Source organism: Ursus arctos, unplaced genomic scaffold (assembly GCF_023065955.2).
Source record: "Ursus arctos isolate Adak ecotype North America unplaced genomic scaffold, UrsArc2.0 scaffold_3, whole genome shotgun sequence".
Lineage (NCBI taxonomy): Eukaryota > Metazoa > Chordata > Mammalia > Carnivora > Ursidae > Ursus > Ursus arctos.
In genome coordinates, this window is record NW_026622985.1 from 46,855,553 (window position 1) to 46,999,731 (window position 144,179).

The 144,179-nt window shown below is 36.9% G+C and overlaps 1 long non-coding RNA gene across 1 annotated transcript; it reads left to right on the top strand.

The window, feature by feature from the left end:
* Positions 1 to 1,516: 1,516 nt before the first annotated feature.
* On the top strand, positions 1,517 to 78,180 carry LOC123001451 (uncharacterized). Its single transcript, XR_006410358.2, has 7 exons — positions 1,517 to 9,540; positions 15,769 to 16,237; positions 61,667 to 61,722; positions 62,178 to 62,234; positions 72,322 to 72,475; positions 74,894 to 75,054; positions 77,663 to 78,180. It is a non-coding gene; the product is annotated as an uncharacterized LOC123001451 (long non-coding RNA).
* Positions 78,181 to 144,179: the final 65,999 nt, after the last annotated feature.

Consider the following 144,179-nt stretch of genomic DNA (forward strand, 5'->3'; position numbering starts at 1 on the left):
CACTTTTTACTTGTTTTATGAGATAATAATCTTGATTCCAAAATCCAATAAGGAAAGTTTCAAAAGAAAAATTGTAGTTTCAGTCTCTATAATAAACACAGATGCAAGAATCCCATAACATATTGACAAAACAAATCCAGCAATATATTAAAAACACACAAATACAACTTAATAAGTTAGCTTTATCCAAAAAATAAGTCTAGTTAACATTTTTAAAATTATTACTATAAACAACAAAACGATAAAAACTCATAAAATCATCTCACCTTTTTCCAAGTAACATAGACACAATGTTCACTCATATTAGAAATTCTCAGCAAACTTGGAGTTGAAGGAAACTTTCCTAACTGGCAAAGAGTATCTATAAACTTCCCATAGGAAACATCATACTCGTTAGTAAAATGGTAAAATCATGCTCTTTAAAGAGAGGAATAAAAGAAAGATGCCCACTACTGCCATACATTCTCACCATTGAATGGAGATCCAGAAAGCACATGAAAATATGAAAATGAAATAAAATATGTAAGAATAAAAAATAGAAAAAAATCTCATTTGCAGAAGACATGATTATCTTCAATAAAAACCCAAGAGAAAGCAACAAACTATTCAAATTAATAAAAGAACTTATTTCAGGGACTATACAAAACCAATACACACAAGTGAAACAGAGAACACAATTTGTAGAACCAAGCAGAGGTAATTAGAAATTACCTTAACAAAAGATGGTCAACTCTCTTATAAGAGAAATGAAATATATTTTAAAATACCTAAATTGAGAAAGACACACATTCATAAATAACAAGATTCAGTGTTTTAAATATGTCAGTTCTCCCAAAATTGACATACAGAGTCCATGAAATTTCTTCCAAATTCTAAACTGGATTTTCCTTGGAATTTAAAAGGCTGATTTGACAATTTAAGTAGAGGGGTTAGAGTCAAGAAGATACAAATGAAGTGTAGAGACTTGCCCTAACAGATATCGTGGCTTCTTTGGTGCAGAAATAGACAAACAGACCAGTAGAAGTGAAGAGCAGGCCCTGAATTAAACAAGCTTATAAGCAAACTTGATAGAGGGCAAATACAGCATTGAGATGTGTGAGCAAAAGATGAACTACTCAATAGGTAGTGCCCTGAAAATTGGTATCCATGGTTTTTGAAAATGGAAATGGATTCCTACTCACTATATTGCTCAAAAATCAGTTCTAAGTGGATTTAAAAATTGTTGAAGTCCAAACTTAAAAATGTTTACCTAGCAACACAGAAACATACTTTCCTGATTGTGGAGTAGGAAAGGATTTCTTTAATAACAACAAAAGCACTGAGTGTTATATGCAACTAATGAATCATGTAACCTACATCAAAAACTAATGATGTACTATATGTTGGTTAATTGAAGATAAGAAAAACAATAAAATAAAACAGTTACTCAGAAACAAAAACAAACAAAAAAAACCACACCAAAAAAAAAAAAAAAAACACCCCCCCAAAAACAAAATGAAACAAACAAAAAAAAAACCACAACAACAAAAGCTAAAGAAAAGGATTGGTCAATTGGATTCCATTAACATCGAGAATGCTATGGTGTTTATCAAAAGACACCCTAAAAATCGAGGAGGAAAAATATGCCACAATTGGAAAGATACATTTGCAATCTGTACCACTGAAAACAATTAGCATCCAAAGTTTATAGATAATCCTTATTAAACAATTCTTAAGTAGAAAAATGGGAACATAAATACACAAACAGCCAATTCAAGTATGAAAAGTATACAACCTCATTACTAATCAGGAAAACAAAAAAACAGAGTAAGTAAAGCCAGTTCTGCCCATAAGCAGCTTGGACAATGCCACTCAGTCCCAAAAACAATTAAAAAGCTGAAAAGAATGGAAAATCAACAATTTTTCTTGGATCCATAAAAGAGGGGAGGACAGGGGAAACCGTTGCGCCCAAGATTGGAGGGGCAGAAAAATAAAGGGTGTAGCTGCTTACCTGAGTAGTGATTCACTAGTGGAAACGACCGTGGGCACCAGGGACAGGGTAATAAAGCCTGAGTTGTAACTGACGAGTTGTTAGACTCAGTGTGGACACCTCTGAGGTAAAAATCCTACAGGAACCCAGTGAAGGGGTCGGGAGACAAAAATACTGTAAGACTGACTTCTCAGAGCTCGACCAGGTTCCCACAATAAATATCAGAGAAAAATCGTGCTCTGGCAGGGGGAGGAGAAAAGGAACCATTTTAAAATAAACCAGTTCATCTGTGTTCTGCTTAACAAGGCCTACCTCAGGAGAAACTAGTTAACCAGAGCCTGACCTGCTGGGATATTATCAGAAGCCAGAGGACCTCGGTGGGGGGAAGGGAAATTCCAACTCCAGTCTGCTGTAGTCATCTTGTCCCATCTAAGTGAGGGAGAAAAACACCAGACACGTTGCGAAGTTCACAGTCCAGAGACGTAAGACACTAAAACACTGGGACTTAATCACTCAACAGTAAGAAAATAAACAACCCTATTTAAAATGGGCCAAAGGTTTTAACAGACTTCTCACCAAAGAAGACATACAGATGTCAAATAAGCATATGAAAAGATGCCTCACGTCATATGCTATCAGGGACATGCAAAGTAAAACAGTGAGATACCAATACACATCTATGAGAACAGACAAAATCTGGAACAGTGTCTACACCAAGTGCTGGCAAGAATGGCTCATTCATGGCTCCCTGGAATGCAACATAGTGTAGCCACTGTAGCCACTTTGGAAGACATTGCAGCAGTTTCTTAAAAAATTAAACAACCTCCTACTGTACATTCCAAGCAACCACACTCCTTTGTATTTATCCAAATAAGGTGAAAACTTATTTCCACAAAAAAAACCTGCAGGCAGGTGTTCACAGCAGCTTTATTCATAATTGCCCAAACCTGAAAGCAACCAAAATGTCCTTCAGTGGGTGAATGGATAAAGTGAGGTACATCCAGACAATGGAATATTAGCACTAAAAAGAAATGATCTATCGAGCCACGAAAAAAAAAATGGAGACTTAAATGCATATTACTAAAGGAAAAAGGCCAATCTGAAAAGGCTACATACTGTTTGGTCCCAACTATATGACATTCTAGAAAAGGCAAAACTATGGAGACAGTGAAAAGATTGGCAGTTGCCAGGAGCTAGGAAAAAGAAGGGGCAAATAGGCAGAGAAGACTGGGTTTTCAGGACAATGAAAACACTCTGAATGACACCGTAATGACAGATACATGTCATTATGCATTTGCCCGGACCACAGAATGTACAACACCAAGAGTGAACCAAAATGTAAACTATAGACTTTGGGTGACTATGATGTGTCAATGTATGTTCATCAGTTATAACAAATGTATCACTCTGGTGGGGGTTATTAATAATGGGGGAGGGTATGCAAGTGTGGAGATAGGGAGTGTACGGGAAATCTCTGCACCTTCCTCTTGGTTTCACTGCAAACCTAAAACTGCTCTGAAAAAGTAAAGTCCTGGGAGGTTGGGTGGCTCAACCGGTTAAATGTCTGCCTTTAGGTCAGGTCATGATCCCAGGGTCCTGGGCTCCCTGCTCAGCAGGCAATCTGCTTCTTCCTCTCTCTCCGCCCCTCCCCCCTGCTCATGCTCTCACTCTCTCTCTCTCTCTCTCTCTCTCAAACAAAATCTTTTTTAAAAAGTAAAGTCTTAATAAAAATTTTTTTAAAACAATGAACTGTAATTTTATATCTAACAGATTTGCAATTTTTTTCCTGTTATACCATGTGACGTTAAGGACGTGAAACAGTGGGACCATTTAAACACTGATGGTGGTAATACTAACTGGAACAATAAATCTGAAAAATAATTTGACATTATGTAGTAAATACAGAGAAGCTTCTGCTGTTGGAACTATGAATTCCACTTTGATCTTGGCCTAGAAAAACTCAGACATGGCATAGGAAGACATGTTCAAGAATGTTTGCAGCAGAATTTTTTGTATAGAATAAACCACAGTAAATACTGAACATCAAATTTTTCTAAACTATAAAAACTATAATTTCATGTGGTTCAATCTAATAATAGCAACAACAGATATTTATAGTAAATTCCCATGATAGAACACATTATGAACCACGGCTGCTCTGTTTATCATAATAGATAAATTGCACAAAACTAATGTGGAATAAAAACAAAGCAAGTCATAGAAAAATATTAACAGTATTATAGATTTTATATAAAATCAAAACATATAAAATGAAACCATATATTATTGAGGTATCTATAAATTATAAACAAATGAAAAGCAGCAAAAAATCATGATTCCTTTACAGGGGGCTGGGGTTGGATTAAGAATGGTAATACAAGCTTATTTTAAAGGCATCGGTAATATTGTACTTCCTAAGCTGAATTGTAGATACATTTTAATTATCATTTACATCTTATTTACATCTTACCTTTACATATCATTTATATGTATAATATAAAATATCTTATAAAAAACTGATAAAGCATAGGTGAGGAAGTGGAAGCTAAGAGCACATGCCGCTTTTTTTGTGGATATTTAGGTGTGAAAGGAGAAGGGGGAACCACAATCAGAATGGGGTTTGGTTTTTCAGTTGAGAGAAACTTGACTATGTTAATATACTGAAAATGAGAGCCTGGTAGGGAGAGAAAAGGTGATTGATGAAGGTGACTGAGGATATAGGTGGAAATGAGAACTAGCTGAAGGCAGAGAGAATAACTTTCTCCAGCGGTGGGTGTCTCTCTTCCCACTCAAATGGAAGGGAATGGTTTACGGTACATAAAGATGGTGGCTGAAGGAGGTCAAGAAGTCAAAACAGTGCTGGTCTGAAGGTCACTGTTTCCTTATGAATTTGAAAGTCAGCCATCCTTTGAGACTAATAAATAAAATAGCAAGTTAAGGCATCGAGGAGCCTGGCCGGTAGAGGTTGAGAGTGATTTCTGTGAGGCTGAGAAAGAGAAAGTTAAGCTGTGTGTTTTCCTTGGCAGGTGCTGCAAGAGACACACTTGGGCTCAAGGGAATGAATTAATAAGCCTTTGCGGTTTAGGCAGACACAAGTCAAGAGAAGACAAGAAAGGCTCGGAAGGATAGAAAGAAAGAAAACGGAGAGGCAAAAAAAAAAATTGTTAGTACAAGTTGTCTGCATTGACCTTGAAATTGGCTGGGAAAATGGAAGCAAGAAATCAAATGATCAGAGTGCTAAGGTCCCTGATAAATGTGGAGGGGTGACAAGGGTCTTGATGAACAGCATCGAGGAGGATGCTGGAAGGTGGTAACCGGATGTCAGGCGTCCCAAAGTGAAGGTAGAATTTTTATCTGAGGAATGAGAATAAATGGTCTGAATCTGAGGAATGAGAATGAATGAGCTGTGTGGCACAGCTAGGAAGCTCTAATAGTCACTTGTGTATGGGGTGCACACACTGTGGGAGACTAAACTGACTTCCCTTGAGGATAAAGAGAATCCCTGGTCCCAGCTCTACAATGTGGTAGTGAAAGCCCCCTGCCTTCACTCTTATTTTCAATTTAAGAAGTGTTTTCCTAGCTACCTTTCCAATGTTGATTTAAATCTGCACTTTGCACTTACCTCACTTCTAGCACCTAATCATGACTCATTGTAATACTTGTCTGTCATAGCCACTAGACTGCACTCTGCTTAAAGGAAAAGCATGTAATATTTACCTTTACGTCCACAATATTTAAGAGGGCCCCATATATAAAAGGTGCTCAATAAATGTTTACCAAATAAATAAATGGAAGGAATAGAGTAATATTAACAAATGGAAAAGACTGTGAAAGTGAGGGAATGACACCTGTATGTTCGTATTGGTGGATGAGTTTGTGTGTGTGTGTGTTTCTTGCAAGAGTTGTTAAAATAAAGATGCCCCAGAGAGCAGTTACGAAGTCTAATCACCTGAGAGGGTTGGGAGTGAGAAACATGTTAGTCTGAAACTCAGGAACAGTCAGGAGAAAAATAATAAAGCATGATAGAAGTAATAAAACCATCACAATAACTTTGCCGAGTACCAACGAAGGAGGAAATGCTAAGAGTCCCCACTGGTATATTCTGAAATTAATAGCGATCCAAATACCTCCTATGAAGTTTTTCATTAAAAACACACTTCCATAATCTAAGTACTGTAGACTCTGAACTCAACAAAGGAAGCCTTGTTTTACAGTGTTGGAAATTAGAGTTCTATGAAATCAAGTTTATCTCTAGAAGGAGGTTTTAGGAAACCTGAAAGAACTGGTAATAGCAAAGTAAACAAGCAGCAGATGTTGCCTCAAGGAGGTCCTGGATAAATTTGTATTTTGATATGAAGCTAATGAAACAGGCGGTGTCATTGGTATGATTTGTGCAAAATTTATACATTCTCTTTCTAATCTTCAGGGTGGAACTTCCTTTTAATTTCATGAATAGCTGAACAATTTTAATAATATTAAGTGTGCTTTTAGATTTAATAGGCACAAAAAATACCAGAAGAGATTTTAGAAGTACAAATCTTCCTCTTTGTTCAAAGGAAGCATTTCTCATGAAACAATCTGCTCTACTCCTTATAATTACATCTGCCCAGAAGATATGCCTAGAGAGATAATAAATAATAATCTAATAGTATATGTGATATGTAAGTTTGTAAACTGTAAGGAAGTCCATGATGTCATGACAACATTGGTATGCTAGATGTCCTATAAAGATTTAAAGGTAAATGAACAATAAATAGAAAACACTCCATAATACTGAGGAGATTTATGGAATTTTAGAAATAAACAAAATCTTATAGAACTTTTATTTCAATATCCTAACTTTTTATATGAAAAAACAAAGGGAGATTAATGTTTGATGGCAGAATTCAGACAAAGGTCACATCTTCTGTACTTCAGGACTATGCTTTTCTCCCCTTCTCTTTTGCCTTATACGATAGTCCCCCTAATCTTTGGTTTCACTTTTGAGGTTTCAGTTACCCACAGTCAACTGTGGTCTGGAAGCAGATGAGTTCTGATGACACACCCTTGCTTAATGCTAAGGCACAATGCCTGCATCATTTACCTCAATGTACCTCATCATATAGGCATTTTATCATCCCACAGCATCACAAGGAGAAGGGTTAGTGCAGGATAATCAGGAACTTTGAGATACAGAGACCACATTCACATAACTTTTTTTACAGTATATTGTTATTTTATTTTATCATTAGTTATAGTTGTTACTCTCTCACCATGCCTAATTTATAAATTCAACTTTGCCATAGATATGTACGGATAAGAAAAAAACATAGTATCTATAGGGTTCAGTTCTATCTATAGTTCAGGCATCCCAGAAATCCTATCAGCCGAGACTTAAAACGAAGCAGAGAATTGATATTCATAAAGGTTCTCCGATAAAATATTTAATTGATCTGCCCCTTTTCCAAAAACAAACACATAATTTTCATAATAAAGAAATTCAAATATGCAGCGATATTCCACTACTATAAATTATTTAAAGCACCGAATGCTAAACCATTGGGCCCAAGGTTATAAAGAACCATAATCGACTACTTGGAGAGCCTCTTTGGGTTGGGAAGGCTGGATGTTTAAAAGAAGCATGGCTAAAGCACATCTATTGTTCTGACTTCCCCTAATCGTCACATAAACCCGGAAATTTCTTTCTCCCTTCCTCCCCAGATTAAAGATCTGCTAGGGTTAAAAGCAGAATTTAGAATGTCAGACCCACAAAAATGTAATGGTTTGGGAGTATTTAATCTTGGTAAACTGTTAAAAAGATCTGAGTAGGTATTTGGTTTCATTTGGGACTAACAGCGGACTCCAAGCCAGAAGAACTCATCAAGGAGTTTAATAGCCACTCCAAATAAATTTTGGCTTAAAGAAAAAAAAAATGTGAAAACCAGACTTATAAAAATTTATCAGATGATAAAGCACTATATATATATATACACACACACAATTTGACCCTCAAATATTATGTTTTATCTATATATTCCGATCTTTGAAAGAAGATAAAATTTTGTCACTTCTCAGATGGTAGCTACACTTGTGGTGAACATAGCATAATGTATATAGACTTGTCGAAGCACTATGTTGTACACATGAAACTAAGGTAAACATTGTGTGTCAACTGTACTTCAATAAAAAATAAAATGAATAAGAATACCAGATAATATACCACAGAAGAGCACACAAAGATTTCTTTTTTACAATATCATTGACAATAGGAGAAATTGGAAACAAGGATATAGAAATGATTAAATAAATTATGACTTGGCTAAATATAAACAAATAAATTTTAGTCAATTCTTTCAGCAAAAAGAAACTTCCAATCTAATGTTTGCTCCTCAATCTCCTTCCTGGTGCAGGAATAATAATTAACCTGTTCTAAGCAAAGTTATATTGCCTTCCTCTCTACCTCCTACTTAACACAATCTGTTAAGAATTTGGCTTTAAGAAAATTATCTCCAGGCTCTTATCCAATAAGAGTCACTAAGTCATTTATTATGTACTCAGTGCCTTAATTGTAGGGCAAAGTGTATTTTATAGCTTGAGAAGTATATAAAATATAGGCAGAAATCTTGATGTCCGAACTATTTTCTATAGAGTTTTACATAAATTGGTCCATCAACATCCTGTAGATAAAGTAATGGGCAAAACTTCAGAGCAAATTTCACTGAAATGTTGAGCTCCCCGAGATGATAGCTTACTCATTGCTTTATCCCAACTGTAAAGAGCCAGACACACAGATAGTTGTGCTTAATAAAGAGTGAATGTGGAAGGGATGGAGGCTTCCTGACTGTGAATCTGTGATAGCATCTTCAGACAACTGTTCCTAGTAAGGATGGGCTCACAAACATCATCTGGTGTTTCTCTCTTTTACCTTTCTTACAGTTGTGGGCCGCATAATGAAGAAGGTTGGCAGATGCTAAATTTGCTACTCTGTAACTGGATTATTGACCCTAAAATGATCTTTTTTTCCTGCAAGGAAAATTAGAGGGCTCTTTTTCTTCTTTCTTGTTTTTAAGAATACAAGTTCTGCGTTTACTGTCTACTTTTCAGCAGAGTATACTTTGCAGTTCCTATCACCTTTGGCCACTCTATCAGTGCTACTGCTATTTACTTCACCCAGGAGGAGGTATATGCCTACCTCGATTTTTCCTGAAGGATGTCAATTATTACTCCAAAAGCCAGACACTTGGACTGACTGACCCAACGTGTTTTTCAAATCCATTTCTCCCCTGCCTGTCACTGCCACAGGACAGTAAGAGTTAAAACTCAATTTCCCAGCCTCTCTTTCAGCTCTGAGTGGTCACGTGACACCGTTCTGGCCAATGAGATGCAAAACTCATTGCTGCTAGTGTTCTCTGTGCCCTTGCCTCCTTCTTCCTGCCTGGAGCATGGATGGTAGAGTAGCCATCCTGCAAGCTTGAAGATTAAAATCTTATGCTAAGGTTGGCAAAGCAGAAAGCTGTAACAAGCCCAGAACACTGACCACATTGTGGAACCATGGCACCAGCCTTGGAGGACCTCTCTGAACTTCTTTTTATGTAAGGAAAATTGATCTCTTTCACTGTAATTTTGGATTTATACTGCTAAACACAATCTTAACTGATACACGGAATAATGTACTTTTGGTGTGGAGGTTAGGATGATTTTCAAAAAAATAAATATTTACAAATGATTTTTTTCCCTCTGATAGGTAAGCAAACAGAGAAAATGCCTCATTAAGATAATTTTGTAAGAAAAGGCAGTTTCTTTTGTTCTGTTGAATATAGGTACCAGAAAATTGATAGCTGTTCTCATTCATCTCAAACAGTACCTGAGGGGCTTCTAAACTCACAGCTTTATAAACCAACTCTGGGATTTATTGTGAATAACTTTACTGAATTATCTGCTTCTGCACTTAATCTGTTGTGATATGTTATTTTTGTTGAAATTTTTAAAGAAAATCCCACTTTATATTCAAATATGGCTGAAAAGGGGAGTATTTTAATAATAGCTTCTTAAAAGTTAATTGCAGTATGGAATATGAAACTGTCAGTAAACTCTTTCTACTTTATTAGATCAAAGGCCATTGGTCTCTCTTGCACTTTGAATGGATCTTTTGCCCATGCATACCTTTGTAACATCATGTAATGGTCATTTAGAAAATACTGGCTAGGTGAGTTATGTTGCTTTTCTAAATGTTGACCCATTTCATCATGTAGCATAGAAAAATCACAGTCAATAATATGATATTGATTATATAAGAAAAGTCTTTAAGTATTGGGAAGCTGTTAAGCTTACAGTGATGGATACCAGTTTCCCAAAATTCTTCCATTGGAAAGCTCAGATTTTATCACTGACTAAAATACTACCAGTTGTTTTCCTTGAAGTAACAGGCTCACTTTGATCATTTTCAAGGGAATGTCTGTCCAATATACAGCTCTGAATAACCATAGCCCTTTGTCAGTCATTCTTCAAAGTAAAAATGGTGTTGCATGACAAAAGTAACAGTGCAGCTTAGAATTCAATCAATAGCACAAGTGCTTGTCCTTAAGGCACTCATCATACTTGGTATGCTTTAGGTTTATTTCCTATTGTGTCATAGAGAACATTAAAAACACATGCACTCAAGGACTGGTATTTAGTAAAGTCATTTTTACTGCTTCCTCAAGGACATTCTAAAGTAAATATTTTTGTCTTTTTTTTTTTTTTCTTTTTTACAGTGAGTATGTGGTAGCAAAGAAAAACAGAGACAACTGGTACAGTTTGGGGTCACCTCCTCGATTCCTACTAAGGCACCAAGAGTTTTGCCCACTACTGTTTTTATACCATCAGTGCAAATGTCAACACAACATAAAAAGCAAATAATGTCTTAGTATTACGAAAATACTTTTGAAGCCAGGAACGGCCACAGATGTGCATCACATTTTGAGTACCACTACTATACAGACTATTAAATGGACCAATAATTAAACCAAAAATACAAAATAGATCAACAAAAGCTATTGCCCCAGAAACCCAAGTTATTCACAAAACAACAAAAAGGGTCAGTGATTCATAAAGAATGAATTCTTTTGCTGAAATAATTGTCCCTGTATTCTAGAAACAAGCTATTATATTAAAATTTTTATTTTTCTTCTAATATAAGTAATATAGGATACTATTTAGAAAAGCATGAAGAAAAAATTAGCTGTCTGCTAGCACACCCACAGATTAACCGTTGTTGACATTTGGCATATTTTCTCAATACTATATTATAAGATTTTAACTTATTATTTAAAATTCTCTCAAAACATAACTGCTGTTGGCGGTAAAATGTCCTGTTTTGAAGTGATACAATAATTTTCTGATAATTTCCGTAGGGTTAGATAGCTTATTGCCAATTTTCTTCTATTATAGGCTTTGCTGACAACGTGGAAATATATATATATGCACATTTGGCCATTATTAGGTTTCGTCAGACATTTTAATTTAGTCATGTTCTGATATTTCATTGTGGCTTTAATTTGCATTTTCTTCATAAAGAATGACACAGCAAATTTTTCATGTGCCTACTTACCACTCATATATCCTCTTTTGTATAAATATTAACATTTTTTGTTATTCTTTTTCTCTTGTATTTTTATGATACATGTTTTCTGGAAAGTTTGATTCTGTTGCATATGCCATTTTGTATCACAGTTCTTTTTCTTTAGAAAATGTGTTGTGACTTATTATAGAATAAATATTGCTCATGGGAAATAGAGAAAAGAATGAAGAAAACATAAAGTGCCTCATGATCCAACCACTAAGAGATAACCACTGCCAGCTCCTTAGTTTATTTTTCCAGTCTTTGCCTTATGCAATTTTCCATTATTGAATCAATAATACATATTAATTTTAGCATCCTGTTCCTTTGTTCATTTCAATACCTTATCATGAACTTTTTTGTGCATTGTTAAGTATTCTTTCCACATCACTCTCTCTTCCTACACCATGCACAGGAAATTAAAGTTTACCTAGGGCAAATACATGCAAAGTAATAAATAATAGAGAACTCCATTTTATAAGGTAGGTATTGGGGAATAGGACGAAGTTGACATAAGTGCTAGGGAAAGTCGCTGAGAGCTAGAGCTGTCAGGAAAAAACAGGGAAGATGAGAGATGAGTTAGGCCTTGAGGGGATGGCAGGTGTGTGAACCAGGGAGCAAGGAGCAAAGATACAGAGGCAGGAGGGAACAGGGCTGTGTTGTGTTAGGGTCAAGTGGGTTTCGCCAAGGACTCAGTGAGGAGAGCAGCAGAATAGATCTACTTTAAAAGATATGAGAGTGGCCAAATTTCAGAGGTCCTTTCAAGATTTGTTCCCTGTAGAACTGAAATGTGTTTGGAACTATATCAAATTTAATGATTGGTGGGAGAAAGGACAACAAGACACTTGTTTTTGATAACATGAAAAACAAAACACCACATGCACACTCCATTTCCAGAAAAGACAATGAGAACATGGCTGTTGCTAGAAATTGTATAAGCCTCCTGTGGTGAATGGCACTTACATTTTGTAATTTTATGCTAATGACAAATCCATGGGATGGGTGTTATTATTATTACTTGCACAACTATGATCACAGCAGTTTGTAAAATGAATAAACTTAGTCCACATAGATTGAGCTTCAATCTATGGGTCTCTGGGAGCCTGGGTGGCTCAGTTGGTTAAGCACCCACCTTCAGGTCAGGTCATGATCCCAGGTCCTGGGATCAAGTCCCAGGTAGGGGTCCTGCTCAGCCAGCAGCCTGCTTCTCCTGCTCCCTCTACTCTTCCCCTCCACCACTCATGGTCTCTCTCTCTTGTGAATGCACAAACGCTCTCAAATAAATAAAATCTTTAAAAAAATAAATAAGGGATGGGTCTTAACCCTGGCTACATATGAAAATCAAATATGGAGCTTTTAAAACTTTCAGTGCCTTCTTCTATACCTTCTGCTCTGAATTTCTGATTTAATTAATCTATAATGGGACTTAATCGCCGGTGGTAAAGTATCTCCCCCATCCCCCAACTCCGTAATCCTCATGCATTTGAGAACCACACTGCTTCACCACCAGTGTTCTTGGGATGATGGATGATTATGGAAAGCATCAAGACACTTTCTCCAGGACATGCTTAGATATGAATTCTTAATTTGATTACTTTCTTGAACACATGTTGAATTTCTCCATGAAATTTATTTTCAAGAAATGTATACATGGATACATTTTCTGCATCTTTCATATGTGAGAATATCTTTTTTATTTTACACAAGAAGGATAATTAAGGTAAATGTGGTCTTCAGTGGACCAATATTTACTAAAATTTTATAGATACTTCTTCATTCTGTCTTCTGGCATTTAGAGTTGCAGAAGGCAAATCTGATGCAAGCATTTTTTTCTCTTTAATTAATTTAGATTGCTTGTTTGTTCTCGAAATTTGATCCTTTCTAGCTGTCATCTCATTTTTTTCATCTCTTCATTCTTCGATTTTTTCTGATAAGTTCTGAGAAAGCATCTCATATTTAAACTCTGATTCAACATTATACATTTTTTATTCCTTCACTGACTCCAATGAAAATTCAAATACTCCTATGATATTTAATTCTAAGATCCTAAAGTTTCCTTATCTGACATACATAGCTTCTCATTGCTGCCTTTTGATTTCTGGCCCTTGTTTCCTGTACTTCATATTTTTTTGCTACTACTGATTATGTCAAGCAGTATAAAAAATACTTTTCTTAAGTTCTTGGGATAGTAGCTACTTTCCCATGTACTGAAATCTATGTTCCCTTCTTTTATTTTCCTTTCTTTACTCTTAATGAAACAAACTGTGGTTAGACTCAATGTCAACTGATAGGCATATGGATTTCCCAGCATGACATTCAGTGTCTGTGGGAAGCTAGCTATAAACTAGCTAGAAGGCAGGTCAATATATGTTCCTTCTAGCCCAATCCTTCAGTTTCTAAGAAGCAGTCTTTGTCATAGTGGTTCTGTCTGTCTTGGGCTGATCTGGCATACTATCCTTCCTGGGTGCTAATATCCCAAACAGATTTAATGAATGTAAGTTTATAGCATCCAGTTAGAATTGTTACAAGGGTTTCTTGAGTCTTTACCTCAACCTACATCACTTTTATCTCTGGGATCAATACACAATGTGATAATGCTATTTACTCCTCCCTCCCTTTCTTCAGTTGCCAGATGAAGTACAAGATGCCCAGTTAAGTTCAATTTCAGATAAACAACAAATAATTTTTAAGCATAAGTCTGTCCCACAAGTATTTGGTATGTACTTAGACTAAAAAAATTATTTGTAGTCCCCACTTCCTATTTGGGACACTGTTATATTAGAATATTGTTTGTAGTTTATGCAAACTTCAAATTTAACTGGTCACCCTCTGAGGTATTTGCTAAATTTGGCAAACCTTGCTTCTCTCAACTTGTTTTCTGGGACCATCAGTCTCTAATTTGTATAAGAAGAGCTGTATTCATGGTAGTGAGTATTCGTGAGTCACGGAAGGCTCTCTGACTACTTCTATCAGGCAGTACACCCATGCAGGAGAGGGACAGCTGTTCAGTTTTTTCACTGGTATAGCCCTGGTGTTTTTGAGCCAAAGGACAAGTGGTGTGGAGATTTCTCTGCTTTTTTCAGGCTGGGCAGCTTGCTGTGTTGCAAAGTCCTGGCAGCAGTGGTTTTCAACTGCATTTTTCAATCCAATTCTATCCATCTTGCAATTGGATATAAGAGCTCCCAGATTCTAAAAATTCAAGTTTTTGGTGGCTTTCGTTAGTTTTTATCTTTTTGTGTGACAAATCAGGAGAGGCTGACTCCGGGGATATTAGCCAGACATTACTGGAAATCAGACTCCTGGCACTATTTACTCTGCGTGTGTGTGTGTGTGTGTGTGTGTGTGTGTGCTTGCATGCTTGGACTACAACTTCAGAAGCATTCTTAGAAGACCAAAACGAAGGAGACAATTATTTTTGGCTTAATGAACCCTGACAAAATGGAATCAACTGTGATATCTAAATCTGTCTTCACAACAGCAAGGCAGCCTTTTCTGGAATAGGCTATAGTGTTGCTGGATACAAGATTATGTTGCCTAAAGTGCGCATTCCAGGTGGTGCTGCGGTTCACTTTTTGAGCTTTTACCCTGTAACTGAGTGTCCACAGATATGTATTGTAGTCATTCAGGGCTGTTTGGCCCAGGACTGTTCTTGTCCTAATATGGAATAGCCTGTCAAAGGTCTGCTCATCTTTTGCCTGTCTTATAGCTACCCAACACAACACAGGCAGTTTTTACAAGAATTTCTTCTTCCAGCTACTCTTGGGAAATAGTCAGTCATGCCATCCCTGACATAACTTAAAATCATACCTAGATGAAAATCATACCATCTGCCACTGGCTGTTTGGCAATCCTCAGGGCCCATGAAAACAGGCAAAGTATAAGAAAACTTCTTCAGAACTGCTCTTGACACTCTTAGTTCAACCAGTTCTCAGCTACCAGGTCTTCTTAAATAAGTCATGCATTTAGCTCAGTTCAAAGTCTGACAGAGGTCACAGATCTTGCTTTGTGTAAATGTGTAATGCCTCCCGCTGAGTTTCCCAAGCACAGGCCAATGGACCTGCTTTGCCCATTTGATTTCCTCCAGCTGGCTTCCCATTTGTCTTGATTTACTCTCAAGGTTTTTGAGGAGGCCTACTCATTTATTTCATGAAGATTATCTTTTTATGGCTGCGTTATTAGGTCAGCAGAACACAAATTTGGTAATAATTATATTTATTTGTAGAACAAGATGATGGATTTCTTTTGTAAGGAATACCATACTGCTTAAGAGGCAAAGACTGATGAGAACTCACGCGGAAAGAATCCTTTCTTCTGCGGCCCTTTGTCAGAGGTGTTGAGATGAGCTGGGGTGACGCCACATAACCTGCAACCCTGCAAGCCCTTTTTGGAACTTCTCACAATGAGGACAGGCTGTTCGGAGAAAACAGACCTCTTGAGGAGAACTGTTAAACAGAAGGGTGCTCATTTGAGATCCAGAAATGGAGAGATTAAAGAGAGTTTCGACTTGGATCTGGTCCTGGGCCCAGTTGGTTCTTTTCTGTCCCCATTCTAGAGGGACTCATTGTTGTCAGTGGAAATACGCTCTGCTGAGTAAGAAGGGAGAGTGGAAAATCCTGACATGAGTGACTTACCTCCATGAATTTCACCTCCTTGATCGGTAAAATGAAGCCAGTAATTCTGCATTTGCTGAGGTAAGGGCGAAGCTGCTGAAAGAAAGAGATCACAAAATATAATGCTTTTAAAAAGACAATGGCTTAAATTAGAGGTTTGTTTCTCTGCTTCTCATGTAAATGTTTTAAGGTGGGCCTTGGAAGCTGGGTGGGCAGTGTTGTTCCGCTAAGCCATTGAGGAGCATATATACCTTCCATCGTGGTGCTGGATCATTCCTAAGACATGGTCCATGTTCACAAGGACAAAGCTGGGTCTCAGTAAATCCAGGCAGCCTAATGGAGGGGGAAAGAGGAAGTCCAGGATGAACAATTTTCTTTAAGAAAGTCTGATATGCAGAGGTTTGGCTCTTCCCCTCACAGTCCATTGGTCATGTGACTAAGTTCTCAGCAACTGGATGTGAGGGTAAAAGCATGGAATGCTCCAAAATGTAATCTCAAACAGGGAGGCTATGTGCCCAGAAAAAAGGGAGGGATGGGATTTTGAGGGCAAATAGCTACTAACCAGAAATACCAATCTCAAGAGCTAGATGTAAAGGTTAAATATTTAAGATAATATTTTTTGGAGTGCGAAGCACATGCTAATACAGAGTATTACCAAGAGCCTACTGCTCAACTAATAAACACTTTGGTAATTATTAGTAATAAAAAGAAAAAAAAAAGCAGGGGGGATTAGAAATGATGTACAGCTCTAAATACAGCCATGAGGGAAATGGAAAGAACTGAGCCAGATCTGAGAACACCTGAAATTTAAATAACTCTCATTCCTGGATGGTTTAATTAACTGAGTGTCAAAATGGAGGTGGGGTATGGAATAATTCTGCTTAGGGACCTCTAAAACTATGACAAGATGAGGAGTGATTCCTTTTTGGGTATAGGGACCACGGCTCATACTTTCTGTTTCTAAGACAGTTCTTTGGAAATTACAGGTCGTAGATAATTGCTAGTCTATTAGTTACATTCAACCATAGTCAGCATTGAAAGTCCTAAGGTAATAAGCTTAAAAGCAGATTAGATTCTGACTGGGGCCTGTCAGTTGAACTGTTCATGTATGAATTTCTGAGTAAGGCATTCTCCAGATTATTGTGATTTCTCTTTCTGTAACTTTGAAACAATCCAAGGGTTTGGATGGTATATGCTTGATAATACATGTGAAATGTTTGAATCGTACAAAATCCATTTAAAAACTTGTGAAGTATCACTGTGCCTTAAGATAGAAAAAATGAACATTTGGGGAGTTGTTTAACAAAAACAAAGTTTTGTGGGAAATAAAATCCACAACAGACTTCTATTTGTGTAACTGTGCTTAGTTAAAAACTCAATACCATTTGTTATAATTTACGAAATTTCAATTCGTACTTTAACAAAATATGTATACATATTTATATGACTGTTAGGATACATGATGAAAATTAAACACAGGTTATTTCTGGTGGGTATAGATATGGAGGGTTGTTATGCTCTTTATCTTTCTCCAGTATTTTCTATCCTTAAGAAGGAGATAATTAATGGGGGGAACTGGAGGGTGGAAAGAATAAGACTTGAGACAATCATACCTTTTAATAGATCTTCTGACTACAAATGTTCCAAAACGCTTTTCACATTGTCTCTAATCAAAACAATCCAGTATCCCCATTAGGTGACTAGGGGAAGTGGGTACAATGTTGGTTGTTTTTTCAAGTATAAAACTAAAGCATAGAGTTATTATGTATGGTCCCCAAGACAGTGGTGGGAACAGGACTGGAACCTGTAACAAGTCCATTCAAGGCCCCAAAACTCATGAAATGTATTGTTCACAGAAACATTATGAGTGCAAAAGACTGACATTTCCTCTGCCATTGTTTCTTTCCTTAATGCTCCCTGGTGCCCCATACTCTTCCAGGAAACAGCTCCCCACTCCTTCCGCTTGGTGAACATCAAAAGGCTTAGAAGCCATTTATGTATCCATATGTGTTCATTGCGGAGACTGAAACCAAATTGAGTTTCAAGTTTCAAGCAGGAATTCCAGCAAGTGTGGCAAGGCTACTCTGGGATATGAAGGGAAGGCTCATTTTCCATTTCCAGCAAAATCGAATGTAATCAATGTCCAATAAGAGATTTGTCTTTTAAATTTGACTCCATATTTCCAGAATAGGGTTCATTGTCTTTATGGTTTCTTCAAACACCCTCATACTACAGACTGAAATCTCTGCCAATGAATTTTGAATACAATAACTTAGTCGGGGTTGAGTGGGGGCGAGTATAAATTTGTAGTTGTAAATGGAAAGTACTTATTTAGGAAGTCTTACTACAGAATAGTGTTGCTTTTCTGGCTTAGAGTTCTGGTCTCACTCCTTACATTTGCTCTCACCCAAATATTATTTTCTATTTTTCATAAATTGGTAACAAAAGTAATTTTGTTAATACAAAATTGTAAAAGTGGTCATATTGATTCACAAGAAGAGGATGTGTTATAGTCTTGTCCTATATACATAACTATGATTTAATTTACCCATTATGGAGAGAAGGGGGAATGGAGTACAGGAGATACTACCAAACCTACAGCTTATCCTGGAAGTTTTTCTTTTATTTGTCTTTAAAACCTCAGGTGAAACATGTTTAATTTCCTATTTCTATTATTTGTCTACAGCTCAGCAATGTGAAAAGATAGGGGGACAATGTATGACTGAAATGTCCTCTAGTAAGGTAAATGTATATTCCTAATCATCTGTTGTGTGGGGCCCATTTGAACCAATATTTCTGGGGATTCTTTGGTCACAAAAACTTTTAATGATGAAATCAAATCTGGTTTAAGAAATCTCAATACTTTCAGTCAAAATAAATTTGGTAAACTTATACATTGTTTTTTGAAGTGTACTTCATAAAACATCTGTTCTGAGGCATTGTTAATTGGTATTATACAAAAACTAGCCAATCTCAATTTTTCAGAAGTACACACCCACACACACAAACACCTATGAACATACTCCAGCAAATGAAACATAAATCCAAGAAAAGAGCTATGGAAATAAGAAATAAGGTTGAGCAAGAAACCAGGAAAACTAACACCTGCCTAAATAACTGTTGAAAGTAAGGCTGTGCAGCTAAATGTCGGAGTTAAAGGATTCTTTAAAAAGAGGGATACAAGGGCAGCACTTGGCTGGCTCAGCTGGAAGAGCATGCAACTCTTGATGTTGGGGTCATGAGTTCAAGCCCCACATTGGGTGTAGAGATTACTTAAATAAATAAAACTTATTAAAAAATTAGGGGTACATGGGAACTTATTTCAGAAAAGGGTATAATTAGCCTCTGTCTACCTTCCTGGTATCTTTAGATTTAAATATGAAAATAATATCATGGTGCATCTTAGAAAGAAAAATGAGACCAGGAATCTGGGAACCAGGCCCAAAATAGGAAGTGAGAGGTTGTTGCTAGGTCAACAAGGAGTAATCTATGAATTATGAGTAGGCAAAAATCATGCAGATTAAATTTGGACAGTCTGAAGTCAATGTATGTATTATTTATAACATAAAAAATTCGTTGTTTGTTTTCTAGAAAGGGGTTCTTACTTTGTAGGGTGGAAAGAATATTTTCCATTCTGGGGAAATGCAGACAGATTGTAGAGCACTGCTGTGAGTTTTCTAGACCATGTTTCTCTTAAAGGCAATAGTCCCAGGAAATGACAAGAACAGTATATGTCATGATCTTGGCAGCCTAAGAAAAAGTCTGGTTGAAGCTTAACACCCTACTCCATTCCCCAAAACACACAAACAGCTCTGTAGGAAATATACAGAATTATTGTCTTTGGATGATGACTTGGTTTCCTCTTTTTTATACTGTTCCATAGTCAGCAAATTTAGGCTCATGGTTATTTATTTTTTACTTGTGGAAAGGTGAAAATGATGCCTTAGTTTGTTATTTAATAAGGAATCATGAAATACTTACACATATTTTGAAAAATACAATTTTCTACCAGTGTATCAGGGAAAGAGACAAGAAAGTTGCACACCAGAAATGTTTGCATTGAAACATTTGAAATGTAGACTGAAGAAATTTAGCTAATTTTCTAGTTGTAGCTTTGATAAGACAGGCTTAGGCATAGTTAAAACATGTTAAGCTACCTTAAGAAATGTGATATTAAAAAAACTTTATTTGGTTTTCTATTTCATATTACCTAGGCTTTTGTGCTTGATGGCCTCTTTCTATAGCTACACTATTTATATAGAAGTTGTTCACTCAAGAACTTGTGTGATCAAAATCTATTATCTCTAAATATTTAAAGTTTTCCCTAAATTCAAATGTCTATCTTTTTCTCTCAAAATATGTGTAAGGGCATTGAGAGTGCCCTGAAATCCTTTGGTGTGCCATGAAAGAAAAAAAAAAAGAAAAACTTATTGCAAGATGATGCTAAAAATTCATAATGTTGAAAAGGCTCCTATGATCTATATATGCTTGAGAGAAGATAAGAAACCAGACGATCACCTTCTTCCTGGCAAACACCTTAACACACAGGCAGGTTTACAAGAGGCAGCCCACGGAATGGGAGAAGGTATTTGCAAATGACAGTACAGATAAAAGACTAGGATCCAAGATCTACAAAGAACTTCTCAAACTCAATACACGTGAGACAATGAAGACATACAAATGGCTAACAGACACATGAAAAAATGTTCAAAATCATTAGCCATCAGGGAAATTCAAATCCAAACCACACTGAGATACCACCTTATGCCAGTTAGAATGGCAAAAATTGACAAGGCAGGAAACAACAAATGTTGGAGAGGATGTGGAGAAAGGGGATCCCTCTTTCACTGTTGGTGGGAATGCAAGCTGGTACACCACTTTGGAAAATAGTGTGGAGGTCCCTTAAAAAGTTCAAAATTGAGCTACCCTATGATCCAGCAATTGCATTACTGGGTATTTACCCCAAAGATACAGACGTAGTGAAGAGAAGGGCCATATGAACCCCAATGTTCCTAGCAGCATTGTCCACAATAGCAAAATTGTGGAAGGAGCCGGGATGCCCTTCAACAGATGACTGGATTAAGATGTGGTCCATATATACAATGGAATATTACTCAGCCATCAGAAAGAATGATTACACAACATTTGCAGCAATATGGATGGGACTGGAGGAGATAATGCTAAGCAAAATAAGTCAAGCAGAGAAAGACAATTATCATATGGTTTCACTCATTTATGGAACATAAGAAGTAGGAAGATCGGTAGGAGAATAAAGGGAAGAAGAAAGGCGGCGGGGGGGTAAACAGAAGGGGGAATGAACCATGAGACTATGGACTCTGGGAAACAAACTGAGGGCTTCAGAGGGGAGGGGAGTGGGAGATTGGTATAGGCCAGTGATAGGTAGTAAGGAGGGCACATATTGCATGGTGCACTGGGTGTTATATGCAAACAATGAATCATGGAACATTGCATCAAAAACTGGGGATGTACTGTATGGTGACTAATATAACAAAATAAAATTTAAAAATAAAAAAAAATAAATGTCAAAACAAGCAATTATAAAGAATATACCTACCCTAAACCTTTAAAATCTCAAATCTTTAAAATGCCTTGCCCTTGTTGCATCATTACTAAAGGGATAAGGATGCACTCTATTTGGGGAGTCTGGGAGATCGTGCCTCCCACCCTGAGATGTTGATGTTCCTTTTCCATACCTATAGGAACCCTATCTCTGGCATGACCTTAGTTATATATACTTGTCTTCATTCCTTTGAAATTATGACTCTACACACACCCCTATAAACTTCATTCAAAGGAAAAGAAAGAGGGGCACCTGGGTGGTTCAGTCAGTTAAGTATCTGCCTTTGGCTCAGGTCATGATCCCAGGGTCCTGGGATCAAGCCCTGCTTCAGGCTCCTTCTTCAGCGGGGAGTCTGCTTCTCCCTCTGCCTGCACGTCCCCCTGCTTGTGCTCTATCTCTGTCAAATAAATAAAATCTTTAAAAAAGGGGGGGGGGATAAGAGACATCTTTCTACATGGCCAATTGTTTATCCATTCACCCTAAACCTGCCTTCTCTCTCCTCCTTGTCTTCCAGCAATATCATCATCATACATTGAATATCTATGATCACCAAGCACCAGGCCTGGTGCTCATATTATATACTCTCTGTTTTCCATGTTGACATCTTAAATTCTCTTATTTAGCCCTCCTCCGCTAAGAGAACTGCCTTTGGTTTCTATGTCTTTAGAAAATGTTCTCTCATCCAACTACAAAAACCTTCTTGGGCAAGATGGAGGTGACAGAAAATATGGCATAGTAGAAACCACAAGCTCTGCATCAGAGAAACTTAGATTTAGGTTAAAACCTTGGCTCCTCTATTTACTAGCCCTGGGAACTTAGATGAGTTGCCCTCTCTCAACCTCAATTTTCTTACCTACTGTATCTGTTAGTATGCTGGCTTCACAGTGCAGTTAGAGGCATTCAATGAAATATAATATAAATGGTCTTACACAGTGCCTAGAACAGGGGAAACAATAAATAGTAGTAATCCCAATGCTCAGAGATAGTTTCCACTTCAGTTGATACTGGCAGGTTCAGAATGGTTAAGTGACACTTTGAGCTCTCTCATGGGCACATGCATTATGTGAAGAGCCTGCTCAACACGTTCCAACTGTAATAATGAATAAATAAATGAAGCACAGTCCACACTACTAGGGTTTCTCTTCATTATTATGAATGTTATTTAAGAAAGCCCTCTCTTTTCCTCTTCTTTTGGTATATAAATTAATTGCAGTTTTATATCCTCCCCATCCTTTTGTTTGATCTTCTCTGCAGTTTCTTAAATTGAAAAATACCAATAATTTAGATTAGCCATAACTAAATCATGGTTTTCCTTCCTTTTGTCATTTCCTTCCTTCTCATCTTCTTGCAATTTAAACTTTCCACATCCTAGAGTGAGAAATAGGAGTTCCCAGTTTTTCCATAGCCTCAATAAGTGGGCTGGAAAATGTTTTAATGGACTGCTTGAACCAATGAAGTTTAATGGTTTCCCCACATCCTCCTGAAGATTTTCATATTTAGCTCTTCTTTTTGTCTGGTGTCTTTAATATCCCAGTCCCAACCCTGAGTTGTAATGAATTGAGCCTGTGGTTTCAATACTAGAAGACCTATTTCTTAGTTTAAATGGTAGCAATGATACTTTGCAACTAAAACTAATTCTGCATTATTTTCACACAGTTCTTTCTCATTGTCTTTTTTTCTTATTTGCTTATTCTGAAATGAAAACTCCTAAAATATTTTTCTCTTTACCCTTAGTGGTACCCAGATGAGACAAAGGGATCTAGAATTAATCCTTAACTTTCCCAATAAACTGGGACCCAAAAGGTACCCAGTTTTAAAGATGTTTTTTCCATATTTAAATCTTACTCAAAATCCTACTCAAACCTTGTCTAGAGAAGTTGCACTCTGGGCATGTCATGTTTTTACCAAAGTGTTTAAGCTTTGTTTTTATTATGTCAGGGATATGACTTGTGAGTTTTCCTTTAGCTCTGAGAGAAAGTTGACCTTTTGTGCTAATTCCACTTCCTGGTGACTCAGCCTTCTTTCTCTTGGGCTTGTCTCTTCCCTCAGTGCCAATAACTTCTCACATTCCACTGATTCAGCACCTACCTCTCCTTATCCAAGTTCTTCTTTAAACCCATTATACCAGCCCCAACCTTGACACAGTGACTTCTTTGCATGGCCAGTGACTTAATTTTTCAAAGCCTTGGTTTCCACTTAGGAAAAAGTAAAATGAAAATAAAAATAATATACAATTGATCATCCTGCTGGAGTATATTAAGTGGGAAAAAAATACAAATGAGAGTTACTAGCAATGACAACCTTCTCCAGGAAGGAGGTAATGGTAAAATAATGAGAATTCATTTTATCAGAAAAATTCAACATCTGGGAAGCAACAAATGGGGAGTAATTTCTTTTGCCCTATCGTTTTCCTCCAGGAATTTGGCCTGTAGTTATCCAGGTTCCATTTTTCTTTATGTATTTCCAGTTCAAAATAGTAGAATGGAAAGAAGCAAAAAATAAATTTTCTCAAGACTTTTCAAAGCTTCCTTACGGATTTTGAGTGGAGAGGGGAAAGCAGTACCAGGTACCGATTACTTTATTCAGCAAATACTTCCTGAGTGCTGTCTTGGTGCTATGCCACTGCTTCTATATGGAAAGCAAGTATTCCTCTGAGACACTGCCTCACTTGGTAGAGGTCAGCTGTTCAAGGAGCAGAGCACATATGTTTCCACAACTAGAGAAAAAGGATACGCCAAGCATCCTACATCTCTATTTACTGATTCCGAGAGCTGAGCTAAGCCCTTTTATAAATAGCAAAAGGAAATAATTAGACTATGATTCCAGTAGGAGTATGCATTGATTTCACAGTCTCCTTTACCATGGTGTATTTTTAATAAGGTCTGCCTTTGAATTAGGTTTGAGCATCAATGCTGATCAGTTTTCATTCTTTTTACTTCCTTGTAGCCTAGAATTACCTAGCGTGTTTCTTTTTTTTTTTTTTTCTTTTCATGACTACAAAGTCTTTGAATAAAACAGCTAGTATGCCAGGCTTTTAGAGGAATAATTGTGTCTCTACCCTATCAACTTTTTTTTTTTTTTAAATAGGAAGATACTTAGAATTAAGGAGTTTTCATGAGGTCTAATTAGGTCTCTTTGCAATCCTAACAGAAGAATGGTAGCATATAAATCATTAGACGAGATCATTATTTTTGTCTAGAATCCTGCATCCCTCAAAAATGAGTGTTCCTCCAAGTAAGCACTATTTTGTATTTAAACTGAGTGTGTTTTCTAGCACATAATACTTTACCTAACATGGTTGCAATGCATTTGACCTATGAATCACGGTATTTATCCCTTACATTTATTTTTACCTCTTCTAAAGCTTAGCTTTAAGGTACAATTAAACTGATGGAATATATTTGTAAATTTTTACAGTTGCAAATTATAACACTATTTTGAAAATATAAATAATTAATACTTAAGGAAGATGGGAAAAGTACTGGATAAAGTTAGGAGATCTGAATTCTACTTCCAGTTTTGCCACTCACTAGTGGTATTAACTTGGAAAAAATCATTCAATTTTATTTAAATTCAGTTCTTATCATAAAGCAATAAGCCTGGATCCTTTCAGTGCTAAAATTCTAAAATAATAAAGATAGGCACCTTTTCTTTTCCAAGTCAAACTAACCAAGTATCTAAATACAATGAGTGATGAAGGGGCACCTGGGTGCTCAGTCGGTTAAGCATCTGACTCTTGGTTTCCACTCAGGTCATGATCTCAGGGTTCTGGGATCAAGCCCTGTGTCAGGCTCTGTGCTCAGGGTGGAGTGTGTTTGGGATTCTCTCTCTCTCCCTCTTCCTTTGCCCCTCCCGCTCGTGCTCTCAAATAAATAAATAAATCTTTAAAATAAATAAATAATAAATAAATAAATTGAGTGATGGAACTTTCATGAGGGAGCTTTGCATTTTTAAATAATATTTCTTTTTGAGATAGGAAAATATATAAAAACAATAAGCTCACTGCTCAGATAATCACTTGTAAAAAAAAAAATACATGCACAGAGTTTAAAAAGAAATCCAGACATTGGAAGAAGTGAATAAAATGAAAAGTCAAAGTCTTCATTTCCATCCTCAATAGCCCCCATTCCATTTCCTGGGAGATAAAAATTGCTAATATTTTGCTCTGACTCCTTTAAAAATCATGGTACACTAGGAAATACATCTATGTGTTGCTTAAGTATTTCCTAATATATGCAGATCTTACCACAAAATTGCATGAATATCATATTTTTAAAAGAGAAATCATTGGTTTAGGGAATATTTCATAACATTAGGGAGTGGCTAAAGAACTTTAAAATTTCTTTAAAAAGCCTAAGTATGATTGTAAATAGTGTTTTCCTGTCCAATGTACAAAGTAAGAACAAAGGCATGTTTGGGAACAGGCCCATGGGTATTCTCTGATAAACTTCCGTCTTAAATAGGTATAGCACTGTGGGATTGGTATTTTTTTTAAGCAGGTTTGAATATTATACTCAATTTATTAATCCGAATAAAATAAGTTGGGATGTGATTATTTTTCTTCAGCAAGTAATTATTTTCCTCAACGTTTAAATGTAACACATAAAGGACAACCCAAATAGTCAGAGCTGGAACAAGTTTACTGGTCTCAACACACCACCACCAATTTAATAGTTCAGACAGTTCTCCTGGAAAGATCTCAAATGTTCTCTGAAAAGGCAGCACAGTTTCCGAAAGCCCCACAGGAAGACCTTAATGGTAACAATAGAACCATCTGTTCTGGAAAACAGACTCTGAAATGAATTATACTTGGGATAAGAAGATCAAGCCCTCTTCTATATTTGTGGGTAACCCAAGATATACAACACAGCTGTTGGGGGCAAATTTATAGGGCTCCTGGAGGTTATATTTGTGATTCTTAATGGCAAGATGAGCTCAATATTTAACCTACAGGAAGTTAGATTTATCAATATTTAGCAACCACAGGATTTACATTCTCAAAGCAAAAAGTAAATGAAACTGTCCTTAATGTAGGGGAGCAATGAGAATGTACCAGTAAAGATACTACGAGGAGTCATTTCTTTAGTCAAACCGGCATCAGAACTCAAGTATAAGAGAAATCATCTTTAAACACAAATAAAATTTCTGCTTCTGTTAATTAAAGACCACTGATAAAAAGAAACTTTCTACAAAAGTGCCAGTCCATCCCTATATTCATAAATATATGGCAGTGTGTCTTAGGAGCATAAACTGTAGGGCTAGGCTTCCTGTGTTCAAACCCCAGCTCTGGACCTCAATTGCTGTACTATGTTGGCCAAGTCTTCAGTCTGTCTATCCTCAAATTCTTCACCTAAAAAATGGGGATGGAAGATGATAGTACCTGGCTCATTGGTTTGTTATGAAGATTAAATATGTTAATACATCCAAAACACCTGCTTGGCACACAGTTAATGCTACGTGATACTAGTTATTTTCATTCTTATTCAGTGGGTCTATACCAAGACCATGGTAAAGGTCCAAGTAAAAACAACAAAAATATCTTTAAGTTGAAAAATAATTTATCCAAAACAATGTCACTGTTAATACACAAAAATGAAAACTTTAGGGGAAGGGAAGGAAAAATAAAATAAGATAAAAACACAGAGAGAGGCAAACCATAAGAGACTCTGAACTATAGGAAACAAACTGAGGGATGCTGGAGGGGAGGTGGTGGGGGGATGGGGTAATTGTGTGATAGGCATTAAGGAGAGAACTTATGTAATGAGCGCTGGGTGTTGTATGCAACTGATGAATCATTAAATTCTATCTCCGAAACTAATAATATACTATATGATAAGTAAATTGAATTTAAATTAAAAAATTTTTAAAAATTTTTTTAAAGTTAAAAAGACTAGTATTCTGCATTTAGATTATGAATGTATATGCAGGATATTTAAATATATTGCATAAAGGCTTATGTTTGTGAGTTTAAAAATCCACCAGTTGTGAATCCATTCTTGCACAGTGTATACAAATAAAAGAAATTGTTAAATTAATTTTAAAAATAAACTTTACAGTCTTTCCTAAGAATCCCTTAATGAAAAGGCAGCAAGAAGATAATGAGGAAGGACCAAACAGATGTTGGTTTCCCCTAAAATTTGCCAGACTTTTACAGCATCATTAGGGTAGATTTCCATTTAGGTCTCCACAAGTTTAAAAATAAGTGGGACATTTGGATCTAGAAGAGAGCAGAGATGATTAAAGGGTTGGAAACCCAAACCTAAGGGGAAGGGATCATGGAAATAATGTTGATTGGCCAAAAAGAAGAGAGGGCTGTGGGTGACTTCATTGCAATCTTATTGTATATAGTATGCCTTATAAAGGGGTTGGGAAGCAGATGTTGTTCCCCAATGAAAATGGTACGAGATGCAATGGGAGACTTTGGGTCTGACTTGATAAAAATCTTTTTAAAGAGTTAACAAAAATGTTCTTGTGAAGAGTTGTCAGACAAGTAAATCTTTGTTCATTCGACCAATATTTATTCCATTCCTTAGATCCTGTATTAAGTGCTAAGGATTAATTGCTAGGTAATAATTCACACGCAGACATAGATATAGATGTATTGAGTGAGAATTTCCCTTTGTGCCAGAACTGTCCTTGCAGCAGACTTGGTGATCTATGTGTACTAGAGAATGAGAAAAAATGGACATCCAGGTGGGGAAGGCAAGAGTGGAATGTTCTGCATTCCCTCTTCTGATACATAAGAAGGTTTGTGAGTTTCCTGAGAACATCATAGGGAGAATGCACACAGCGGGGAGTGCTTTTGTTCATATCCCACCCAAAAGGGCTGACTCGAGGGTAAGAGAAACCAGTAGCAAGATCACGTGCGATGTATCACAGGAACTGAGAGAGCTTTGGGCCAAAAGTGAAGCAGAATGGATGACCCTGCCTACCCAGAGGGCAGGGTTCCTTTGGAGACCCACCTATTTACCCAAGAACTCATCCAGGAGGACTTTCTCTCAGGAACCCCATGAGAGAGCCACCATCTAAATGTCTGCCTCCCAGAGGCACCAATAACCAGTCTCGGATTAGTGAGAGAAACAACAGCAACCAAAAAACAAAAAATGACACAGAGGCCAGTGCAGTGATATTAGTAGAATGTTTAAGTGCTCCTGTAAGACAAAGCAGTCATCTATTATCTATCAGTCAGGAAATCATTAATGCACACCGCTATGCTTCTCCTTGCTAAGAAATGTTGTTCAAGCTGTATACATTTTGTATTATTTCTTCCTCCATCTGAGTCATCGGAAAAAAATTAAATTATAATTCACATAGCTTTGGCTTTACATATAATTGTTGTATTCTGATGATTTGAAACTTGATAATCAAACTACTTTGTCTACTACAACTCTGCATATCTGTGTAACAAAATACTGTGTTCTCTTTCACAGCAGCTCTCACACTCTGACCAGCACGCACACTCACTGGTGATGGTGGTGGATGCTGCCATGTCTCATCCAGTCCCCCAACTAGAGGCAGAGGCTCGCACTTCCCAAGCTACTTGTGGTCTGGCTCAGAGCCAGCCCCCTCTGGGAATTTCCCTGGGCTGGAGGGAGCCACTAAGGCTATACACCCCCCCCACAGGTGCATCAACATTCAGCAACTGGTGGATACAGGCTGGAAGAGCTGTCGCCTTGGCCTCAATTCAAGATATCACTGAAGGGCCATCAGCTCCAGAGCTCCCTACAATACTGAGGCCTTTCTTAAGCTTCTCCCCTGCAGTTCAGCCTCTGTGGCCCTGCACTCCCTGGTGGTCTTGTTCCCAGAATATACCCCATGCAGACCTCTGTCTCCGAGTCTGTGTTCTGGGGAATTTGATCTAAGACAAATGAAAAAATATATATGGAAAAAGTAAGCGACAAATTAATGATCAATGAAAAATAAATTACTTTTGATTATCAAAAATTAATATGATACAAATTTCTAAAATGAAAGCTCATCTCCATCCTTGACTCCATTCTGTTATTGTTAGATTGTTTGATCTAAATGAGGAGGGTAGCAAAGAAGACCATCTCTTTGCCAGCAAACAAACCTGCTACTGCTTTTCACCACTAGCTCCCAGCTAGGGGGAAATGTGGTCAAGTTACCAGTAGACTAAATGGCATCAGAAATGAACAAATACATTACCCACCACCACATCTCCTTCTCTCCCATGATTTCCCCAACTGTGTCTGGGAAGCAACTGATAATTCATCAGAATCAGGAGAATTGGAAAGGCATTGCACACTAACTCATGAAAGGTGCCCCCCAAAAGTTATTCCTTTTATTATGTAACAAGATGTAGAAATTCTTGTAATAAGCCTATTTCATTTAATTTGAAAACCTCTCTTTAGAATAAGTTGTCTGTTTTATTATACAGCCAACGGATATCTGCAAAAAAAAAAAAAAATGTGATTCTGATCAACTGTTCTGGCTTGGATAAGTCTTGAAGAAGTTTTCTGAAATGGCATCCAGGCACATTTTCCTATGTGAGTCTCACTGGTGAAGGAACACGCTAATGTGTAATTTAGAGATGGCTGGAAATATTTTTAGAAAACTTAACTGAGGGGCACCTGGGTAGCTCAGTCGGTTAAGTGTCTGCCTTTGGCTCAGGTCATGATCCCAGGGTCCCGTGGTCGAGTCCCGCTTCAGGCTCTTTGCTCGGTGGGGAGCCTGCTTTTCCCTCTCCTGCTATTTCCCCTGCTTGTGTTCTCTAATAAATTATTTAAAAATCTTTTTAAAACAACCTAAAAAACAACTTAATTGAGGGAGTTTTTAGGTTGGATTCCCCCCAAAATCAGACCCTGAGACAATGATTTGAGTCCACAGTTTCAGAAGTGAACTTAAGCAGCCATGGTAGGAGGGGGGGAAGGAAGGAAGGCAGTAGAGGATATATTAACGAATAGATTACTACTTATAGGCAACTAGAACTCCATCCCTCTGGGTAAAACACACCTCAGAGTTGTCCCACATGAGACAGGAGGAAGCTGGAGTACTTCTCTACCAACTCCCATCACTGGTTTGTTAAGGGCTGCTTCCAGGGATGTTCACTACCCAGATCTTCTACACTCCCCCCCACCCCGCCCCCACGTATGAGCTGAGCTTGGTCTTCCAGCCAGAGAAAGCTCACAGGCAGAGAGGCGCAAAGGTTTGTAGTAAGAAGCTAACTACATGGGCACTGAGGGAAGAAGAGTGAGGCACCAACAGGATCTGCTAAAGAAGTCACACAATCCCCTGTCTTGTACAGCCTTTGGAAAGAAACAGAATACTTAAAATCCATTCCTTTTGGGAAATGGAAAGGTGATTTTGTCAGATTTATCGTAATTTAAAATTCCAGGCCTCTAGAAAAATTCTAATGCCATTGATAAATAAAAGCAAGCTGTTATTTGGTTACAAAGAAAGAATTTTATCAAGAACTTATATTTAAGGTTGAATATTTACAAAAAGTATATTGTAAAGAATTAATATTATTAACACATCCATACTACCCAAAGCCAATTATAGAGACAGTGCAATCCCTATCAACATTCAAATGGCATTTTTTACAGAGGGAAAAAATCCCAAACTTCGCTTGGAACCACAAAAGCCCGTGAATAGGTAAAGCAATCCTAAGCAAGAACACCAAACTGGAGGCATCACACTTCGTGATTTCAAGCTATCCTACAAAGCTATAGTAATCAAAATAGTATGGTACTGGCATAAAAACACACACAGATCAAGGGGACAGAATCAAGAGCCCAGAAATAAACCCATGCACCTACCAGTATCTGACAACGGAACCAAGAATACTCATTGGAGGAAAGATAGTCTCAATAAATGGTGCTAGGAAAATTGATATTCACATGCAAAATAATGAAACTAGAACCCCATTTTATACCACTCATAAAAATTACCTCAAAATGGATTAAAGGCCTAAATGTAAATCCTAAGACCATAAAACTCCCAACAAGAAATATAGGAAAAAAGCTTCTTGACATTGGTCTCGACAATGATTTTTTAGATAGGACACCTAACACACAAGCAACAAAAGCAAAGATAAACAAGTGGGACTACATCAAAATATAAAGCTTCCACACAGTAGACAGAAATGATCATTAAAATGAAGAGGCAACCTAAAGAATTGGAGAAAGTATTTGCAGACCACATATCTGATAAAAAGTTAGTGTCCAAATTATATACAGAGTGCACAGAACTCAACAGCAAAGAATAATCTAATTTTTAAAAATGGGCAAAGGACCCAAATAGACATTTTCCCAAATAGACATTTTCCCAAATAATATATTCAAATGGACAACAGGTACATGAAAAGATATTCAACATCACCAGGTAAATGTAAATCAAAACCATAATGAGATACAACTTCACACATGTTAAAATGGCTATTAACAAAAAGACAAGAGATAACAAACACCAGTGAGGATGCGGGAAAAAAAGGATACCTTATACACTGTTTGTGGGAAAGTAAACGAGTACAGCCGCTATGAAAAACAGTAGGGAGGGCCCTTAAAAAATTAAAACTGCCATATGATCCGGCAATTCCATTTTTGAGTATATATCTGAAGGAAATAAAATCATTATCTCAAGTACCCTCATGTTCATTGCAGCATTATTTATAATAGTCAAGACATGGAAACAATTGAAGTGTTCATCAATGGATGAATGGATAAAGAAAATGTTACACGCACAGAATATTATTCAAACATAAAAAAGAAGGAAATTCTGCCATTTGTGACAACATGGATGAAACCTAAGAACGTTAAGTGAAATAATTCAGACTGAGAAAAACAAATACTGTATGATCCCACTTTTATGTGGAATCTTAAAAAAAAAAAAAAACCTCACAGAAACAGAACAAATTGGTGGTTGTCATATGGGGAGGTTACAGAGTGGGGAAATGGATGAAGGTGGTCAAAAGGTATGAACTTCCAGTTATGAGTAAGTTGTGGGGATGTAATGTACACCATGTGGACCACAGTTAACAATACTGTATGGTATATTTGAAAATTGTTAAGAGAGTAAATCTTAAACATCCTCATCACAAAAAAAAAAAAAAAAAAAAAAAACTATAACTGTGTGAGGTGACAGATGTTAACTAACCTTATTGTGGTAATAATTTTGAAATATATACATATATCATATTGTATACCTTAAACTTATACAATGTTATATGTCAATTATACCTCAATACAGCCGGGAAAAAAGTGTATTGTAAATTTTTATGATTTACAAAAAATGTACACTCAAAATTGAAGGTAGAAAATGTTCATTATTAAAATATTATGATTAAACAAGCTGGGGTCTATTCCATGGATAATTTAATGTATTTATTTAGAAGCTTAATATAAACATGAATTTATTTGCCCATCGTTTTTATAATTTAGTCTTAAAAATCAGTCTCAGTAATACATTTGGAATTCTCTTTGTGATATATACACACACACACACACACACACACACATTTTTCTTATGTTGCCTCAAGTGTAAAGCCCCCAATTTTCCTAGCTTTGTAAGTGATGGCACCAAGTTCACCCCAAGCAGAGCATATGCTGTTCTTAACTCTCAGGGTGGCTTCCTCTCAAGTCACATTTGCTATAGAGTACTAGAGACCGAGAAGCCTGGAAGGAGCTAGGGTAGACCAGGAAGTCTGTGATTGGCCTGCACTTGCCTGGCACCCAATTTGCCAGCGGGCCAAATGTCTCCTCAGGAGAGAATCTCAGCATTGCCAAATGGCCGTCCTTCTGCTGACGCAAGTACATTGGGCCTGTTAAGCCAGTACTGTCAGCACTACAGTTTGCACAAAACCTTTACTCGGATGGTGTCTTGCAGTTTACCAAGTTCTTTTACATACACTAATTCATTTAATCCTCAAGATATACAGAGTAGGAATTATTATATTTCTTTGACTGGTATGGAAATCACAATTTAAAGGAGATTAAATAAATTCCCCATTTGGTAACCAAATAGTAAGTGACAGAGCTGGTGACCAAACTCACTTCTTAGAGGGAGAATCTTAGCTCTCTTTTCACCAGCTGAGTCTTCTTTTCTTCAGGTTCCTAGGGGACTATATACATCATTGTACTTTTAAGGCAACAAGTCACTGAACAGCAAAGTCTGAACTGCGACACAAATATACCTTAAAATCAAGCTAAGGCAGAATTACAATGTATGTGTTGTAATGAGCACTGGATATTATATAAGACTGATGAATGGTAAGACCTGTTCCCTTGAAACAAATAATACACTACATGTTAATTTAAAAAAAAAAGAATTACAGTGTACACATCTATTATTAGAAATCTGATTGCAAGTTCCTTATTTTCTAAACCTGAGTACTCTACTCTCTTTTCTTCCAAGACTTCCACTCAGATAAAATTTGAATGCCATTTACTAAGTATATTAATTATATATTGCTATATAACAAATTATCCCTAAATTTAGAAGCTTAAAATAATAATCCACATCCCAGAGGAGATCATCAGGATCTTACTATGTGTTAAGGATCCAGCAAGTGATCAAAAGGATCCAAACTGGATGGTTTAGGTGGGTGGTTCTGACTCAAAGTTTCTCTTGAGGTTGCAGTGAAGCTGTCGGCCAGGTCTGCAGTCACCTGGGACCGGGAGATCCACTTCCGGGATCACTCGCATCCCAGGCTGTTGTCTAGCCATCTTTGTTCCTTGCCACAGGTACCCCCTCCATGCGCTGCACAAGTGTTCTCATGGTTCTCATGACATGGCAGCTGCCTTCTGCCCAGAGCAAGTGATCAAAAAAAAAAAAAAAAAAAGAGAGAGAGAGAGAGAGAAAGAGAGAGAGCGCGCGCTACAGGGCGTAATCACAGTCTTAACCTAAACTTAGAAGGCCATGGCACATTTTCTGTGTTCTGTTAGCCACACAGACTATAATCCTGGTACAATGTTGGGGGAGACCATACAAGGGTGTGAATACCAGGAGTGAGGGGACACTGGGGGCCACCTTGGAGGCTGGCTATCACACTGAGGAGCATACATAGGGGCACATTAGTCTCCCTGTTGCTACTCAGAGGCAGGTCAGAGTATATATACATAAAGCAGAATTTTGTCCTGTTATTTGTTATGTCATCTCCACGAGACTGAGCTCAAAACAGATCCTAATATAGAATTAAGACATTAAGGTTAAGATGGCGGAGGAGTAGGGGACCCCTTTTTCAGCCGGTCCCCTGAGTCGAGCTGGATAGGTACCAGACCAGCCTAAATAACCACGGAATCAGCCTGAGACGCAGGAAGATACATCTGGATCTCTACAAATGAACATCTCCAGCGCTGAGTATTGAGGTACGAAGCGGGGAGCCGTGAAACCACGCACAGATATCGGAAGATAAACGGAAGGGGGAGGGAGCCGCCGCGTTTGGGCACCGGGAAGCGGCAGCCACCTGCACGGGGGAGCGGGCGGACTCATGGACGGCACCCGCGAGAGAGCGGACTGAGACCGGTGAGCCGTGAACGCGCGCCACCAGGCTTGTCTTGGAACACCGGAATCCCGGTGTGCTCACGGGATCCAGACTGAGACCGGGAGCTCCTGGAGCACGTACGGGGCGGCTGGCGGCTGGCGGGCCACCTGCACGGAGGAGCCGGCAGGCTCCCGGTCAGCACCCGCAAAACAGCAGACTGAGACCCTGAACCGGGTGCGAGCGCCACCAGGCTTCTCACGGAATCCGGAATCTCGGTGTGCTCACCGGGCATAGACTGAGACCGGGAGACCCGGGAGCGCGCCGGGTGGCTGGCGGCTGGCGGCGTTAGAAACACAAAGGACAGAGACGCGCCGGCCCTGGAAGTGAGGGCAGGGACGCTGGGTTGGGGCGCACATCCCGGGACGCTGCAGGGTTGAGCAGCACCAACAGTAACAGAGTTAAAGTGGCCAGAACATCAGTGGAGAACCGGCCGCAATCCCTCTGTTCTGTGACAATGCAGCCTCTGCAGCTCTGACCCTCAGAAGAGGCATAGCCGGCCGCCAGGGAAACCCATCAGAGAACAAAAGCCTGGAAATACCGGCTCACAGCGTGCCCATCCCCATCCCCCCTCATGGGGGACACGGAGACTAAAAAAACAGGGTTGCCTGAGTATCGGCGCGGCAGGCCCCTCCCCCAGAACACAGAAGGCAGGTTGAAAAATCAAGAAGCCCACAACCCAGGGCGCCTGGGTGGCACAGTCATTGAGCGCCTGTCTCCGGCTTAGGGCGTGATCCCGGCGTTCCGGAAAGGAGTCCCTCATCGCGCTCCTCTGCTGGGAGCCTGCTTCTTCCTCTCCCACTCCCCTGCTTCTGTTCCCGTTCTTGCTGACTGTCTGTCTCTCTCTCTCAGATAAATAAATAAATAAAATCTTTAAACAAGAAGCCCACATCCCTAAGATCCCTATAAAACAAGGGGCACAGCCGGGGACCCAGTCAATAATTTGGGCTCTGGACAACCCTGCAACCTCTCCTCATCAGAATGACAAGAAGGAGAAGCCCCCCCCAGCAAAGAAAAGACAGTGAGTCTGTGGCCTCTGCCACAGAAATAATGGATATGGATGTAACCAAATTATCAGAAATGGAATTCAGAGTAATGATGGTCAAAATGATGACCAGAATTGAAAAAAGTATTAACGAAAAGGTTACTGAGAATATAGAATCCCTAAGGACAGATATGAGAGCGAATCTGACAGAAATTAAAAATTCTATGAGCCAAATGCAGGCAAAACTAGAGGCTCTGATGGCCAGGGTCACCGAAGCAGAGGAAAGGGTTAGTGAATTGGAGGATGGGTTAATAAAGGAAAAAATGAAAATAGAAGATGGTCTTAAAAAAATCCACACCCACGAATGTAGGTTACGGGAGATTACTGACCCAATGAAACGATCCAATGTTAGAATCATCGGCATCCCCGAGGGGGTGGAGAAAAACAGAGGTCTAGAAGAGATATTTGAACAAATTGTAGCTGCAAACTTCCCTAATCTAGCGAGGGAAACAAACATTCGTGTCCAAGAGTCAGAGAGGACCACTCCCAAGCTCAACCACGACAAACCTATGCCACGTCACGTCATAGAGCAATTCGCAAATATTAGATCCAAGGATACAGTATTGAAAGCGGCCAGGGCAAAGAAATTTCTCACGTACCAAGGCAAAGGCATCAGAATTACGTCAGACCTGTCTACACAGACCTGGAATGAGAGAAAGGGTTGGGGGAGCATTTTTAAAGCTCTTTCAGAGAAAAACATGCAGCCAAGGATCCTTTATCCAGCAAGGCTGTCATTCAGAATTGATGGAGAAATAAAGACATTTCAGAATCGCCAGTCACTAACCAATTTTGTAACCACGAAACCAGCCCTACAGGAGATATTAAGGGGGGTTCTATAAAAGTAAAAAGGCCCCAAGAGTGATACAGAACAAAAAGTCACAACCAATACAAACAAAGACTTTACTGGCAACATGGCATCATTAAAATCATATCTCTCAGTACTTAGTCTTAATGTTAATGGCTTAAATGCTCCCATAAAATGTCACAGGGTTGCAGATTGGATAAAAAGAAATGACCCATCCATTTGCTGTCTACAAGAGACTCATTTCGAACCCAAAGATGCATTCAGACTGAGAGTAAGGGGATGGAGTACCATCTTTCATGCAAATGGACCTCAAAAGAAAGCTGGGGTAGCAATTCTCATATCAGATAAATTGGATTTTAAACTACAGACTATAGTTAGAGACGCAGAAGGGCACTATATTATTCTTAAAGGAAGTATTCAACAAGTGGATATGACAATTATAAATATATATGCCTCCAACAGGGGAGCAGCAAGATACACAAGCCAACTCTTAACCAGAATAAAGAGACATATAAATAAAAATACATTAATAGTAGGGGACCTCAACACTCCACTATCAGAAATAGACAGAACACCCTGGCAAAAACTAAGCAAAGAATCAAAGGCTTTGAATGCCATACTCGACGAGTTGGACCTCATAGATATATATATATATATATAGAACACTACACCCCAGAACCAAAGAATACTCATTCTATTCTAATGCCCACGGAACATTCTCAAGAATAGACCATGTTCTGGGACACAAAACAGGTCTCAACCTATACCAAAAGATTGAAATTATCCCCTGCATATTCTCAGACCACAACGCTCTGAAATTGGAACTCAACCACAAGGAAAAATTTGGAAGAAACTCAAACACTTGGAGACTAAGAACCATCCTGCTCAGGAATGATTCGATAAACCAGGAAATCAAAAATCAAATTAAACAATTTATGGAGACCAATGAGAATGAAAATACAACAGTCCAAAACCTATGGGATACTGCAAAGGCAGTCCTAAGGGGGAAATACATAGCCATCCAAGCCTCACTCAAAAGAATAGAAAAATCTAAAATGCAGTTTTTATATTCTCACCTCAAGAAGCTGGAACAGCAACAGAGGGACAGGCCTAATCCACGCACAAGGAAGCAGTTGACCAAAATTAGAGCTGAAATCAATCAAGCAGAAACCAGAAGTACAGTGGAGCAGATCAACAGGACTAGAAGCTGGTTCTTTGAGACAATCAATAAAATTGACAGACCACTGGCAACACTTATCCAAAAGAAAAGAGAAAGGACCCAGGTTATTAAAATTATGAATGAAAAAGGAGAGGTCACGACGAACACCATTGAAATTGGAAGGATTATTAGAAATTTTTATCAACAGCTATATGCCAATAAACTAAGCAATCTGGAAGAGATGGAATCCTTCCTGGAAACCTATAAACTACCAAGATTGAAACCGGAAGAAATTGATTTCTTAAACAGGCCAATTAATTTTGAAGAAATTGAGTCAGTGATAAACAACCTTCCAAATAACAAAACTCCAGGCCCGGACGGTTTTCCTGGGGAATTCTACCAAACATTCAAAGAAGAAATAATACCTATTCTCCTAAAGCTATTTCAAAAAATAGAAACAGAAGGAAAGCTACCAAACTCATTCTATGAGGCCAATATTACCTTGATCCCCAAACCAGACAAAGACCCCCTCAAAAAGGAGAATTACAGACCGATTTCCCTAATGAATATGGACGCCAAAATCCTCAACAAGATACTTGCTAATAGAATCCAACAGTACATTAAAAGGATTATCCATCATGATCAAGTGGGATTCATACCTGGGATGCAAGCGTGGTTCAATATTCGCAAATCAATCAGCGTGATACATCATATCAACAAGAAAAGACTCAGGAACCATATGATCCTCTCAATTGATGCCGAAAAAGCATTTGACAAAATACAGCATCCTTTCCTGATTAAAACCCTTCAGAGTGTAGGAATAGAGGGTACATTTCTCAATCTCATAAAAGCCATCTATGAAAAGCCTACTGCAAATATTATTCTCAATGGGGAAAAGCTGGAAGCCTTTCCCTTAAGATCAGGAACTTGACAAGGATGCCCACTCTCGCCACTATTATTCAACATAGTACTAGAAGTCCTTGCAACAGCAATCAGACGACAAAAAGGGATCAAAGGTATTCAAATCGGCAAAGAAGAAGTCAAAATGTCTCTCTTCGCAGATGACATGATACTCTATATGGAAAACCCAAAAGAAGCCACTCCCAAACTATTAGAAGTTATAGAGCAATTCAGTAACGTGGCGGGATACAAAATCAATGCTCAGAAATCAGTTGCATTTCTATACACGAATAACGAGACCGAAGAAAGAGAAATTAGGGAATCCATCCCATTTACAATAGCACCAAAAACCATACGTTACCTTGGAATTAACTTAACCAGAGATGTAAAGGACCTATATTCTAGAAACTATAAATCACTCTTGAAAGACATTGAGGAAGACATAAAAAGATGGAAAGATATTCCATGCTCATGGATCGGAAGAATTAACATAGTTAAAATGTCCATGCTACCCAGAGCAATCTACACTTTCAGTGCTATCCCGATCAAAATACCGAGGACATTTTTCAAAGAACTGCAACAAATAGCCCTTAAATTTGTATGGAAACAGAAAAGGCCCCGAATCTCCAAGGAACTGTTGAAAAGGAAAAACAAAGCTGGGGGCAACACAATGCCGGATTTCGAGCTGTACTACAAAGCTGTGATCACAAAAACAGCATGGTACTGGCACAAAAACAGACACATAGACCAATGGAACAGAATAGAGAGCCCAGAAATGGACCCTCGGCTCTCTGGGCAACTAATATTTGATAAAGCAGGAAAAAACATCCGGTGGGAAAAAGATAGTCTCTTCAATAAATGGTGCTGGGAAAATTGGACAGCTACATGCAAAAGAATGAAACTTGACCACTATCTCACACCATACACAAAAATAAACTCCAAATGGATGAAAGACTTCGATGTGAGACAGGAATCCATCAAAATTCTAGAGGAGAACATAGGCAACAACCTCTACGACATCGGCCAAAGCAACCTTTTTCATGATACATCCCCAAAGGCAAGAGAAACAAAAGATAAAATGAATTTATGGGACTTCATCAAGATTAAAAGTTTCTGCACAGTCAAGGAAACAGTCAGAAAAACTAAGAGGCAGCCCACGGAATGGGAGAATATATTTGCAAATGACACTACAGATAAAGGACTGGTATCCAAGATCTACAAAGAACTTCTCAAACTCAATACACGAGAAACAAATAAACAAATCAAAAAATGGGCAGAAGATATGAACACTTTTCCAATGAAGACATACAAATGGCTAACAGACACATGAAAAAATGTTCAAAATCATTAGCCATCAAGGAAATTCAAATCAAAACCACACTGAGATACCACCTTACGCCAGTTAGAATGGCAAAAATAGACAAGGCAAGAGACAACGATTGTTGGAGAGGATGTGGAGAAAGGGGATCCCTCCTACATTGTTGGTGGGAATGCAAGTAGGTATAGCCACTCTGGAAAACAGTGTGAAGGTCCCTTAAAAAGTTAAAAATTGAGCTACCCTATAATCCAGCCATTGCACTACTGGGTGTTTACCCCAAAGATACAGACGTAGTAAAGAGAAGGGCCATATGCACCCCAATGTTCATAGCAGCATTGTCCACAATAGCTAAATCGTGGAAGGAGCCGAGATGCCCTTCAACAGATGACTGGATTAAGAAGTTGTGGTCCATATATACAACGGAATATTACTCAGCTATCAGAAAGAACGAGTTCTCAACATTTGCTACAACATGGACGGCACTGGAGAAGATAATGCTAAGTGAAATAAGTCAAGCAGAGAAAGACAACTATCATAATGATTTCTCTCATCTATGAAACATAAGAACTAGGATGATCAGTAGGGGAAGAAAGGGACAAAGAAAGGGGGGGTAATCAGAAGGGGGAATGAAATATGAGAGACTTTGGACTATGAGAAACAAACTGAGGGCCTCAGAGGGGAGGGAGGTGGGGGAATGGGATAGGCCGGTGATGGGTAGTAAGGATGGCACGTATTGCATGGTGCACTGGATGTTATACACAACTAATGAATCATCGAGCCTTACATCGGAAACCGGGGATGTACTGTATGGTGACTAACATAATAAAATAAAAAATTATTATTAAAAAAAAAATCAATAAAACTAGCTTTGAATCCAAAAAAAAAAAAAAAAAGAATTAAGACATTAAGATTCCACCACTACACTCAAAGAACTCAGTCTAATAGAGAAAATAGGTCATATAACATAAATCAAAAGAAGGTCAATAACAACAAAGCTTAAAACAGCAAATTGGGTTCCCAAAATGATGGTGATGTGCTGTAAACCTGGGGAAGAACAGAAGTTTGAAACAGCAATGATTTGTTATAAAAGTGGCTATCTATGAAGCCACTTGTCAGAAGGGCTGGAAGAAAGAAAAAAATGTCAAGATAGACTTGACTTCCTGCTTGAATTTCTTCAGTGGCTTCCTATCTGGCAATAGGCCCACTCCTTAGCACAGCTTACAAAACCCCTTAGCACGGTCTGTACCTCGGGAGCTGCACTGCCAACCACCACACTGCCTCAGTGCCCCCTTTCCCAGCCCCCAAGCAGGGCTCCAGCCACCCTGTCTACTTAACGCCCCAGGACATGCTTGACAGTCCCAGCTAGATAGCCATACTTTTTCATTCATTCTACCTCTCTCATGGAATATCCTGCACATCTTTTGTCTGCAACACTTCTACTCACCTTTACGCATTCCATTCATAGGTTACTTTGGAAAGGGTTTTCTGACTCCTTTTTCGCGAATTCTTATCCCCGCCCTAATATCATCACTGTAAATGCTTTTACACCTAGTATGGCACTTACTCTTTAATTGATTCTAATGTAGATGGTCCTTGATTTATAATAGTTCAGTTTATGATTTTTCAACATTACAACGGTACAAACGTGATATGCATTCACCAGAAACTATACTTCAAATTTTGAAGTCTGATTTTTTTTTTTTCCAGGCTAGCAGTAGGTGGCATGATCCCCTCTTGTGATGCTAGGCAGCCATGGTGAGCCGAAGCTTCCATTCAGCCACACTACCATAGGGCTAAACAATCAATACACTTAGAACCATTCTGTGCCCATACAGCCATCCTGTATGGTATAGTATTTTCCACTTTCAGTATAGTATTCAATAAAATATGAAGTTTCAACACTTTATTATAACATAGGCTTTGTGTTGTGATGTTTTTGCTCAACTGTAGGCTAATGTAAATGTTTTGAGCACATTTAAGGTAGACTAGGCTAAGCCGAGCTGTGTGGTAATGTATTAAATGCATTTTCAACTTATGGTATTTTCAACTTACAATGAGTTTATTGGAATATAACCCCATCATAAGTAAAGGAAGATCTCTACGCACATTCGAATCTTACAATGGAATGAGAGTTTATCTAACATCTTTTTTTCCTTGGTAATGGATAAAATAATAATGCACTTAAAAAAACAATTGTTTCTTAAATTTAATGAAATTTATTTGCACTTATTTGCATGTTTATTCCTTCCCTGAGACTAAAAAGACCCTGAGGTCTGAGAACATTTCTTATTTATTTTATATCCCCATTTCCTGTCACAGTAGGTTCCCCACAGGTGTTAAAGTAGATAAATGAAGGAGACAGATCCTTAAATAGCTAATAAGTAAAGTAAGGTTCACTGTTCTCTACCTTGTCCCAGGAAAGATGACCCTGATTAGCCATGCCATCACATTCAAAAGGGTCAGTTTAAGGTAAATGAATAAAGATTCCTCAATCTGTTGATCCTGTGACATCATTTGAAACATTACAACTCCCTTCTTTTCCTGAGACTTCCTGGAATTGATGTTGAAAACCCCAAATGTCTTGGCAGGACACCATGGTTTTCAATAATGGACTGAGAATGGTAAATATATATATTTGGTAATGGTAAAAAATACACACACACACATACACACACACATACAGTTGGTGAAATGTCTTATCAGTGGAGTCAGACACACTTGAATTGAAGTTCAGGTTTTAGCATTTATTAGTATGTGACCTTGTTGTTTACCACCAGGAACCTCAGTTTTATCCTTTGTAAAACAGGGGTAATATAACTAACTTCTCAAGGTAGTTGTGGAGATTAATTACATTAACAAATATAAAACATCTGATACAGGGGCTGGTACAGGGAGATATTCACTTAATTTTCAGACCATCTTTAGGTCCCCAGCACCTGGCATATAACAGAATGAACAACAAAAATAATGAATGAGAATAATCCACATGGTCAGGTGAGCAACATGGACCTAGAAACCCTTGCAAAATCATATTAATTAGGCACTGAGGCAATTGTCCAAATTAGTGATGTTAAAACACAATGAACACCAAGTCCTATAGAGGATTATTCTGCTTGAGCTTCCATCCATTCATCCTCATGTATGACTGAGTCATTTTAAATTTGGATCTGGTTTTACCTCTTGTCTTCCTATTAACCAAAACATGTTTCACCATGACAACATAGAACTTATGACAATTAGACTGTGTAATTTCCCACATATCATCATTTTAGGGACTAGTCTGCTGTTTTTGCTTGCATGACATTGTAATTCAGCAATGTACTGGATAATAATCTTTAGTTCCCATTGGCACTATCTCAGTAAAACTACCTTATTTCCTCTAAAGCTTTCCCATAGACTTTACAACTTTCTTTTGAACTTTCTCCAGTCCCTAAAGTGCTTGATTGTATTTCCCTTTCTTTTCTATCATGTACTTCTCTATATTGAGAAGCCTTTGGGGAAGCAGGGAGTCCTGTGCCAACTGACAAAGACAGAAATAGGCATGGAAAGTGATCAGGCCTTTTAAAGAGAATAGAACTACGGGAGCAGGGCAGGTAGATAGGAGAGATGACGAAGGAGGGAGAAAGGAATTGAGGAGGGGTTAAAGAAGCTAGAGAACAGAAGAGTGGAAAGAGCAATAATTGTGATGATTAGTTACCAGACAAATACAAAGAGATTAATATCAGGAGAGAGGAGTTTTGGCTAGTTTCCATTTCAAGAGGATGAAACAGGGGGGCAGAGGAGGGCTGGCTAGAGACCCAGTTTACACAGAGGTATTTAACTAAGAGCCTAATGAAAAATGCTGAATCTTCACCAGATAAATTCTGCCGTGTTAGCTGGGAAACAAGTTCTAGGTATCAGTGCAGAAAGAGATTAAAAACCCCTTTTATCCTACAGTAACCTAGAAACACCAACCCAGAACAATAAAATAAACAACAAATACTATTTTTGATCTTTTGGCTCGTTTCGCCCATTTCATAAACTCGGCTGCTCTGTTGGGGGCTAACCCTAGCCCAGCAGTCTACGTAGTTGGATGGCTGCCTGGTCTAAGTGCTCAGATCAAGTCAGTCTTTTCAACTCTTCTTGTAAGCACAACTTTCAAAGATACTCTCTCTAAAAGCCAAGTGCTTTGATTAACAGGTTTAAGTGCTATAATCACCAGGCATTTGAATGCAGATTAACTCATAGACCCAGATAATGAATCTTGTTCTGTCATGTTGTTTTTAGCCAAAAGTTGAAAGAGAAAGCTTTGAAGAATGCAGAGAAACTTGACTATGAAATTTTGATAGCCTTGGGGCAGAGAAACTTAACAAAGAAATAATCGTCATTCATTCAAAGAGTATTCATGGCCTTGGTAGAAATATTAATGCCAAAATTCTGTGATTAATTACCGTTATTGAAGAAGCTAAAAAAAAAAAAAAGGCACTATGAGTTCTTAGGTTAATCAAAGACAGAGCAATTCAAATAAACTGTCCTAGTGTCAACAGTGAGTTCTTGGTCAAACGCTCATGAGCCTCATTGTTATTTTGAATACAGGACTTCACTTTCATCTCCAAACAGATTTCACTTTCATCCTGAAAAAAATGCCTGACTGAACAATATTGTTTTAATAGAGAAGGTGTCAATGATTTTGCTACATAAAAGTTACTAATGAAATCTGAGTTGTGATATTCAGGTTTTCTTGCCCGAGAAACATCATTTCACAGTATCCTCCTAAAAATGTAAGGACTTGTGATTAGTAATTTTTCTAGAGGAGAAAATTTGAAGAACAGGGATAAAATAATTGAAAAGAAGGACCACCTAACTATACCAATAGACCATCTCTGCTTCATACTCCAGACAAAGCTGATCTGTGGTGGATTTGCCCACCAGAGACCTACCAGGAACCCTGCCAGAGGGAAGGGGTGCCTGGCTGACATTTAGCTAGCAGAGGCAGATAGCTAGGTTTAAAAAGAACTGCAACTTCTCTTCTTTACATGTCTAGGTAGTCTTTTGGTGTAGACAGGACTAATATTTCATGAATAGAAAAATCAGTTCCTAATTACAAGGCTTCAAGAGGGAACTTGCATTAAATAGTTGTGGCCATGGCTTCCTCTGTGGGGCATGGGAAAATGATAGGCCTTATGCCCAAGATTCCGTAGAGTTTGGATTAAACTGAAAGCCAACTCTACAGAACATTAACTACTAAATTTTAACTTGCCACCACTCTTGAAATCATCTGTTTCTAACAAATTACCTCTAACATGTAAAGGAATTAAAGCAGTGAACTTTACACACTTGGAACCAACAGAGTTTCCAGATTTCCTATTACTTATAAGAATGGAAATACCTCTGCTATATTTTAATTGCTTTTCTAGCAAAGTAGCTAAAATGATTTGTATGTTATCCTAATTCTTCTCACTTTTCTGAATAATCAAAATGAAGGAAATATATGTGTGCATAAAGAAATAAGTTGTGAAGCCCTAAAAGGCTGACACAGTGGAAGAGACATGCAGTGTCCATTCTAGTGAAACAAACCATATGACTAATTAAATATGTATGTTTTCTATTGCTCTCTTCACTAATTGCTGAAAATATATGCTATTTAACTAATCAGCAATTAGTGTGGGGTCACTCTCATCTGACATCTTATATACTACGTCTCTTTCTCACCGGTTAATGAGACTCACTCATAATTTCAAGCTTTTATTTGTAGACTGGAGCTTCTTAGACTTTTTAGACTTATAAGGCCATTAAACAAATTTTTTAAAAGTACCTCTATAAGAACATTAAGTGTTGTAAAAGTGGTCCTGTAAATATGCAATTTTTTTCTTCGCTATGTCAGAACAAGATAGAAAAATTCAAGGCTATATTCTATTCCTGGAAGAACTGTATGTAAAATTGAGAGGGATTCTCTCTTACTACGTTCTGAATTGCCACACTGCCAAGCCAAGCCCTGCTCTCCCTTCTAATCACTTCTTCATTCTCTCCTCCTTAAAATTCTCCTCCCCAAAAGTGCCCATCATTTTAGAAACTGTAACTCTCTCCTAAGGAAGGAAACATGAAGATGGACAAAAGGCTGACTGAGATCTGCTTAATCTAGCCCTCTTAGAATAGAAATTTCTGACAAAAGCAGGAAATTATTTCTACATTCTGTATAGTTAAAATTACAATTTGGCAAAGAGTGAACATTCAATGAATAAATCAGCAAGTTCACTCATTAGCAACCAAATGCTGAATCTGAACCTTGGCATATTGATTTAGGACAAATATAAAAATGAAAGAAGGATACTTGGGCCAAATTTCATTCAATCCCACTTTTAGTACAGCAATACTATGATTTGACGAGAGAAAAATGCTGCTTTCAAAAACTGATGGAAGTTCTACATGAAGACTTAGCACGAGCTTAAGGTATACAAATATAAACCCTACTTTTGCTCTTGTTGAGATTATAAAGGCTCAATAGCATGTTTTCTCCCCTCCCCCTCTTTTAAAAGTAATAATGACTTTATTATAAGGTCTGGTTTGACTGTAGGCAAAGTTGAACACTTGGAGCAAAGAAAAGTGATGTGTTGGCTCCCATCACTTTCCTGTAACTCATGAATATTAACTTTTTCCAGAAGATCATCACCCTTGGGAATTTCAGTCCTTCTTTTCCAAATCTATTGTTACATGTATTGTTCTGCCTCTCATTAAAGGAAGGCAATCGAGACTATTCAAATAAACTCAGGCTTTTTAAAAAAAACATGGTAAGGAAAAAAAAAAAATTTCCAAGTGTTTTCAACCCCACTGCATGTATGCAAGCTTCAACTAAAACAAAACTACTCTCAAATCCAGTATTAATGATATGACATTATTTTGATAGATTCCAGTAATTTCTTCGAGTGTGTCTTTAATTCTCTTCTTAAAATATCTTCTCACTTTAGCAGTTTATATTTGTCTCTGTTATCTTCACAGCTTGCACATGCTAAAAACCAGTTCCTTTGGCCCGGTGCAAAGACCAGTGGCTTCTCCACACCTGAGGTTGGACATTATCTAAAACATCAGGTCATCATCAAAGAGGACCTGAAGGCCCCTCTGTAACTTCTATATTAATGTTGCTCTCCTGGCAAGCAGACAACTTCATCAGAGAAGTCAGCCAAGGAGAGTCTTTAAATGGAAGTTCTGCATACGAGGAGCAAATGCATTAAAAAGTTGCTGACGGGCATGAAACGCTTTGATGTGAAGATGGAAAACTCCAAAGCAGGAAGGATTTGGGGCATTTTGAGTCTCTGTGGTTTCTCTGAGCAGTTATTCCATGGGCTAAAATAAATGCAGAAATGGTATTTTGAGACCACAGCTGGGAGGGGAGCATGGTGAATTTCAATAAAAATTCAGTTGAATCTTTAAGTTCAGATCTTAAAAAAGCAAGGGATATGAGAAAACTAATATTGTTTCCTGAAATTTCACTGTTCTTATTTAAGAGGTTAAAAAAAGGGAGAAAATCCCATTTATTTATATTTCTAGGAAAAATGTTGAGTCCTTATTGCCTAGAACCATATGGTAGATGCTCTAAAGTTCCCCCCAAAAGAAGATCTTCTTTCTTTTATAATTAAAATGTTGGAAAGAGGCAATTTAATAAGTAATATGATCGAGGTAAAGTTCAGAGACAGGCAAGCACAGATGAGTAATGATTTCTTACATTATTATCTTCTCAAATAGGTCTCTTCCCTTGGTCAGTTAGAGGCAAATCAATTTCATAGAAAGCTTGTTTCAGTGAGCAATGATTTTATGCCAATATGGTAGTTATTTACAGGTCCGCCTTCATTTATGATGGGGTTACATCCTGATAAACCCATCATAAATTGAAAATATCTTAAGTCAAAAATTCATTTAATACACATAACCTACCAAACATCATAGCTTAGCTGAGCATACCTTAAATGTGCTTAGAACACTCAGACTACGATTAGGCAAAATCATCCCACATAAAGCCTATGTTACAATAAAGTGTTGAATATGTCATGAAATTTATTGAATACTACAATGAAAGTGAAAAACAGAATGGCTGTAAGTGTACCTTTGTTCACCCTTGTGATCACTGACTGACTGGGAGCTGGGGCTGCCCGGCATCACGACATAGGATCATACAGCCGATCACTAGCCCGGAAAATTCCAAATCAAATGTATGATTTCTGCTGAATGCGTATCACTTCCACAACATCACAAAGTTGAAAATTTATAATTCGAGGACCAACTGTATTTTTACCATCATATGTGTCAAAAAGAATAAAAATTAAGAAAACTCAAGCAGAACTTCAAACATAAATAGCATTTTCTACAAAGAGTAATTGGTAGGATGTACTGAGGTTAAATGAAATTAGATATGTAATGAGACCTCAAAAATGTAACATGGTTAATTATGCAAATATTCATTTTAAATAGAGTCTTAAGTCTTGGAACTAAATGGAATAATAAATAGAACAGCATAGTTAAGAACAGGGCCTCCTGAATCCGAGTACCTCCATTTTGAACTTTGGCTCCAAAGAAGTTAGAGATGTATGACTTTGGACAAGATACTTGAGTATTCTGTGCCTTAGTTTTCTCAGCTGTAAAATGAGGATTTTAATAGAACTTTCTTCATAAACTTAGTATGAGGATTAAATTAATGAATATGTAAAGTTCTTGGAATAGTACCTGACACCTAGTAAGCCCTCAATAAATGCTGGTTTTTATTAGTGGCGGTATGGGATACTAGAACAAACAAACAAACAGCCCAGCAAACTCCTAGTCAGGCATCTGGTTCTGTGTCTGCAACTAGTTAAATTCCCCAGACCTCATTTAAGCCATCTATAAAATGAAAGGGTTCGGCTAGATCATCTCTAAAATTTCAACTTTAAAAACATATTGCTTTAAAACACGTTGTTTTGGAAGTATGCTACATATGCTGCCAAGTTTCTAAGTGGAAGGTGATACTATTTTAACAGACCATATTCTAAAGCACTTACTGACACAAAAAATGTATTTCTCAGATCCTACTTCCTCCTCTTGAATTTTCTCTTTGACCAAAGACTGTGGAAGTTCATTTGTTGCTTCTCCAGGGAAATGGCTCTTGCCAAGGTCATAGTGATTTTCACATTGCAAGACCAATAGTCACTTCTTTGACCTCGTTGTACTCACAGCTGATTTTTCCCCTTTCTCCTTTCACCAGCCAAATTGTCTTCTTAATAGATAAACATATTCTTTCACTCCCCTGAATAAAATCCTGAAATGGCTTTCCATGTCATTTATAACAAATTAAAAATCTTCTTGAGATCCATCATCCTTCATTCTCTAGACACATCCAATCTTATTTTCTATCCTACTCTCCTTGCTCCTTGCCTTCTCTCCAGCCACACTACCTTCGTTCTGAACTGAACACCCTACACTTAACTCAGACTAGCTGGTGCTAGCAGGGACACCAGCTTGAAATTCTTTCTCCACAGATTATGGCTGGCTCCTTTTGGATATTCAGTCAGAGCTTAAATGCTTCCTCCTCAGAGAGACCTCCCTGATTAATTAGTACCTAGATCCCTCAGTCTAGCTTTTCTTATCTTAATGAAACCTGTTATTATCTGAAATTATTTTTACTATGTCCATCTCCCTCAAAGAAAGTAAACTCCATTAAAGCAGGCATATTGTCTAGCTGAGTGCGATGATTAGAAAAAGTTCTTAAAAAATACTCACTGAATGAAAGATAATCCATTTTCTCTTACATCATGACCAAAGTATTCCCTGCCTTCCCTCATCACCCTCATGTCAGTTCCACTTATTTAATATGTCACAAATTATTCTGTATTATTCTGGATTTTTCTTCTGCATATGTCCTAGTTCTCCAATTATAAAGTGACTTGTGGGATGAGAGTGTGTCAGACATTGTGTCTCCTAGAAACTAATGGGCCTTTTTCACAGTATCTCACCAAATATTTCTTAACGTATTAATTTTAAAGGAAGACAAATTGACTGTTAATTTATAAAAACTAAATTACCCATAGCCAAAAGGAGAAAAACAATACAAAACAAAAAAGTGCTTAAATATTTAATAAAAACCTATCTATCCAATAGTTTAACTGTCCAAAACGGATCCATTTTCCTAGGCAGTGGGAAGCAGTGAGAGATGAACTTCAGTTTCGTTAATGGACAATCCAAATTATTGTGGTTCTTTGAAAAACTGATTTGTTACCTATGTTAAGAAAAACTGACCTATAGTCTAAATATTGAACAATGTAATCTAAGGGAAATCTAGTCTCGGTTGAATGGATTTTACTTCACATTTTACATACCTTATGGTAGCTGGTACTGGCACTTGGGGGGCAGAATCTTCACTGTCTTTATTACAATTAGAGTCATTTTTCTTTCCTTTTTTTTGAGATTATTTATTTATTTATTTATTTGACAGAGATAGAGACAGCCAGTGAGAGCGGGAACACAAGCAGGGGGAGTGGGAGAGGAAGAAGCAGGCTCATAGCGGAGGAGCCTGATGTGGGGCTCGATCCCATAACGCCGGGATCACGCCCTGAGCCAAAGGCAGACGCTTAACCGCTGTGCCAACCAGGCACCCCTAGAGTCATTTTTCTAAACAACTATTATTTTGTCTCTTCTGAGCTTGACACTCTGTGTTGATTCCACACCACTATACTCAGAAATTCAAATTTCTTAGCATATATTCATAAGACTTTTCAGGATTAAGCCTCTATTTACAATTCAGTCTCACCTCTTACCATTACCTCGCCCCTCTTCAGAACTCTCTTTGTCCAGACTCCCAACAAACACAGTTAGCTCTAGACAATAAAAAATGCAGATCTCCCAGTGAACTCCACCACTTCCTCCTCTACACTGTTTTCTCTGGCAGGAACACCCTGACCTTTTACCCATTCCTTAGTTATAGCCTTATTCACTCTCATTCATGTGTTGGAGAGCATCCCCTCCAGTGGGCCTTCCCTACCCTAGACCACCTCCCATCCAGATGGCATTAGGCTACTCTGTATGATTTCATAATATCTTGTGTTTACCCCCATAGGGCACACACCCCACACTATGAAATATCTCTTTTTTATCAGGCTGTCTCTGGCAGTCAAGGACAAATTCTCCCCCATTATATCCTCAGTACCTTACATATAGTGGGCACTTAAGAAGTAGTCTAGTAATGAATAAATGGATGGATGAGATTTTGTCATCAACATGGCTTATTATAGTGAGGATTAAGTAATTACTTTCAGATGTAATTTACTTGTATAGAAAAAAGAATCATAGCAATCTGTGACTACTGATTGGAAATTTTACATTCAATATCAGTAAATCACTATCTTTGGAGTAAGAATACATAATCACAGTTCTTTGCTCAAAACTACCTTCTTCAAATTGATTAAATAGTTCCAACACATCTTTTAAACAAATACCTTTAAAAACATATCAGAAACATGCCCATGATTACCAAATAAACATTGATATTTCTCTCATTTAACCAGCTTCCCTCTATAGACCTTTAATAAGCAATAAGAGAAAAAACTATGGTTAGGAGAAATAGAGTCAAAAGCTCTTTTTAGGTCTCCTTTGAGAGCATGACTATTTGACAAATATTACCTAAGAACATCTTTGAAATAACTACTACAGTTTTTTCTTAAATTTTAAATGTACGTTGTGTCCCTCTCCAAGGGCAAAATATTTGGGAGTCGTTCACAGAAACTATATCTAATATGTTCACCTTACTGTTAACTGTATTTTGAGTATTTTAAAGAATAAATGCCTTTGAAGGTATAAATAATTGTGTTATTTTTTCCAGTTTTATTGAGCTATAACTGACATGTAACATTGTATTAGTTTCAGGTGTACAATATAATGATTTATGTATAAGAAATGATTACCACAAGTTTAGTTAACATCTAGCACTAAAACATTAATGGAATCAATTATTACTTTTAATTAATAACCCATTAATAACTTAATCAATTGTTAAAATAATTGCCTTATTTTAAATGTAACTACTTCAGGGGAGATAATATACTGTTGCCCCAATTCTTAAGTCACACTAATTTCGCTCTCTTTGTGGTTGTGATGGTCATTGTTAACAAGTCTGAGATCTCTGGGCCTGTCTAGCTGACAGGGTACACAGAAGAGAAACAACAAAGAGCCCCAAGAAAAAGAAAAATGAAAATCATAATGAAACAAAAAACATCTGACTGTAAAGATGGAAAGATAAAGTCTTTCTGAGTAGACTTGTCAATCAGTTAAAGAAGTAGTTTTAGGTACGATGGAAATCACCTACCACCACCACCATGCCATAATAATTTTTCCTTCCTTCCTGACTAGAGTTCTTATTTACCTTGGCTAGGAGAAGTCTATGAAGTGGAGGGCCTTCAGCCCTACTGTGAGATTTCCTCTTGGAAAAAACTGGTCATGTGAAGGGAATGGAGTTTCTCTCCATTCTCCACAGATGGAGAGAAGCCCTGGAGAGTCAATGGATCTGAGGAATCAATAGCAGCAGACCGGGGAGGGTGCAGAGAAAGGTGAGGCTGACCCAGAGAGAGGAGGCCAGCTGTAGTGCTGAGAGCAATGAGGACCACAGGCAGAGGCATGCTGAGTGCAGCGTAGACCAGTGCTAAGGAACTAGACTAACCTCTTTGCCCACACCCCTCCCATGCACACACGCCAGACCCCTGGGGAGAGGGGTCCAGAAGAAAGCCGAGACTTCCTCCTAATCAAGGACATACAGCCCAGACACTGAGGTACTGGGTATTGCTCTACAGTTGTCTCACTATTTAGGAGCACATCATTCACCCTACAGGAGGCAGGGCCCCTCTCCTCCTGTGATTCTGTTTTAACCCACCTTTCTTTCTCACCTGTGCCCTGACTCCCTCACTCCCTCCTTCCAGTGGGTACTCTTTGGGCAACTAACTCCATTTTCTGATTGTCCTGAAGCAAATTCCTATTTGCTGTCCAAGGTGAAAACACATCTGACTTTCAGTCAAAACTATGACTCCTTATGGTTTTGAGTTTACAAGTTATGTGATAATGAATAAAAAGAAAAATATTTATCTGATCACTAAGGATAATTTTTATATGAGATAAACAATGACTATTTTTGTTAGAAATTATATTCATAGTTCTTACTAAATTTAAATATAAGAAGTATTATTAGCTTATCTAATATAGCATAAATAACACATAGGCAATGATATAGAGAACAGAAATATATTAATCACATTGAAATAATTATTAACCTCATTTCTTTGTTAAAAGTAACTAAACAAGTGTTAAAAACAAGACAACAGTCCCAAAATAGAGTCACTTATGCTAAGACACTTACTGTGAAACTGAGGCTTAATTAAAGTTTCAACCCTCCCAGAAAGGGAGTCTTAAATCAATCAGAAATCTCCTAATCAGCTTTAGTTAGGCAATCTCCCTGAGATACCTCTGCCATCCCCTATAAAGAAAGTAACCTTGCAACAGTAAATCTGCTTTCCTATATAGCTTTCAGAAACTCTACTTGAGGAAGTAATATTTTAGGAAGTGTTTGAGTAGAGAATGCTTTCAACTGGAAGACCTAAGAAGGACGAAGAAAAAAAATTGTTCTCAGAACAGATGAAACATGAGAAAAGTATCTGAAGCTGGAATTGGAATTACCAGGCAAAAAAAAAAAAAAAAAAACAAAACACCATAAATACATTTACCTAAGGCAAGTAGACTTTGAAGGAGAATAGGCATAAGGAGTTGTGTTGGTTAAAACACTCCAAAACCCTTTACATCTTCAGTAGGCTATTTCCATTCCTTTTAGGTTTAACATAGCATTGAAAAAATGGAATGCAAGGAGACATTTGAATTCATTTAACTATCATGAAATGATGTTTGTAGTGCTTCTAAAATAAAGACAAGTTTTATAGTATATAAAAGACAGAAAACAAACTCCACAAATAGAAGCATGAAATCCATTTGGAATGGTTAAACCAACTAGAATGTGTGGGTATGTGTATTTGTAACTTGAAATATACTCAATCATTTTGTCAAGTACATATTCTTTTTTTTTTTTTTTTTTTGAGTTGGCTATTTGGAGAGGATGTAATCCATATGTTTTTCATTCGTTTACACTTGTATTAAAATGGGGTTCAAATTATATATTCATGCACCATGAGCCAGTTATTTCTGTTGAAAATGGATCTTTTCTTGATTTTTAAAAAAATTTTACACTAAATTATAGTCCAAAGTTGTCAATTCACATCATAATCTCCTAGTCTAGAATACAGATATTCTTTTGACATATGAGAAGATGTTCTAAGTTTTACAACCATCTGGCACAATTAAAGGTCAAGTTCTTGTCTTTTCTGTCACTATTAATGACCACTATTTGCCATGACAAAATAATCATATAATAACAATAATTTCTATTTGGCTCCCTATTTCAAGGAAGGTTCAGTACCTTTCATTATATCTACTTTAGGGGACTCCAGATTTAGAAGTTCTTTTATACCTCACTTAGTTTTTATAAAGTAAATTTTGCTTTCATCAAATACAGGGAGCATTATCATAGGCCCTAAAAAATCCGAACAAATATAAAACAAAACAACATACAGCAAAAACACAAAATTTTACTTTTCATGAGGATAAGATTCCACTTTACATACAATAGTATCCCTTGGTTTCCAGATCAGCTTCTCTTGCCCATTAACTTATTTATTTCCATTTGTGATGATTTATGTCATTTTCCCCCCTCAATGGACATCTTCATTGCTGCTTTTTGTGGGGAAAAAGGCAAAGAGAAAAAAAGGAGAAGAAAGATCACATCGAAGCACTGGAAGCCAGATGTCACAGCCTTTGCTCTCACCAGGCAGAGCTCCCAGAGACACAGTGGCACATTGTCTGAGATGAGAGCAGAGATGCAAGAGGCTCCTATAACCCTAAGAAGGGGAGCTTCTGCTAGGGCTGGTTCTGTGGTAGCTTTTTAATTCATCCTCCACCATACCAAATGCCACTTGTGGCAGTAGCCCACTGGTGTTGACACTTATTTTTGTATGCCATAGTTCAAAAGACCACACTATGAAATAGCTCTAGAATGTGCCTCGTAACATGTATAACAATAAGGACAATTACATCCCCCCCCCTTTTTTTTTTTTTTGTGAGAACATTTAAGTTCTACTCTCTGAGCAAATTTCAATTATACAATACAGTGTTATCAACTATAGACAGCATGTTACACATTAAATCTTCAGACCTTACTCATCCTACAACTAAAAGTTTATAGCCTTTTACCAATCTCTTTCTCTTTCCCCCACCTCCTAGTCCTGGCACACTTTTCTATTCTCTGAGTTCAACTTTTTTTTCTTTTCTTTTCTTTTGTTTTGTTTTGTTTTGTTTTGTTTTGTTTTTTAGGATTCCATATGTAAGTGACACCATGAGTATTTGTTTTCTCTGTCTGGCTTATTTCACTTAACATAATGCCCTCCAGGTTCATTCACGTTATTGCAAATGACAGGATTTCCTTCTTTTTTAGGCTGAACGATATTCCATTGTATAGATATACCACATTCTCTCAATCCATTCATTTATCAGCACTTAGCCTGTTTCCGTATGTTGAGTATTGCCCGTAATGCTTTTATGAATATGGAAATACAGCTATATCTTCAAGATAATGATTTCATTTCCTCTGGATATACACCCAAAAGTGGGATTTTTGTATCATATGATAGTTCTATTTTTAATTTCCCACGGAACTTCCATACTGTTTTCCATGGTGGCTTACATTCCCTCCAACAGTGCACAGGGTTCTCTTTTCTTCACATCCTCCCAGTGTTTGTTCTCTCTTGTGTTTTTCAGACTAGCCATCCTAACAGGTATGAGAGGATAGCTCGCTATGGTTTTGATTTGCATTTCTCTGATGATAAGTGATGTTCAGCACATTTTCTTGTACCTATCAGCTATCTCAATATATTCTTTGGCAAAATGTCTATTTAGGTCCTTTGCCCATTTTTTAATTGTGGTGGGGGGGGCTGTTTCTTTTGCTATCGAAATATATGAGTTCCTTGTATGTTTTGGATATTCACTCCCTATTCAGTACGTATTTGCAAATATTTTTTCCCATTTCATATGTTGCCTTTTCATTGAGCTGATGTTTTCCTATGCTGTGCAGAAGGCTTTTAGTTTGTTGTAGGTCCACTTATTTTTGTTTATTCTGAGATGCAATATTGCAGAGGGCTCAAGACATATTCTTGGTCCTTAGAAGAGAAAACATATTCTGTTTGTACTCTACAGTTCAGTGAGTTTAATAAAGGTTATCATTTTCTGAGCTGTTTTATAAGCCAAGAATAAGCCCGCTGCTTTCTGCTTTCTTCTTGACTGTATATTCAATCAGGAGAATATGATGACACAAAACTGAACTTTCCTGAACCATGTGCCAAAAGTATAACATCCTATTAATAAGAATAATATAAAGAAATAATCAGGTGTTATAGACTGCTGTATCCCCTCAAAGATATACTTAAGTCCTAACCCCTGGTGCCTGTGAATGAGATCTTATTTGGAAATAGAGTCTTTGTAAATGTAATGAAGTTCAGATGAGAACATGCTAAATTTGGGTGGGCTCCAGTACAATATGACTGGTGTCTTTATAAGAGGAGGAAAATAGGTCACAAATATAGAAACGGAGACACAGAGGGGAGATGACCATGTGAAAACAGAAACAGATTATAATTACACTGCCACAACCCAAAGAATGCCTAGGGCTCCCAGAGCTGCAAGAGGCAAGAATGGATCCTTCTCTAGAGGCTTTGGAGGGACCATGACCCTCCCAACACCTTGATTTTGGACTTCCAGCCTCTAAAACTACAAGAGAACAAATTTCCATTGTTTAAGCCACCCAGTGAGTGACACTTCGTGGCACTCCAAGCAATTGGAGATAGAAGTCTTTCAACCCTCTAGGGGAGTTCTGGTGGTGTATCACAGCGTACCACAGTGTCCACTTCAGTGCATGGTATTTGTAGTCATACAAATAAATCTACGTTTTAGAAGAACATGGTTTCTGATGAGCTAAAATTTACATGTATTATACAGAAGATATCTCATTAGGAGTGAAGATATGTCTACCCAAACTCAATGTTGCAAAGAACCCTCCTCCTCCAGGAATATTCTTCCAGGAAAGGCCATCCCCCAAGGTAGCTATTTGTTATATCCTTCACCAGAAGGACTGGCCTAATCTGTAGCCCACTGAATCTGAAGATCCTGTGCTTGTGGATTTGGGGTTAGTGCTTTTTAGGCATGCTTTTATAATATGAGCACTGAGGTAATTACTTAGATTAAATAAAAAGTAGCTTTGGGTTTGGCTACTTGAGGGCAGGGGTCATTTTAGATGGATCTTCATACCCCAAAGGTCTGGGACAGTATCTGCCAGACAGTGGGTACCAAAATTGATTGATGAAGTAATAAGTAAACATTAGGTATGTATAAATGTTTGGTTATACATAAAAAGATATGCTTTAAGTAAAAACTGAGTACAAGTATTAATGCTTTACCTTTTTGAAAACATTATAGTTTACAAGGATATTCATACACATTATATAACTTAATTTTCAATACAACTCTATCGGGGCGCCTGGGTGGCACAGTCGTTAAGCATCAGCCTTCGGCTCAGGGCGTGATCCCGGCATTCTGGGATCGAGCCCCACATCAGGTTCCTCTGCTGGAAGTCTGCCTCTTCCTCTCCCACTCCCCCTGCCTATGTTCCCTCTCTCGCTGGCTGTCTCTCTGTCAAATAAATAAATAAAATCTTTAAAAAAAAATACAACTCTATCAAACAGATATTATTCTCTCTGTTTTTTGGACAGGAAATGAAGGCTCAGGGACATGCCCAAGATCACAGAGCTACTGAGTGGTGTAAAAATGGTATGAGTGATTCATAGTCCAAATCTTGGTGTCAAATTATATTCTTTGTCCCCTATACCATAATTGCCTTTGGGGAAACTCCTGTACAGGTCTTGAGACTACAGACTTCACTGTAAATTGTTGCATGCCTAGGAACTACTCACCTCAACTGTTTCTATCACAGTTTGTTCCCTTTTAGTGGGGTTAGAAAGTATCTGATAGGGGTGCCTGGCTGGCTCAGTTAGTTAGAGCATGTGACTCTTGATCTTGGGGTTATGAGTTTTAGCCCCATGTTGGGTGTAGAGATTACTTAAAAACTAAAATAGAATAAACTTGGGTGAGGCTGACTTTTAAAAAAAACCTGAAACCCTCTTCTCATTTGAACAGTATGAGAGTACATGTGTTAATGCTTAACTTATACCAGCAACTGTCAAAAAGAACAGTCCTTGTTTAAATCCAAGGAATTAGTTTTATAATTATACAACTAAAATTTTGGCCAGATGTAGTCTCAAATGAATTATGTTAATTAACCCCCTTCTTTCTGTCTTCTAGAGATTATAGAAATTTTATGCTAATTTTATCTACACTGTATTTTAATATTCTAGACATTCTTAGCTAAAATACTAACTATCTTGATTAAATATTTTATTGAAAGCCATCATTTATCATAACCTGATATATAAAGCACACAGTACTAGACTGGATTCTTTAACTGTCCAGAAACTCTCTGCATGAAGGAGCAGTTAATGAACTCTGCCTCCACCAGCACATCATTCAAAATGATTGCCATGGAGTCAGGAACCATGTGACTGTCTTTTGGACCCAAGCTTGGTGAATCCCAGCCCTATTCTAGAAATCTGAGATTTGGATTTGAGAGTCAGAGAGACTGCAGGGACCATTAAAGCTGAATCACATAACGGCAATGTTCCAGGATTGGATCCCCAGTGACCAAGAGTTAGCCTGATATGAAAATAGTGGTAAGGGATTCTGAAAGACCAGCCAGATATAAATCAATCAAGAACTAATCATGAAAGCATAAGCCTGATCAAAATAGAATTTAACCGCCTCCTTACAGATGAAATCATGAACCATTTAGACATTTTATAATCACATCCAAGCTCCACCACACCAGTATAGAAGACAAAAAAGCAAGTTACATGTAACGCTACTAAATTGTACATTTATAAATGGTTAAGATAGTAAATTTTATGTTTTTTACCCACCCCCAGAGTCACGCAGAAATTAACTTGCTAGTTAAGAATGTAGTATGTATCCAATTGAGATTCTCTGTTTTTAATTGATGAGAACTTAGTTAACTTTCTAGGCCATGGCAAACAGATGAGGCACTTAATGTGTCCCTGAATAATGGTAACATTTAGTGTTGAAGACATTCAGAGACATTAGCAGCGTGCGCTGGTAAATGTTTAACAGTCAGCTCTAAACAGCACAACGTAACTGATCTGTAGAACTGGTCAGTTTCCACAGTATAATTGCTTCCGTGACCATTTCAAACCACCAAGGTGACTTCAGTAAACACAGAGCTGGGGAGAAATGGACACAATCTGTTCTTGCGAGCACCAGCACGCCAAGGCAGGGGGCAAGGCAGAACAGAAACACCCCCAAATGTGTCTTGTGTCTTCATTTCATTTGTTTCAAGTTCAAAATGTAGTGATGTAGGAACAGGTAAAGGGAACAAATATTTATGAAGTGGCTATTGTGTACCAGACCCAATTTAAACTACTTCGTTTTAAAATGTTATATACACCACTACGTTGTACACTTAAGAGGGTGACTTTCTGGTATGCGAACTACATTACAATCTTTAAAAATGTTGGGTACAAAACTTTATAGATTTGGCTAAATCTCCGGATAGATTTGTTTTGTCTTATGAAAGAATCCTTTTAAATTCTTTCAGATGAAACATTGCACAGGCAATGAAAAGTCAATATCTTTATCAAATCAAGCTATTGTTATCTGAATACTTCTCTAAATAGAATACTGTACCAGCTTACAGGGTTTACCTTCAGAGAACGGTGGACAAATGGGTAAGTTGGAAGTTTCTATTGGCAGCCTAGTGTGAAAGTATGGTCTCTGTACTTGTCAGCTCTTCTGTCTCTCACCAAAAACTGATGTTGGTATTTATAAATTATTAGTCCCAGCAAGACTGATGGTAGGAAAAAAAAAAAAGAGTGATGGTAGACAACTGTGCCAATTATGGATCAATAATTCTGATGGTGTTATTCAACATGAGAGCTTCCATTTCTATCTGCAGGCCAATTTTAATGTATTCAATGCTTCTTTTAGAGAATTAATATCCTCGTCACTAATTACCTAAATTAGAACACCAAAATCATAGAATCCTAGAATGGGGAGTACTTACAGATTTCTTGTGATTTACTCCTTTTACAAAGGGAAGAATCTAGTCATACCACTGTTCTTTTCAAAAGAGAAGTCAGTTTACTGGTTCCTAGAGGAGTAACTTCCGTCTCACTGTGCTGCCTCGTGGTGCTAAAATTCCAAATGTCTATGTTTTACACAATTCCCACCCTAATGTCTAGTTGTAGAACCAGCAGCTACCCTCCATGGAATTACCTCTAGTTTACCAATTTTTAGTACATCCAGATATTTGTAACAGTAAGAAAAAATGCCTGAACTACACTAGATTCTTTCAACCTACCATGAATGAAACTTATAAGGAATCTAGTGTCTCCAGTTTCACCTGTTTGATTTTATATTATATATTATAATATTTATAATATATTCATTATATTATTTTATATTATATATTATGATTTAATTCTATTATTTATATTACATGTAATATATTATATTTATAATATAATATTTATGATATACATATAGATATGGATATAGATATATATCCATATCTATATCTATATAGTAAATGCATTTCCCCAATCAGTTCTTTGCAAAAGAAAACTGGTTCTGCCTTTAACAGAACTGTAATTGGCAATAAGTTATAACAAAGCCAACACTGATGCACACTGGTGTCAGGAAAAGGAAAACTTGCAGATTCCAAACACACCATCACCAGTAGGGCTACTAACAATCATAGCTAAAGTTAATGGAGCACTGTATGATGTGCCTTAAATGAGTTATAACTTAATTCACACAATTTCAAAAGTAGGAGCTATTATCAATCCAGTTTCTTGCTGAGGAAAGGGGCCAAGAAGCAACCGAGTTAACTTGCCTAAGGTTACTACTCAGTGTCTCAGGTGAGATCTCAAGAGCCTTCAGCAGGTAACCAGGCTACTGCCCTCTATCAGAGATGTCTAATGGGCCTCTCCCAAACTTTTACAGCCTCTTGAATTGCTCACTCCTTCCTGCAGGCAGAGGACATGCTCTGGACTAAGCAGGTAAGACAGACGCGGCAGGAGAGCACAGACTCCTACTTTCTCTTTCTTCCTCTCCAGTGATGGCATTAATGTCCATTTGCACCACTTGTGAACTGTGAGATCATTCACTGAAATGACAATTTTAAGGCTCACTGTTTAAAAACCTGCCTCTCTCTACCTTGTACTGGACAGTTAGTTGGTATTAAATATTTTTAAGAGCTTGCTTAATACATTTTGTAATAAATTTAAAAATGTTAAAAACTAAGTTAAAAAAACCTGAGTTTTCTACAAATTAGTGAAACTGAGTTATGAATCCTTTCTTGTAATATCTATTGAAATCAGCCTTTTGTGTTAGGCACAGCACTTTTTGTTAGCATAGCATTCACAAGTACAGAAGATATTTATAGTGCAGACTATAAAAAATATTATATTAATGTACTGGAGAGTATTTTTGTTCTGACCATTTTTCTTTCTAGGAAACTGATACGGCCCACCTGTATCCTGCTTTTCACATCGTTCAGGGATGGCAAAGGGTATGTGTCCTCTCTCCATTTCTTTCCTCTTCTCTACCAGAGCCTGATTCTCGATTGCCTAATCTTACTCAAGCCCTGGAAAGAGGCTTTTGAGTCAGTCTGGAAGACAGCCACTTGAATTCTGACCCATGAGCCACTTTGAAAGCTGGGTCATGTTGGTAATTATCCAGTCTTTCCAAGTCTCCACATCTTCAACTATTTAGGAAAATAACAGCACTCATCTCATCTAGAGGCTGTGTGGGTTAAATGAGGAAACAGAGCACAGAGCCTACCAAGTTGCAGGCCCTTCCCTCCATGAACCCTTCCCCTTCTAGGCTGAAAGCTTGGAGCAGAGGCTTCTCCATGACCCTTACTATTTTTAGGTCAAGACCCTTTGGGAATCTGAGGAGGTCTAAGGACCCACCGTGAAGACAAAAGCAGGTCTATCCTCACAAATGCGGCACGTGATTTCATGGGTTTCGAGGACCCCAGAGAAGACCTTCCATGGCTGGCCTGGGGCTTCACAAACCAATGGATAGGAACCCCTAGAACAGTATAGCATCCTGAGTGAGGAACAGTGAACTTCAATGGGGAAAGAAAAACAAACAAACAAGAATAAAGACAGCAGGAAGCAGATGATCAAAGGAGTTTAAAAATAACTAAAAGAAAAGAAATAAATGGAAAAAAGACAAAAAAGGGAAGCTTGGTTTGGGCAGAAAGAATATGTCCATCTGTAGCCACTGTCCACCCCAAACCGATACACTTGTTAGCTGAAGATTTAAGTAATTTGCAGAGTGTTTAAATAGTTAATCATGGCCTTAGAAACATTTGACAACAAAGTGTACACTAATTCAAAATATAATCAAATTGTAGAAGGCAAATGGACCTTCCAGATGTCGAGGATGAATAATTCACATCAGTCCTACCCCAGCCCCTCATCCGGCACATTACACTGATGAGGCTTTGCCTTTGTGCCTGGCTTTAGGATTATGGGACCACGGTTTCTGGAGGCTTCTTTGAACCACAGTGACAAATAAATTAGCTTAATTATTTACTGCTTTACCAACTCAGACGAAATGATTATGTTTAAAAAAAAAAAAAGTGACTCCCAGAAAAGAGCGGACAATCTCAAGCCAAGTGAGGTTCTCCTCTGGTGCTTCTACTACTCACTCTTGCTCTGTGCCAGCCCTGATTCGAGGGCAGATTCTGGCATAGCTGCTATTTTCCTGCTCTTCTCCCTTCCCTAATGTTAGCCCTCCAATGAAAAGAAGAAGCCTTGGGAAACTGGGGGAAGGGGGTCTATTGGCATCTACTGGTAGAGCCCAGGGGTGCTGCTAAATATCGTACAATGCACAGTACAGCCCCCACAACAAGAAATTATCAGGCCCCAGATGCCTAGTGCGAAGGCTGAGAAACCCTAATGTAACCCCAAAGTTAGAATATTGGTCTGAGAGGGCGGTTTCCATCTGTGATTCTCTTTATTCACACCACCGTAGTATTCGTGTGTCTTTTTCCTCAACTACACACTCACTTTCCTTATGGATCCCGAAAACCACTTACGTGGGTTATCTAGTAGGATGGGCAAACAACCTAGAATATTCCCGCTATCTTTACTGAGTCTGGCGCCCAGGAAAAACATGGCTGGAACGAAAGCCAGGAAGGAATCCCAGGTGTACTGCTTAAGGGCCAATTGAGTTTGAAAAGACACTTAACCTCCCCGAACCTAAATCCTTCAGTAGTAAAATGAGAATAAAAGGGTGGATTTTGTAAAAGTGTTCAGAATAAACAATATATATCTGTGTCTGATGCAGTGTTTACTGAAGTAGGTGCTCAATAAATGCCATTATTGATACTTAATAGCAATGGATCCCAAACTATATTGTGCATGATAATTAACCTGGGAAATTATTAAATTCACATTCCCAGGCCCCATCCCCAAAGACTCTGATCTCCTATGGCAGGAATTGTATCTAGAATCTGAAATTTTTAGAAGAGACAAGGTGATTCTGATCTACATGGTCTGTGGCCCATGTGCTGAGAAATGCTGCCACCCAGGAGTTGGCACTGAATGTCCCCAAATATTCTGAGCCAGATCCTCTGATTTTTTTTTTTTAACCTTCAGAGAAAAGGCAAATCTGTGTTATTCCTTCTTGCCTTTCCTCTAGAATTTAAATTCTGGGATAATTAACCTGAAGAGTTTTACTTTCCCCAATCTTTCGCCCACTTCTCTGAAAGCCATCAACTCACGGATGTTTCCAACTCTTATTCTATAAAAGAAAGAAAACATTTGGCCAGATGCAGCTGTAAATAAAAACGTGGAGGAGAGGAAAAGTGACATATGCTGACTTACCCTTGGAGAGCATCATGAAGCCATGGGAAAAAATCTGACTTTAGAGTCAAACAGACTGGAGCTTCATTCTTAGTCCTGCCCTTTGCTTGCCCTCTGAGCCTCAGTATCTTCAGCTGTAAAATAGGAAGGAAAACATGTACGTCTTCCATTAGCAGGTGCTCTCAATTATCTATTCTGCATGGGTTGGTCATTCTGGGATTAGCCCCTCTTCTATGTGGCAGACGATACCTATCCATTCCTCCCTTCTTGCCTTTTTTTAAAAAGATTTTATTTATTTGAGAGAGAAAGAGAGCACAAGCGGGGGGGGGGGGGGGCAGAGGGAGAAGGAGAAGCAGACTCCCTGTTGAGCGGGGAACCTGACCCTGGGCTTGATCCCAGGACCCTGAGATCATGACCTGAGCCAAAGTCAGAAGCTTAACCAACTGAACCACCCAGGGACCACGATGCCCCCAGTTCTTGCTTGCTAGCAGAATCTCATCACTTGGCAGGGGGGCAGCAAATGTACCCAGGTAAAGAGCAGCTTTCCTCACTCTTGCAGTTAGGCTGTGTGACAACACAGTTCTGGTCCGTAAGACTCAAGATGAATTCAGTTGAGGATTTCTAGGAAAGTACTGTTTCCCTTTCTTCCTTTTCCAGCCTCTGCATTTTCCTCCTCTTTTTTCCTCTCCTCGTCTGAATACGCTTTCTACTAACTGGAATGTGTTTGTGAGCCTGGAGGTGGAGGTTTGTGAGCAGAGGTGGACTGCTTGTTTTCATGAACATGAAGGTCTGGGCTAAGGATGAGGGAATAGGAAGCTTGGGTCTTTGATGGGGTCTTTAAAGCAGCTCCACCAGTCTTAGACTGTCCACCTCGAGACTTGATGCTACATGATGAAAACAAACCTCCTATGTGTTAAACTGTTACTAGAGTTTTGCACTATACACATAATTCTCACCCAAACCAGAAGTGCTTCTTCCCAGCCAGTAGATTACTGACAGTAGCAAGATCCAGACTCTCCAGGTTAAACTTCTTGATTCTGTAGCTTCGCTCTTTGTTTGGACCTAACTTGAATCTGCCCTCTGGGATATTCTCCAAATTGTAGCCTCTTGGGTGATCTGACCTACCATTTGTCCTAAAATCTTTGCCCCATTTTCCTTTCTTCATTTTTTTTCCCTGGTCTCATTTACTTTTCTAGTTCTGATAGTTTCTTTGATCAGAATGTTTGTATCTCCTTAACGAAGCTCTTTTGGCCCTCAGGGCTGGGACTAGGACATGCAGTGACGTGCGGAAGTGCAAAATTTTAGGCGGCACTTACAGTTCATGCAAACAAAAGGATCAATATGTTAGAGTAAATACCTCCTTAATACTTGCCTCAGTAGCCCCATTCCCGTGCCCCTTCCCCCAACACTTCTTTAGCCCTGCCCCCACTACCAGCTTCTGGGATTGATCTGACCTTCAATTTTAGTGTTTATCAAACTGCAATTTACAACCACTATCCTTTCCTGAAATCCCTGTAATGGATATGACATTTTCAAAGGTAATATACAACACAATAGAAAAAACTGAAAAGAATCCATTACATAGAAAGCATGTCTTACATAGCAAGTGTTAAGTATCATTACTTGTTTCAGCTATACATATAAATAGGCGTGTCTGTATGTGTAATACTGGGTCATGAGATAAAACGTAATACTTACTGTGGATTGTGGTCCAATAATTTTGGGAAAAAATTTTTTTGTGTTTTGCTCCAGCTTATTATCCTTCTCAATCCAGGTTTCTCACCTTCTACCTACCACACTAGCTATCTACTAAATTTCACCTGCAAATTTAGCTTACATAAGCTTATAGAATATCTAGCATAAATTAGCTACAAGTCTATGTATGTGCTATATAATGATTCCCAAAGTCGAAATGATAGAGTCTATCATTTTGAGGTTTGAGCCAACTTCTCAGGAGTATGTAACGACTTACCCTCATTCTTTATGTTATAAAACATTGTTTACTTTCTTAAGACAGTATTCCTACAGGTGTTCCTTTGAAGGATTTGACTTAATCATTTCTAGGGCTTTGTGATTATAGAGTACCGCCAGGCTATATTCTTGTATTAGGAGCTGGGGAATATCAATCTAGCTTTCCTATTTCTAAAAGAGCCATGCTTCAACTCTTCTAACACTTGAGGTTTTTCAGCACACTTAGAAAACATAAAAAGTATCTGTGATTCTTAGAATGACTCATAGCAACAGCGACCTCTAGTTCTGCTAATGTGTATATCGGTACTCAATCTTCTGCAAGTGTTCATTAGAGTTTATGTGATCTCTTCCACCTGAGAAGTTAAGCGTCACAGAAAGCCAACACAGATTTATGATCTACTGTAATTGCAAATAATGCATGAAACCAACAAAATATGATTATTTAACCTTACAGGCCTTAAGACTACAACCAAAACGAGGAAGAAAAACAAACCATATGTAATTGCAAATGCAGCAAATATACCAAAGAGTTACCCAAATAGCTGATGGAAGGCAAACTACATCATTGTCTTGCTTGCACCATGATGCCTATGTGAGCTAACTTATCACTCTAGCATCTTGGCATACAATAGCCAATCGTGTCCACATGGAGTATAGAGATGAGGAGATACAAAGAATTAAGAGAACGTTTTCTTAATTTGGATTTCAGCCCTTCAGTGCCCTTCAAAGGAACTTGTGTCAGTTCCTAGAAAACAATTGGTTGCTGCCTTGGCACACTGTAGGCTCCCAGTGAATGTGTGTAGAAGCAATGAATGAATGTTTGACCAAGGATATGCAAATGTAGACACATTTTTGATCCTTCACAGAGGCTACTTACAAAACTGTTTGAGTCCACAGAGAAATAAAAAAAAAAAAATTATGAAAGTATCTTTTTCTATTCATTTTGAATCAAATGGGAATTCAGAAGACTCAGGTTCATATATTTCATATTCACTTATATTAATTCATTAAACTGTTATTTGTCACTAATTGCTCTGTAGAGACTCACTACAGTTGAAGTCATTTGAAAAATAAGGCTTTTATCTTTCAAACAAGAACTTTCATTTTGCCAAGAGTGAAACCTGAACCCAAACACAATAAAAATGCACTTTTTAAAATTACATTTCAAATGTCATTCCTTTGCTTGTGTTATTTCTGTTTTCTATATTTGTATGTAAATTGTACTTTATAGAATAAGGCAGAGGTGAGATCAATTTTTCCTTATCCTGTTCATTGTTTCCATTCTTTGCTTCCATGTTAGAGAATTTATGATCAGAGATGTTGCAAAAATCACTACCATTGTGCTGAGTGGCCTGGCATGACTACAAGCTCCAAATTTAATTTCACAAACATTTACTCAGTTAATGCTAAGTGCTTCAAACAGTAATCGGGAACCTATCGTATTCTAGGTGTTTCACGATACAAATTTCTGAGTTGCTTCCTATTGGCCAGGGTTCAAAACATTTAGACACCGTTCCTACCTTCATAAAGTTCATACTAATTAATCTACCACCACACATGACCTTTGAAACAAAGTGGTTAAATCATGCACTACTTCTCCTATGCTTCCAGCTTCCAATCAAATATTAAGTAGGTTGGAAGACATTTCATCTTTAGAAACGTATTCCGTTTGTCTCCAGATTGGATGGTTTGCACTGTCTTCACAATGTTTTTGGGTTGTGATCAAGCAAGCCCTAACAAGAAATGAGTTATTCAGCACCGTCAACATAAAAGGCAAGTGATTCTGTATTTGGTTTCAATGTGTGAAACCTCAAATGTAAATTTTCTAGTTCTCTAAGTTTCAGTTTCCACCTGCATAAATGAGGTTGGACTAGATGATCACTTTGCAAATACAGCTTGTTTGCTCACTGGACATGGATGTATCTACAAAACAAGTTTGCTGGAACCAAATTTTTAAAAAGTCACTGTCCTACATACAACATGTTGTCATGCCTAGAGGCAATAGTTATTCTTTTCTGATCATGAAAGAATTAATGCACTCTGCTTCTTGTCCTCCTCAGGTCATAGCATCTCTGATGACAGGCTATAAGCTGTCAAAAGATTCCCAGGGCTGGCAGGGCTGAGTTAAATGTTCTATGTACATTTTTACATATAATCCTCATAACAAGCCTACAAGGTGGACACTGTTAGGTCCCTTTTCCAGATTCAAAAAATAGCATTCAGAAATAGAATATAATTTGCCCAAAGTCACCAGTAAGAAAGTGACAGAGCTAGAACTGAAACTCCAGTTTATACAACTCTGAAGGAAGGACACCAGTTTACATACATAGGGGCAGAGATGTAATGTGACTTACAAATCACTGGAAACTGAGTTGTCAAAAGAATTGCAGGAATGTTTGTTTCAGTAAGAAAATTGCCAACCCTGCAGGCATAAATTTGCCTCCAAAATATTGCACTGAAACTTTACCATCCTTATGCTGATAGAGAAGGCATCTCTGTTAAGGGCAAGACTAACCAGAATTCGTTAGAAAACAACATACAATATATTGCTCACCAGTTAATAATTTTTCTCCTCAGTAACAAGAATGTTTTAACTAACAAAACAACTGCAGTGTAATGGAAAACTAGCATCTAGACAAGTATTAACCACAGCCTTATGAGAGTTCACCCACCCTGTATTTTCTTTAGTAAAAACGAGAGCACTTCCCATTTCACATGTTCAAATGCCGATACATGAAATAATGGCAAAATCTAGGTCTTATGTGAAGTAGCATGCATACATTGCTTGTTTTTCTGAAATATAGATATTTATTAAATATATACATATATATTTAAAATTAGTGTATTTAGGTAATTGTGTCTCTTTCACTTCATTTAGCTGGTATCCACCAAGAATCTAGAGATATCCAAACACCACCATTAAATTAACACTGAGCAGATTTGAATTTTGTTATGTAATATTTTATAGACAACCTAGGACTTCCACACTATCCTGCTCAGGTAAGCATGGATATTTATTGTGGGGTCAGAGAAATCAATGCAATGTTAATGTTAGTCTAATCCACAATTAATATATTTCAGAGAGTATCAAATGTATTTAATTTTCTTGCAATTGTATTTGTATGGGCTACTGACAGAGACTTACCTAGCCATAAACATTGTATTAGAACATAAGATTTTTTTTAAGTTGAATGCTTTACTTTCCATATTATTGAACTAGTTTTCAAGGGATTTTGTCTTTCAGAAGGATAAAATATTATAAAGGTACATATCACTTTTTTAAATTAAATATATTTTTTTATCTTTTTAAAGTTTTAATTTAAAATCCAGTTAACATACAGTGTAATATCATTTTCAGGTGTACAATATAGTGATTCAACACCTCCATGCATCACCAGGTGCTCATCACTGCAAGCACACTCCTTAATCCCCACCACCTACTTCACCCAGCCCCCCACCCCCCTCTGATAACCATCAGTTTTTTCTCTATAGTTAAAGAGTCTGTTTCTTTTTCTCTCCCTTTTTTTCTCCTTTGTTCTTTTGTTTTGTTTCTTAAATTCCACATGAGTGAAATCATATGGTATTTCTCTTCCTCTGACTGATTTCACTTAGCGTAATACACTCTAGTTCCATCCATGTTGTTGCAAATAGCAAGTTTCATTCTTTTTATAATATTCCATATATATATGTGTATGTGTACACATATATGTATCACATCTTTTTTATCCATTCATTAATTGATGGGCACTTGAGCTGTTTCCATAATTTGGCTATTATAGATAGCTGCTATAAATATCAGGGTGCATGTATCCCTTCAAATTAGTATGTTTATATGCTTTGGGTAAATACCTAGTAGTGTGATTGCTGGATCCTAGGGTAGTTCTATTTTTAACTTTTTGAGGAACCTCCATACTATTTTCCACAGAGGCCGCACCAGTTAGCATTCCCAACAGTGCAAGAGCATTCCTTTTTCTCCACATCCTCGTCAACCCGCTGTTTCTTGTGTTGTTGATTTTAGCCCTTCGGGCAGATGTATCCCATTGTAGTTTTGTTTGTATTTCCCTGATGATAAGTGATGTTGCACATCTTTTCATGTGTCTGTTGGCCATTTGTATGTTTTCTTTGGAAAAATGTCTATTCGTGACTTCTGCCCATTTTTCAATTGGATTATTTGGTTTTCTGGGTTTTAAGTATTGTAAGTTCTTTATATATTTTAACACTAACTCTTTATCAGATATGTCATTTGCAAATATCTTCTCCCATTCCATAGGTTGCCTTTTAGTTTTGTTGATTTTTTCCTTCACTGTGCAGAAGTTCTTTACTTTGTGTAGTCCCAATAGCTCATTTTTGTTTCCCTTGCCTCAGGAGGCATATCTAGAAAGAAGTTGCTATGACTGATGTCAAAGAAGTTACTGCCTATGTTCTTTTCTAGGATTTTTATGGTTTCAGGTCTCACATTTAGATCTTTAATCCATTCTGAATTTATCCTTGTGTATGGTGTAAGAAAGTGGTCCAGTTTCATTCTTTTGCATGTTGCTGTCCAGTTTTCCCAACACCATTTCTTGAGGAGACATTCTTTTTCCCATTGGATATTCTTTCCTGTTTTTTCAAAGACTAGTTGACCATTTAATTGTGGGTTCATTTCTGGGTTTTCTATTCTGTTCTCTTGATCTATGCGTTTAATTTTGTGCCAGTACCATATTGTTTTTATTACTACAGCTTTGTAATGTAACTTGAAGTCCAGAATTGTGAGGCCTCCAGCTTTTTCTTTTTGCAAGGTTGCTTTGGCTATTCAGGATCTTTTGTGGCTCCATACAAATTTTAGGATTGTTTGTTCTAGGTCTGTGAAAAATGCTATTGGTATTTTGATAGGGATTGCACTGAATGTGTAGATTGCTTTGGGTAGTATAGACATTTTAACAATATTTGTTCTTCTAATCCATGAGCATAAAATATCTTTTCTTTGTGTCCTCTTCAATTTCCTTCAATTTCAAATCATTGAAGGTACACATCAATTGTTAATATGAAGTCTAGTTTACCAGAGGGTGGTATTCTATTTGTTGCTACAATTAGGAAAGGGCTGCCCCTACCAGCTATTATAGTAGATGACTGCTGGCAGTGTGCTCAGTCTTTAGGTCATTTTCTCAATGAGCAGTAGAGACATGAGTAGAGATCTGTCAAATTGCTCTCCATTCCTTCCCAAACATTTTGGATCTTACGGCTGGAGGGAGCAGGGCATATATATTTAAGAAGGCATATTGAGGGGTGCCTGGGTGGCTCAGTCAGTTAAGCATCTGCCTTCAGCTCATGTCATGGTCCTGGGATTGAGCCCCATATCAGGCTCTCTGCTCAGCAGGGAGTCTGCTTCTCCTTTTGCCCTTCACCCTGCTCATGCTCTCTCTCTCTCAAATAAATAAATGAAAAATCTTTTTAAAAGAAGGCATATTGGATATTACAGATTTTAAAAAACAAAAAATTCTTACAATGAAATTATAAATTGCAAAAATGGGCAAAAACTTGACTCAGGTCAATATTCACAGATTTTGTGGTTTCAACTGGGGGTGGGGAAGACATAACATTTCTAGAGGCCATTACATTTTTGTTCAGTTTTCATAGCTATGGACAAACATGGATTTAGCAAAAAGAAACAAATTTTTTGAGATACATGGCTTGAGATGATTTTTAAATCAGCCCTAAACATTCTTAGTACTGTGACTTACAGTTTAGGCTTTGCACCTTGACTCCTGAATATACTATTAGAAGCCAACTGCGCTGCTTTTTTTTTTTTCCCCTCTATTTTACCCTCAGAGTTTTGCAGGAATTCTGGGAACACTGGCCAGATGGGAAAATACACTTACTGGAGATTCCTGAGATGATTCTAAAACCCTCCTGAAATAAACAGCAGTACAGCAGTAAATTTTGAAGATAACATCTGCCAGGGAAAATATCTTTGAGATGCCCTGTGAGTAGTAAGTCTCTGTAATATTTGAAAGTGAAAGGAAAATGAGATCTGGAAGCCCAAAAAAAATCACACGTTTTGGTAGCTGCTATACGGTGGTGTGCTGGGCCTGCGTCAACTCAGACCAACTTGCAAGAGTCTGTTTTGAACATCCCTACCCAACAGCTTCAAATCAGTCATGATAGGAGTCGTTATTAGAAATGACAAATGCTACAAATCAACCCCCTCACCCCCACCTCCAAACATGATTGTTACACATTTACTAACATTTATGGAGAAGGCAAGGAGTATTGCCTAAGACCTTTATTTTTGAGTCTTCCATGTAGTAAGAGAGCCATGGTTTACTGTTTTATTCAATAAGTTTCTCCATAATGTTTATGGTGGAGATTTTGTTTTCAATCTGATTAAAATGGTGTCCCTGTAATGTTTTATGATGTTTTAAGTTGGATCTTGGATCTATGTTTTAATACCTGGCAGAGAGAGGTCTTAGGTAATATGAGGTAAGAGTATTTAACCAGGTACTTACCAGCTGGCTCCATGCTCTCAGCTTTTAATACTGGCAGGGTTTCCCCAGCAGGGGTTCCAGAGTCACTGAAATGTGATGGCAATACTCATGCACCCAGTCTCCCTCAACCTCTTGACCCTTTCCCTTTGAGATTCATTGTATCTCTTCCCTCATCCTTAGCCACAAAGCCATGCATCAGAGTCAGTTTTATATATATGCATCTTTTTAAATAGCTTTATTGAGATATAACTGACATACGAAGAACTGCACATACTTGATATGTATAACTTAGACATATACAAACACCCATGATACCATCACCACCAAGGTAATAAATCTCTCCAATACCTCCCGAAGTTTCCTTGTGTCCCTTTTTTTGTTTGTTTTTTGTGTTTTTTTTTTTTTTTTGTGGTTTGTTTGTTTGTGGTAAGAAGCCTTAACGTGAGAACTACCTTGAAGTAACTACGGAAAATAGTATGGAGCTCCCTCCAAAGATGAAAAGTAGAACTACTATATAATCCAGGAATCCCACTTCAGGATCTTGAATATGTATCTTCACTCCCATGTTCATGCAGCATGATTCACAATAATCAAGATACGAAAACAAACCAAGTGTCCACCAATTGATGAATGGGTATTAAAAACATGGTATATATACAAAATGGAATATTATTCAGCCTTTAAAAAGAAGGAAATTCTACCATTTGCGATGTGGATGTACCTGGAGGACATCACACTAAATGAAATAAACCAGTTGCAGAAGAATAAATACTGCATGATTCTACTTATATGAAGAACATAAAATAGTCACTCACAGAAGCAGAAAGTACAATAGTGGTTTCCAGGGGTTGGAGGTTGGGGAAAATAGGGAATTTTTGTTCAATGGGTATAAAGCTTCAGTTATGCTAGATGAATATGTTCTAGAGATCTGCTGTACAACAGAATACCTATAGGTGTTGATGAAATGGTATTGTGTATGTGTACGTCCTTCTCTTACACAACCACTCACCTCCATTCCCCTCCTTGCAAACTATGACTGTGTCCCATCAGCCGCAGGGAAAGTACCATTTGGTAATTATTTGGTTAATTTGATCTAGGCAATAGAGTTAGGGAAGAATAATCCCTCTTGTCCTCACAGGGTGATGACACTGGACTCTCAGCTACAGCAGGGAAGGGGACCCCGGAGGAATCAATTTGTTCCTGACATATCCAAAATGTACAACAGAATAAACCCCAAGAGGGGCGCCTGGGTAGCGCAGTCGTTAAGGCGTCTGCGTTTGGCTCAGGGCGTGATCCCGGCGTACCGGAATCGAGTCCCACATCAGGCTCCTCTGCTGTGAGCCTGCTTCTTCCTCTCCCACTCCCCCTGCTGTGTTCCCTCTCTCGCTGGCTGTCTCTCTGTCGTATAAATAAATAAAATCTTTAAAAAAAAAAAAAAAAAGAATAAACCCCAAGAAAACAAAACTCTATACAAAAGCCAACAGAATCCTGGGCACTGGCCTCAATCAAAATGTAGTCTGTGTGTAGTTATGCTGCTGCCCTCAGGAAAGCTAGCACAGGACAGAGAGCATCCTGACAGGGACAATCACACAATGAAGGAGTTATGGGAGGTGTTGGGAGAGGCCTCCCCTGTGGACTGCAATCAGGAAGACAGGGAGGAGAGAAGATCAACAACTCGTGCCTCACTAGGGCAAGGAAATGTAGGAAAAGTGAAAGGACTAGATAGCCAATAATAGGCAGTAAATTTGTGGGAATTTTTAGCCTGTGAGGTGACAGAAGTTGAATCAAAAAGATTTAAATAAATTTAAAAGTTGACAAAGATAGAAAGGAGGAAAACTCTCAAAAATATTCCTCATTTCTGAGGAGGAATTTAGAATAAATTTCATTCTCTTCATAAACTATTCTTCTCTTTTCAGAACAAACTACATCATGGCCCTTATGCATACAGAAATTCCCATGGTATGTACATAGAAATGGAGTTCACCCTTTCCTGGAACATAAAATTAAGAAACATTATCCAGAATTAAAAGCATATTTTATTACCCTTGGAAATAACAAATCTAACACGTCTCCATAGGTGAGTAATGCATGAATTTCTTCCAAAATCAATAATCAACCACAAACCTTTGGCTGGCCTAGAAAAGGTTTAAAGGCCGAGAATATTAAGAGAGACTTAAAATAGCAAGTGTTGCAGATCACATGTCCACACAAGACCACTCTATGATTTTAGGGAAAATGACCTACATATGGTCGAGGATAGTGTTTTATTCTATCTACTTAATCTATCACATAAATCACCTCTTGTGTCTCCTAAATTATGTGATCTTTATCTCTCTAAGGTAGCTTAATCTGCATGTTGGTATATTTTATCCATGCAGGAGCTCTTTCTGTTCCCATTAAAATCTAACTAGAGAACAGAATATAACACTTTTGAATGAAAGTAGGAAGACAGCAACCTAAATGCCAGGGGGCTGCATTTCTAAGGTCTCAGCCCAGAGAGGGCAGAACACAAGATCAGTTAGCTTCTGTTTGCATATGAGAAAGCTAGAGCCAAGCGAGGGGGGGCAACAGAGCCAAAATGTGTATGTAGATCCCATAAATCCAGTATAGCAAAGCAACTTAATGCCCTGACCCAAACAGTTTCCCGTTCGCCGATGGCTGATGCCGCACTAACAGGGTAACAACAGGGAAAAGGAACGCCTGCAAGTCTTCATTTATTTGATGTCTACCTTTCCATTCTCCAGTGTCATCTACGATGTGGTTCTCAAATTTGACCACACATTGCAATCCCCTGGGGAGTTTTAGAAACTAATGATGTGGGGCTCCTGGGTGGCTCAGTCATTAAGCGTCTGCCTTCTACTCAGGGCATGATCCCAGCGTTATGGGATTGAGCCCCGCATCAGGCTCCTCCGCTGGGAGTCTGCTTCTTCCTCTCCCACTCCCCCTGCTTGTGTTCCCTCTCTCGCTGGCTGTCTCTGTCAAATATACAAATAAAATCTAAAAGAAAGAAAGAAAGAAAGAAAGAAAGAAAGAAAGAAAGAAAGAAAGAAAGAAAGAAAGAAAGAAAGAAAGAAAGAAAGAAACTAATGATGTCTTGGTCCCAGTGACAGAGATTCTGGTGGAATTGTTCTGAGGTACAGCCTAGGCATCAGGATTTTTAAAAAGTTCCACAGTTGGTTATAACAGGTAGCTGAAGTTGAGAGTGGCTGATTTACCTAGACTGTCTAGGTAGTGCTTCTCGAATTTTAATGTGTGAATCACCTGTGGATCTTGTTAAAATACGGGTTTTCATTTAGTAGGTCTGGAGTAGGGCCTGAGATTCTGCATTTCTAACAAGCTCCCGGGTGATGCTGATGCTTCTGTGGTCTAGAAACCAGATTGGGAATAACAGGGCCCCAGAGTTGCCTTCACTAAAGTCCTGAGGCAGCATCCACTTCACCTGCTTAGAAATGCAAATCTTCGGGCCCAACCCCAGACCTGTTGAATCAGAAACAGCAGGGTGGGGTTGGGACCAGGGACAATCAGCACTTTTAACGAGCCCTCCAGGTGGTTTGCCTGTGAGCTGACCTCTGGTCAGAACTTGCCATTCAAAGTGTGGTTATCAGACCAGCAGCATCAGCAGGAGCATCACCAACGACTTTCTAAGGTCAATGCACGATTTCAGACTTCCTGAACCAGAATCTACATTTTTTTAAAAAAAGATTTATTTATTTATTAGAGACACTGAGAGAGAGCAAGAGAGCTCAAGCGGGAGGGGCAGAGGGAGAGGGAAACTCAAGCAGACTCCACACTGAGCCTGTTGCCCAACTCAGGGCTGGATCTCACGTCCTTGAGATCACCACCTGAGCTGAAACCAAGAGTCAGACGCTCAACCAACTATGCCACCCAGGGGCCCCCAGAATCTACATTTTAATAACAACATATCAGGTGATTTCTATGTATATTAAAGTGTAAGAAGCACAAGAATCTTGGCAAATTTCCTTCAAGACCCTTGCCCAGAACAATGATAAAACATTCATTTGAAAAAAAAAAAAACAATATTGATTATAATTGTGATAGTATGTGGCAGGTTTCTTTTTAATTATAAAAAGAATCTTGTTTATAGTGACAAGTTTTAAAATCTGGCAAAGCCTAATCAAACAAATGGAAACCACACATGATCCCACCATGTGGAGAAAACTATTAAAAACTGTTTACTCCTCCATCAAATAACAGTGTTTCTAAAGAGAGAATAAAAATAAATTATCGTAAGAGATCATTTTATCCTGCTCAAACAGAAACTTGGCAATGTTTTAACTGCAACTCAGACCCCTCAGATCTTGCCCAATGTGGCAAAAACATGAAGCTGTTGTTGAGAAGAATGTTGGTGACTAAAGGGGATGACATCACATCCGGTTCCTATGGTCATCTTGGGAATATGAAACCTCCTTGCCACAATTCAGAATGTTGAAACCAAGCTATTCTGTTCTGCTGCTACGTTAGAAGTTCAGAACTCACAGACTTAAAAATACCAGCCAGTAATGAAAAGCAGGGCGGCCTCATTTAAGTTACCAGCAGTGAATAAATTCCCAGAAAGTTAAAACACTGATGTGTACTGGTGACCTTTAAATATATAATGAGTAAATAGTTTGGAAAAACAGTAATTCACATGGGTCTCAAATGTATTCTCTTTCAATCTATAACAGATCAGTGTGTTCTCTGTCAGAGAAGGCAGACTGTTAAAATTTTAACAAACCGCGCCGCCTAGAACTTCTACAGCCAGAGCCGTCAAATCAGAAGCCTAGCAAAAGAAATGGGAACTTTCACATAGAAACTGAGATTCCCAGCTTCATATTCAGCCAGACCGGGGAAAGCTAAGAACATAAATTTCTTTAGTGGCTCTTTCTCTAGAAGACTGAAACTCCGTGCCAAGCAATCCAGCCTATCTATCAGCGTTGGAAGAAGCAGCAGGACAACAAATCCATTGCTTCTGTGCAAACAGAAAAACCGAACACAGTGGTGGAAAGTAAGACAGTTTGAGAACCAGAAGATGGAGAATTTTGGGGAGTCAGGATTGGGCATTATAGTAAGAAGGACATGTCACAGGCTAGTTATCTGGAGCCTTTGGAAAATGCACAAGGCTGTGTTTATATTTTAGTGAAATAGTGGCTGTGCATTTACATATTGGCATATATATGTTTTGCTGTAAGGCACTTTTCTTATACTTCTTCATGTTTCTTTATATCATGGTAATCTGTATTAGTTTATATGTATAAACAGATTTGTATGTTCCACGAATTTCATTTCAGACAAGCAAAAGATTACAAAATAGTTTTAGAAAAAGGTCACTGGGTTTGTTAGAACCTGTGAGACTGATTAATTACCTTATCATCAATATAAATATAATAATATAAAAATAACAATTTCATTGCCATGACCTCAATACAACAACAAACAATGTTAGTTTTATCCCAAATTTGGAAAATATGTTTGAGATATGCAAACTGAAAACCAGTTCATGTGATATATACTGTTGGAAACCAAAAATGAGACAGCCCCAGAGGTTTGGGGACAGCCAAACTGTAGAGAAGTGACATTAACATAAAATGTTATGAGTCAAAAAACCCCCACAAACAACCACAACATGATTTCAGTACAACTCCAACTTGAAAGTCACAGGGGTAGCTTTTGACATACAACTGAGCCCCATCTCACATGGGTAACTTTATCCAGAGAGCTTTAAAGTTAGGGTTATTATTTATTCACAACAGTTAATATGGAGATCAGCTAGTATAAAATTAGAGTAGTCTGGAGAGGTATACTTTGCAAGTGGAACAGAAATATTAGTCTAGAGTTAGCTTCAGAATAGGGAAAAATTTAATAAGCCCCTTAAGTAATTTTGGGAAGAGGGAGGTACTTTCACATTGTCATATTATCTGTTTTTCTTTTTGTCACTCATGAAATTAATTACCTTAATCATGCAAAATAACAATATGTAAGACAATATCGAACTGTGCTCAACTGAAACATCTTTTTTTTAATTTGAGAGAGAGAGAGAGTGCACAAGCGGGGAGAGGGGCAGAGGGATAGCTCTTCAAGCCGACTCCCCGCTGAGTGTAGAGCTCAATCCCATGACCCATGAAATCGTGACCTGAGCAGAAACCAAGAGCCAGAGGCTCAGCCACCTATGCACACCTAAAAGCAATTTTAAAAGGATGTGTCACAGCCCTGCTTTGCTGCCTTTGAGTACTTGCAAAATATCGATGTATGTCCCTGTTAATGGCCAGGCAGCAGAACATAAGGAACTCTGACCCAACATAGCAGTGCCCTTGGTTTGCACTTAACTTCCCCCACATCTTGGCTATGTTAGGACAGGAGAATACTAGAATCTGAGTAGAAACTCCTCAGGAACAGAATCCTTAAGGGTCAAAAGAAGAAATGGAATCATTCCCTACTTACGAGATCTCTAACACAGTAGCTGACCACATTAGCCTTGAGACACAAAAGCAGAAGCAGAGATTCTTTTTTTTTCCTTTTTTAAAAATTTATGTATGTATGTATGTAATTTCTATACCCAACTTGGGGTTCAAATTCATGACCCTGAGATCAAGCGTCTCACATTCCTCCAACTGAGCCAGACAGATGCCCCTGGACATCCATTCTTTTTTGTTCATTTGTTTGTTTTTTTAGTTTCAGAAGTAGAGATCAGTGATTCATCAGTCTCGTATAAAGAAGCAGAGATTCTAAAGAGGACTGGAGCAAAAGCTGAGATGTCCAAGGGCCTCCAACCAGCTGCAATGTCATTCACCACATTCTCTTACCCAGTGGTCCTTAGCTCTACATTAGAATCACCCAGAGAGTTTTCAAAATAAAATCTGATGCCTGTCTTGTATCCCCAACCAATGAGATAAAAATTTCTGTGATTGGGACGCAGACATTTGCATTTTCAAAGCCCCTAGGTGATTACAATGTTCACCCAAGATGAAGAGAACTATTGCCTTAGCCATATCCCAAGAATGAAACTCAACACAAAGAACTGTAATAAGCTTCACAAATCATATGTAGTAATTGTTATCACTACCATCTAGAGCTATTCAATACTGCCCTTAAATTAAGTTCAGAATTTGCTGGCTTGGCCATTGGATCAGATGGGAAAAATCAACTAAACAAAACACAATTCTTTGATGGAAATTTAGCTTTTTGCCAACCGCATGTTTGAGTATTTGTGGCCCAACTTCAAATGAAAACAGGTTTTTTTTTTTTTCCTAACTGAATCATGATATTCACAATATATAGCTTGACTGACAGTGCTCGTGGGCAAGTGAACAACTTTAGAGATTCCTTTTTGCTTGAAAGTACACTGAGGACATTTATTTTATTCATTTCCAGAACAGGACTCTGAAAGCTGGGCTTGATTCTTGCTTTAAACAATCTGTGGGATTTGGAGCACAACCCAAAACTATCTAGATTTTAATTTTGTTGACTCTAACTAAAATAAGTTTGGACTGAATGACCTCAAAGATCTTTTCCATCTCTTAATGTTCCAATTCAATAATATATAGTTTTCTCCCCCTTCCTAAGGCATGTGCCCTCAAATCACTTAGATTCATATGGTGATACCAATTATTTTCACTACTTAGGCCATACATTAATGGTAATGCGTTACACAATAACTTGATCGTTTTTTGCATGGTATACAAGAAGTACCAAAATTACTAAGCTTTTCACAAAAGACAGCACAAAATTTAAGTGTCATCCATCCATTAAGTGTGAAGAGACATCTTCAACAGAGACCAAGAGACTATCCACTTTCTAATATAAACATCACTTTTCTGTAAAAAATTATTGCCTTAGGAGGCACTCACTGAAGGGAAATTACTGGCCCTGGAGGCAAAGATGTGATAAGATAATGATTTCTAGTCTTTCATTTTGGCCAAATGGTAAATAAGCCACAAATGAAATAACTTTGGCACTATTAATTCTCAAAAGCAGATTTAGGCAGAGACTTCAATAAGCCTGAAATCAGCACTTAATTTTTCATTTTCTCTTTTCTGGGAGCCTTCAATGGAACAGTTTCAATTCTCAATTTAAGATAGGTTGCCAAAAACTGATTGAAAAAACATGGTGCATGAGAAGATGTTTAGGTAGGTTTTAAAAAAAAACAAAACCTGGATACAACCATTGCTTGAAAGGAAAATGACTTTTGCACCATACTTTATCCTTTTAATAGAAAAAGACTCTTTTCTTTTTAGACTTTGGAACAACTTGATACCTAAAAATATGTATTTTTGTTGTTGATTAGATATTTTGAGAAGTGTAGGTCAAAGCTTGGAAGTTTAAGAACTACATTTCACATGAAAATAGTTTGCATAGTTTCCACATTCTCTTTTCTTTTCCCATTTCCCTTAATAATATTGGATTTTAAAGCTATGCTGCTTTTTGTCTTCATATTCTCAGACATGGCTGATCTTACCTTTAAATTGAGAAATTCAAAGAAATAATGTTAGAAGAGGTATGTATTTTCTAATCTACATTTGTCTAAGATTTCAGATCTCCTCTTCCTATTTGATCAAGTTACTTCATCTGGTGTTTCTTGAAATAAGATTACTATCTTATGCTCAAAATTGATGATACAAATATGATAAATTTTTGAGTAAATAATTCTTTCACAACTACAAAGTCTTTAAGGTGCCAAAAGAAGAAAACATTGCTCTTCTGATTTATTCCTATTACATATTCAACAGGCTACCGACCAGAACTGAAACCAGATGAAGAGGAATTGGATCTCCAATTTGAAGTGTGATATTTGGTTAAAAGGTAAGTTTTCACTACTCTAATCTAATTTGAATCATTTTGAATCCGGTTTGTTAAATTTAGAACTGCACTGAATTAATTTATGTTGGACTGAACCGTTTTCAACAATTTTCTCACGATCTTAGCCTTGTCCATGCCTGCTTGTTAAATAAGAAATGCACTGTTTTCAAGAATGGTACACAGGCATGGAAGTATAGGGATGATTTTAAAAAGGCGGAGGAGGTCAATATTAACCATCATTTTGTAGAGAGATATGAAATGCAAGAGATGATCAGAATCTGGGGACCAAGAGTCAAGTCAGGAAACCAGAGATTGTATGAAACTTTTCTAAGCCCTGGACACAATCCAGGTTCATTGAGAAAAGCAGGGAAGTTATAGATGACACCCGTAACATCTAGAATTCCAGGGAAAGGGCCTGTTCTGTTCCAGGGTATAGAAAACTTCGCAAATAATTATGCAAACTCTTCCAAGTACTTTCACTGAAATGAAGACATGATGAGGAGCCCAGGGTTTAAACAACAATTTTGGGTATGCTGTACAGCTAAATGCTTCCTGTAGGAAGTGTGCTGTTTTGTCTGAGATCGACGATGTCCTATAAAAGAGTAACCTGGACCATCATGGTCAGTCTACCACCATGACTATGATGGTGTCAAGAACTTGTGATGAAAGGGAATTAAAAATAAATTTTAACAATACCATTCCCCAAAGCACTTAGGAATCAACAATGCCTGTGGTGATTCAGAAACATCTGAGATTCATGTTAACCTGGCTCAGCAAAGTGAGTAGTGACATAGAAGAGTGCCAACATCCCTGGCAGCATGGGTGACCCTTCACTATATGTTGAGTTCTGCAGCTTTCAGGGCAGCTCCAGACTCTGCCAGGTAGTGTTGTCACAGGTCTGTGCAGTGTAGAGAGATATGAAATGCAAGAGATGATCAGAATCTGGGGACCAAGAGTCAAGTCAGGAAACCAAAGATTGTATGAAACCATGCCTGTTGTTTCCTCCGCTTCCCAAAGGTTCACTAATACACAGGCTTGCCTTAAACAGACCTCAAGGGGTGCCGAGGTGGCGCAGTCTGTTAAGTGTCAGACTCTTGGTTTCAGCTCGAGTCTGATCTCAGGATCTTGAGATCAAGCCCTTTGTGGGGCTCCACATTCAGCGGGGAGTCTGCTCGGGTTTCTCTTTCCCTCTCCTCTTTCCCCCTCCTCTCTGTGCTTGCACATGTGTGTGCACTCTCTCTCTTAGTGAAATAAATAAATAAATCTTTTAAAAAATTTAAAAAAGAGCAAAGACCTCAAAACCTGTTTAAATCAGTTAGGACTATTTTGAGACAAGTTCATTCAAGGTTTGAAATGGTGAACTAAAATATTAACTGTAGCTAGTTCTTAAAAGGTCTGTTGTTCTTGAATAAATGACTACTTCTGGAGAGGTATTATAGGTTATATTGCTGAAACCTTACCTTAAAAAAGGTCATTAATTCATAAATAAATGAATCAGAGACTGCAGTCAATGCATAATTCTCCAAATAGCCACATTGCTGACCTTCCTTTACTGAACAACAGCCTTTATCAAATTTGCCCAAATTTCAAGATCTTTCTAAACCACATTTGTTCTTGTATGTCATTTTCAGTATGATGTTTAGCATCTGTTGCCTGTTTATAGGAAATGCATGCATGTGGCACTGCTTATATGCAGCATGTAAGCTTACTAAAACAGATTTCATCAAATGGGAATCAAGTCAAGGTGAAATTTTATTCAAGGACATTTGTTCATTTCCAATCATTTTGCTTGTGAAATAATCATTGCAGGTTAATCAAATAAAATGATCTCAAGCTATTCCAAGCAAGAAAAAGCTTGACCATTGCTCTATCTCATATCTCATATCTCAGAAACATCAATTCCATGTAAGAAAAGTTTGGGATGTTTTTTGCTAAAAGAGCTAAATCAAAACTGCTGACTTCGGGGCACCTGGGTGGCACAGCGGTTAAGCATCTGCCTTCGGCTCAGGGCGTGATCCCGGCGTTGTGGGATCGAGCCCCACATCAGGCTCCTCCGCTGGGAGCCTGCTTCTTCCTCTCCCACTCCCCCTGCTTGTGTTCCCTCTCTCGCTGGCTGTCTCTATCTCTGTCAAATAAATAAATAAAATCTTTAAAAAAAAAAAAAAAACTGCTGACTTCAAGCCTTAAAATTAGTCATAGATTTTTGAGACCCAAACCAGTCTATGCCACGTGGATTACACACAGTAGATACTGTGAGAGAAATCAGATTTTTAAGAACTTCATGTATGTGAAATAAACAGCATAACTTAGTAATATGAACTAGTAATGGCACAGAAGTAATTTAAACCTACTGTACAAACTGGGAGGAACTAATATGTAGAGTGATTTCTCTTTTGAAAATGGGAGTAAGGTCTAATTGTAAACTTTAGGGGCTTTTTGCTAAATTGAAGTTTCATTGTATTCTTTCCCTTTGCCCAAAGAAACTAGTACTGAGTACAAAGAAACTAGCAAATATTTGAGTATCTGTTAAAATAAAGATTGCATCAGTCATATGTTTGAGGAGCTATCAGGCTTACCTTTACCTGACTGGAAGTGCAGACTGGGGTCATGATAGGGAGAATACAAGAGGGGAGCTTCATGACCAAAAACTCAGGGCTCTCTGCTCTCCCGAAATTATCCATGTGGGGGTCTCAAAGCACAGAAATCCCACCAACACACTTCCAGCCTAAAAAGAAGAATGGAGCAGGTCGGGACTGTATGAAGCAGCCTTAGCCCAAAGGGTCCCCATTAATCCGTGGGTTCTGTCCTCATGTATCATTCTAACCCTTCTTACTGTATTTTCTAAGCTTATTTATATATTCTATAGTAAGAGTTTAGTTTGCTCCTGTGGTAAATTATTTTCTTTTTAACTCTTTTATTTTCTTTCATCTTTTTGTTTCGAGTCTTTATTGTCTCATCTCTAACTTTCGCCATATTTTATTAATTCCCTTTGTTTTTGCCACTTTATATAAAGTGCTTATTTTATGCCACTTTATCTTACTGTTTCATTTGATTATGTTATCTTGGTTATTTTTATCATCTACTTTAAGATATAATTCTTGTTTTCTTTTAAATATTACCCAACTTTTATAAATGGCAAGCAGAAATACTGGCTAAAAGGATGGATCTGGGAGGTCGATCTGGGCCCTGAGCAAGAAATGTTGAGATATTTTTCCCTCTTAAGAGTTTTACAACATCTCTTCCAGATCTCCACAATTAATTCCTGAATTCCCACCCAACATAAATCTTTTGACTGTGAAATCAGTCTGAAAAGAGAGTTTGACTACCATCGTGAACCCTTTATGCTAAGGAACCCAACCAGCCTACAAGCCAAAAATATCCCCTCAGCATCAGGATAATATGCCCCTGTGGACAGCACACATGAAAAACCAAATTACCAAATTTGGTCTTCCTCCCTCACAAATTAGCCAATCCATTTAAGGAAACCGAGAAAACTTCATGATTTCTGGTCTATTAAACTGTTGGATTCTGGGTAAATTCTGGGGGAAAACCACAGTTTGCCAGGAGAAAGATGGTCACAGGAGTTGGGACCAGAAGGAGGTCAGGCAGTTCCAGTCAAAGGAAGAAACTGGCTCACATTCTCCAGCCTTTATCCTGGTTTCCCTCTATAAGCAGACTGTCTTTCTTGTTTTTCTCTTGCTACTTCATAACAGGATCATTCAGAATACTCAAATGACATAAAGTTCTAAGCAAGAAAGTGAAAACTCATTTGATTTCCCACCACCCTGAAATAATCACCATTAACACTTAGTGGCCATCTTTTCATGTGTCTCCTTATACACAAATACCCATGGACATACAGCATTTTAGATAAATGATAAATGATATTATATCTTGAATGTTTTTAAAACATGTTGTCTGTTTTCTTACTATTTCTTTCTTTTATGTTTTGGCTTGTCTTACCCTTTCCCATTTCCTTCTATTCTCTATACACTTCTATACACATTCCTGACTAGCAACCCATGTTAACAAACTTGTTTAAAACTTATATGTTTACATATATGCTCATAAACATATATACACACATGTGCACACACACATAGACATACCTACACCCCAGGAAAGGCTAGGTTATGCTGCTGTAACAAATGACCCCAAAATATAAACAGCAGCCATTTATTTCTTGATCATGATATACTTCCATTTTAGGCTGGCTGCAGTCCTGCTCCCAGTTAAATTTCCTCCTACATCCTGGCTGATGGGAGGGTATTGCAGTTGTGGTGGCAGAAGGAAAAATAATATGGTGATGCCACTGAGCTAAGATGTAAGACAAGGGGTACCCTGCCCTAGTCCATGCTCTTTAGGAAACACTGATCTGGGCCTTCCTGGCATGTGCTTTCTGATGGAGCAGTCTGAAGGGCCAAAGGGCCATGCCCCCTCTATGTCCCTGTGCCCCCACCACCACCAATCTGGACTGTGCTGCCGATACCGGGATCCCAGAATTCCTGCCCAAATGGGCTCTGTGAGGGCCACTTCCCTGAGGTCATCTGAGGGCAGACAAGATTGTAGGAGCATGTACCCCTTAACCCAAGAGGTAGCCAAGGGTTAGATGTTTGTGGGGAATGATAGAGCTTGAAAATATGGGCTGGACTATTCACAGAAGTGAGCTCAAGTCCCTCATAGTATGACACAGATGGAAATTTAGAGCCCTACTTTATTTTATTTCAGGAGGATAGTCAGTGTGTAGTCCAACTTATAAATAAACTATATATTTCTCTCAGAGTTAAAATATACTTTTTTACATATAATGGGGATCACTTCTTAATTTTCTATATTATTCTGATCTATTTTTCTGTGTGTATGCCAAAAGCACAATGATTTCATAGGTGGTTCTATTCTGTATTCTAATCTGTAGTAAGGCAACTCCCCTCTCATTAATAATGTTTTTTCTTTTTCCAAAATATTATTAGCAATTCTTGGGTATTAATTTTTCCACATAATTTTTAAAAATCACTTTATGCAATCCATTACAGAAAACTCTGCTGGGATTCTAATAAGAATTATATTATATTTATATACTTACATAACACTGATATTTTTATGTTATCAGTAAGCCCATCCAAGAATAAGTATGTCTTCCACTAAGATGAATTTTTTTCTGAACTTTAATAAAATTCTATACAATTGGCTCTGAATCTTTCTAGTTCCATTTACTGCTAAGTATTTTTATAGTTTTCATTGCTATTGTGAATGAAATGTTTTCCATTTCATTTCCACATTTTTATGGCTCCCATAAAGAAAACTTTTTTTTTTTTTTACATTTTCTTGTTTTATTACCTTCATTAGGGCCATCAGTACAATGGTAATCGCTGTCAAACTAGTCTCTGACTTTAATTAAAATATATTTTAAAATTTCACCGTATAGAAAGATGTTAGCTTTTGGTTTCTGGCATATGATCTTTATGTCACTCAAATTATTTTTATTCTTTCTCTATTTTGAGTATTCTTTTTAACAGTTGCTGAACTATAGTCCCTTTCTGTTTACTATAGTTCTCTTTCTGCATTGTATTATAAAGGGTCAAATTCATCTCTGAGGAGCAGATAACCAAAAGGAGCAGTGACTTAAAACAGAAAGTTGATTTTCCTGTGTTTGATAAACCTGGGAAGCCAAGGACTGGTAATGACAAACCCACAGTCACTGGAACTTCTCTCCTTCTATCCTATTATTTTGCCACCTCGACATGTGGTGCCGGGTTGCCTCGGGCTCAACCACCATGTTTTAATTCCAGACAGCAGGAAGATGAAGATTCAAAAGTAAAGGGCAAGTTCCCTTCTTTTGATAGGTCTTGTCCAAAGATGCACACACTACTTTTGCTTGCATTACACTGACCAGAACTTAGTCTATGGTCATGCCCTAAATGCTAGGAGGCTGGAAAATACAGTCTTCCACTCTATTTTTTCTGCCTGTTGTGGTTTTAAATGAGTATTTTAGAGGATTCCATTTTCTCTCCTTTCTTAGTAAAACAATTATTTTTCTTTTTTTACTTGTTTTGGTAGTGGCCCTGAAGTTTCTGATACACATTTACAACTAAGCCAAGTCTACTTTCAAAAAGCACCATGCCAATTTGAAGGTACTGTGAGTCCTTATGATAAGAAAATACTCCTAATTCTTCCTGTCTATTCCTTGAATCATCGCTATCATTCATTTCACGTACATATAGGACTACTGAAGCATATAAATATATATACACACAAAAGATATCTACATAAGCATACACAAATACATTGATATTATTTTGAACAAACGTATCTGTTAGATTAAAAATAAAAGGTTTTCTTTTACCTCCATGTATTTCTTCTTCAATGCTCATCCCTTATGTAGATAGGAGTTTCTGACTTCTATTATTCTTTCTCTAAAAAGCTTTTAGCACTTCTTGCAAGGTAGGTCTACAGGCAACAAATTCCCTCAATTTTTGTGTCTGAGAAAGTCTCCATTTCTCCTTCACTTATGAATGATAATTTCACAATTATTAATCATTATTCTAGGCTGGTAGTGTTTTGTTTTGTTTTCCTCTCTCAACACTTTAAATATTTCACTTTGCTCTCTTGTTTGCACTCTCTTATTTCTGAGAAGAAATTGGATATTATTATCTTTGTTCTTCCATAAATAAGGTATTTTTTTTTCTCCCTAGCTTCTTTCGGGATTTTTCTTTCTCTTTGATTTTCTCTAGGTTGCAATGATACACCTAGGTGTAGTTTTTGGCATTTATCCTGCTTGATGTTCTCTGAGCTTCCTGGATCTGCGGTTTGGTCCCTGGCATTCATTTAGGGAAAATCTTAGTCATTATTTCACATATTTCTTCTGCTCTTTTTTCTCTTTCTTCTCTTCTGGTATTCCCATTGTGTTACACCTTTTGTAATTGTCCCACCGTTCTCACCTATTCTGTTCTGTTTTTTGTCTTTCTTCTTTTTGCTTTCCTATTAACATAACTTCAAGCATGGGGATTCTTTCCTCAGCTGTGTCTAGTCTACTAATAAGCCCATTAAAGGCATTCTTCATTTTGATTAGTGTTTTTTTATCTCTAGAATTTCTTTTTTCCTTACAGTTTCCATCTCTCTGCTTACATAGTCCATCTGTTCTTACATGCTGTCTACCTGTCCAATAGAATGCTTAGCATATTAATCATAATTATTTTAAATTGCTAGCCTGATGATTTCAACATACCTACCTGCCATATCTGGTTTTGATGCTTGCTCTTTTCTAATTGCAGGTGGTTTTTGTTTTTGTTTGTTTGCCTTTGGGAATGCCTTGTAATTTTCTCATGATAGCCAGAAATGATGTACTGAGTAAAAGGAACTCCTGTAAATAGGCTTTCAGAAATCAGGGGTGGGGGGGGGGGGTGGGGGGAAGTGTTCTATCATCCTGTGAGTAGGTCTCTTCTACGGAGACTGTGCCTCTGACTGTGAACTTCACTTGTTTTTTTTTCTCCTGCTTAGGTGGGGCAGGATGGCCACAGTGGGCTGGAGTTAGATATTTCCCTCCCCCCAGGCTAGTTAGGCTCTGGAGAACTAGTTTCCTTGAGGGCAGCTCTTTAAGGAACGGAGTGCTCTTGTGCCACTTGGGTGGCTCAATCGATTGGGCATCTGACCCTTGCTTTCAGGTCTTGAGCTCATAATCCCTGCTCAGTGGGGATTCTGCTTGAAGGATTCTCCCACTCTGCCCCTGCCCCTCCATCCCCCACCACCCGGCCTTGCGCACATGCACATGGGCACACGCCCACTCTCATGCTTACTCTCAAATATTTTTTAAAAATAAAAAAGAACAGAATGCTCTGGCCAGTTTCAAAGTGGTTCCTATTCTCTTCCCCCTGCCAAAAGCATAAGGGAATTTTTCTGCAATATTTACTCTGGGTACCTGGTGAGGCTCCTGGAAGTAAATCGCACAATATTGGGGGAAGGGGGTAGCTATAACTCAGTTCACCAGAGGTTTTTAACTCTCACATTTGTCCTCACTGGACCTCTAGCAGTTCTTCTACTACAGCTCAGCACTGGTTGCTGCAGCTGGTTCTGCTTGTGAGTCTGCTCAGGTAAGTGGCAGCACCCTTACTCACCTGTCTCTCCAATCTCTGGGGCCGCAGGGTGCCCTGCGGCCTCCTGTCTCTTATGGATTCAAGTACAGTCATTTTTCAGCCTGTTGTTGTCAGGATGCGGTAGCAACTGTCAGTTCCTTCCATGTGGAACCAGAAATCGGAAGTCAGAAATACATTCTTTATTCTGGGAGACCACATATTCAACTAAAATTGGGATTTTTATTACCATCGAACATATGGAGAACATGAGGTAAAACTGACAGCTACTTTCAGAATCATTTACTCCATGACATTTGGATTTTTATTCTTTAAATTGCTTAATGCAGTGAATGACATTGAGAGGTTTCCTGATATGAAAATTATGGGAATGAAAGTTATTTAGTCATACTGTATTATTTTCAATATAGCTCCCTAAAAATATAAATTACAAAATTGAACCGAAGAGTATAAAGTATGAATATACCATTACCGAAGAAGATGTCATAATACTTGTTAAAGTTCCTTTATTAAAACCATACCCGGATCAGTTGGTTTTATGATTTAGTTTCACCCATACTTCAAAAAATAAAAACAAACATGGGGCACCTGGGTGGCTCAGTCTGTTGAGCGTCCAGCTCTTGGATCCAGCTCAGATCATGATCTCAGGGTCATGAGATCGAGCCCTGAGTCAGGCTCAGAAAAGAGTCTGCTTGAGATTCTCTACCCTCCTTCTCCCTCCCCCTTTGCCGCTGCCTCTGACTTCCTCACAGTTGCTCTCCTCTCTCTCAAATAATTTTTTTAAATTTAAAAATTAAAATAATAAAAACAGACAATTCAATGTCTATATAGGTTTATATCACTACAGACCATAAAAAATGAAATATTCCCAAATCATTTGATAAAGACATCATTTTAATACTAAACCTATTAGAAATTAACAAAAACTGCAGCTCTGTCTCACTTATAAATTTATATGCAAAACTTTTAAGTAAAATAATTATAATGTTCATAATAAAGCTGTTGGTTTAGGAACCAAGAGATGCTCCCACTAGGAATTTGTCAGGTATACCTTACCATGATTTTCAGAGAACCAGATCTGAATGCTGGAATGAATGTGGAGTAATTTAAGCCATAGCTACCAATCTAGAGCTACAACCTCTCCAAAAACTTTGGAAAGTGGACCCTACTCCTCAACTTTTTATGATATTACTTAACTGCTGCAAGCCTCAATTTCTCCACTTGCAAACTTGGAAAAATAGTCGTGTTCTTGGACCAATTCATTAAGATCATATATGTAAGGCATCTATTACATGTTGGGTATAATGAGGAGTGCTGAATATTTTCACATGGCATTTTCCATTGTCTATACCATAGAGAAATTTGTGATGCAAAGGCCTATCTTATTAACCTATCTAAAACCATTTGCCAATACAAAATTAATTCTTTTATATCTTAGTTTTGAGTTTCTTTACTTTTTTGGCTTTGTGAGTAAAAAACCTGGCCAATTGGGATAGCTATTTTTAAAATGATTTTCACTTCATTTAAGAATTTATTTCTCGCCCTTCATCCAAAATTACAGGCAGCTTACGAGAGTGTATGAAATACAAAAGCAAAAAGTATACACAGAATTTTTTTTTAATAAAAAACATTGAAAGGATAAAATAAAATCATGAGTCATACAAATAAAAAACCTGCATCACATAGAGTCCTATGAGCTTGCTGTAGTTGGGCCATGTATTTTGCTACAAAATGTCTTGCAGAAAGTGTTGCAAGTTATTAACTAAGCTCCCACTCATTTTGAAACTGAATTTTCTACTTTGGTTCCTATTTTTTGGTCTCTGTGGGTCCTCACCATGATACTCCTCTTATAAAGTGTATGAAGATTATTTTGATGTCTGATAACAATTCAAAAATCTTATAAATTCTGTGTCTACTAGGCACTAACTTAAACATGACTTCTTTCAAAAAATCAGAGTGGAATTATTAACGACATTTCCTAAAACTACACAAATGACTGGGGTTTTAGAGGGTTGTTCTATTATGGGCCATTTTCCTAGGTGTTATTGTGAATTAACTAGAAAAACATCTAACCAGTGAGACTTAGAGTTATAACAATTTGAATGATAACTAATAGAAACCTCATTTACATTTTTAATCAGGAAAAATGGTCACAGAAGGCTTAATAGTGAACTTGTCTTTGCTTACTGTCACCATTGATAGGTTTCTCAGGCCATAGTTAAAGTGACTATTTCTCACTCAGTCTGAACTTCACTAAAGCCACCTCCAAGCTTGTGAACCTAACTAGAATACGTAGGTTTTAAGGGTTGGGATGGCTGTGATAGATCAAGGGACTCTCCACAAACTTTGGATGTTTGGTGGATTCCCTTGAGACTTCTTGAGAGAGATTTCTGCCCTCTCATCAATGTTTTACGTTAGGATCCAGCAGGTTTTAGGTTCAATGCCCCTGTTACTATACTCTTAACCATAAGAACTCTGCCAAGAGCCTCATAAGACTGCTTTCAGCTTTCACTTAACCACCTTTAGCCTTGATTACGAGAACAGAATTTGAATGTGGAGTAAGTTATGAGAGCTTAATGTAAGATCCAACTCTTCATGCAGCTGCAAAATTTGCATTTTAAAACCAACAGAAGAAGGGATCAGGCAGAATGGAATCCAGACAGCAAATTTTAAAGATGGCTTTAAGTTCACTTTCCTCTTTAGCTTATAACTTAAAGAACTAATACTCTAATGTTGTTTTGGAGCAGCAGTTGGCAAAATTTTTCTCCGTAAAAGGGCACATAATATTTTAGGCTTTGCAGACAACACTGTCTCTGTTGCAACTACTCAACTTCACCATTGTAGCATGAAAGCAGCCGTAGACAGTACCTAGATGAATGGGCATGGCTGTGTGCCAGGAGAATTTTATTACCAACCTGGCAGACCAGATTGGACTTGCCGGCAGTAGTTTGTGTGTCCCTATTTTGGAAAAACTGTGTCTTTACCCTCCAGGTACAAAATTGCTTTGTATGTTTTTAATGATAAGACAGATTTGTGATTCCGAAATATGAGGTGACTCGAAATTATTTGTCACCAAAATATTAAATTGTTTAAAATATTAACTCTAAATTCTCTAGGCTCCATGTACTAGCACAATTACCATTTCATGGTATCTGAAACACACTACAAACCAGATGATTTCATAAGAAAGAAATTATAGAGGATGATGTTTAAAAAAAGACCTACCCCTTCATAGTTAATAATTTTAAGGACATAGACATTCTTCTAAATTAATGTACAGAATGTTTTTTTGCATATCAAGTGTGTTTTAACTTCAAGTTCAGGAAAGTGGTTAAAAAGTAGTAGTTCAAGAAAGTAGTTGAATACAGCTACAAAATCCAGATATGGCTGAAGTGACAATGAATGACAGGGGCTTCCTCTTTAATCTGACTAGAATAGCTAGTGGAGCCTGGAACTACCATTGGTTGTTACGATGATTTCCAACATGACATAGTTGTGGGAAGACAAAACATCCTCTAGGGAGACACATGTAAGATCTTGCAGTATTTTTATTTTGGCGGCTCATTTGCTTGCTCCATGCTTTTTTGAGATAAGCCATCTCAGAGGAGAAATAACAGGGAGCTTTATCTAGTTATGGAGCTTTTTAAGATGCCACTCTCCCCTTCCATAAACACCCCAGTGTCGTATTGATAACCGTGCTAGAACTATATTTCCAACCTTTTCTATTCATAGGGAATATTTTGTGACTAGGTGCCCAATTAATCTGTTACAGTGTAGCTTTGTGAGGCTCAGATGTCTTTCATTTTGCTGTTACACCTCTAAATGGGCCAGAGCTTTTTAAAATTGAAAGAGTAAGAAGAGACGTGGGGTGTGCACAAGGGAAAACACCATACACCTTCATACATTGTTGCTGCATTTCAAGTCAACATGATTAAGACATGATTATTCATGAAACAACTTTTTTTCTAAATACTTGAGCTACATTTTCATTTACCTTAAATGATGGCTCTGCTCCAAGATCTGCAATTTTTTTTTCATGTTTTCCATTAAAGACTGCCTTTTCATGACATGTATATCCTTTGAATATTTATAAACTGCCACCATACTCTCCATTCTTCACCTTGAAGCGGGATTCAAATTTTATGGGTACATATTCTACAACAGAATAGGAACAATTAAATGACATAGCACCAACCTGACTCATTTTTTGTTGCTAGGTTCTAAAATCCTTCATCTCATTCCAACAAGAAAGCTTTTAACTTTCTACAAATTTCTAACCATTAACTCTCTCCTTTAGTTCTTTATCCCTTCAAATACTGACGATTCATGTACTCTGAGGCAGCTTGGCAGAATTACAATATATAAATACTGGAAGAATCAGATTCTATGCCAATAGTTGTAAACTAAAGATGCACAGTGATTATTTTCAGAAATAGATGTAGGGAATGTCCACAGATGTTTGGAGTTTAGTCTCTTTGAAAATGTCAGATTTGAGTTATGATGGAAATAAACAAATATCAATGCAACCAAGCAATTAAGACATTTTTCTGTTGGTTATGTTAATACCATGCTATGCTCCCCAAATTGTATGTTTGAAATGTATTATTAACTTCAAGATGGGATATTGGCCAAAAGAGGAAGTACAAATCCACTCAGTGAAAAATAATACCAATATGTTGATTCTTAGGTATAAGATAATGCTTGGGCTACATTTCAAAAAGCAAGAAAACGATAGTTTTCACTATCAGAAAATAATTCTACCTAAATGAATAATATCTCCTTTGCATTCTCCCTCAAAATATAAATATAAATTAACAACCAGGTCTGGGATTAGAAGTATTACATGGACTAAATTTCATAAATCCAAAATGTATTTATCATCTCATGTACCAAATATTTTTGTCAGAAAACAATCTACATACGGACATAAGTCAGGTTGTTTAGCTTTTATACAGGGATGAAATTAATTCAGTTGTGGTGTGCACATGGGATATGGTATAGTCAAAAATAGGTACTCAAAATTGAAGGACAAGTAGCATTCGGATAACCAACATCCAAATAAACTCAATTCTGGTGTTTCTATTTTGAAATCACAGTTCTGCTAAGTTGCCACTGTGGTTTATAGATAGCTAAACTCGTTTACTGGTATTAGCATTTTCGTATATTGTATTAGATTTTCTACATAGTTGGTGATATTTACAAATAAAAAGTTTTACCTTTTTTTTCAATATGAGGTTTTGTTTTTTTAGTTTTGCCTTATTACACTGCATAAGACCTTCAGAAAAAATTTTAAGTGGCATGTTTGCTTTTTTTGTTATCATGAAGGTTAAGCAAGTGATGTTAACTACAGGTTTTCCGCAGATGCTTCTATCAGGTAGATGAGTTTTCCTTTAATTGCGAATTTGTTGTGCGTTTTTTATAACAAATAGGTGTTATATTTTATCAAGCACCTTCTCTGCATCTATTGAGATGGGTGTTATGGGTTTTTTTCATCTTTATTCATTATGTGAACTGCTTTGATTGATTTTCAAATGTGAAACCAATCTTGAATTTCTGAGATAAATTCTACATGGTCAAAAAGTATTATACCACCTATATATTGCTGGTTTCTTTAAGAGTTTTTGCATTTATGTTCATAAGGAATATCGGCCTATTGTTTTGGGTTTTTTTTTTTTTCTTATATGTCTTTGGTTATTGCATAAAGACAGTGCTGACTTGCTCTCATTGTTCTTTTGTATATCTGTAAGCTCCGCAGTGATTCTCTTTTTTAAAATTTCTAATATTAGTAGTTTATGTACTTTTTTTTCTTTATCCAACTTACTAGAGGTAAGAATATGCTTTGTTTCATTATTTTCTCTCTTGTTTTCCTGATTTCAAATTAACTGATTTTGCTCTTTATTATTTCCCTCTTTTACTTACTTGGAGTTTAAGTAGCTCTTCCTTTTATAGACCATGGTGGGGGGGGGGGTAGAGAATGTAATTTACAATTCCTTCTAATTCTAATAAGCATTTAAAACTATAAATTTTCTTCTAATCACTGCTTTAGCTATATTCCACACTTCAATATGTTGTTTTTTGTTTCATTTCATTTCAAGAACTTTCTAAATCTACTAGTGATTTTTTTCCATTGGTCTTGTGTTTTTTATGAAAAATATTGTTTAATTTCCAAATATTTGAATATATTTGTTTATCTTTGGCCTTTTGTTTCAACTGAATTGCTGTAATGAGAGAACAAACTGCATGATTTCAACTCTTGCATATATTTTCCAATTATTTTATATATATGTCAGGACATATTTTATAATCCAATGTATAGTACATCTTGGTAAATGATGCATGGGCACATGAAAAGTACATATACTCTGCTGCTGTCTGATGGAATGCTCTCTAAATGGTAATTAAATCTAGTTGGCTGTTCATGCCAATCAATTTTTCTACATCCTTACTGATTTTCATTTCACTTATTAAATCAATTACTGAAAAGGGAGTATTAAAATATTTTTTAAAACTAACAGACTCTAAAAATAACATAGGGAATTTACCTGATCTTTTTATTTAAAAATTCCAGAGTCAAAAACTAAAGATTAAAATTTAACTCTTGTTCAAAAGAAAAATGTTGATTCCACTTTTAATACTGTAAAAATGCAACAAAACAGAATAAGGAATAAATTAATGTACAGCACGAGTTAATTTTTGACCTACTTAAAACTTCCTTATATAACACCTGTGGTTTCCTTGATTTAAGTCTGATTTCCTGAAAAACAAATTAAAATAGTTCAAAGGTAATTGCACCCCAAATTTAAGGTAAACCAATTTACTGCTCTACTTCTCTTTTGCAGACTCTTATCTTTTTCCATGTAGAGAGATTTTAACATTTTTTATAATTTTGTAAGTTGAGATTTCTTTACTAAATAAGGACTCAAATTATTATTCTTTCATAAGTATAGTCACTAAGCACCTGAGAAATTAAATTATCCATACCTTATTTTCAGTTAACTTATTTCTTCTGACCTCTACTGAATGACATTGACTATGTCAAAGTGAAAATAAAGATACATGTAAAAGAAAAAAGAAAGTTTTGAGGAAGGTAGAAAAGAAGCAAACTTAATCTAGGAAGTTCATTTTTTAGCCTTAAAATACTGAGGCTTAAAATAAAAGTACTTAAACTACAAGAAAAAAAAATATTCTTTTTTCCTTCATTGGTGCATAATTTAATATTTTAGAGCAACTTAACTTTGTTGGACTTGCATAGGAGCACTAGAGTTTTCCAGCTCATTGAGTCCTAATTTTCGTATGTGTGAAGATACTGATGCACACTACAGATCCAGATGTAGGCACGGTGTCATGTTGCTAACATGGACAGCTGATTTATAGTTATTTATTTTTTTTAAAGATTTTATTTATTTATTCGACAGAGATAGAGACAGCCAGCGAGAGAGGGAACACAAGCAGGGGGAGTGGGAGAGGAAGAAGCAGGCTTATAGCGGAGGAGCCTGATGTGGGGCTCGATCCCAGAACGCCAGAGCACGCCCTGAGCCGAAGGCAGACGCCTAACCGCTGTGCCACCCAGGCGCCCCTGATTTATAGTTATTTATTGCCATTAATTTGCAACTCAAAGATTTTCTCATTCTAATTAATGACTTAAGATATGTGGGCTAAGCTTTTCCCAAGAAAACTGTTTCCTAATTCCTAATGCTTTGACCTCAAGAACGGTTAAGAAAAAGGTTGCTGTGATGTATGCAGAGGATTTACAAGTCTGCTAGATGTCTTCTTCAAAGGGAAGAATTGTCAAAACAAAAACCAAAAAATAAACATAGGAAATAATAGGAGATTTTTCTGTAACCCAAATGTCTGCTGCACACCGCCCCATTAATTTGACCTACCACTTCACTCCAAATAAGTACTTGTATTTTGGAAATAAAAAATCCTCCCCAGATTCTCAAAGAATTTAATAAGCCATGGGGAGAGAAGATGAAGATTTCATTTTATAGATTTAGAATTCTGCTTTTACACTTAATATTTCTCTTTGGTCCCAACCCGAACTTGAAGTACATCTTTGATTTCTACAAAAGTAAATAATCCAACACAGTAAGTATTCAAAGGCATAATAGCTGCTAAATGATTTCTGAAACAGAGAGCAGACGTTCCACCCACAAAATTTATGTTCCAGCCACAAAAATCAACTTGAAATTAAACAATAAGTGTCATCTGCATTAAAATTCCCTTTGATTATATCTCCACCAGGGATTGCAATGACTTTTCACTTTATGTAATCTCGATTCTCTTCAATTTCTTGGTTCACTCTGCTCTTCACTGTATACGGTCTCTCGTCCCCTTTTTCCTTCTCTGAAGAAGTATCAAATTCTTTCCTCCTCTCCCTTCAATACAGTCATTGTCTGCCTTTTTCCCTGAACCATGGTACAAATTTCCTTGAACAAAGTTCTTGGGATCTAACCTCCTATTCACAGATGATTGAAGTAACCTTTCTAGTTCTGTAAGAATTCTGGGGACAGGCATTACGTTGATATTGGGAGATATAGATATATAGAGAAATACAGATATTATATCTATTATAAATTATATATAATATATAGAATTTATTTTGTCATATTTACAGGAAAGGTAAGAGAGCACCTACTATGTAGAGCACCCACTATGGAAGGCTAGGCACAGAGCACTACTCTCAGTACTGTGGTGAAGGCAAATTAACTTGTCATACCTTTAAGAAACTCTAACATTTTCTATCATAATATTTACAAAAAATAAAATTTAGTAAAAGAATATTAAATCTCTAGGGGCGCCTGGGTGGCTCAGTCGTTAAGCATCTGCCTTCAGCTCAGGGCGTGATCCTGGCGTTATGGGATCGAGCCCCGCATCGGGCTCCTCTGCTGGGAGCCTGCTTCTTCCTCTCCCACTCTCCCTGCTTGTGTTCCCTCTCTCTCTAGCTGGCTGTCTCTCTCTCTGTCAAATAAATAAATAAAATCTTTAAAAAAAAAGAATATTAAATCTCTAATACTAAATATTGTTAAATAAATATGGGACATAGCATAAAATGTCTTTTTACTATACACCTTATTTTCCACCATTATGGACCTAAAACTTCCTTGTTTATTTGGAGGACAGGATGAAGCTAGATATTCAAATGAAATGTTAAAATTTATAAACCTAAAAAGTATTAATTCCTAAATTATATTTTCAGTAGCCATGTCCATTGCAAACATGACATTTTAGAAGAACACAAACAGAGACTTTTAAAATAGTCTTATTTTTTCCCTGTAATGTGCCCTATGTTAAGGGCCAAATACTGCTTTTTTTGTAACCAATTTATATTTTTCCTTTTTATGTGACTTTTTAATCATTTTTGCTTTAATAACCAAAAAAAAAGTCATGGAAAATAAAATTTAATTCCATTCTTTTAACAAACAGTTAGCCAACCACACCCTTTGCCAGGAAAAGAGTGTTAGAAGGTTTTACTAGAGGTGGGAAAGTTACTAAGAAGAAATGATTATTTAATCTTAGGAGGATAACATTCATTCAGAAATTTTGAAAAATCAAGAATTCACAAGAACATAATAAAGATTTACTATACAATATGCTACAAAACACATCCTGATAGTTAAGGCAATGTCAGGGAGTATTCAGTATGACATGAAGTTTGACATATGGGTTAAATCTTGATTTAGAAGGTAGAACTTGTAGGTATGTGTATAGCTGGTATATTGAACTAGCATAATTCATGATTTAATTGAAATAGAAATTTGTTTTTATTCCCACAATTATCCTCTAAACTTTATTTGGTACTGGTGGTCTCTTCTAACACCAGATGAGAACTCATGGGCTCACTCTTAGATAATAAACAGTCCTATGGTCACTTTAACACAAACAAAAATTCAATTTAGTAATTAGAATGTCTAGTGGAGTACAACCCCATGCATGGTCTATGCTAGACTGGGCAGTGTTTTTATACTTAATATATAAAGGAGCTTTCTGGGAGGCCTTGTTAAAATGCAGATTCTGGTTAAGTAAGTCTAGATGGGACTGAGATTTTGTATTTCTAACCCAGTTCCACATAATGCCTATACAACTGGTCTGAACTTCTCTGAACACCAAAGGACTAGAAAAACACACACACATACTCCTGAAATAAATAAAATTTATGAGATGGTTATTATCTCTAATTTATCTATGAGAAAACTGAAGTTGAGTAAAGTTAACTTGTCCAACTATGTAAATAAGTGGCAGATAATTGTCTTCTTCTCTTACTCTTTCCATTGGATGACACAGCATCTCTGAAGTTGTTATTATTCTTATTTTCAACCTATAAACTTTAATCTAGTAAAAAATAAATAACAATGTTGAATTTCTTTTCCTCATGATATGCTTAACTTCCCATTTTTAAGTAACTGTTCAGTTTCCTAAATACTTCATAGCCCCAGAGTTATAATGAATTTAATCAATATCATGTTCAATGCCAGCTACTAATATATACAGTTTACCTATGGAATGAATGTCTTCTAGATAATTTGGTCCATGTATAATGGTACAAATGTCTATATTAAAGAGTTGTATTTTGTATTCTATAGAAATATATGGAGTCTTTGCATTATCCCAGGTATACTGTCTGGTGAAGAGACTTTCTAAAACATATATTGCCTCTCATTTACTTATACTGAATGTGTACAGAATGCCCACCAAGGGACACAAAAGCTGATCCCCAAGAAAAATGTGACTAATTTGGGCTGCCCCTGGAAAGGTGGTATTAACAACCTCAACCCACAAATTTCAATTTTAAAAGATTACAATCTTTAAGTCCCTAACTGCTTACAAAATACCTTGGTTACATGTAATACATTTGTACAAAAAACAAAACCACTAGTTAAATAATTCTTTTATTAACAAAGTTTATACATTTATTTTTTTAATTGTTATCATTGCTGCATAAACTTAATCCCTTGATCTTTCCTTTTAAGCTTGTTTAAAACTAAATGAAGGAAGGAAGATAGAAGGACGTGAGTCACATGTTAACAAAAATAACAAAACAGCCCTGGCCACAGATAATTTCCTGAAACCAGTATGAGAAGGAATAGCGATGTGAAAGAAAAACATTAGCAAGTCATTTTGTAAAACAGTAAAATTTCCAAATATAATTGAAAAGAGAAAAATCTTTCCAAACTAAATATCAATTTCTGAGCCTGAGGCAATAAATAAATAAATGAAAGGGGAAAGCTCAGTCTTAATATTAAAAAAGAATAAAAACTGTTTTCCAGGTTTATAATATGATTGAGGAGCTGTTTAATAAAAGTGAAAAGATCCATTTAGGTAAAATTCACTTTTAAAAATATATGATATTATGATTTCTATGCAAGAGGTTTAATAAATTATGTATTCTGGGATTCATTGAGTTTTAACTTTGCAAACATCCCTCTGAATAACTGGAGTTTGATAACTAGGAATGGTTTCTTGTGACATATCCTATCAAAAGACCCAAAACAAACACACAGAATGTTTGATTATCTCAACACAGCTGTTAAAAATCATTTTGGTAGAAGTCAGCCCCATTCTTGTTTTTCAATCTTTTTTTAAAAACTGGGATGAAAAACATTTTATTTATGTGACAAAATACCAACCTACTTAAAATCGACAGCCATTTTCTTCATAGAGAATCTCTATTAGGGGTCCTAATACATTAAAATCAAGAATAGACAAAGGATGCTCACAATTTCCAATAACATTTAGAATTTCCCTGGGTATTTCAGATATTAACAGAATATGTGGAAGAAGTTTAAGTTTCCAGTATGGAAAAGAGAGGTAATATTCTACCCAGGAAATCCAAGATAATCAATTGAAAAGTTACTAGATTTCATAAGAAAGTTCAGTAAATCAGATAGATACAAGATAAAATAGGAAAAGCAATCACTCCTTGGCAAATTAGCAGGAGACCATTAGAAAATAAGATGGAAAAACCACAGTAACAGAAAATAATGATAGAATATGTGCAAATAGCCTTTAAACACATGGACATCTCTCTGGCTTATTCATATAAACAAAAACTTGAATGTATAGTGAAATAGCCCATGTTCATGGATGAGAAAATAATTACTAAAATGTTAGTCCTTTTAAAATTAATTTATACATATGAAGCAATTATTTCAAAATTTCAAGAGGAGCTTCTTTTGGAACTAGAAAAAATATTTTTAGATTCAATATAAAAGAGAATGAATGATGAAAGGGTCACGAAATTTTTGAAAAAAAGAAGAGCAACAAGTGAAGGGACTTTAACCCTACCAAATATTAAAACATTATAAAATAAAGTTTTAATAATGTGAAGAGCATGGTATTATCAAATATGCAAGAATTAAATGTGTAATAAATAAGGCATTTAAAATGAAAAAAAGGAAAGATTTATTTGATAAATGGTTCTAAAACAATTTTAGCACAATGAAAGTCAAATGCAAAAAAAAAAAAGAAAGAAAAAAACTGGTAATAAATTACATCATAAAAAAATAATAAAACTTATGTAAGCAAATTCTCCAATTGTGAGATGAAAAAAAGCCAAAGCTCAAAAACAAAGGACCAGTTTACTAGATTTAAAGATCTAAAATGCTCCAAATTCTGCCAATCAAAAAAAAAAAAGCCCATAAACCTTAATAGTAATAAACAACTAGATAAAATATTTGCAAGATAAATCAACAAAGAACATGAACTTGGCATTGGCAAAACCAGGAATACACATGGCTAACACTTAAAAATAATGTTCTCCCCTACTAAAAATCATAGTAAAAAAATTTAAGAAAATAACATTTTTTACTTTTCAAAATAGTAGACATTTTAAATGATAAGAATAGCCTATACTAAATATTTTCTTACATTTACTGAAGTCAGTTTGGAAGTTAACCATTTAGCAAAGTTATCTACCAGGTTACAATGAAAGCAAGTCTCATACAACACTTTTTTCATACTTAGAATTATTAAACATCCTCCCAGAAGCAGGACCCAGTACCCTAGTAGTCAAGTGCACACAATCTGAAATTATCTTTAAAAAATGTTTGGCCACAGGACCATTTGGGGATCAAGCATTAGGGCATCCTTTTACGGGTAAAGAGTAGAGGCCTTGCTGATTTCTTATTCTACATTCATGTAAGTGTGCAGAGTGTCCCTAGAATGTTTTAACTAAATCATTTTCCCTGAAGACTTTTAATTTCACTAAGCAGTTTAATTATCCTAACTAATAAGCTGCTGATTTCACCAATAAAAGCTAATTTCTGACAATTATTATGTCAATTCCCATATTGCTTGTTAACTGAGGCATAAAAAAAACAGAAACACTTGTATGCCCCTGATGGAGTGTGGACTTCCTGATCAGCAGGCTTTCTTCGGACTTTTGCACTGTTGATAAGCACCTGGCTTATCACTTAACCTAAGAAAACCTGCCCCCCCCATATAAAGTAAATTATAGATGTTTAATACCACGTTAAATGTCTCTTTCCATATGATCCCTCCTCTTATTATTGTGTCTTCCATGCATCCTGTATTATCTATGAAGGTGATGGGAACGACTACACAGTTAGCTCAGGTTATATCCAGCTTGTGTCCATCAACACACATTCTGGTAAATCACTACAAATGTCAAATTCTTCAAGCCAAAAGGAAATCTGCAGTTTATACAGAATGACAACCACTTCTCCCTTCGAAAATTTCTTTTTTTTTTTTTAAAGATCTTATTTATTCATTCGACAAAGAGAGAGACAGCCAGAGAGAGAGGGATCACAAGCAGGGGGAGCGGGAGAGGAAGAAGCAGGCTTCCAGCCGAGGACCCTGATGTGGGGCTTGATCCCAGAATGCCGTGATCACGCCCTAAGCCGAAGGCAGATGCTTAACGACTGAGCCACCCAGGTGCCCCTTGAGCCACCCAGGAGCCCCCCTTTGAAAATTTCTTGCCATCCTCTGCTAAGATTATCTTTATTTGATAATAGTTGAATCTTTCACCATCTCAAACTCAACTTGACTAGGCTTACCACCCCACTCTGGGAGCCAAACAAGGTCAATGTGTAGTCTTTGGCAAGGTAATCTGCACTGTTTATGATGCCACAGCTCTTTGGCAGCCTGGATCTCTGCCAGCAGCCATCAGTGGGGAGAGGAACTAGTACTTCAAAGGTCTCAGTGCAGCTCATAAAGTTCAGGAGGATTGACCCAGGCCAAGATGAAGATTGTATATTTGGCAGTTAAGTTTGGTTATGATGATGAGATAATCCATAGTAACACAGGATTAATTGAGAGGAAGTCTGGATTTAATAGCCCCCAGAGCAGGCTAAAAATAAATGCAAAAGAGAACTGACCATCCCTGCCGGGCAGGGGAAAAAACTTAGTATCTCACACCTATCATAGGAAAAGAAAAGGGAGACAAAGCAAAGAGTACCATTTAAAAAGTACCAAGCAGGATTCACAATGTTTCTGGATGTTAAATATCCAGAAAACAAAAGGGAAGACATGAGGAAGGGAAATGAAATACTCAAAAGACATCGTCAGTAGGGAGTGAAGGACCTAAGGCGCTGCAAAATTCTGGGGACAGTGAGCACCAAGAGAGACTCTGAAGGAAACCTTAATTCCGGGACACCAGAAACCAGAAAACAGCTGGAAACTCTGACAAGTTTCAAGCCATTTCAAAGAAGAGAGCAAAATTGAATACGGATTCAAATTACAATTAAACGTCCAAAGTCCACTGCCAATCCAACTTGGAACTCACCTCATTTACACCCTTGGAGAAGCCTTTTGCAATTTTACACCTGATGAGAAGTCTTTTGCAATTCCTAGATATGAAAGTCTCTGACTTCAGTAGCCAGAACCTGGCTATGGAGAGAGGGGAAGCTATTATCATATTTTGTGTTTATACCCACCTTGTTCCAAAAACAATATAAAAAATCACAAAAAAATGTAAAATAGTAACATTGCAACATGTCAATAAAAGTTAGAAGTGAAAGAATTATTGCAAAAATAAGGTAGAGCTTATGAAACAAAACCAAAAATGAATAACACACGAATACATTTTTACAATAAAATCTAGTAAGAATCGCTCCCAGCCTTTTTTAGGATAAGACTGATTTTTCTAAAATCAGAAATTTTCATGCCCTTAAACTACAATCCACCCCCCTACAACCATGATAACAGTAATTGCACAAGTATCCTCTGATGAATTAGATGACAGTAAACAACAATGAATTCAGTTAAGTGAAATCCTATTTTAAGAGTTAGAAATGTGTTCACCTGAAAAGTAGTAATACCTAAATGTGTAAGATATTATTTAATCTAATGAAAATATTTAATACTCAAATCAATTCATGGACCTTTCTAAAAAGTCCAATGCCCTGACTTAGCAAATCTATTCATTTTCTAAAGATCTTTGCATTCCACATCTCCCCAAATACAATGAACTTTTATTTTTTAATTTTTTTCTTGTCCTTTTTAAAAATTTTATTTAAATTCCAATTCACATACAGTGTAGTATTTGTTTCAGGTATAGAATTTAGTGATTCAACACTTACACGCAATACTCGGTGCACAGCAAGTGCCCTCCTTAAGGCCCATCTCCCATTAACTCATCCCTACCCACCTCCCCTCCAGTAATCATCAGTTTGTTCTCTATACTTAAGAGTCTGTTTCTTGGTTTGCCTCTTTCTTTTTTTCCCCTATGATCATTTGTTTTGTTTCTTAAATTCCGCATTTGAGGGAAATCATATGGTATTTGTCTTTCTCTGACTTATTTATTTCATTTAGCATTATACTCTCTAGGTCCATCCATGTCATTGCAAATGGCAAGATTTCATTCTTGTTTATGGCTGAGTAATATTTCATTGTACATATACACCATATACATGTGTGTGTATATATATGTGCATATACGTATGTGCGTACACACACACACACACACTTTATCCATTCATCCGTTGATGGACATTGGGCTTTTTCCATAATTTGGCTATTATAGATAATGCTGCTATAAACATCGGGGTATGTGTCTACCTTCAAATTAGAATTTTTGTCCAAATACAATAGAAGTTTTTAAGGAAATGAAGTGGGTAATAAACTATGGCCATTAAGACCTATAAGGATTTTTCCTTGGGGTCTGTGGAAAAGGCTCTCTATGGTCCCCAATTATCTGTTCTCCATTCTTCCTTCAAAAATAGCCTCCCCCAACTTCCCCAAATATTAGCAGGTATACCCCCCACCAATTGCCCTTAGGTATAGTCATGTGACCAAGTTTTAGTCAATGAGATACATGGAAAAGGTGTGAGCAATCTCCACCAAGGAAGCACGATACACTTCATCACTATCTCTATCCTTCCTGCCTGGTGGAATGGACAAGGTACTGGCAAGGGTCATATCCTCAATACAGCAGAGAGAAAGGCTGTATGGAGCCTGGGGCTCTGATGAATTCGTGGAAATTCGGACTCTGACTACTGGACTTGGTTTGTAGGAGAAAACAAAACCTCTTTTTAAGCCACTGTTAATTTTGGATTTTTGCTGTCACATGCTTTCAAATCTAATCCTTATTAACACATTGTTTTTACCTGTCAATTTTTCTTATATTTAGCCTGCATTTACTCTTAAAAAACTTACACAATCTGAATGAATTTAACTTATCTCCTACAACTCTGCAGCCTTGTTCCTTGCTGTTGTCCTTAGTTCTTTCTGTATCTTTCCCCTCACCCTAGGCATTTACTATGATAACAGAACTGCCAGTCTTTGTCATGACTGCCTGACTGCAACTGGGACCAATAGCTTTTTAGATTGTCCATATAATTGATGTACTAGGATTTGTTTTCAAGTTATTCCTCGTTAATTCTTCAGTCCACCCCCACCTGGTGTCTTTCCTTTGCTTAGTTTTCACCTTTGCTTTGCTGGAGCAAATCTTCAAGTAACCTCCACAGAGAATTTCATAAAAGTTTATAAATTTAGCGAAGTTCAAAAGTAACCTCGTTAGAAGTTTCTGAAAGTCTGAAAATAGCTCTATTTTACTATCACACTCAATTGCCATTGTGACTAAGCCTTGAATTTTGCCTCAGAACTCCAGAGGCATTGTTTCACTGCATCTAGGACCAAGTGTTGCTGAGATGTCTGACGTCAATGTGATTCATTTTCATGAATCATAAACATGACATGTCCCTGCATCCCAACTTCTAAGTTTTTTTTAATTCCTTGTGTTCTGAAAATTCGAGTATGGATTTTTTTTTTTTTTTGTATCATCCTGGAAATTCATTGGATATTTATAAAGAATTCTTGTGTTTAAGTACTGGAAAGTTCTCTTTCATTTTTTTTTCATTGCTAACCCTCTCCTCTGTTTTTCTCCATTCCCTTCTCTCCCCTCAGAAATCCTACTGGGTCAACGTCAGGCTTCCTGCATTGATCCTTCATTTTCTTTTTTCTCATTCTTACCATTTTTAAAATATTTCTTCTCTTTTTCTGATTTTCTTAATTTCATCGTAACTATTTAATTTTTGCACTCATATCTTCAAAAAACAGAACTCATTTTTGTTTTCCATTGTTCCTTGTTTTATGGTTTCCTTACTTCTAGATGCAATATCCTCTGAAATTTTCATGCCAGAATGAGGAGAATTTTATACTGGAAGATGTAATTTTAGACTTGCAATTCTTTTGATTTCTTTAGAGAAATGGCTTTAGGGTTGCTTTGTTGTTACTGTTTTGTCTCTGTTTTTGCCTTCAAGTTATATATTAGACTGATTAGAAATGTCTGAGCTCCACCCATCTTGGGATGAGAAAGGTCAGGGAGGAAGGAATGTTGCAATTCTACTCTTCATTCAGTGGTCAGTCTTTCAATTAATCTCGCAATTTGGCTTTCCTTCTCATTTATGTTTTTACCACTCCTGAGCCAGGATCATCTCTGTAGCTGTGCTATATAGTTCAGCCTTCTCTTTGGTATGGCATTCCCTCCTGTGGATTCTGGGCTGCAATGATTTCCTTTAAAAAATTTGTCGACAGTTTTATCTTCCCTGAGTCTTCTAGAAATTTACTGGAATCCTTTTCAATAATTTTTCTTCTCCCACTCTTTCCATTTTATGAGTTGATTTATTTGCTATCATATATTGGGATTTCAAGAGGGAAGGGAATAGACATGCTTGTGCTAAATCTACCACCTTACACCAGAAGTATTGTTCAGTGTTAAACAAAAATGGAAAAAAAATCTTGCATGTCTGGTAAACACCTATCAAAATCATTCATTATTGGATTAAAAATTTAATAAAGAAATACTAAATTTCTATTTCATCTTTGCATATATATGCATTTATGTATTTATTTTTGTACCTTTATTTATTGTATGACTTCTGTTTTATCTTTTTATATTAGCACAGTGAAATAACTTGCAGCTTCTTTAAGTCCTTGGGAAACAGGAGGGATGATAACTCAGTTTATATTTTTAAATGAGTTTTGGCACAACCAACTATGTAAAAATTATGTTATTGAATTTATTATTTTGTTCCTGAAGGGAAAAAATGCTTAAGCACCTTTTATGTGTGCTTTTAAAAAATACTAAGTGAAAGAAACATGAAAATAAGTATCATCACAGGTATAGTTACTAATTCAGTGACTCCTGATGCCTAAAAGCCAAATCCTGTGACTCCATCCAGAGCCTGAGGAACAATAGCAAAGGAAGTCTTGGGTCTATAAAAAAATACTTCAGAATATCAGTCTAGATTGAACATCACGTGTTATAGTTAGGAACATATTTTGGGCTTTGCTACTTACAAAAATCCATTGGATTTTCAGAAACACATTTTTACCTAAAGCTACAGGAGTATAAGATGTAATGAAGAGGACTATCTTGACCTGAATTAATTTCTTCATATTGTTTGGAAGGGAGAGTTTACTGCACCAACCATTTTAACTTGATTTTCACTAAAGTATTATTGTCCTTAAAATACCTGTAGTTTTTAAGAGTGATTTATCAAGACATTTGGGGGTATTTTGTATTCTGCCCAGAAGGAACAAAAACAGAAACAATTATTCCATTGGTTTCCCATATAATTTTTATGCATTTACATACAAAACCTTGGAGATGTGTCATTGTTTAGTATGAGTCCACTGTCTATTTTGGGATTCCTTCCATCCCCCAAATTTAATATAACTCTTTTCTACTTTGGGCAGTGACTCATTTGTATTCACGGATTAGCCTGTACTGGGAAAAATGGTCCTCTTCAGAGTGACTAATTAAAGACTACATCTCTCTTTCTCCCCAAACATATTACATGTCTTCCAGAAATTTTTTTCCTACCCCTGCTTAGAAAAAAGGAGAAAGGTAGAATCTTATCAATTACCATTTTACTCATGAATTGAGCAAATGAGAAACTTTCCCTTCCTGGGAGCATTAATTAAGGAACCTCAAACTGACTTCATGATGCCCAGCAAACAATCCATCACTCTCTCTTTCTCTATCTTAAATGGAGATATAATTCACGTACCATAAAATTTACCCTGCCGAAGAGTACAATTCAGGGATTTTTTAAGTATATTTGCATGGTTGTGCAGTCATCACTAACTCCAAAACATTTTCATTACCCTCAAAAGTAGCCCCCATTCCTACAAGCAGTCACTTCCTCGATACCCACATACTCCTCCCCACCCCCACCCCTGGCAACTACTATCTACTTTCTATCTCTATAGACCTGCCTACTATGAACATTTCATCTAAATGCAATCATTCAGTATTTGTCTTTTTTGAATGGTTTATTTCACTTACTATAATGTTTTCAAGGTTCATCCATATTATAGCAGGTATGAGTACTATATTCCTTTATATTGCCAAATATTATTTCATTGTATGGGTATGCCACATTTTATCTGTTCATCAACTGATGGACATTTGGGTTGTTTCTACTTCTTGATTATTATGAATAATGCTGCTATAAACATCCATGTGTAACTTTTTATGTGGATATATATTTTCTTGGATATATACCTAGCAGTAGACTGTTGGGCCATGTGATAATTCTTTGTTTAACTTTTGGAGAAACCTCTAACACATATTTTTAAAATTTCACTATATTGAATAAATGGAATGATTTTTTGTAGTAATATTACGAAAGAGAAAATAATTATGAGCATTAATCTCATTAAGACAGAATTTTGCAAATAATAATGTTTATACTTGGTTTTTCTCCCATCTGGACACGAGAATCATGATGAGGCTCTGCCAGTAGGGTCCATTCTCTTCAAATATCTGTAAGTAACAATACCAGAAAAAGTTCTTCAGCATAGGACTTCCTGAGGACAAAAATGCTTAAATCCTTATTTAGAATTAGAATCTGAATATATTACTTGGAAATATATATCACGTTTTACCATTTGTGTATGCTTATCACAACATATAAGAAATATACAATTTTCAATGTTCAATTCTTCCCCACATGGAATGGGTAATAATACTTATTCTAGAATAACAAGAGTAGTCTCTGTTCTGTCTGGACTTTTTGTCTTCTAGATCCTACTGATAACTTTCAGTGTTTTATGCCTCTCCCGCCCTGAGCTATTTTCATTAACACATGACTTATTTTCAGAGGACTTATTCTCCATGTCTACTTTTAGACTTGCTTGGATTTCATTTTAAAGTGCCATGATTTTCTAAAGAGGATTCTTTTTCCAGAGAGGCCTACAAAATTCTTGCTAACATAAGAAAGGCTGTTCACACCCTATTAACATGGCCTTGAAGCTCTGTCAGTTCCTCTTCTTTGAGCATTCTTCTTTCAGTAGGTCTCATCCTTGGCCATCCTGTGATGAAATTTGTAGCCTCTTGATGAGAAGAATGACATACAGAATATGGTCCCAGCTGAAAGCATACTCTCCACTGTATGAAAATAGAGGTGCCACATGCTTCCTGGGTAATGTTATTAAATCATGTTATTGAATACACTCCCTGGCTATTCAAAGATGGAGTTCCTAATTCATCATTTTGCACTGAGTTTCCTTGGCTAAAAGGACAGGGATCAAAATTTCTACATGACTTAAATTTATAGTTGTCTCTAAAACCAGTGCAGGAAAAATAAATAAATAATGCTTTTAGAATTGAATGCTGCCCCGAGCACATTTTAAAATGTTTTGTCCACCTTTGTTCTTTCAGAGTCAATGCCTGTGTGATTTTTTTTTTCCTTCACAAGGCATCAATATGCTTAGCTTGAGGACACTGTCTCTAATGGTAAAGGAGAAAAGATGTGCCTCTAGCCCTGAAAGAGGTATCTGTGGGGGAAACAGAGAATGAAGGAGGGAATTTTCCTTCCCTGCTATAAACTAAAGAGTATTGCTAAGTATACTTTCATTGTTGAAGATCAATCACAGCTGTAAAATGGAAGGAAAATCTGCAAACTTACTGTGCACTGTAGTGGTATTGTTTTGCTATGTTTACGATGCCATTAATGTAGCAGCATAGATGGTCTTTACAAAATAGCGTTTTTTACTCTTTTTGTGCTTTTTTCCACCCCACTATCAAATCAAGGATAAAAGAATCATTTGCTTTAGTGACATCTACAGGCACTTTCAGAGAAAAACATTCTCAACTCTCATAACTGCAACACTTGCATTGACCTAACCAGGAACGCCTGCCTGTATAGATTCAAACTGACCATCAGTAGTCTTCACTGTAGTCGTGTATAGAAGGCAGACCTTACTGTAGTTTCAGTTGAGTCTTAAGTGCATCCATTTGTCTCCAAAGCTAATCTTCATCAAATGTTTAGTCATCTTGATTTCCCACACTCCCATCCCATCCATATTTGTTCAACGAAAACTGAACGTTACACTTTGGGCTTAATACTGTACTAAAACAATGTAAATGTCTCCAATTTGTTTGTGTATGCTTTGTTCCACTCACATAAATTGTACCTTTTATGGGATTTGACTGGATAGGGGAGACTGCTGAGTTCTCATACACACACCCCTGCTACCCTCCTACTTCCTAGGCTATGGAAACTTGTGCTCCTGTTTCAAGATACTACTAATGGAAAGGGTGATAAAGTTTTTGGAGGAGGGGGGCTGGATTACCAGAGTTCGAATCTTATAGGAGGTGACTGGATTGAATAACCTTGAGGAGCTTTACCCAAGACAACCTGTCACTTGCCACATCTGAGTGACTGCATTACAAGTAAAGCTGTGGAATGTTGGGCACCAGATCAGGCAAGAGAACAAGATGAAGTGGGTTAGCCAGAGAGAACATCTCTCAGAGCAAGAGACGGCGCAGTGTCAGAGATGGGGGAGGGGCAGGGTGCTAATGATAAAAACACCACAATGGTGCCCTATTAAAGAAAGAGCCAGCATTAGGAGCCTGCCATTCCAGAGAGCACATGACACCTGAGTAAGGTCTCCCAGCAGCACCAGCTAAATAAAGAAGACTCTTTTTGTTTTTCTTTTTTTTTTTTTTTTGCCCCACAGGTCTTACTCCTCTGTCCCATCCAACCCTGAAGGATCCAGAGGCAAAGAATGGCAAGTCAGGAAGATATGAAGCAAAAAAGAGAGAAGAGTCAACACACCCCTTCCCAACTTTGTGGTCAGGCCAAAGGGAAAAGGAAAAGTCCGAAAGTGGATATGAAAAGTTCGGTTTAGATCAGAGTGCTCTTTTAATACCTGAAAAATGAAACCGAAAGTGACCAGAAAATATCATCTAGGCATGAGGAAGGAATATCTGACAGAGAAGTTTTCAAAAATGGTAGGAGAAAAATAAAGCTATTTTCTAATCTTATGTTACTGAGTCCTGACCATTTAGTTGATACAGATGGAATTTTACTTTCTACTATATTTCCTTTGTAGGTAATAAGCTAGTTTTAGGGAGAGCTTGAATAAAAAAGGGGGATATTTTTGTCCATGTTTAAAATTCAGGAAAATATCCCAAAAGTTAGAGCTATTTTAAGATATATTTTGCATATTTATAGTTTTAAATTTATATAACCTTCATTTAAATTTTTCTTCCTCATAATAATACTTTGTATAGAGTTCTGCCTCTGTTCTATGAGAACAGGAGAGCAAACCTCAGGGACTTCTCTTTAGGACTCTTGTTTGGCTGGACTTAAGACTTTTGATCCCCCAACTCTCCCACTCCCAAAAGTGAGGCTTGTACTGTCTCATCTCCATCAAGTCTACTATCTGTGTCTGAAACTGTCTGCCTTCTTGGAAGGCTAATTTATCTTTGCTGAAGATTCTTTTGAGTTCCCTACCCCTCACCCCCATGGGGAAGTTCCCATGGCCAGAAAGTGCTACTGTGTCTCCAGATGGCTTTTCTAGGAGACAGTCTTGCAGACTGACTTACACTGATCAGATCTGAGGATTTTGAAACTTCACAAATATTTATCAGAAGGATTTACAGATGCTTGGTTTTTATAACTGCCTGTTGATACAAATGCCACATCAGCTGCCTCAAAAATAAAATGGATTACTCATCAGACAGGAACACAGATGATGAAACACAAAAGATCTACTGGTAATTACATAACACCCTGTGGACCATGGGACAATGAAGGTAAGGGTCTAAGGAATTGTTTTTTTCTGGAATTGTTTTTTTCATTCCAGGCAGGATGGATTATACAGGAGGGTAAGGGTAGTGAAAAAGAGAAATAGGGGAGGGAGTCCTTTCAAGAACCAATTTACTGATAACAAAAACCAGGAAGTAGTGGTGTGTGTTGCACGAATACGCACTTCCTTGTTCCTTGCTGCACCAGAGCTCTCCCCACACCACTGAGTCATCTAGCAGCAGCCACTCTCCTATTTCTTGTAATCTTCCATCTTCCCAGCTTCTTCCATTAGAATTTAGACAACCCTTGAGACCCAAGGACACAGTACAGAGGGCAGAGGATTTCTGCGTGCGTTTTTCTCTCTCCTCCATTTCTCCAGGCAGATTATTGCCCTACCCAACACCACCATGAGTCAAGAAAGCAGGAGCCAGTCCATTACCTCCTGGGGAGGTCATGGAGTGTGATTAGGGCACAGCTTTAGCTGGCTTGCAAAGTTAAGTTTAACAACATGAATAAGCAAATCTCTCCACCCCTAAGCATTTCCTCCTCCCATCCTCCCACTTTGTCCTCCTCCACATCCCAAGGGCTTTCCTAAAAGCTCTCCTAGAGAAAAATAACAACCACTACCACCCCACCAGGTAAATTCATCAAGGGGGTCCCCTCACACATTAGGTAGCTAATGTGCTCTGGGAAATATGAACTCAAAAAGAAGAGCAATGTGGCATCTTAGAAGCACAATCATTACAAGAAAAATTATAACATTTATGAAAGCAGAATAAAACAAACACAAAATTTGAAAGTAAGCATATAAAATATCCTCAAAGAGACAGAGAGGATCCTGGAAACCAGACACAGGGGATATGGGGTGAGGGGGTGGGACAGGGAGTGAAGATGCTTCTATGAAAAAGAAAAGATTTTTAAAAATAATTTAATAGATTGACCATTATGAAAGATACAACTGCAAAACTAGAAGATTAAATGGAGGAACATGGCCTATCACAGGTGGCTCAGTATATTCTTCAAAGTATTGCTTCATCCATTTTAAATAATCCTCTGTCCATGACAATCTAACATAATCTTCTCTTTTCAGAAAACCCATTTATTCTCCCTTTAAGTCATAGTTAAACTACCTCCACTCATATTGCTAAACTGAAAACCATAACATACCAGGACCCAGTATCTGCATTCGGACAGAAGACTGCTTCAGTTTTATTTAAAATCTGGGGTTGGTGGTGGATGCCTGACTACATTTGTGTAAATCAAGTGTCAATCTTGGTGACTGTCTCCAACCCAAGATGGTTTGGCCTCTGGGCTTTCATTTCTAGGAGTTGAAATTGCCAGTGACAAACACCCTGTATCCTGCCTTGCCCCACCCCACCAAAAAGATGGCAAATATATTGCTAACTGGATAAAAAGAGAAATAAATCCCTTTTTACGAGGTATCCTGGTATGTAGAGTAAGATTTGCCATGCTTAAAGGAACATTTATGCTGCTGTAAGGATCATCCGTTCAAAAATGATACAAAATGGACAACTTTAAGAATCTGAAATATTTATTCCTTTTTATATCACGTACATGAATAAATTTAAACACATATTTAAATGGACATATTCTCTTGGTCTGGGGGAAAATAATTTGGACTAGAACTACACCCAATTTCTACATAGGGCCTCATTACTAGTTTGGGATGTCATAACAGGGTCCCCCAAACTTCAACCCCACCACTTAATACTACAAGTATTGCAAAGAATAACTATTTGCATTACAAAATATTTTTCCTGAGACCACAGAATTTGGAATTATGCCTCCAAAATTTATGGCATTGGGTAAAATATGTAACATGAATTTCCTGATCAAAAATGGGACACTTATTTAAGTCACACTACAAAAGTTTATTCAACACCTACAATGGGCCAGACTTTTCCTTTTTCTTTTTTTTTTTTTTTCCTCCCCAGAAAGAAAAATCCCATGGTCATAAAAAAGTTTTAGATTATTTGGAAGAAAGATTCTAGTGGGAGAAAATCACTTGTGTTAGTTGTTTTAAAATCACAACTATAATACGTGACAGATTGGCTTTCAAAGTACTAATTTTAGTAGTCCCTAATCCACAGATATTGATAGCACCTTAAACACAGAAATGTTTTCCTCTAGAAGAAAGCATGAAATGTACTGGAAAAGTACTAAAAACATGTCTTGTGTAAGCAATTAATAGGAAATGTGAATCTGACTTAGATTTAATGCTGTCCTTCTGCTTCTTTTTACTATAAAATACAATTTACAATTCATGAATAAAATACTGCTTTTGTTATATATGGACCAGTGGGCAGAAGAAGCCACTTGATCATACGATGTCCCTAATAATAAAGCCTATAAAATGTTTATATACTATATTTAAATGGTTTATATAATTTTGGAAAGAGAAGAAAAGACACAGAAGATAAGGATTTAATTAGCTTGTGGGTTGAGCAACATCCAAGGGCTAATACCTCTCCTTGCAGAAAGAGATGATTTTCTGATGACATCATTCATTACAACATGCATGATATAAAGAGGACACGGCAGTCATTAGCCATACCCTATAAAGTAGAGAGACAAGTGTCTGCTTCATTAGCTCATCATCAAGTTTTGGCCTTTAGTTAAAGATGTACAACATTGGCTATTTAAGGCATTCACCAGTACATACTTGGCCTCAAACCCCCTCAATTAGCTTAAAATGTTAAATTTCTTCTTTCTGGCAACTAAAAACATTAAATAAGAAATGAAAAAGTTAACAAAGTTCATTTAAGGCAAACTTTTGGATACAATGTTAGCTTTCCTAGACTATATTTACATAACGTGAAAACAACAGAATAAAGAAGGAAGTCACAACAAATCCATGTCTGATAGGGGTAATATCATTTCCCTGTACCATTACCTGCCTCTACAACTTCAGTAAATTATAGCTAAACTTGCCAAGAACAAACAAAAGTAAACGTGCTCTGAATCAACACATTTACAGTCAGACCTCAAAGAATTCGTTAAATCAAGGATCATGACTTCAAAATAAAAAATCACCATGCATATGAGGAAATGGGGCAGCATGAGAGAGAGTTATTAGAAACAACAGATAGCAGATTTAGTCATGCAAAAATTTCAGACATTGGAATTATCTGACACCAAATATAAAGTAAGTGTATAGAAATAATGTACAAATAATAAAATGAAAATTATGTATAAATAAGAAAATAGCAAGGCAGTTCTGACAAAGAAATATAACATTTCTACCAGTGGGAAAAAACACATATATCTGGATATAAAAACTCAATGTATAGGTTTAACAAAAAGTAAAAATGGATGATGAGAACACAATTGAATTCATAGAAAAATCTAAAGAAATTGTCCAGAAAATAGAATGGGATAGAAAATACGGTGAGAAGTTAAAGGATGTGAGGAATAAAATAAGAAGGCCTAATATCAATATATCAGAGTTCCAGTAATACAAAAAAAGAGAGAATAGGGTGGAAGTTAGTATTCAAAAAAATGATGACTAAGAATTCTGCAGAAGTTAGAGAATTTTAGATTTACAAATCCCAGTGAACCCCAAGCAGGATAAATAATACTGTCATAGTACATTGAAGCAAAGAAAAGATCTTAAATACAGCCAGAAACAGAATAATATTCAGCAATGAAAAGAAGCAAACTAGTTACAAAATGGATAAATGTCAAAAAAACTTTGCTGAGTTAAAGAAACCAGATGTAAAAAACTGCACAGTATATGACTGCATTTATATAAAATGTCTATAAGGTAAATTTGTAGAGGGAAAACACAGATCAGTTGTGCCTGGAGATAGAGCAGATATTAATTGCAAATGGTATATATATCAGCCAAACATAAGACAAAAGAAAGGTGGATTAGCTAAAGTAATGAAAGATAGGACAGATTTTAAGTATAAAACATTACCAGAAACAGATCAAGTGATGATATAATAAGAAAAAATTTAAATCACTAGGTAGATGCAAGACTTCTAGATTTTTATGCAATAATATAGATAAAATACAATCAAGGATCTATAGAACTACAAAATTGTATTTAATAAATCTATCAACACAGTGGGAGATTTTTTAAATGTCCTCAGTAATTATTAGATTAGACAGACAAAAATATCAAGCTATAGAAGATTTGAACAGCATGTTTACTTATTTTAATCCAATGACACACAAAATCCATTATACCTAATAAATGTTTCATGTATAAAGATAAATTTATAAAAGTTGCTAGAACGCCAGCCTCAAAAAAATTCAAAGATTTATATCATGCAGACCACATAACCTGACTTATACACAATAATTGAAAAATAATTAGAAAACCAACATATATTTGGAAATTAAATGCATACTACCAATAAATTAAAAAATCATAATGAAATTAAAAATACTTAGAGCTAAAAGATAAAATATAGTAGTAGCACATATCAAATCTTGTAGAACATAGCTAAAGCAGTACTTAGACAGCGACTGCCTTAAGAAATTTTATAACATAAATTTTGAAAATTAATAAACTAAGCAACAGTATAGCATAACAAACCCCCAAAAAAGTAATAAAAAGAAACTAATGAGGACAGATATTAATAAAAATTAAATAGAAAAATACACAAAAATCAAATATCTAGAAATTTTTTAAATAAATGACTGATAAATGGAAAAACACTGATAAAATTTATCAAGAAAACAAAGGGAAATTCACAAATATTGGAAATCAAAAGGGGGGCATAATGACAGAGATTAAAAGGTTTAAGAGGATATCTTCAACAACATTATATCACAAAATTCCAAAACTTAGATAAAATGAACACACTTTTTTAAAAAATTCAACACACTCAATTCAAGGAGAAATAATAAAAATACTAAAACACTAAAATTAAAACTAAGTGATCAGTAGTTTACAGTTACCTCACAAGGAAAACACCAAGACTAAATGATGTGACAGGCAAGGTCTACCAATCATTTTAAGATCCCTATATATGAATCCAGAAAACAGGAAAACAAAGAATACTACCCAACTAATCTGTGAAACTTATAAAAATTTGAGATCAAAATAAGAGAAGGTCTCTAAGTGAAAGGAAAATTGGAAGCCAAATTCACTCTTGAACATAGATACTATGCCCACAGACACCTAAATAAAATACTAGCAAACCAAATCTAGCAATGAATATAAAAGTCTGAATATCATGACCAATTAGATTGAAATAGAAGGTTAGCATAATATAAGAAAGGTGATGATACAACACATTAACAGATTATAGGAAAGAAATCATTTCATCATTCCAATAGGTGAAGAAAAACCATTAGATGAAATTTAGTGGCATCCATGATTTTGAAAACTGTAAGCACACTGGAATAGAAAAGAACCTGACAAAGTGTGTCTACAGAAGCTATGGCCAATACGGTGCTTGACGGCAAAACATGAATGCATTTCTTTCATACAAGCAACAACAGGCCAAGTATACCTGCCATCATCCCACAGAGGTTAACAATTGCACGGTGCTTATCTCGCACCAAGCAGAGTTTCTACACACTCTGCATTTAGGCAATGGATAGAGAATTCAGTGGAGTTCAAAATTCCAATGTTAATATACTTTATCAGAGATGCAAATAACAACTGATACCTATGATACTTTAGGCACAATTCTGGGCACTGGGTATAGAGATGAAAAGGCAAGAACCATTCTCTGAAGAGGTTTTGAATTTAGTGGAAATTGGAACCATATTGCCCTCTAGGCAACTAAAAGGCATTTTACATTCATCTGAGTACAGATCAAGAGACACTTTTAAAAATACTATGAATACTTTATGTAAAAATGTTTAATACCAAAATAGATTTTCACTCAAAATTGGTATGATATACCTATGCCTGGTTCCTAATGAAGATAAACATAAAGGAAAACAATAAGACTACAATGCAAATTAATATTTTAAAGAAATAATATTTAGAAGACTAATTTATAGTAGAGAAACGTACCTATATTCACTTGGTCTTTTTGTAAATATATGTTGTGCTGTCATAGGAGAATGTTCTTTTAAAAGCTAGAAATTTTGTTTTATGATCAACATTTTTCTCAAGCTCAGATGCACCTATCAGTGATTTGAATCTGAGCTTAGCAATGGAGTCTCCAATTAAGAGAGATGTCATGCTTCAAAAGATAATCGATGACCAAGGAAATAATCAATAATGACTAAGGAAATAATGAAGTCTAGTATGGACTTGCTGTAGGCCCTAACAGAAAATTCTGTAAGTTAGACGACTTTATTGTTCTAAGCCTTAAATAGTAATAAGAGCCAAAATGTATTGAGCTCTTATGTTTCAAGCTCTATGCCAAGCACTTCATAAATGTCATTCCATTTTAATCTGATGATTTAGATTTTGGTCTGATAAATGCTTGTATGTAAATTCTGGTCAAACCATTTTTGCTTCCTGCCCACTGACCATACATAGCAAGGTCTAGACACTCAATCCTCTGAGTCAAAAGGTGGATCAGAAATTAATGCGATTGTTACAAACCTCTATGTATACCTTCTTTGTTCCCCAGATCTCCCTGTGAGTGGACGGAGTGAAGCCAGGGCCTTAGAGATGCTACTTGACTTTTCCTGTCCTGCTCTGATGGATTTTGTAAGAATGGAGCAAAAGCTAGAAAGTCCCTTCAAATACACTAAAATACATTCTAAGACAGTGGACTTTACTAACGAAAGAGGCATAAAAATAGGGATACCATACTGTTGGGAATAATAATTGAAATCACCTTTCCACAAAAAAATTGAAAACAGTGGTTAAAGGTGCAAAAAGGTACATTTCCTTTGATCCAATTTTCATGTCTAAGAGTTTTTCCTAGTCAATCTAAACAGAAGTATACACAAATGTGTGACCAAAAATATTCAAGATTGTTTATAACAGCAAAAAAAAAAAAATATATGGAAACAGTCTAAATTTCCAAAAATGGAGCAAGAGATAATTCTTAGGATAGAATAGGTAGCTACTTTAAATAATATTATAAAGAAGGGTTTCTAAATCTCAGAATTATTGACATTTTGGACTGCATAATTCTTTGTCATGGGGGCTGTACTGTGCACTGTAGTACATTCAGCAGCATCCCCAGCTTCTACCCAGTAGATGCCAGAAGCAAAAATTGTTTTCAGATGTTACCAAATGTCCTCAGGGGGTAAAAACTGCCTGGTTGGGAATCACTGTTATAGAACAATATTTATGGTCATGGGAAAATGTCCATAATGAGCTAAAGATGAAAGAAGGAGGCTACAAAGGAGTATGACAAATATTTCTCTTTACACACACATACATACACACACACGCATATACACACACACACTCAGAAAGGAAAAAAGAGAGAATTTTTTTTTTAAAGGACTGGAAGGATAGTCACCAAAGTATTAATAAAAATTATTTCTGGATGGTGAGATTATAGTCTGTCTCTTTTTCCATTCTTTAGTGTTATCTAAATTTTTGGAGTTGAACTTTTATTCCTTTTTATAATAAGGAATAAAATGAGTAGCCTTTATAAGCATCACTATAAAAGCCTTTATTATCAACATGACAGTGTGTCTGTTTCCAAAACAAAGGACTGTCAATGATTAAGGAATGCAATGTAATTACTGAAACATTTTCCAAAGGAGCATTCAGCTGTGGGGATTAAGGAAGGTCTAGAGACAAGGAGAATCGGTCTTCCTTGTTGGGTATGTCCTCCTCACCAAACCAAGCCATCAACCTACCTGCTCAATGTTGTTTGAAAATTTAGGATTCCAGGTAGAATTAGCCCCTAAGTCAATTTGCAATAAGTAAACAGAAACCCAACATTCCTATGATGATGCTGTACTGAACAAATTTACTCTCCATGAGTGCTTGTGTGTGAAGAATGTGTAAAGAAAAGAAGCCATAGTCACTTATGAAACATTTGGGTGTGAAGATCACAGGCACCAGTCCATTTCCTCACATTTCCCAGGCTTCAGTTTTCTCATTTATATGCACACATGTGTGCACAGACACCCCCACACAAACAGTTCCAGAGAAATCTTTATTTGGTAATAAGGCCACTTACTACCAGAGGTGAAAGAGGCGGGTCTGAATAAGAAAGTTTGCCAGAGCCTGGAGGGAAAGACAAATAGGAAGTATTAGTTAAAGGTATAAAGTTTCAGTTATACAAGATGAATAAGTTCTAGGGACCTACTGTACAGCACAGTGCCTATAGTTAGCAATACTGCATTGTATGCTTTAAATGTTGCTAAGTGTAGATCTAATGTTAGGTGTTATTATCACAAAATAACATAAACAAATAAAGTGGGAGAAAAAAAAACCCCAGGATTTAGACAACATGGCTGAACGTTTTCCAAATGTTGTCGTTTTTCCTTTTTAAAGGCAAACTTTCTCAGGATCTCTGATTGCAGGAAACAATTTTTACTTATGCAAAAAAAAAATAAAAATATTTTTTACCCATGAGGATAATATGTGTATTTTAAATCCTGTGTAATTTTTAGAAAACATGCTAGAAGACTATCATAACTACTAGATTTCTCTTAGAAGACAAATTTGATAAACCTTGAAGATTGCTCTGTAATATTCTTAGGGTGAATTTGAGAATTACAGACTCCTTGAGGCTAGTTCCAAACAAACCATCTAGGAAGCTTGACAGGGTTACTTCTAGATAACTCTGAGTGATATAGGAAGGGGAGAACTGTGTCCCTAGGTCCACTGACCCAGTGTGAAATGCTTTACCTATGAGGGATATGTCTTTGGGTATATTTTCAGAGGAGAGAAAGTACAAAGCAGGATGAAGAAAGAGCAAAGCTGAGGAGACTTAGTAGAAAGAATAGATTTTTTTCATAATACTGTTAGAAGTGAGGCCAAGTGTTTCTCAGGGGAGCCAATTCATTAGACTGTTCATTCTTGATGAATTCAGTATGAAGATGAACAGAGAATGTTCTCCCCATTTGCCAAGAGAGACAAAATATTTCTCCTGCCAAGTTTGAAGAGCAGAATTAAACTCATTAAGCATTTCTAAGATCCCACTCCTATCTCCTTCTGACTTTGCTTCCTTGCCTGGATAAAATGACCTTCTTGACAGCTCCATGTACATTGGATAAAGAGTTTGAAAGGAAGCCTAGTTTTACTCTATGGAAAATACGGTAACCTGTTAGAAGAGAAGTTGGGGGTGGTAGAGAAGAACCAAGTATACCAGGAAGGCTGTAACTTTGTAGAGCTATTGCTACTTTTTAACTTGTTCAGAGCCTTATAATTCCTTGAGACTAGCAAGGTAAAAATGTATAGGGTGCTGGGGGCTTAGATCATGGAACATGGAAAAAAAAAAAAAACAACTACACGCGCACACACACACATGCACCCACTAACCAAAAGTGTAACTAACCGAGAAAGCCATGTAAATATCAAACCACAAGATGGTAGACCACATGTTTAAAGCCAATCATAGTCAAAGATTCAGAAAGTCCTAAACAGGTTATTACTTTCTTCTCTTGCATATTCTACTAGCATTCTCAGGAATGTTACCATATGGACAATACCATACAGCTTGTCACATCATTCTTGAAGCAAAATAACAAAGGATTCATTAACAATAAGTGACAAATACTGAGTATGAAGATTATCCAGCACTGCACAATTCTCACAAAATTCCCATTTTTCACTTGTGCCTACTTTCCCCATGGCTCACATAAAATGGAAGAGAAATCAATGTCCTATAGGCCGGATGTCCCAGAAAGCAGGTCATCTATGCCACCAAGTATTGACCACTGCTGAGTTTCTATCTACTACTCACACTGCCTTCATGTTAGTCCATATATGTTCCCTATCCCCTGCCCCAGTAGAATGTTGCATCTTATCCCTTCATTTATTTTTAGCTGCTATCTTCCTTCCTCTGCTACAACTTGACGTTGATCTCTCTCTCTGCTTTTTTCAGTACAAATAAATAAATAAAAATAAATAAGTAACCCTAATTCTGTTATTTACAAGATTTAAAGTTTATTGTTGGCAAGATTCTCCAATCCCGGCACTAAATATCACTTCTTTGTTCTCACTCTAAAAACCACCCTCCCTACTAAGTGAGAATAGCCAGCTTTGCGCATCAGTGCTACCTCTGTGGGAGTCTGCCTAAATATGGCGCACTGCCAATGTGTCTGTTTCAATAGAAAGAACTCAATTAGAAAGTTTGAAAAGTTGAACATTCTAGTTAACTCTCTCTTTCTACTTTAATCCGTTATATGTATTACCAAAAAAACACTACTTTCTGGCTAGTTTCCTTTATAAGTGATGACAACGTAGCAAGAATCTAAACAGATAGATGTCAGTCTTTAGAGTTGATTAGTCTTTAACTAAATTGGTTTGCTTCCTTGTAAATGAAGACAATCGGTTTTGTGAGAATTAAATGAGATGTATCTAATGCTCCTAGCGCAGGATATGAAATCTAGGAAGCACTCAAGATATGTTAACTTACATTAACATAGCTCTTCGGTATCTAATTCTAATTTCTTTTCTATCTTCTCTTTTTAAGGTTAAATCAGCTCCACTTACAGACTGTGACACTTATCTAGAGGAGGCGTGGGCTGTCTTCTATCTTATCCTCCATGTGGTTTAGTTTTTATTATGGAATCTTTTTAATGTCAGATGTTGCTAGGCAATTTTTTTCTGGTTTGATTAATTTAGTTCTAGTGCAAACAAAAATATGTCCAAATGGTTTGGTCTTCACTGATGTTGCTTTTCTTCCAAAATAAATAGGTTCTACTTTTGTGTCAAAAGACTTCTGATGTGGTTCCAGAACTTTACAGAGTTGTGGGTGATCACAAACTTAGTGGTTTAAGAACTTCACCACTCATCGTTAGTGTAAATATATTGAGAATGAATAACAATATGTGATCAAGTACTGTAAAAGAGAGAGAGAGAGAGAAAGAAAAGAACTCCAAGTTAATTGGAAGGGAAAATGTATGCATTGCAAATGATAATCAGACTGACTTCTTTTTGGAATTCTTTCTCTATCTAAACAGTCCATGGAAAATATTACCCTCCATCTTCAGGGGGAAACTGATAGGCCATAACTTGAGCAAAACATGGAAACAGGTTATTGAAATTAACCATTCTGATGAATAATTTCTTGAGGTTTGACAAATCCATATGAGTTTGGACTAAAAGTCAGCAAAGCAAAGCATGAACTGCTTTACATTACAGTTTACCCAGAAGACAATAAAATGAAAAAATGCTGAGTTAAGAGTACTGGCTCTAGAAGATCTTTTAATTTTTAATTGTGAAATGTTTTCTGATTTCCTGATTCCTGTTATCTGAGTTTATTTATATAGGCTATGGGAAATTGCCTGGATAATTGTTCCAAGGTTAATCTTTTGGGTAGCTTTCTATAAGGTTCCATCCTATTTTGTAATCACATTAAAATGTCAATGGACTTTATGGATTGCCCAATGATGTCAAAGATACAGAAATACCTACCATGGTGGGAAGAAGGAACACAGCAGTGTTATTAACAATGCTTTTGTTATTAACAGGAATATATAAGAGGGGAATTCAGTGAAAATGGCTGGCATCCAACTATACAGCTAATCTTTTCTTCAGTTGAAGTTGTGGATTCTAATCAGTGGCTCAGAAGGAATGAGGTTGGTGAATCTCACAGAAGAGTTTTTGAGAAACTTTTATTACACAAAAAGCTTTTGAATGAGGAAGTAGGCCTTTAAATGGGATGGCCTCTCTCAGATATTTTGCTCATTTCCAGTAAGTCCGCCTCAAAAATGAACACTGCTTCTAACTGAACAATCACAGTATTTCAACACACCCAAGGCAAACTGGGTAGGGAAAGCTGAATTATGATGAAAGCCTGTACTATTATGACCTTTCTCATGACCATAATTGATGGATGTGCCCCTAAAACACTTTGCAGGGCTGTTGATATATTTAGAAATGCGCCTGTGACTCATTATGCCCATAATTTGGCAGTAAATAGGGGCAGATTACCCCAGTGGCTATGGAGACAAGTCATTGTCCAAGGATGTGGTTCTTTCATGTGTAATCACCTTTTGTAGAATGTACAGTTTTTGAAACTGTACAGGCTGGGCTCAGAATTTCATAAGCTAAACTGTATTTTTTTATCAGTATAAATATCAAAATAATCAAGATCAAAATATTTCAATATCCCTTCTAGTATGAATGCAAGTGAAAAATGCTAAAAAAATCTTTTACTTAAAAGCTTACACTGACCTTTGGCTTCTGCCTCAGATGTAGAAATGTGGAGAGTGTCACTTCTATTCCATCAACTAGAAGAAGCTGGATAAACTATAAATCTTGATTTTTTCTTGAGCCTAGACAAGTAGGTTTATATGGTATCCAGCTAGTCTAAAGCCTAAGAAGAGATGGATATATTTAAGGAGAGAGGAAATAAAAGCATGGGCTTACTAGTAAGAATAGAAGAACGCCAGGACTGCCATACAAGTGGGTAAGAAATATCCAGTTAAAATTTTTAATAAATTCCTAAAATCCAAGAGTGGGCCATATGAAGATACGGAACCCCTGGAAATTGCAGATGTAAGGAGAATTTATACCATCTCAGTTATTCTTCTCCATGACTTTGTGATTCTCCACTATTAAAACAAAGAACACCTTTCTTGCCAAGGGTAGCAAGAACCAAATAAACATCAATAGCAGTCTACCACTGTGGGAGTGTCAAGAATGAAGAGAAACTTTCTCTGAAATCTAGGTACACAGAGAAGGTCTACTGCTAAGGATGGAACAGTAACATTAAGAACAACTCACGGGCAAATGGGACCCCACCCTAAACACAAGGTAATGCAAGAGGAATTTGTAGCCAGGGATACAGTCAATGAACCCATAGCAACAACCAAACTCAAACCAAGCTCACTTCTGAGTAGGTTGACCTACCACCCTACCATAACAGCCTAGCAGAACACTGATAAGCCCATTTCCAAGCATAGTACTAGTTATCTCACTAGAATTTTCCAAAAATAACGAAGGATATCCAATGTGCAGATCCCAGAATCTCAGAGGTTTCCAAGCAGAATAAATACAATTAAAAAAAAACAAAAACAAAAAAAAACCCGGCCATATACACCAGGTGTTAAAAACCCAAAAGAAAAAGAAAATCATATAACAAGAATGAAAGGCCACATTACATATAGAGGAACAAAGGTAAAACTGCCAACAGATTTCTCATCTGAAAGATGAGAACAAGAAGATTGGTTGAAAGAAAAAAATTGCAAATAAGAATTTTATACACAATGAAAATATCCTTCAAAAATGAAGCCAAATTAAAGAATTTTTCAGATGAAGATGAGCAAATTAATTACCAGTACACAAAACATTATCAAATGTAAAAAGAAGTTCTCCAGGCAGAAAGACTGTAAGACAGAAATTTAGATTTATATCAAGAACTAAAGATCTCTGCGAAATGGTTAAAATGAAAGTAAATACAAAAGATTTTTCTTATCTTTAATGCCATAAAAGAAAGTTGACTGTGTAAAGCAAAAAATAGTACAGATTTATTGTATGTTTATAAAATATATAAAAGTAAAAATCTTTGGCAACAATAACTCAAAGACTGGGAGGATGGAAGTCAAAGTATACTGTTGTTGGTAAGGTTCTCAAACCTATACATTAAGAGGTATAACATTATATGACTATAGACTGCAGTTAATTAGAGGTGTATATTGCCAATGCTATGGCATGAGATAAAAACATTTTTAAATAGTAGTAAAAATAGTAATTCAATAATGGAGATAAGTAAAATGTTAATTTTTAAAATACTCAGGGTCATGATACTGAGCCCTGCTTCAGGCTCCACACTGGGCATTGAGATTCTCTCTCTCCTTCTTCCTCTGCCCCTCTGTGCAACACCCCCCTCCCCGCCCTGCTTGTGTGCAGGTGCACACACTCTCTCTCTTTCTAAAAAAAATAAAAAATAAAAAAAATAATAATAATCAAAAAACATACAGAAAAAGAAGAAAAAGGGAACAAAGAAAAAATGAAAAAGGAAACAACAAGCAAGGTGGTAGATTTTAATCCAGCCACACCAATAATTATACTAAAGGAAAACAGTCAAAACAAGCTAAATAAAAATCAGATTCTTAGATTAAAGGAGAAAAAAAGCAAGATGTAAATACATGCTGATTACAATAAAACCAGTTTAAATTTAAAGACTCAAATAGGTTAAAAACAAAAGTATGGAAAAGACACACCATACAGACACAAACCAAAAGAAAGACATAGTGACTGTCAGACAAAATGGATTTCTAGGGTTAAAGAGTGACATTACAATCCTAAAAGTATACGTGCCTAACAACAAAGATTCCAAATGCAAGTGCAAAAACTGATAGACCTAAGAGCAGAAATGGACAAATCCACAATTAGAGCTGGAAATTTAAATGTTCCTCTGTCTCTGTCATTGATAAAATGCATAGCAAGAAAAATCAGTGAGAATATGGGACCTGAACAGAACTAGCAACCAGCCTGAAGTAATTAGTATTTATAAAACAAAGCATCCAACAACAGCACAATATCCATTCTTTCCAAGTTCACAAATAACATTCAACAAAATAGACCACATTTGGGCTCATGAAACAAATCTCAACCAATTAATAATAATTAAAATCATATAGAGTCTGTTCTATGATACTAAAATAATCTAGAAATCAGTAATGAAAAGATAATGAAAATTCTCCCACACATTTGGAAATTAAATAGACATAAATATTATAAATAACTCATGGGCCAAAGAGAACATCATAAGAGAATTTACAGCATTAAATATTTATATTAGAAAAGCAAAAAGGGCTCAAATAAGTTATCTAGCTTTTACTTTAAGAAACCAGAAAGAGAGGAACCTGGCTGGCTCAGATGGTTAAATGTCTGCCTTTGGCTCAGGTCATGATCCCAGGGTCCTGGGATGGATCCCCAAGTCAGGCTCCTGGCTCAGCAGGGAGTCTGCTTCTCCTCTCCCTTTGCCTCTCCCCCTGCTCATGCTCTCTGTATCTCTCTGTCTCAAATAAATAAATAAAATCCTTAAAAAAAAAACTAGAAAGAGGACAAATTAAACCCAAAGCAAGTAGAAGAAAATTATCAAAATGAGAAGAGAAAAAATCAATTAAATATCAAAAGGAAAATAACAGAAAGAATCAATGAGACTGGGTTTTTAAAAAGATGAATAAAATTAATAAACCTCTAAGCAGATTGACCAAAAAAAGGGGGGGGGGGAGAAAGTGATAGCAAGGTAGGGAGGAGATATAAATATCAGTAATCCAACAACTCAAAAGGAAGGGACAAATTCCTTGAAAGACCAACTGCCAACATTTACTCAAGAACAGACAATCTAAATAATTACACGTCTCTTACAGAAATTAAATTTGTAGTTAAAAGTTTCCAGCAAGAAAAACTCTAGGACCAGATGAACTGACTGGCAATCAGTTCTGCCAAATACTTAAGGAAGAAATAATATGAATTATACCCCAAATCTCCCAAACACTAGGGAAGAAGGGCACACTTTCTAACTCATGTTATGAGCCCAGCATTATCTTGATACCAAAAGCAGATGAAGAAATTGAAATGAGTCAAAAACTACGAACCAATATCTATCATCAACGTAGATGTAAAAATCCTCAACAAAATCTTAGCAAATAAAGTCCAGCACTATATACAAACTATGATAATATATCATGACCAAGTGTGGTGGTTCTAGGAACACAAAGCTGGTTCAACATTAGAAAATCAATCAGTGTGATTCATTATGTGAACAGACTTAAGAAGAAAACCATACGACTATCTCAATTGTTGCAGAAAAATAATTTTATAAAATTAATCCATTAATCATGAAAATTCTGAGACATCTAGGAATAAAAGAGAATTTCCTCAGTCTGACAAAGTACACTCATGAGAAGAGTACAGCTAAATGATACTTAATATAGAAAGACTGAATGTTTTCCCCCTAAGTTCATGAAAAAGTCAAAGGTAACTACTCTCACCACTTCTATTTAACACCATACTGGAAGTTGTAGTTAGTGAAATAAGGAAAAATAAATGAATGAAAGGTGTAAGAATTGGAAAAGAAAAAAAATAAATAAAGCTACTATTTGCAGACAACAAAGAAAATCCTGTAAGAGTCTACGAAAACTCTAGTAGAGTGTCATAGATCCAGGCCAATAAGTAAATTCAATTTCATCTTCATATATTTACAATAAACAACTGGAAATTAAATTATTATAGAAAATATTTTCTGAAGTATATTTAGAATAGCTCCAAAAAGCATAAAATTATGGTGTCTAAATATAACAAAAGATGATCAACACCTATATGCTAAAAATTACAAGATCTGATGAAGGAAATGAAGTAAGACCTAAATAAATGGAGATATATACCATATTCATGTAATGGAAGACCAAATACTGTTGGAGTGCTCACACTGCCTGATTTCAGGACTTTCTATAATGCAGTACTATCAAAAAAGTGTGGTATTAATTATATCAAAGGAATAAAATAGAGTCCAGAATTTTGCCTACACAAATATGGCCAATTAATTTTTCGCTAAAGGTGCAAAAAGAATTCACATGAGAAAGATTTGTCTTTTCAACAGATGGTGCTAGAAAAATCGGATGTCAGTATATTAAAAAATAGTAATTCCTGACCCTTATCTTCCACTACACACAAAAATTAACTTAAAATGGATTATAGAATTCAATGTAAAACTGTAAACAGTAAAATACCTAGAAGAAAACAGCAAAAAGTATTTGTGAGGTGGGTTAGGCAGTGATCTGCCACATACAAAACCAAAAGTCAAACCATTAAAAAAGAAATTGGTAAACAGAAATTTATCTAAAATATAAACTTGTGTTCTTCAAAATACACTGTTAAGAAAATGAAAATACAACTTGATAAAATATTTTTGACAGAAAACTTAGGTAAAGAACCTGTATCTAGAATATGTAAAGAATTCTCAAAACTCAGTAACAATACAAAAGCAATTTTAAAAAGTAGGCAAATATTTGAACAAAGAAGATATACAAATAAATGGCAAATAAGCACATGAAAATATGCTCCACATCACTACTCGTTAGGAAAGTACAAATTAAAACAATGTGATAACACTATACCCCCATTTGATTGAATAAAACACAAAAATTAAAAAACCCACAAAACTGACAATATCCACACTGACAAGAATGAGAAACAATAGAAGCTCTCATGCATTGCTGGAAGGAATGCAAAACGATACAGCCACTTTGCAAACTGGTTTTGCAGTTTCTTTTGAGTTAAACATACATTTACCACATGATCCAACAATCTTTTTCATTTTTTACCCAAGAAAAATAAAAATTCATGTTCCCACAAAAATGTATACACAAATATTTATAGTGGCTTTATTCATAATCACCAAAAACAAAGAAAATACCCCAAATGTTGTTCCCCTGGTAAATTCACAAATAAACTGTGTTAAATCCGTATAGTGGAATAACACTCAAAAAGAAAAAGGTACAAACTACTAACATACACAACAAGAATGACTATAAGCAGAAGTAAATTTGGGAGCTCTTAGAACTGTTCTAAATCTTAATTTGGTACTACATACATTTGTCATAGCTCATAAAATAATGTACTAAAAAGAAGGAATGTCAGTTGTTAGTGTATGTATGACTCCATCTAACTGACCAAACATGCATACACACACACACACACACACACACACACACACACACAGAGGAATGAACTAAAAGGCCTCTGAGATTATTTCAAGCCTAGCAAATCCATATTAATGAACATGTTCCAGAAGATAGACCCTACACTAACAGAACAAATCTAATACAGGATGTATCTAAAGTGCTAAGAACTGAACCAGTCTGATGATGATGATGATTAAGCTAAATTTTATAGCCTTTAGATTCCCCCCAAAAGTATGTTCATAAGAATATTCTTATTCTTCTATTTTTATTCTTCTAAAATGCCCAAGTCATATAAATACAGAGAACAAACTGATGGTTGCAAGAGGGGAGGGGGGATGGGCAAAATGGGTGAAGGAGAGTGGGAGATACAGGCTTCCAGGTACGAATGAATAAGTCACCGGAATAAAGGGCACAGCGGAGGGAATATAGTCAATGCTACTGTAATAGTGTTGTACAGTAACAGATGGTGGCTACACTTGCGGTGAGCAGAGCATAAGGTATAGAGATGTGGAACCACTATGCTGTACACATGAAACTAATGTAACATTGTGTGTCAACTATACTTAAATTTTAAAAATTACAAATGAAATTAAATCCCAGGTCATCCCACATCATCCAGATTGTCATTTCCATATGGCTTTGTTTTTCCCCTAATTTGACCCACTTCTTCCTTGCTCATACTCATCTTCCTTGTTCTTCTCTGTTCTCGGACACTCCCAATCTGTCATCAGCAAAATCCCCACGTATCCTCAACTTCCTACGGTAATGTTCCCTGCACCTTCTTGCTGCATCTGAAATCTGGAATTCCTTGAGGTCACTGCTTCCCCTACAGCCTTCTCACCCTCTTGCTGTTGTCTCCAAACCCTTGTGCCACCCGATCAGGAAGTACAGTAGTTGTAGTCCCTGCTTTTACTGTTGCCTCCAAATCATTGTTCTTTCCATCTTAGGAAAAAGCTTTCAGCAATCTAAGTCATGCCTGGGATTATAGCACCCAGTATTTCTCCTTGTTGCAATCATCTGCAGAGATCCTTCAGACTGCCCCTCATTTCTTAACGAGTTTAGCTCCTGTCTCACTGTCTCTCTCTCCATCACCGGTCTTTTCACAGTTCTTGTGATATTCATATCCCTGTAGAAATCTTTCTGTTACCACGGCTTTGCAGTTCCTTGACCACCTCACCTCCAGTGATCTTGTTCTCTCTGCCACTCACTTCCTGGTCATACTTCCCATAACACTTCCCCCTCTCACCATCGGTTGATGACCTGGTTTCCTATTTCACTAAGATTAGAAACGGTAAGAAAAGAATTTCCTTATTCTTCATCCACTGGTCTACCCACCTAACTCTGTCTTTGCCTGTGTACTCTCCCTTCCCTGCTGTTCTCCCAGATAATCCACTATTCTAAGCCCACCCCTCCAGCTGAAACTAGTTCAACTAGTTTTTAGCACAGTGCATGGGAACTAGTTTTTAGCATGTGCTGAAGGACATCATTCTTGTAACTGGCTACTATCACTGTTGGAATTAATCAACATTTCATGAACCATCTGAAAATAATCAATTTTCAATTTCCTCTGCATGGATTACACACTTCATGCATTTCTTCTCTTCATCCAGACCATCTCCTTCCCCATAGTCTCCACTCCTCCCTGGCCTGCCAACTGAAGCAACTTTAGTGTTTTGGTGAGCCAGGTTAAATTGCACCTGTAGATATTTAACTTTCTGGCTGCAGGCTGCCTGTCGGCATCCATCCCTAAAGGCCATAACAAAGCAGTAGAATATAAACAGATTCTGTGCTGGGATCATTATTTAACTCCATTTATGAAGCAGGCACTCTGACATTAGAGATTCTGTGCCCTACCCACCTCCGTAGATCCCAGAGACTTCCACACTCACTCTGCTTTAGCCAACAGTGCCCTGACTTGACACACTGCTATTGTTCATCCTTGGCTGGACTCCTGCCAGATCAGCGCTAACTCTGTTCCAGCTAAGTAGAGTATGTCCACTTTTCAAAACAAATTAAGAAGCATTATGTCATATGATGAGAGATAAAAATTGGAAAAACAAAAAGTATTTAACAAGTGATCTCTTCCCCTTCCAAGAACCTGCCTACCTAGTGCCTTCTATTTCTCTCGGTTTTATATGCACTCGTGCGGCCTTGGCAGAAAGGAAAGGCCATGCCCAAGAGCACTTTGCAGCATACTTCCCAACTATGATTCAGGTCCCACAGACCCTAGATATTAAACTCCCAACTCGGCATAGGGCAATGTTCTGTACCAACTACCTGTCCTCTCGCCAAGAGTATAGGCCTACTGTTTCAGATACACAAAGGATGAGCTCTGTCCTGTAACAGATTGTTCCAGCAAACAGAATCAGAATGGCCCCTTTATTATCAATCAGACCACACACACTGGCAGGAAAGTCTGGACCCCAGTGCTGGGCTACAACTGGCTCATTTAGCAGCCTGCTTTCGGAGTCCTTTCCCAGGTGAAACATCTCACCTCGGTTCAAAGCTGCACTCGTCATAATCAGTCTTTCATTTCCCCTCATAAATAGTATTTCCAGACTTACCTCCATTTTTTTTTTTACCTCTTTTTTACTACTGCCATTCCCTTTCTTTCCTCATATACAAATGAGAAATCCAGGAAAAGTTACTGAGCTTGCCAACTATTTTAAATATGAGATTTCTATTCTTATGTTATAAATCAGGACTCTGAGAATCAAGTAACATGAATAGCAAAGGGTCACAAAAGAGAGGACCAGTGCTCAAATATAAACTTGGAATTCTTGCCTTAAAGTCCTCCTACTTCATTAGACTATGCTATTGTCGATATAGGTGATAAAGGAAAGACTCGGGGTATATTATAGTTTATGAGGTCAAGGGCACTAAGAGATAGTATAGAACTGTGCTTGGCACATAGTAGATGCTCATGCTAAAAAAAACTGAATTACTCAATAGATACATTATTCATTGATTTCCAGATTTAATTGGCTTCATCAAATGTATTGCCACAATCCCTAAATTTTTGCTTCCCATTCCTGGCAAGCATGGTCTACTATCACATGGTAACTGCTCACATGGTCTAGCTCCTCTTAACCAGGGTCTGGTTTTCATGGGTTTCAGCACACAAATGTCAGCCAGACCCTGTAGGAAAAATGAGGTGGTAAGCAAGGGACAGGCAACTCTAAAGACATACGAGACAACTGAGTGTGGCTTTTATATTTACAAGAGTTGGAAATATCTCTGTTTAGAAAACTTCTATAAATATATCAAAAAGCTATCTATAAAGATAGTTAAAATCTTATATTCCCACAAAGAAATGAGATTAATACAATATCCTCCCAACTTTAAGGATTTGGAGAGAAAGAAAACTCTACTTCTAGCAGTTTCCACAATAGCCAAACTGTGGAAGTAGCCAAGATGTCCCTCGACAGATGAATGGATAAAGATGTGGTATATATATATATATACAATGGACAGTTACTCAGCCATCAGGAAGGACGAATACTTAACCATTTACACTGACATGAATGGAACTGGAAGGTGTTATGCTAAGTGAAATAAGTCAATCAGAGAAAGACAATTATCATATGGTTTCACTCATATGTGGAATATAAGAAACAGGGCAGAGGATCATAAGGGATGGGAAAGAAAACTGAATGGGAAGAAATCAGGGGAAGACAAGCCATGAGAGACTCTTAACTCTGGGGAACAAACTGAGGGTTACAGAAAGGGAGGTGTGTGGGGGGATGGCCAGTAAGGAGTGCACATGATGTGATGAGCACTGGGTGTTGTACGCAACTGATGAATTACTGAACACTACATCTGAAACTAATGATGTACTGTATGTTGGCTAACTGAATTTAAATTTTAAAAAAAGAAAACTCTGCTTTTAAATTTAGTTTATTAATTGAAAAGTACCAGATGTTTTGTTTTTCCTATAGAAAACCACACAATATATTGTCTTCGTTAGGTAACTTGTTTGAACATGAGTCAGCTGTTAGTCAGGTCTTTCTTCAGATCTCAAAGAGGTTAAAAAAAAAAAAGAGCATTTCTATCACTGCTGATTCATAGTTACCAAAATAAATAACATGGCTGCAGATCATGTGTATTATATTCATCCTGGCTCTTAAGGTTTGGTTCTAACAGTTCAAGTGTAGTGGTCTCTGAGGTGTTAGGGTGTAGGTTTAATTCCATGCAGCAAGGGCGCTCCTCACACTGGACCAGGAGCTGCCTCTGGAAGGCAGAATCCATGCCTCTCTGTTGTTTCCTTGCAACAGCCAGAGCCATTAGAACATACCCCCACCATCAAATTCAAACTCACTGAGTCAAGAGCCCTACAGAAGGGCATTGATTTTACAGTGGGGCCCCAAATGCACAAGGCTTCTTGCCCTAAATCCAGTGATATCTGTGAGAGATGAAGAGATCACTTATTGCCTGTATATTTCTACTTACTTTCCAATGTGGCATTTAAATAAAAACTGATGTTTATCTGGCTCAAATTCAGAGCCAGGTTAGAGTGTCAAGAGGGAGTCTTAATTTCTCAGAATATGTTTGGCTCTAGTGTGTGATTTATCAATTAGTATATCATATTTGATGAATGTGTTTGCTCTAAGTAGGGAACAGGCCATTAAGCATTACACATCCTGAACCTTCAAGAGAGGGAAATAACTTTGATTTCTCTCCTCTTTCATAATTAAGATGAATCACAGCTGATGAATAAATTTTCAGTATTGCTTAATACCTCCCAGATATCAGTATCAAGAACTTGGCAATGCAGGTAAAAAGATTTCCATGAGCAAGAAGCAAATGAGAAAGACTTCCTCTCTGGAATGAATTCTTGGTAATTCCTGTGGGAAACTTTCTTTTGTCCAAACATCCTTCCTCTTCCTTTGCCTTGCCCTATCCTCAATGTTTTTAAATACACCAAATATGGCTTTCTACTAAGAGCTGATAAATGGACTTAGGGGAAAAGCCACAGTACAGCCCCTTTATTGTAGCCATGTAAATAAAAAGCAAGATATATTGCATAACCACAGGGGGACATCACATCTTCCTTCCTCCTGATACAACTTGCACAGTCATTAAAAGTGATTAAAGTCTTGGGGACCCAGACACAGTCATATCTATTTTGGTATCGCTGGCTTGGTCTATCCCTGCAGCTAGAAAGGAATCACCCTCTTTGTGTAAATGTTTGCTTTGTTGGAGATTCTTAAGCAGAAATTAATAGTATACATGCTTCAGGAGTACTAAATCATCCATGATAAACAATTCCCAGGCAATGTTTAGACAAGCCAAAAGTCACCCTAAGAATTGTGCACATGGATAGAACAACACTTTTGGCATCTACATACTAGGACCATCTATAAAACAAAAAGCAAAGTAGACATCTGTCAATTAACCAACTAATCTAATTAATGTGTTCTGTCAATGTAGGTGGGTAACAAATTAATGACTAGGCAAGTACGAAATCTCTACTCTGTTTTATGTGGTGTAGATACAGTTAATGAATCATGAATGTGTGATAATTTTTGCCAGCAGTTACAGAACACACTTGGAACTTCTCTGGAAATCTGCTTTGATCTCTTGTTTGAAGTCATGTGCCAGTATTCTGGACCTCTGTGACATCAACTATCACCACCTGTAGGCTATTAAAGAGCTGAAACCAATCAGGTAGAATTGACACCAAGAGAAGTTTCAGTACAACACAGTCATGTGTTTAGGGAAGCTTTGTCTAGGTGTTCAGGAAGCTCAATAAAGTTGCAAATATTTTTTGAAAATGTATACAAACACACATAGACATACATACATATATATATATATATATATATATATATATATATATACACACACACACACATATGTATATATATATACACACATACACACACACACGAACACACACACACATATTACAGAGAGAGAAAAAGGAAGAAACAAAAAGACTTCTAGTTTTCCATAGTCCAAATCAGGATTAAAGCATTATTTAGGGTATTCTCAGTAAAAACTAGATATTATATTTCTTTATAGGAATCAACAAAATGGAGCAAACTTACCTGAGGGTCCTTTGAGGTTGTGTCACTTTTCTCATTGTGCTGACCCGAAAACTTGGGAGGATACACAGTAACAAAGAAACCAATTCCATGGGGCAAAAATCTTATTATGAATAACATCTTATTATAACTGACTTTGAGCCAAAAGAAAAATGTGGCTTTGGGCTGGGGGGGGTGGGGTAGAGGGTGGGGAAGGGAAGGGGGGAAGAATTTATTCCATTTCTGTTGTCTGATTCACAAGTGTTGTTAAATATTTACCAGAAATCTGACAGCCGTTTAACATTTGTTAATCACAGATAACATCATTCCATTAACAACTCAATAAACTTCTTTTAGGTTGTGCAAGGTAAGTCTCACTACCTTAACACTGCTAACCCATCCTTGTAGGATAAATATTTGTTTTTGATTTCTCTATGCCAAGTTTTATGGGATCCTGTAATCTAAATCTCCTTTTGTAAATAAGGTATGCCCTCAAGAGAAGAGTGCAGAATCTAAAGCCTTGTCTGCATTCTCTCGACAGGTCCTTGAATAAAGGGTTTCATGTCTCCAGAACAATAGACTTCGGGCCCTTCTGACAAGTACCCCAGCAGGAATGTCTTCGAGAAATATTTCAATGACAGCTTCAGGCTCCTTTGCACACATTTTCCCACATCCTCCAGCCTGTGTTGTTGTACATCTATCAGGGCGCCCAATGGCTGAAGATTGTTATGTTCCATTTTTCTGATTATCCTTACTTCTTTTTAACAATCTTCATAGAAGTGCAGCCTAATTTCTTTCCCAGAGCCTGCATCGTATAGATCCTGATTTTCATTATTAATCTTACCCTGAGTTAGCTGGGAAAGAACTCTGATGATAGGTCATCCTGTGATGGTCATTAACTGCTGCCTGCACAAACACATCACTGAATGGGACTTGGGGTACATCTTGCTTGTATATGCAGTAGAAAGCTGCCTACACGGAATGACTTCTCCAACCAGCCGCACACACAAGTAACCTTTCCCCACTCACTGGTATTAAATTTCTATATAGAGGGTAAGTCATTTCACTAAAAACTCTTATAGTAAAGTACATAGTAAGCATGGTAACTATCTATCTATCTATCTATTTATTTATTTATTAATTATAAGTCTACTTCTATAAAATACTCCAGGAAATGAAAAAAATGACTCTATACAATACTGTAGGAAATGAAAAATATTCTCATTTATGTATAAATGAATGGCATCAGGTTCTTCCTGAAAATATATTTTGATAGAGGGAAGGGGAATGAAGAGAGAATAAATTACATTTATTAAGGAAATACCATGCCCCAAACTTGGTACTAGCTGCTTTACATAAATTGTCTCATTTTCATTCCTGCAGCCATGGTAAGCTACAGATAACATTACCTTCACTTTAGAGATGAATGAACTCAGTCTCAGAGGAATTAAGAAGTTTGTCCAAAGTCCCATGCCTGGTAAAAAGTATGTTTGGTATTCAAATAAGTCATTTTAGCTAAACAACATTGCTCTTGGCAGGGGAGGGGAGTGTGGTGTGCAATTTTAACAACACATATACGCACACAAAATCTCAAACTAGTGACGACCAGGGGTGATGAATTGAAGATCATGAAAAGCAGTCTACCTAAGATTTGAGTAAAGACACCCTGGAAATGACCATAATATTTGGACAATTTATCCTAAGTCAGACTATATCTAACAGAATTACTCTCTGCCTTTTTCCCCATTTTATCTAAAAGGAAGAGAGAGAGAGAGAGAGAGAGAGAGTGTGTGTGTGTGTGTAAGAGAGAGAGAGAGCAGGGAGGGGAGAAAAAGAGAAAGAAAAAAGGAAAAGAAAAGAAAAGAAAAGAAAAGAAAAGAAAAGAAAAGAAAAGAAGAAAGGGAGAGAGAGAGAGAGAGGGAGGGAGGGAAGGAGGGAGGAAAAAAGGGGAAGGAAGAAAGAAAACTAGACTCTTGGTTCGTTTAAAAAGAATGAGTTAAACTCCCCTACAAGTCTTTACCCAGATAGTGTTAAAATAAATATTCCAGCAAAGATTCAGAATTAGAAAAGCCATAAGTGACACAATTGTCATTTCCAGCATTTAAATCAAAACTAATTACACAGAGCTCAGTGTTAGCCCAAGTCCCTTCCACCTAGTTTTCCTTTCTCCTTGCCAATAACCAGTTTTTAATCTATTTCACAAAGGAGTCCAGGGCACTGTGGACATGAAAATTAACTTTAAAATACTTCCTGAAGCATTACCAGAAATCATGTTTTCAATGTCTAAATGACTTGCATTGTTCTCAGTTTCCAAGCTGTGCCCAAGACCACAAAGATAAATGGGGCATTGGGACAACCATGTGAAGGACTATGTTGCAACATGAAATAAGTATACGGTTCAGCGTGAGTCATTTGAAAATAGAAAAAAGAATGGCTAGAAAAGGTAATGCTTCATGACAAGAATACTTCAAATCAGACCCAGGAACTTGTCTATATTCACATTCAGGTCAGGAAATACCACATGAGCGAAATGTTTGAGAACCAGCTGGCTATGGATCACCCTGATTCAACAGCTCAACTACTCCGATCTTAAACTCCATAGCACAATCCGTGGTTCTCTACTTTAGCTGCACAAAAGAATCACCTGAAGAGGTTTTGTTTTGTTTTGTTTTGTTTTGTTTTGTTTCGTTTCGTTTCGTTTTTAAACAACACTGATGCCTGGGATCCAACACTAGGCATTTGGATTAATTGGTATAGGGTGGGGGCCGGGCTCTAATATTTTTTTAAATCTTCCTAGGTGACTCATTGTGAGCTAGGGTTGAGCCCTACTATTCTAATTGTACAAAATGAATTTAGAAAGTTTATCCCCCACCCCTTAGGGCTGTCATAACTGCCATCATGACTATCACCTGTAAGTAGTCAGGCAAGTGACTGACACTTGAGACTTAGTTTCCACATCTCTAAAATGGAGAGAAGAAGAGCTTTCAGGCATGTGCTTTAGCATGGGGCTCAGATCATATTTTCAAAATAAATGTCTATGAGCCTAGACACTTTATTTTTCTTCAATCATATGCCTCTACAATGAACAGAGAATATAACTTGCATGTGAACATATTGCTTAAATATAACAACATTATTTCTTTTGCCTATGTAACTTAAATATGGCTTTACAATACCCGAAGTATTGGCTTGAAAGCAGGAAAATACTATCACCTAGTATTTGTTCTATCTCTATATTCCCAAATATAGAAAAACAGTGTTTTTGATGTGATGTTTGTTAATTTTACCTATTTTGTTTAAAACTGACTGACTAGCCCTATACTTGTAGCTTCATATCAAAGTTGGTAGTCTTGGTAACAAAAAATTCCTACTTACTGGTTAGACTTTGAATACTCTGTACCCTGTATTACTAAGAAATTCATGTCATTTTGTTGTAAGGTTGAAGAAAGAATTTAATTTGCATCTTTTATCTCCATTGTGCTACCGCAGTTCCTGAAACAAAGTGGATGTTTACTATATATCTGTTAAATTTATTTCCAAAGACTTACTTCAGTATCCTGATGATTAAATGATGAAACACAGACTGACCCCAACCCTTGGTATCTGCTCACTGTCAAAGATTCTAAAATCAAGCAAGTGAAAGCACCAATATTTCCTGTGCTACTGTACAGCTTAAATTTCAGAGTATTTTTTGCTTTCATGAAAGTTTTATGAAAATCTGTATTTCTATATTTTGAGGGGTAGGTTTTATTTCCTTTCTATTCTGGATCTGTAATCAAATCTTTGACAAATTAGTGAGATTTTCCTCTGTGAATGTAGAAGAAACAGAAAGCCAATAAATACAGATATTTCACAGAGGCATTTTGTCATTTGTAAAGAATTTTAGAGTACAGGGCAATTCTTTCTTTGCAAGAGAGAGAGAGAGAGCAGAGAGGGGGAGAAGTAGAAGCAGACTCCCCACTGAGCAGAAAGTCTGATGTGGGGCTCGATCCCAGGACCCCAAGATCATGACCTGAGCCAAAGGCAGATGCTTAACCAACTGAGCCACCCAGGTGCCCCCAGGGTACCTCTTTCTTAGTGAATAAATACACTGCTGTATTTTATAGAAGAGCACTCCTTAAATCATAGTAATAAAGGATAAAAGTATGAACCTACGTGACAGACACTGTTAGTTGCTACCCAATATTTAGCTCCTACACTTTACTTCCTAGGGTCGAAATGTGCCCAGACTCAGGTGATAGATTATGATTAGACTGAGTCAATTTTGTTCCTTCATTTCCCAGCCTCCCTTGCAACTAGGAATAGTCAGATGATCTAATCTGGCCACAAAATGTAGAGGGAAGTCTGCCAGTAGACTTCTGACATTTTTGTGTACCTGTTAAAAGGGAACAGACACTGAGGCATCATCCTTTCCTTCAGCTTCCTGATTTAAGTAAGATATCCTTAGTTGACTGAAGCTTCAGAAGCCATCTTGTGACCATAAGGCAGCAATCCTAAGGACAAAAAGTAAGAACAATGGAGCTGAAAGATAAAAAGATCCTGGATCTTTGATGGAATCACCAAAGAGTTGAATCAATGCCAGCAAACACTACTGCAGACTTCTTATTATATGTGAAAAATTACATAGAAGAAAACCATAATTTCCATGTATGAAATATTATGAAGCATAGTATCTTCTCCCTATAAAATTCATAAGATAGTAACATTTCATCTGTGAGTGAAAAATAGTTTTTCATAACAAATCAATCATTAGGAAAGACATTTCAAACCCCATTTCACTGTTGCCCTCATTTTCCTTCCAGACTCCTGGCATTACAAACAAACTCTATTACCTCAGACCATTACAAGCCTTACTGCCATATAAACAGCTTGTCTCTCCATCTCTCTTATATATATGTGTGTTTATATATATATATATATATAGAGAGAGAGAGAGAGAGAGAGAGAGAGAGAGAGATCTCTATGTATAGATATAGACATAGACATAGACATAGACATAGATATACTCAACTTCTCTGAGTAATTCCCTTCTCTTTAAAACATAGTTTTGAATGTTTGGGAAAGTGATTAATAATGTGAACAATAAGGTTTTTGACTGCACAGGAGGTAACTCTTAACATACTTTAATTCCCATGACTAGCCCAATGCACTTACTTTTTTTTTTTTTAAGGAATAGTAAACTGACCATTTAAATAATTTGTGCCCAAATTAAGGAGTTGTAAGTAACCTTAGTTTCAAATTAACCAAAATGAGATACCCACAGAAATAACACAAGAGAGTAAAGATCTCTCAAACACAAATTTTCACCCATGTGACTCATCAGAGATCAGGATTGAGAGAATGAATTTACCTGGAAAACCCAAAAGCTATCTTCTAATTCCTGATTACTTGCATAGACTTGGAAAATTACCTAAATTCTTAATGCCCTAGATACTAAATTTACATAATAATAATTCTTCCTGTTTACACATAAAATGTTAAGGAAATTACCAATACCTCATAAGATGTTGGGGAAAATGCCAAAAAATTCTAAAGTATTGCACATAACAGTGCTATTAAAATGTTTCTTTCCAGGTCGGTCACCTAAGAGTCTGTTAAGCTTCCAACTCTTGATTTCGACTCAGGTCATGATCTCAGAGTCTTGAGTGATATCAAGCCCGGCCGTCAGGATCCATCCATGCTCAGTGGGGAGTCTGCTTGAGATTCTCTCTCTCTCCCTCTGTCCCACCCCCTGCATTCTCTCTCTCTCAAATAAGTGAATAAATCTTAAAAAAAAAAAAAAAAAGAATGAGGAACACAGGAATAATATAGAGAGACAGAGGAAGGGGTGAAGAAGGTAGGGAGGAAGGAAGAGAGAGACAGACAGATAGAAACACAAACTACAGGGGCGCCTGGGTGGCACAGCGGTTAAGCGTCTGCCTTCGGCTCAGGGCGTGATCCCGGCGTTATGGGATCGAGCCCCACATCAGGCTCCTCTGCTATGAGCCTGCTTCTTCCTCTCCCACTCCCCCTGCTTGTTTTCCCTCTCTCGCTGGCTGTCTCTATCTCTGTCGAATAAATAAATAAAATCTTAAAAAAAAAAAAAAAAAAAGAAACACAAACTACCAAATCAGTATGAGTGGGAGTATAACCCTGAGACATTAAAAGGGTAACAAGGAAAAATTATAAACAACTTTATGTCAATAATTTTGACAACTTTAATGAAATGGTTAAATTCTGTGAAAAATATGATCTACCGAAGTCCTATACAATGGAAAATGAATTTATAGTTTCAAAACTTCTTGTAAAAGAAAAGTCCAGACCCAGGTAGTTTCACTTGTAGATTCTATCAAACACTTAAGAAAGAAAAAAATGCCATGTATACACAAATTCTTCTGGAAAAAAGTTAAGTGGGGGAAGGGGCATTGTAAGCACATCACCATTAATTCTATGAGGGCATCAGTTACCCTAATACCAAAACCAGATAATGGCATCCCATTAAAAAAAGTAAAGACCAATATAGCTCATGAACAAAGACACAAAATTCTTTAACAAAATTTTAGCAAATTTAATCCAACTATATATAAAAAGAATAAAACATTATATATTTTGGTTTTACTTCAGAAACAAAAGTCTGCTTTAACACTCAAAAATCAATGCAATTCATTAATTCTAGAGCCTACAAAAAGAAAGACATTAAATTAATTCAATAAATACAAAAAAGGGCCTTGACTAAATTTAACAACCCTGCATTCTAAAAACTCTCAGCAAACTAAGAAAAGAAAACTTCTTGAAACTAAGAAAGAGCATCTATGAAAAACTTATTTTGCTAATATCACACTAAATACTGACAGACTGAGTGCATTCCTCCTAAGTTCAGGAGCAAGACAAGGATGTCCACTCTCACTATTCCCATTCAACACTGTTGTGGAGGTCCTATCCAGTACAATAAGGCAAAAAAAATAAATCAAATGTATATGGGTTGGGGGAAATTATATTTCTTTTTAGTCCCAGAAAATATGATAGTCTATGTAGAAAAACCTGTGGGATCTACTCATAAAGAAATGTTATTGAAATCAGTGAGTTTACCAAGATTGCAAG